At 43.9% G+C, this 140998-nt stretch overlaps 9 protein-coding genes and 1 long non-coding RNA gene across 18 annotated transcripts; 2 read left to right on the top strand and 8 right to left on the bottom strand.

The window, feature by feature from the left end:
* Positions 1-52192: 52192 nt before the first annotated feature.
* Positions 52193-80978, bottom strand: LOC120828510 (E3 ubiquitin-protein ligase rnf213-alpha). Of its 3 annotated transcripts, none has more exons than XM_078083755.1 (68): positions 80754-80978; positions 79248-79360; positions 79059-79168; positions 78098-78252; positions 77051-77740; positions 76772-76944; positions 76507-76674; positions 76198-76403; positions 75738-76027; positions 75381-75640; positions 75066-75278; positions 74772-74964; positions 74632-74687; positions 74367-74541; positions 74118-74279; positions 73922-74020; positions 73711-73833; positions 72902-73085; positions 72532-72705; positions 72241-72393; positions 71534-72156; positions 71207-71366; positions 70909-71126; positions 69739-69876; positions 69488-69652; positions 68073-69342; positions 67780-67961; positions 67509-67664; positions 63830-67429; positions 63611-63735; positions 63417-63533; positions 63208-63332; positions 63003-63125; positions 62865-62926; positions 62524-62677; positions 62305-62446; positions 62036-62227; positions 61816-61946; positions 61573-61730; positions 61291-61497; positions 60961-61148; positions 60743-60863; positions 60528-60628; positions 60249-60431; positions 59972-60138; positions 59780-59882; positions 59569-59683; positions 59212-59416; positions 58890-59089; positions 58649-58771; positions 58446-58556; positions 57897-58139; positions 57734-57809; positions 57617-57651; positions 57435-57535; positions 57202-57358; positions 56850-57024; positions 56374-56468; positions 56046-56297; positions 55427-55559; positions 55018-55101; positions 54762-54942; positions 54315-54516; positions 54158-54235; positions 53770-53967; positions 53452-53541; positions 53150-53328; positions 52193-53002 (listed from the first exon to the last, which is right to left on the bottom strand). In XM_078083755.1, exons 3-68 carry the CDS (start codon positions 79156-79158, stop codon positions 52849-52851), a joined length of 15672 nt encoding a protein of 5223 aa, XP_077939881.1. In that variant the 5' UTR covers positions 79159-79168; positions 79248-79360; positions 80754-80978; the 3' UTR covers positions 52193-52848. The 3 variants fall into 3 exon arrangements, with proteins under 3 accessions (XP_077939881.1, XP_077939883.1, XP_077939882.1); XM_078083757.1 differs by having other exon boundaries at positions 58890-59086; XM_078083756.1 differs by having other exon boundaries at positions 80693-80877.
* A 2873-nt stretch (positions 80979-83851) lies between these two features.
* LOC120828511 (basigin-like) lies at positions 83852-86927 on the bottom strand. The gene is made up of 9 exons (XM_040192123.2): positions 86787-86927; positions 86365-86715; positions 86037-86285; positions 85606-85872; positions 85319-85406; positions 84699-84753; positions 84337-84464; positions 84189-84250; positions 83852-84101 (listed from the first exon to the last, which is right to left on the bottom strand). Exons 1-9 carry the CDS (start codon positions 86839-86841, stop codon positions 84088-84090), a joined length of 1269 nt encoding a protein of 422 aa, XP_040048057.2. The 5' UTR covers positions 86842-86927; the 3' UTR covers positions 83852-84087.
* A 56-nt stretch (positions 86928-86983) lies between these two features.
* LOC120828515 (neuropeptide B) lies at positions 86984-88865 on the top strand. Its single transcript, XM_040192131.2, has 2 exons — positions 86984-87923; positions 88538-88865. Exons 1-2 carry the CDS (start codon positions 87669-87671, stop codon positions 88661-88663), a joined length of 381 nt encoding a protein of 126 aa, XP_040048065.2. The 5' UTR covers positions 86984-87668; the 3' UTR covers positions 88664-88865.
* Positions 88866-89128: 263 nt separating this feature from the next.
* Positions 89129-95500, bottom strand: LOC120828513 (guanine nucleotide-binding protein G(o) subunit alpha). 4 transcript variants are annotated; one of them, XM_040192126.2, is made up of 10 exons: positions 95322-95500; positions 94809-94944; positions 94636-94727; positions 94443-94535; positions 94080-94240; positions 92494-92622; positions 90365-90494; positions 90167-90238; positions 89740-89827; positions 89129-89526 (listed from the first exon to the last, which is right to left on the bottom strand). In XM_040192126.2, exons 1-10 carry the CDS (start codon positions 95346-95348, stop codon positions 89336-89338), a joined length of 1119 nt encoding a protein of 372 aa, XP_040048060.2. In that variant the 5' UTR covers positions 95349-95500; the 3' UTR covers positions 89129-89335. The 4 variants fall into 4 exon arrangements, with proteins under 4 accessions (XP_040048060.2, XP_040048061.2, XP_077939884.1 ...); XM_040192127.2 differs by having other exon boundaries at positions 94636-94721; positions 95322-95491; XM_078083758.1 differs by having other exon boundaries at positions 94809-94907; positions 95322-95391.
* A 140-nt stretch (positions 95501-95640) lies between these two features.
* On the bottom strand, positions 95641-104700 carry LOC120828512 (ethanolamine-phosphate cytidylyltransferase). 2 transcript variants are annotated; one of them, XM_040192125.2, is made up of 13 exons: positions 104325-104700; positions 99970-100058; positions 99450-99611; positions 99279-99345; positions 99078-99162; positions 98962-99003; positions 98377-98509; positions 98161-98243; positions 98000-98077; positions 97824-97889; positions 97663-97728; positions 97466-97554; positions 95641-97303 (listed from the first exon to the last, which is right to left on the bottom strand). In XM_040192125.2, exons 1-13 carry the CDS (start codon positions 104483-104485, stop codon positions 97189-97191), a joined length of 1236 nt encoding a protein of 411 aa, XP_040048059.2. In that variant the 5' UTR covers positions 104486-104700; the 3' UTR covers positions 95641-97188. The 2 variants fall into 2 exon arrangements, with proteins under 2 accessions (XP_040048059.2, XP_077939880.1); XM_078083754.1 differs by having other exon boundaries at positions 98377-98525; positions 98963-99003; positions 104325-104678.
* A 2729-nt stretch (positions 104701-107429) lies between these two features.
* On the bottom strand, positions 107430-121428 carry LOC120827613 (transcription factor MafG). Of its 3 annotated transcripts, none has more exons than XM_040190656.2 (3): positions 121256-121428; positions 111558-111630; positions 107430-111474 (listed from the first exon to the last, which is right to left on the bottom strand). In XM_040190656.2, exons 1-3 carry the CDS (start codon positions 121327-121329, stop codon positions 111022-111024), a joined length of 600 nt encoding a protein of 199 aa, XP_040046590.2. In that variant the 5' UTR covers positions 121330-121428; the 3' UTR covers positions 107430-111021. The 3 variants fall into 3 exon arrangements, with proteins under 3 accessions (XP_040046590.2, XP_040046589.1, XP_077939879.1); XM_040190655.2 differs by having other exon boundaries at positions 120467-121385; XM_078083753.1 differs by lacking the exon at positions 121256-121428 and adding an exon at positions 113416-116867.
* A 190-nt stretch (positions 121429-121618) lies between these two features.
* pycr1a (pyrroline-5-carboxylate reductase 1a) lies at positions 121619-124640 on the bottom strand. Its single transcript, XM_078083752.1, has 8 exons — positions 124490-124640; positions 124207-124278; positions 124041-124111; positions 123719-123896; positions 123055-123278; positions 122883-122975; positions 122545-122708; positions 121619-122227 (listed from the first exon to the last, which is right to left on the bottom strand). The coding sequence occupies exons 2-8, from the start codon at positions 124271-124273 to the stop codon at positions 122062-122064; spliced, it is 963 nt and encodes a 320-aa protein (XP_077939878.1). The 5' UTR covers positions 124274-124278; positions 124490-124640; the 3' UTR covers positions 121619-122061.
* Positions 124641-125494: 854 nt separating this feature from the next.
* Positions 125495-133742, top strand: LOC120827616 (uncharacterized). Its single transcript, XR_013451316.1, has 6 exons — positions 125495-125642; positions 127392-127465; positions 128801-128930; positions 131371-131447; positions 132604-132669; positions 132855-133742. It is a non-coding gene; the product is annotated as an uncharacterized LOC120827616 (long non-coding RNA).
* On the bottom strand, positions 128457-130886 carry myadml2 (myeloid associated differentiation marker like 2). The gene has a single exon (XM_040190653.2). It carries the CDS (start codon positions 130084-130086, stop codon positions 129175-129177), a length of 912 nt encoding a protein of 303 aa, XP_040046587.2. The 5' UTR covers positions 130087-130886; the 3' UTR covers positions 128457-129174.
* Positions 132817-139416, bottom strand: notum1a (notum, palmitoleoyl-protein carboxylesterase a). Its single transcript, XM_078083751.1, has 11 exons — positions 138739-139416; positions 136569-136621; positions 136361-136456; positions 136008-136068; positions 135866-135924; positions 135665-135767; positions 135364-135555; positions 135145-135242; positions 134838-134985; positions 134697-134744; positions 132817-134590 (listed from the first exon to the last, which is right to left on the bottom strand). The coding sequence occupies exons 1-11, from the start codon at positions 139065-139067 to the stop codon at positions 134287-134289; spliced, it is 1491 nt and encodes a 496-aa protein (XP_077939877.1). The 5' UTR covers positions 139068-139416; the 3' UTR covers positions 132817-134286.
* Between the last annotated feature and the right edge of the window lie 1582 nt (positions 139417-140998).

Genomic DNA, 140998 nt, shown 5'->3' with positions numbered 1-140998 from the left:
TACTTCCTGTAGATTTATTTGCAAAGTGCTGCCCGAAAAAGCTGCTTGACTCATTGACATCAGAATAAAGCCAAGATTATGTTTATTTGATTCTTTTGAGAAAATATCAGCAACCAAAAGGTTAAATATAGCTTAGCCTCACACCCAGCTGGTGTCATCTGTGTGTCACACATAGGCGGATAAAATCATATCCCTTTAATCACACTTTTTTAAAAACAAAAACAGTTCCATCGTCTTAGTTCCTTGACATTATCTGCTCATCAGGGCGAGTGATGTGAGCAAGACGGAGAGAATGTGGGAATTTCACCATCGTACAGAGACAAGACTGTGCTGCCAGCATTATTATCTGATTATTTGTTTCTCTTTATTTTAAAAGCGCCAGCTGCGAATTTAATAAGAATCACCAGGATAAATCAAAAATATGCGCTATTTTCTATACCGGCATTTTCTAACACACACAGAGCTGCAGCCTTAATGGCACATCCGAACGATGTAATGAGACCATTGCAGACGTGTGGATTGAGGCAACGGAACGGAATGTCCCAGAAGAACACTACATACTGGCATAAAACACAATCACAATCACAACACACATCAATATGCTACAATAGTGTAATAACATTTTGTATAATTAGTCAAATCTCTTAGTATGGCTTTCCCTTGGAAAGATACCATGACGGAAAAAACTTGAATGTATTCTGTTTAAATTGCAAAGTTGGCAAATCGAGTGAATCTAGCAACTAAAGCGTAATGTAAAGTACCAGTTGACAGGAGAGAAATGATGATAGTCCATCCAGTAACACCCTTGCCCGCTTCCAGCAGCAGGATTTTGAGGAAGTTTGGAGCCTTGGTTTTGGCGCTGATTGCTCGTTTGAGTTCACGGGCTTAAATAAAGACACTTCATCACAAGTGCACAGAGGGGTTTTTTCCCAGACTTTGCAGGACTTTGCCAAGACCCAGGGCGGTCACATCTCTGGACTTGAGGAGTTACTGCATGACTCACAAAAACAACTGCCTCAAGAGAAATATAATACACATATTATGTAGATTTGAACATTGCAAGGCTTCGTGCCAGATTTTAGTCGAGCTCAACTCACCCTGTGTGACTGAGTGTTAAAAGCACAATTCAGAAATGTACAACCATGAAAATACAGCTATAAACAAATGCATGCGCACTATTATCCGCAAATCTATTGTGCATATTTGGGTGTAGAGGAGGTAGGCAGATGGTGTGTTCTATTTATTTATAGGATTAAAGCTGTTATGCATGATTTTGGGGGGTTTGGCACATGATGGGAATGGATGTGAAGTAGCAAGACATAAAAAGTTTGATTTTAGTCCAATAAAATTCCAAATTAAACTGAATTGTAGATAGATGAAATTAAGAGCCTGAAAACAGGAAAACACGTCAAACACACTGAAGCTGTCATTATTTTTATGGTATAACACGTCACACATTTACATTTAAATGACTAGTATTCACAAAAGTGATTTTCTTTTGAAAAGAGTTCAATTAATTCACACAACTAACTTCTGGTGGTCCTTTTTTATTGTCCTGACACATTCTACGTAACTGTTTACTGGGCGCACGAGGCTCTCTGCCCACACCTTATTAAAACGGCTTAACACACCTGGAAAATAAAATGCCGCTGAAAAATGCTTTGCTTCCAGTGCAAGATAAAGTCCGCCACCTTCGCTGAGGACTAATTGGCTGTTAAGACCGTAACAAACTTAAGCATAACCGTTAAACTGATAAGCAAATAGCCATAATTAGAAGAGCAGTCAACAGGGTTGGCAACATGCAAACCAGTAGCCAGTTGTCTCCGACAGTGAATTGGAGCTGTCTTTATTTTAGAAAGACACTGCTCTCGAGATCATGTTTCCATGGTTTTTGTTTTTTGCAGACCTGCACAAGTATTTAAGTTAACATGTAGGGTGTTGGATGCACATGACGATCCGTATGAAACGTACTGTTAATGGCGGCATGTCTGCTAAGTCTGAAAGAAAACAGGTTTCCCCAGTTCTGCTTAAGGACATTAAGCAACACCCTCCATATCGTAAACATCTTTAACTGTGTCTTTGCTTTTTTCTTAGTGTCAGTTTTGTTTCAAGCTGCAGATATACAATGAAGAAAAATTCATGTCTATCTGTTTTTTCTGGTATAAATATCATACGTGGCCACAGTATCAAAGAAGGAAACAAGGTAAATCAGTGCCAAAATGAGTTTCTTTCGCAAGGTTTATTTTTAGGAGTCTGCGACAGACAACAGGTGATACAGGTACTGTTTTTTTGTCGAGATGTCCTTTAACGTGAACATGTTGACAGAACAAGTTCTAGGAAGTGAAGTATTCATCGAAAGGGAATTCCACCTGAAGCCGGCTAGCAGCGTCTTAGTTTTCACAGAGGCGTCTGACAAAGTGGTCCAACCGGTGGCCGTCTACGGTTAACGCAATGTTTCACCCAGTCTAGTATTACAAGGTAATTACAGCGCAAGACTTTTTTTTCGTTCTCTGGCATTTAATATATTGCTTCATTATCAAACTATACAATACAATATATCACACAACCCTCGGTGTAATGGCCAAAAAGCTTTTACGATACATTACGAGGCTTAACATAATACATAACCATGTAATGCCCCGACTGAGGTGGCTACTGTATCACCATTACTTCATTGAATTAAGTTTTAAATGCAAAAGGGATAGTGTTGCACAGTGTGTTGAGCGGCCTTTTCTCCCCCTCCCCCCCTCCCTTTGGGGTCAGCGGGGCTGTAAATGTCACTCTGAATTGATGAACTGTTGTTCGAGCTGACTTGTCAAATAAAGATTCTCAGTTTCACACCAAACGATCCGCGTCTTTCGATCCGAGCGTCAAAACAAATGTCTCTCTTTTCATATGTTGTGATATAACGTTAAAAAAATGTCGGGTAATCAAAGCATTTTTCTAACAGCTGGTAACAGAGTCGGGGAAAGCTGGTTAAGACAAAGGTCCTTTTAAGATACAAAGTGCAGGTGACCAACTTGTGCTCGTGTCATGTAGCCGGCTGTCAGGCTGAAGCGCGGCTGATTGTTAACACCCCACAGCGAGACCTGTTGCCCCGGGCTATTAGTCATCCTGACAAGCGCGGCGTACGTGCCAGTCTCTGGTCATGACACACTTGTTTCCACCATCTCCCCACCTTCTCACACCACTCCAGCTCTGATATGTTCCTAACGCATAGTGGCAAGAGTGACACAATGCCACTGACCCAAAACAAGCACCTATCAATTACTGATGAAAGAGGCCTTTTACCTATTTCTTACGTCATGTTCAGAGTCGGGCGTGGATGGGACTTAAAGCCATGTCAAAGGTGAGTGAGAAAAAACTTGGACGGAATAATAAAGTAGTGCATACTCTTCAAAGTTTAGCAATGTTGTATCAAATTATTGAATGAATTGCTCTGTAGCTGGAAATTTAAGAAGGTGCATGTTAGTATTGTGCAACTACTTACAGTAGTAATCATTTTATGGTAAATACAACTGTTTCTTTTCTTTATTTGTTTGCTGCTGGTTAACTAATGAACAACTTTATATGATATCACTTTTAGAAATATAAATTGTAAAGCTTTCCAGGCTAAATTTGGGATTCTAGAGAAAAAATAGGAAACAAAAAAAATTATTCAATTGTTTTCTCCCTTCCTCATTATATACTATAACTTATTTAATGATACAATGTATGGCTGTAGAGTCTGCGTGTTCTCCCACAGTCCAAAGACATGCTCTGGGGATCAGGTTGATTGGTGCCTGTAGGTGTGTGGATGTGAGTGTGAATGGTTGTGTGTCTCTGTGTTGGCCCTGCGATTGGCTGGCGACCAATCCAGCGTGTACCCTGTCTCTCGCCCGAAGTTGGCTGGGATGGACTCCAGCCCCCCCGCGACCCTGTGTGCAGGATAAGCAGTTGGATGGATGGGTATCAGTTTCTTTTCATTGATGGACAGAAAAGTAGCACATTATCTGAATATGATAAAAATTGGAAATTACCCGATAAAATACTTTTACTGCAGTTTTTTCACAATACTTTGTCTTGTCTCCGCTATGCTCACATGTGGATTCAACTTTAATTTTGTTAGAGGAGGAGATGTCGCTATAAAAATCATATTAATCTGATGTATGCTGCTATCGGTACACTTAACTTGCACATCCTGATTCTCCTTTTTTGTTCTCTGCATGTCACGCTTAGAAGGCCACCATATTAAAAGAAGCAAATTTCCTCCATGATGTGTTAAATGCAATCCTCTGCGAAATGAGCAAATGTAACGATGTTAATGTGGCCATTCGTGCACACAATGATGCACTAATGTAGACTGATTTTGAGGTATAATAGATGTTTATTTTAAGCATTGGTTTGCAAAATTTGTCTGAGTTGTCATACCAATCTTAGACTGCTGTAATAAATATAAGCAGTGATTTAATATAAGACCAGGCAGGGATTCAGCATACTGTTAAAGTCATTATGAGCTTGCTCTTCTCTTTCATCATGTCCAGGTTGGAGGCCTCCCTTCGGCGGCTGCAAAGAGGAGACGTGATCAGCGGATCAAATTTGGGGCCATAGATAATGTATTTGCTTAATTTACAGCTTGGTGGTTTCTTAATCTTGTCCTTTTCTGGTCCTGAGGTGACAAGCAAACGCTGTATTCAGAAACTCTGAGGTGTAATCAGCAATCAGAAATAGGAAGCCAGATGTCGGGCCTTTATAAATGGTTTCCTCCGAGGAGTTTGATTTAGTGTCCCGAGCGCAGTTAAACTTACAGTGTGTGTGTGTGTGTGTGTGTGTGTGTGTGTGTGTGTGTGTGTGTGTGTGTGTGTGTGTTGGAGTGATGAAGGGGGGAGAGGGGAGGGAGGGGGGAGGGAGGGGGGGGGTGCTTGCAGATCTGGGTGAGCAGAGAACAAAAAATTAAAAACAATATCTACATATATAAAAATTGAAGAACAATATCCCAAAATCAACTCAAATGATTTTTATGTTTGAGGATGAGGATTTATGCTGGCTTCAGTCAGTATAAGCTATTGAACACACTGGAGGCTTTGCCCTTTGACCTTAGTATTCCTGAGGGGGAAACATTTGTAAACACTGCAAAGCCAATGGGGTGACATCACTGGCATTAAGTCAACATGTAAAGTGCATTTTATTTTGTATTTATTTAAACCAGGACAGTGATAAAATATAGTTCTCCTATTTCACTATAAGTCACAAAGAGCTGACATTTGATTCAGTTACATGTTTTTTCAGTATTTCTTGAGTCCCTTTTTTATCAACAAAGACAAATAGAGTAGTTTAAGGCACCTTGTTGTTATACAACTAACACATACGTCAAATAATAAGTGACCAATATCAGTTGACCTTATTAATGCCTAATACCATAGATGTGTTTTCACTACTTTTTTTTGTCTAGTTTTACACATTTAGCAATGTTGTTTTTTTTCCGCAACAAAGTGTTTACCAGTGAGGGGCTCAAATACCATCCTCATTCAAATGTTTATCTTTGCAACTTGACTAAGAAAATCAGAATAAATACAGAAACGAATTTTCAGATAACTTACTGGTCTGCTCTTACGCCGTACGCACTAATCCCCACATCCTCCCTCAGGGACTTGCACACCGAAGAGGAACGGGGGCATATCACTCATATTTATGGAAATGATCTGGGAGTGTTCTCCCATGGCGCTCGGCTTCTCAGCGGGTGCGTTGCGAACGCAGGCGCTGATCTCTCCAGCAGCTGCCTCGCCGGGAGAGACCTGTGATTCCCATCAAAAGGCCACCGTGAGGTTCCCAAAACAAAAACAAAGCAAACATAGTTTGATCAGTCCATTTGGAATTAGCGCTGATGCAATGTGGCTTAATTAGGGGAAACGTTGATTAGTTGTTGCTGTGCAGCAGCAGCAGCTGAGGTCCTCGGAGGTTGAAAGAGGTGCCAGGGATTTGAATGTTCTCAGACCCCGACCCTTGTTTGACCCCGTGGATTCCTCTACGAAAAGTATGACAAGTCGTTAAAGATCAGGATTTGAAAAAAGGAGATATGCAGTTACAGTAATTCGCATACAATTCTCCAACCTCACAACTCACTTTGTGTAAATTACGTCATTAATATTCATTAGAAATGTGTTTTTCACGTCAGAATTACTCTCTACAAAATGGTGATGCATTCAAGTGTTAAACATCCAGTCTGAGCCACAAGCATTTACATTTACTTCACTCTTCTACTCTTTTCTCTCTTTTTGATCCTTTTTTATTTTTATTTAATTTCATTCTTACTTTTCGTGGCTATTTAAAATGTGTCTTGACATTTTCTTAAGCATTGCAAAGAAAGAAATAAAGTTATTTAAGTTGTTGACTTCGTAGTTTGCTGGATGTGACTCAAACTTATCTTTGTCAATAATAAAGTTTGTCAATACTATATCAAATGTTATTGAGCTGGCAGCTCGTCATCCACCAAGAAAAAGGTGACCCATCTACTTTAGTTTTTTTGTCATTCAATTGTGACTGATGTCTCATTCATACCACATGTTGTGGTGTAATTGGGATCAGATCTGTGTGAGAAGGTAATATTCACAGTTCCAGTTAAAAGTTTGGACCCACTTTTTCATTCAACTGAATATCCAAACTTTAGACTTGCACTTTAAATGAATAGTTAAGTCATCTCAGTAGGTTCTCCATGCCGTATTTAGAGAGGTATCTAACAGGAAACTAAATCCACACGTATTCTTTTTTAACTCTTAAACCCGTAGACGTAGCTGGGGTGGCATGTCAGTGCACCGTGTGCTTGTTACACTCCTTATTTTCAAAATAAACTTCCATTTTCACAGGATGTTTGGGTTTAGGCCACAGGACCCCTTAGGTAGGAAAGAAGTGGGGCTGCCATTGACTTCACTTACTAACGTCATACGTTGCCTGGAGAGCGACAAATTAGTCAATTGACTGGGCAACACACAAGGGTCATGTGACCAACGTCACTAACGACTCGCATGACCAAATGTAATTTACCTCTTACTTTAACCGGGGAAGAGAAGATTAGCCTTGTGAACTACAATCGTGTGATAGTTTGACCCGTCCACCTCGCCTTAAAAATCAGACGCCACCTTAATAGCCGCGTGGAGGCACTTATAAGCTTTTCGGATGGCATGTAGCTGGTGATGTCTTGTTGAAATTAAAAAGAGTTATTAAAACCATGCAAGTCCAGACGGGCCCTGCACGACGACTGCAGGTCAACTTTCCTCTGGAAAAGTCATACTGAGACGCAACAATGAGACAAACAGCCAAAAAGAATATTTACACGAAGGCTGTGAATTACCGCTTTGCGTGGTTTGGCCCTTCGGCGGGACGCTCTTCAACCTGCTTAAATCAAACGCACACATAATGAAATACGCATTCAACGCGTGATGCTTTTTTTAACTACAAGCGCTGAGCGAGCCAACTGCGAGCATGTCATCGCTTTTGACGACTTTTATTTATCCTCTCTGCTGCAGTGTTACAAAAAGGGGAGATAATGCGCCTCACTAAGCGCTCTGAGCTTCACAGTTGGGGGGGGGGGGGGTTCCGAGCTTGAATTCACATCTACGCCCCTTCTGAAGGTTTACCGACCCAGACTGAGGTGGCCTCTCCCTCTTTTTTTTTTTTTCTGATGGCCTTGTGTGCAGGAGTGTGTGTGTGTGTGTGTGTGCGTGTATCAGCCATCTCACCTCTTTCGGGCTTGGCGCGGACGGCAGGCGCCGATGGAAACGCAGGGTCGGTGCCACCGGCCGTCATGCCGTAGCGGCCTGGCCTCCCTCCTTTACCCGCCACGCAGACAGGAAGGGTAGGAACTGGGAACTCACCAGCGTGGACAAGCGCTGTTTGAGTCGGTGTAACCCGAGCGTCAGGGGGAAAAGTCTGTACCAATGACAGACATTTCATTGCCGTGTGCATTTATTAATCACAGGCCTCCACTTCTCTCTCCGGTGTTCTGTTATTTCTCTGCTCTTCGACCCTCTCCGAGTGTATGAAAATCAAACTGGGAAAGAAGAAAAAAAAAGTTCCTTAGCAGGGATTTAAAGGAAGTTGAGCCGTAATTTAAGAAAATTAAGCGAGCTGAGGAGAGAGATGCAGCTTCCTTTGCCGTTTTAGAGTGCTCCAGAAGTTGCCTGATGATTTTGGCGAGTTATTCAGTTTGCTGTTTTCTTTTTTGGTTGCACGCGCCTTCTCAATGATCAGATCCTGGCAACCACAAACGCTTCCCAGTGGACGTCCTCGGGCTGTGTTCCACCCAGTCTCCACCGAAAGTCAGCAAAGAACCAGTCACAGACACGGCCCGGGACCACACCTCATGGTCAGCAAAGTACACAACATGTGTGTTGGTTTTTCTATTAATTAAAGGAGGGGGAAAAAAGTCAGATTTTCAAAAGCTTCTGCAGAGCAAACCACGGCGTTAAGCTGCTGCAGAATTATATTGCGTACTGAATTGAAATATGAGTTCTAACTATTAACAAGTCTTAAGACTTTATCACGCTGACATTTATTTAAACATATTGTTCAATTTAATTTAATCAATTTGTCATTTCAACCAATGTTACTTAACTTTTTGTGATGACGGGCCAGTGCTGGGAATTGGAAATGAAACCACACATTATTCCTTATTATCTAGAAATGGTATCATGTCTGGCTGTTAGAGAGGGAGTAAAAGACTGATGCATTAGAAAACAAAAGCAAATATTGTGTCATGTATTTGATCCCTATTGAGTTGCACCCTCTAGTGGAGCGAGGAGAGCTTGTTTAATCACTCCAGGGATATTAGCACTCAATCAATCTCACGCTACTTTTCCACAGTGCAGCTACAGTGCTATAAACAAACAGGCTTGTGTCAAGCAAATAGTCACAGATGTGCAACCCTCGATAAAACTGTGGAGCCGAAACAGTTCTCCGCAATATCTAGAAGCCTTCACGTTGCCTCTGTGTTTATGTTATCATGTAAACATGAGCAGTGAAAACATTACCATAGCGTAATACCGTCTGAGGACTATTAAGTTAATTTAAATTTAATTGTTGCATCTGGGGAATCATTAATTAGTCAATCAATCGACTGCTGCTGTGACAGGGCGCCTGGGTTGCAGGGCCTCAATGGAAACCACAGCTGGCTCTATGTAAATGGGAATTAATTAGCAAGCTTACGTTTCAGCGGCCGTATTTGGACTGAAAACACTCTGAGGAGTCCGAGCCGGGGCAGCGGAGTCTCCAGCAGCCCGCTGTGGTCACATCCCATCTCTGTCGGACAGAATAATTTCACCTCATTACCTCTGCCGTGTATAAATAGAACTCTTTCCACGCACCAGCTCTTTAATGACATGTGCTCTTTAAACACCTACAATTAACCCCTTGTGACTAGGGCCTTGTGTCTACCCCATGTAGGCTGGTACTACCCGGGTCCCAATGGATTACACCCCCCCCCCCACCCACTCCCGCTGAACCCGTACACCCCATTCAGGCTGAGTCCAGTCCGCTACACCTCCACCTCACCTCGCAATCATTAAACGGCCATATATCATGTGTTTTGTTTTCCCTCCAGCTGGATTTATTGGGTGACTGATAGAGTTTACAGTGTGTCTTAAGCAGCACGAAACACGTCATGACAATCCGTACACACATCGTGCTTACCGTATCCCCCCCTCCCTCTCACATGCCACACATATGTCAGCCCACCCTCACATGGACCACCACACACACACACACACACACACACGCACAGGCACGAATATCTTGCATGGCCGGTGTATCATTTTTGCGTATTGTGAAGGCAGTTTTTTTTCTGAAAAGAGACAGAAAAAAACGAAGTTTGTGATACGACTCCCTGGAGCTCACTCGCTTGAGGTTATTCGTGGCAGGTATCCAGCTGATGGACCGTAACATGCTTGACATCAGGGCTCTTCAGATTGAAAGTTATAGTTTTTCCCAAACCTAAAAGCGCCAGCCACATCCCAATAATTCCATTAGCAGGATTTGCATGGAGGCTCCCTGCTGGTACACATGAGTTAATCGTTGTCATAAACAATGGGTCCATTTGGACTGTTGGTTGTGGCCATATTTCCCATGAGGAGTAGCAGTGAAGCAAAGTGAGTTTGATTTAGAGTGTTGACCATCTTTGTATGCAATTACCCATTTCAACAGATATAGCTGGTTCTTCTAGACTTATTCCAAAAATCCCCCGTTCAAACAATTGCACACTTGCAAAACGCATGAACGCACACGTCGATATGCATCATCGACACCAGTAGCTGTCCACGCGGCACTGGTTGAGATACAGTGCAACTCCTGGTAACAAACCGAGGACTCACGCGCTTCCTCCCTACGGCCAATAATTCAGTCAAACGCTACTCAAGAAAAGCTAAAGCTCACAATGGATTTCTCAGACATTCAGCACAAAAACCGCAGCTTTCCTCAGCCAGAGCACCACCTATAATCACCGTGTCAGACTCCGGCTCGGCAGTGACCTCAGACAAGTTGTTCTTGGACAGGTCCCACACCAGTTGCGGTAGTCGTCTGTGCTAAAACTGGCAACGTAGAGGACTTTTCTCTGACAAAGAGCCTCAGCGTCAGTAAATTGGTCACTGACTTGTGCCACATTTGTCATGCTGGTAGATGACAGGCTACTTAGAAGGTTTCCCTCCTGTGAGATAGCTGAGGGGCGGCGTTGAATTTGACAGGTAACCCTTATGCTGGATCGGAGAGTTACAGTCTAACCGCTTGGGCTATTGTTTTAAACCTGATTACCAGTCAATACTGGTAATCGCATTACCGTGAATATTGTGGTATGACTGGCATTGTTTGATTGACTGGCCTTAGATTGGATTCAACGACCTTGGATTATTTTGTAAATAAAGGCCTCCCCATGTACATATTTAGGTTATAAGAGGCCGGCAATAACCTTACTTGAAGTAAAGTACTTACTTGAATGGCTCAGTAACCTACTCGGTCAGGTTTTATTCCTCCCTGATATGTTGTATGTTTTATTTAATATTTTTGTTTAATTTATTATTTTCCATTTCTTTTGTTTCGGTTGTTTGTGTTGGTGCAAAATTCCAGAAAATATTTGTCATTTGACCAAAGGTGGATTTTGATTTCCTGATTTGTTCAGTTTTGTTAAAAACAAAACTAGAGAAAGGGGGAAAAAGTGTTTTTTTCAAAAATGTAACGGTGTCAAATAATATAAAAAAGTCAAATTAAAAACGTATAGACGTCATTGTACGGTATGTCATAATATAAAAGTCTTATATATAACATGAAATCAAAATGTCATATTCAAAACTTACTATTTATCCCACTGAAGATGTCATTTCCTTCTTTTATTATGTCTTTTTCTAATTTGCCAATTCATATCCAAGACTGTGATCATGTTACATGAGAGAGAAGTAGTCAAAGCTCATTATAACATTAGGATTTTCACAAACAACCGAGTTTATTATGACAAGCCCGCATGGGGAAGGAAGACTGTAGCCGTCGCATGCGACATTTGATGCAACCCAGGAAATCACGTTGGCTTGTGTTGATTAGAGTCTAACTACTCTCCAGATTTGTAGCTGGTTAGGCATATTTGGCCACCGCAGTCTGATCAATGCCAGCTTTTTAATCACAGCCAGGTAAAAAAAACAGAGGCAGTCTCACACAAAGGTGCTCACACTGGAGTATATTTTCACATATATTGTACAGTATGATGTGTTGAATAGAGGGCTATTTTTACATTTTTCATGACATTGATATTATCAGTTGTTTTCCTTTTAAAAGCAGTTAAGGGTTAGGAGAATAAGTCTCGTTCATATATTTCATATATCTGATTAAACATACGAGATTAGAGTTAAACAACCTTTATTTTTATATTATAATAAACTCTTGGAGAAACTGTTCTCATGTCAGATGTTTGTGGGACCACGGAGATATTAACTTAATGTCTCAACGCCAAAAGATATGGTTGATTTAAAACATTGAAGGGAAGCACATAGCCCTCGCTGTATTTGGCCTTGCCTTGGATAAATACAAGGATATGGTTTCAGCAGCAGTGACAGTCTCACATTATATATACTGTAAATGTGTCATCGAGCCTCCGCCTGTGCCCCACAATGATAGTTTACTTGAACTGATGGAAATTAATGGTGATATGTCACTGTATCCAAGGGCCCTTTGGTTTATATATTTAGACTTCTGATTATGGTCTGCATAATCACATCTTTTTTCCCCCCTTCCCGACCCATAGCACGCGTTAATGTTGACTTTGTGGTTTTCCTAAATTGGACCCTGGCTCCAGTTGGCTGGGATTCCATAGCAACCTTTGGCCTTATCTGCTACTGGTGAGAACAAACAATGAGGTCTTTCACTTTCTCAACTCTCTCTTTCCATAAATTTTAAGTGAAAAGGCTATTTATGCGAATGTGTGTTATGTCAAAAGATTAAGAAACAATGTGTTCAATCAATAATATTCTGTCTGAATAGTTCTGTTAACACGTAACGTTAATTTGTTCACGGCATTCAGCGGTTAAGAGAAATTAAAAAACACTTATATATTATTATATATTTTATCTGCATGTATTAAGGTAAAATGACATTCTTAGACGTAATTATATTTATTTATCTAGTTTGCAACACCTAGTATGAACACAAATATCCAGTATAATAACAAGTATTAGTGCACGGTTAATAAATGTATTATTTGAATGCTTGCCTTGGTGAAAATATGTTCAAAGTAAAAACTCACATCTTCCTGGATTTATTTGTACTGCACTTATTTGTGCCACTATAACAACAGCTTTCACTAAACACTAAATACGTCTTCTTGGCAAAAACACAAGAAGAAGGTGACATTCCTACAAATAGCAACGTTTTTTCTCTCCAGTGAGTTTAATCCTTCTACGAAAGCTTTGTTAAAGGGAGGACATTTCGTCAGATGCTGTAATAATCAACTGGCTGAATGTATAGGCAACCTGATGGATGAGACTGTGGTTCTACTTCATTGAGCTGAGCCAACTTCTGCAGCACATAGGGGAGGAGATGTGGAGTGTTTTCCTTGGTTTAACTCCGAGGTCGGTAGATCAGTTCAATGCTCAACATCATCATTAATAGAAAAGGAAGGAAACCTGTCCAGACGATCTCCTGTTAAGTCATCATGAAGTCATTCTTTAGACACGTTCGTAAAAAAAAAAAAAAAAAGCATTTGTCTGGTACTCTGACCCAAAGTTAGCAAATTATTCAACGCAATGGGGTAAATGGTAGAAGTAGTGTTTGAGGCTTAATGTTATAGCAACGCCGGGAATAAATCTGTAAAATTGGAAAGCTCCTAAAATGTCATTTCATTTAATTATTCTAAACAATAATTAAACCTGGGTTGAAAAGAGAATGAAAGTTGTTTAGTCAATATCTACATAGATGCATTTATACTCTTTCTAATGCTTTATGATGGATTGTGACTGGCCTTTTTACAATGTGATCATGAAAACAATTTCACTTACTCCTTAATAATGTTAAAGTCTATAATCAAAATAATTGAAAGCGGCACTTAATAGACCACCTTCGTTTTTTTTTCCACAGATTGATATTTTATTACGAAGCAAAGTCAGGGTTCCCACATCTGCATTGCCTCCTTCCTCAACCTGCAAACAGTGGGGAAGCCTCACTGGGTCCTTGGACATGCACTACAATGACATCTCTGACTAGTGAGATTCCCACCTAAATACCCCTATACTAATATTCAGTCTGTGTCAGCACAACAGTGTGAAAACAAATTAGGACTATGATTAATGAGCACTTCTAACAACTCCCAGACTGACCACAGTGATGGGACCCCCAGTAAGACTGCCTCCTGCCCAGAGAGCTGACGTTAACCCCTTCAGCATCAACACCGACGCTCCCTTGACTCTCATCCATCTAGTGCTGACAACCGTACAACTCGTTCTTCCTATCGGCACGCCGAGTGTCCCCCGCTCGCAGGCTGCCCGTTTGCCGCGAGGCAATAAAAAGAGGGAAAAGCCGAAAGGGGGTTCTGTGCCGAAACGCCTCAAGGAAAGCGTTGGCTTTCTCTCAACTTCCTCTTAGAAGGATGTAATTAATATGACTTGTACCCTCCTGACTATCTTTCGTTGTGTTGTTAACTGACAGGTTGTCTTTACCTCAAGACACAAATAATCAGCGTCCACACATAAACATCCTTAAGCAGGATCCACGTGCCCCAACGTTGAGCATTTATTTATGTTACATCCCCGGTGGTGACAATCGTTCAGCACTTCACTTGAATGCAATTAAACCGCGTGTGTCTTTATGTTCCCTGAAAGACGTCTTTGTCTCTGCTCCGTAGTCCTTTTGCCTCGTGGTCGTCTCTGCTCGTACTGTACAACGCGAGCGAACAGGGAGAGTGCGCCGCGCGCTGACAGCCGCGTTGGAGTTGATGGACAAGAAGTGTCAGCACCCCGAGCGCCCTCAGGGAGCAGCGACGGTGGCCTTTAACAAGAATGTCTTTCTGCAGATCACTCAGCAGGCAAATATACAAAAATGTGGCCATCGCCCGGCAGGCCCGGCGGGTCCGTCGGTGATCCAAGTCGATCTGTTCTGGTGATCGCAGAGCGGAAAGGGTCCGTGCGACGTGAAAGGTCGTATCTTTTCCTCCACAAACCTTGTGTGTGTTTTTAATGCAAACACAGTAGAATCTACGTAAGGAAGATGTTAGAAGTTTAAACTGCTCGCACAACGGTTTGAAATGATGAATTGACCTCCATTGTCAAACATACAAATAACTCTTGAAAAATTGAAAAAAATCATCATCAAAAAACAACATTAGTTTGTGAGTGTGGAATACAAATCATAAAGTAGTGTGAAGCGTTTCGGACTAAAGTATATTGCTTACAGTACGAGGTAATTACTTGCATTCATCACTCTGCTCATAAATGGAAACCTTTTCCCTCCTCAAGGCAAGCTGTAAAAGAATTTGAACATTTACCTATAACCCAGCTACTTTATTAGTATAAAACACACCATATTTGTTCTTTTCCAAGCATGTATTATGCAGTAATCTCACAATTTTACAGTAATGGGTTTTAAATGTAATAAAGAAACACCGAGGGCACGTTTTACTTCATGGGAAAAGTAATAAATCAAAGTGTGTCTGCAGAGTGACAAATTACTGATGTCACCAACACGCCGTGCCAAAAGCAGGATCTTAACGTCGGCCGGTGCTCACTTGCAGACACTGGTGAAACTGTGCGGTCCTAAAAGAGCATTCCTGAAACTGGCAATGTTTACATAAAGAAACCCGGAGGGTAAAATCTTGGCCGTTCTGTTCTCTTTTGTGCAATTTTGATAAGCGATAGTAATTGTTCACCTTTTGATGTGTCGTGAAGTGCAGTGCTGGGCCTTAATCTTTTCCTGGAAGTCATTTGTTTTTGGGACGCATTGCAATTAATCAATAAATATAAACTATATATGTGTATATATATATATATATATATATATATATATATATATATTTTTTTTTTTTCCTCAGCCTTACAATAATTAGCAGTCTGCTCTGTATGTTTTAGCTGCATTAATAAATGGAAGTCTATAATACACAGACTACCCTCAGACACGTTGGTATTAATAGTCAATCAAATCTTCCAAAACCACCAGTTGAAGCAGAAAGGCCTCTTAATTATGGAAATATTAAAATGAGCAATCCCACCCTGGTAGATGCTTACAAATGATGAAGAACTGCTGGAAAGATTTCCATTCAGCACTCTACCTACATAAGTGTTACTACTGTACCGACCAGAAATTATACAGAGACAAAAGTAAACATTTCTAAGCAATGTTTGCTTTGCAGTCCACCTCATTTACGATGAAAAAAGTTTACTGAATTAATTAAAGACACGGTGAGAAGGGGAAGTGGCAAAAGGCGAGGCATGTTGAAAATAAGAGACATGGTGCCAAGGACGGCGTACTGGACATCATGCATGCATGAATGAATTAATCCTGTAAGATTTATTTAAGAAAGTGTGTGGTTGTATCCCCTGGCAGCGGGTCAAACTATCATACAGGTGTGAGACGTGAACCTCTCAGATGCGTGCATCACCCACAGCTTCTCTCCGTTGCGACGCTCAGACGTGTTTATTTGGACACATGCCATGAATGGCGAGCGTTCGGGGAGGCTGGGGTGGGCCCGGTTACGGTGCAGGCGGCCTGTCCTGCTCCAATGATAATTTGTGGTTAGGTGCATGTTCGACGGCCGACAAAGAGGCCTCAGACGGCCGCTGGCTGGCTGCACCTACGACCACGTCCACTACAAATAAGCCAAGGACCCTTATTCGGAAGAAGGAAATATTTGTGTAATATGAAGTTATTTTCCTGAATTTAGCTTTAGACGTCTCGGGAAACTGTTTTAATTTTAAAACTAGATACATATATAGATATAGAAATATATATAGATATATATCTATCTATATATATAGATAGATATATATATATATATATATATATATATATATAGATATGGTACATAGTTTAAAGAAAATAAATAATAAGTAAGAGTAGTAAGAGTAGCCAGGTTGAGAATAATACAATTGGTTTACAAACAAGTTCACTAACAGCATGACAAACATTTGTTTGTTTTTTAGTTTGTCAACATTTACATGATATAGTCATTGTTTTGGAACATAATCCTAATTTGTATGTTCATTAGATTCCTGAATGTCGCTGTCTTTAATAACATCCTGGGATTCCTTTGAACCACGTACCTCTTAACCTCTGCTCTCTTCCCGGTCAACTCACTCTGGACAAAGTCAATTTCCTACCAACACTCCCTCGTCCACTCGCAGTGTTTATAAAGCTCCCTATGAAGAGAAGGGCCGCTAATTTAAAGCTATGCTTTGTGTCACCTGGTGAACCTCATGCCCCGGGACCCCGATCGGAACTGCTATGGGTCAGAGGTGACTGTCTGGCCCCAAGCTTATCAAAGCAGTGTTTATTTAAAGTCTATGTGCGGCAATGGATGACAACAAACAGAAGGACCACAGGCAACGGGGAAATTACGGGGGCAAATCCTTTTTAGCAATAAAGATTAGGCGTGCGCATTTCGGAGTGTATAGCTGTTGAAATGTCAGCATTGTCACTCTCAATCCTGGTGACGATGGCTTGCTTTGCTCTGGAATACTGTAAGGTGAATGCTCTTCGGCACCTTGTGACATTCCCAGAGAACCTGCAGAGGGGCTGAACTCGGGTGCATGTTTACAGGCTTTTCTTGGATAAACAATCCCTCTTGATTGGCATTTACTTGAGTGCCCCCTAAAAAAAAAAGTGACATTTGATCCAAAGGCGTTCATTCAAACCTGGATAGTTGACATTGGTCAAAGCTAATACATTTATAACCATAATAACCCTTCATCCATTGCACAATTATTCTAGATAAATCAAGACTTCACACTTCAAAGATAACGTATGAAAGAAATACTAAGATCTGCCTCATTGTAAATAAATCAGACAAACCGCTGGAGGATCCATTTAGTTCCACGCCCTGTTTTAGGCATCTCCAAGTAATATATTGCACTAATTACAAACGTGCAGAAGCAGTGAAGCCAATTCTGCCCTCGGTTCTCCGGACACTATCCAAAGAAAAATCGCGTTGCGGGTAGTCATCTTCATATCAATAGATATAATATCTATAATCAACAGAATATACGTTTAATTTTTAAATATCTTTTTCACAAATAATTATTACATTGTCCCTCATAGTCGATTCTCTTCATTTCAGATTGGGAGGGCTGCCCTTCATATTTCAGCCATCATGTGTTGCTAAGGTCCAAGAAATCAGATTTATTGTACATTGAAAAGAACACTTTTTTTTACCATAAGTACCATAAGATTCTCAGAGTGACTCTGGTCAAGATCAATTACGACCTCACAGGAAAGTCATTCGATCGAGCTTTGGAGTCTTTGAGCGTGACCGAGCATCCTGGTAAAAAGGTGAGGCGTTAATCGCGCTTCACCAAACTTTGTTTTCCCACCAGTCTGCCCTGTGCGTAGCCACACATGGTGTCAGGGATGGTTCCCCCTGGTTTATTTACCCTCATATCTGGATCCCTAGGAGCTGTGTGTGGCCCCCATGCTCCCGTGCCGTAGAGGCACTGCAAGAGGAAACGTAACATTTTACAGTACTCTTTGCTGGCGACAGATCCGACACGCGCGGCCGTGGATTCACAACTCCAGCTGTGACTGCAGATGAGAGAGAGAGGAATGCAGGAATCAGGGCTTTGTTTTAACCCGTGTCTCTTTAACTATGCTAAAATCACAAACGATCATCATTTTTTTAGATAAGCGCGTGATATTCCACAGCCACAGCATACAAAGAGCCCTGTATAATGAGAAGCCTCCGCCTAACCAAACGTTTTTTTTTTTCCTCTAATATTGAACAGATCCATGTGGCTCGCCGTTGCTTCTGTACGAGAGGTCGGAAGAAAGTCACTCCCCATGCGCTTCACCGACGGCCGACGGTATCGGGTCACCCACCCTCTGCTGGATGGATTTTAGATTATCTCAGCTTCCTGGGCCTGCTGTGATTGTTTGGCGAAGGAGGGAGGTTTTTATTATGCCGTGGCAAGAGTTGACTCTGTCTCATTATGAAGGGCAAGGGGGTGAAGAAGGAGGGGAGGTGAGGGCGAGGGGGGCCGGGATAAGTTCCCCCTTTGTGTACGCGCGAGGAGGTAAAAGGCCGACTGTATTTTGGTGGCTAGGGGATCACTCAAGTGGCTCCACAGGTCCCGTCGCGTGACCGTGAGGCTTTCCTCTGGTTAGCCAGCTCAGCCCTCCCGGCTCACAGCTTCAGAAATGTGCCACAGTGTTCGGCCACCCATTGCTCAGAAAGAGTCCTCCTTTACTGCTGCTGACACAATCAGAAAGCCCCCCACCCCACATTAATACAACAAGAAGGATGCCTAAGAAAACTCCAAACATATTGATGAGCGAGCTAAATGTATTTTTCTTTCAGAACAATTGTGAATATCTTCTTTTGTAGAGGCACTTGTGTTTTACAAGCTTAGCAGCAGAATCTAACAGGAGTTGGTAGTGAATCTGTTTCTTCACCCTGTTTTGCTCTCAATCCTTAATCTGGAGAAACCCAACCTAAGTGTTTCGGCGGACTATGTTTTACGTTCCCTGCTAACCGTCTGGGACATTCACCTCTTCCCATTCAGGAGGGAATGTCCGGGCACATATGGTCCAGATTATCATGTTATATGATGCAAAAATACTGCGGCAAAAAGAATCAATGAGGTATGAAGCTTTGCCATGTCTACTTTCAGATCCCATCATTCAATCTGGGGAAACTGGGCAGAATGCAGCTTTTTTTGTTGCTTTCCTCGGCACGCACCACTTCCTAATGTTTCACTGTAAACGCTTAATGAGTTGTTAGATGCATATCAGCGTAAACGTATTATCAAGAATGACCACTATCCTTTTAAGGGTTTACGGCCGCGTCCGGCAAACGGAGCCAGGGAAATTCGTTGAGTGAGCACTTGAAAAACACTTTTACCTCATCAACTCCAAACGCAACGGTATTTCATTAACTGACCTTGGCCAACAGCGGCGCTCTGAAGCAGTGGAGTGAGGACGACATGCCTCACCTTTGTCTACGTACTCTGACCCATGGCATACGACGCCCACGGTGATAGTGGTGCTTCATGTAGACCTGCCACCCTGAGCCTGCCTTTCAGCACCTTCTGGCCCACAGAAAGGGCCTCTTTGTTCAGCAGCGCGCTTGTGACGTTCACCGAAGACCTTGCTTCCATTAGCAACAGCCGGCCAAATAACCAGGGATTGTGATGGAGCCTAATACCCACTGCATATGTAGTATTGACTTAAGGAGGAATAGAAAATTGTCCCTCCCATAGCGTCTAGACACAGGAGTAGTATTATAACTCACCTTAGCCACACTTGCGGGCTTTTACCAGCCTGATTGACTGATTTACAGGACATCATGTGAAGCACAAAAGATTGAGATCATAATGTCCCACAAGTGACCTGCAGCATTTTGATTTAAAATCCTCAGTCCAGAGTCTTCCACGCTGGGAGAATTTTAGTTAAACCAGAAGACTTTTCAATATACATTATAAGAATTTCATATTTTACTGGTAGCCGAAAGGTGTTTTATTGCACGTGAAATATGATCCTGTCCAAACATTATAAAAGGTAAATTTCTCAAACCTCCTCTGGAGACTAAAGAAGTGACACACCCTGGATTTAATTTGACCTGCAGTATTTTTCTGTATTTTTCCACTGGGCAGGCCTGATATTCCATGACCATGTTTCAAAATAAAGTATGCCAGTCTTTTGCTTATTTTACTTGGATACGGTGACACGGCATCTCTTATCGCAGCTTTCTTTTTACTCACATTGTCCTGATATTTAAAGCTACAGTACAGGAATTGAAACCAGGTCCTCGATTCAAACATTTCTCCCGGACGGACTCACCTGCTGAGCCAAGTCTCCAACCATAAAGAAATAAAACAATATTCAAACATCTCTTTTAAAATAAACAGTTGCGCTTGGTCGACGTTGCTGGAACATGCTCTTCTACGCTGTCTCTACTTAAGGAAATTCAATACATACGTCTTTTCATATTTTTGTGGATCATAATGATGGCCGTGCGACATCGAATTATCATCTCATAACAGCATTGAAACTCACCGGTTTCTATTTTGAATTAACTGAGCTCACTTTGTTGCACAACTATGTGGCCAGTCAAACAAACTTCCAATAAGTTGTTCTCCAAGGTTGATGACAACCAGGAGAAAGTGAGACAGAGACCAACAGGGATTAACAATGTTAATATAATAATAATGTTAATAATGTTAATATAATATAACACAGAACAACTCAGGGTAGCATCCTACTTTGCTGGCCTGACTATTTTCCTTTTTTGCCGGATTTTTTGTTTTCTAGACCAACTATAGCTTCATTGAAAAGGTGAACGATCCTCAAGAAGGTAACTTTTTCTGAACATTTCTTTTGATAGAGGAACTTTGTTCTGGTGTTTCGTTGCCCCTCAAGGTCCGACAATGTCCGACGATGCTGACAAGCTTGTGGTCGTGTCTGGTAAACCCTAAAAAGACTTGACTTTTGATTATCTGTTTGGGTAAACTATCGTATACCTAGATAGGAGCCTATATACTAAATCAAGCCTGTACAGTGATCCCTTCATTTTACCTTAAACTATTCGATAGAAAATATGACGGTGTGAACATTTTCAAATATTAAGTGAGCAAAATACTGTCTTTCTTGTATCTACTGGAGTGGTGGCAGCCATGCGTGTGATACAGCCACCCACTTATTTGAACACACTCGGTTCTGTTCAGAATTACCGAACATATTTTGGCTGTTTTGGTCAAATGAAAAGTGTTTGAGTGAGTGTTTGTTTATTGGTCGTAACTGGCTGATGTTACACGTTTAAAACATTAACCCTTGTTTGAAATGCTTTTTAAAAGTCAGACTACTTTGGTGGGTTCCACATAGTTGGCTATAAATCCTGCAAGTACTGGAGAGAGATGCCATGCGTGCATTCATTTCTACGGCCCACCACACCTTCTCACAGGCCTGGAGCAAAAAACAAGGAGTGTGGTCAGTTTTTCCAGTCCGGCCTAATTAAATGGGCGGAATATGAAACTATACTTACAAAGGGCTGTGGCCACCAAATGCATCACCAAGATCAACAGATATTTTATTAACGACCAACAGCCTGGTCATTGTTTACAGTAAAAGGTATATTGTAATGGAGGAAGGCCAGACTGTGCACGCAAAAGGAAATACAGGGAGAACGGGCAAGTTAAAACAGTTGTGCCCTACATTTTCTACCATCTCACTTCACAATGAATGGACAAACTACATTTAAAAAAGACTGAATATGTAAAAATGCAAATGCTCAAGCTGACTCAACGCCCTCGTGAAGATGGTCGATTCATATCTGAGCGCCGCTGTGCAGCGAGCAGTATCCCACACTCATGATGAATGGGGTTAGAAGCGAGAAGGTGGCAAGGAAGACAGCTCCAATGTTATCGCACAGCACCCAGAAGCACTACACTTCTGAGGACTCGCTCACCTGGGAGGGCCCAGCACATTAGGACCTTCATCAATCACACACACGGCCGTTTCCACAGGCAGCATGGACAGGCCTGACGCAGCATTAAACAGAGGACTGCTCCAAAAATATGGCCGGGAACCTAATATACTGGACAGGGTACTCTGGTTAGAAAAAGTATCACGTAGAGGGGAAAAAGAGATTAGACAACATATTGAAAGCATTATTGGAGATAATTAACAAAGTTGCAAAAGCAAAGGAACTTTTACGTTTGTTTACAATGAAGAAAAGTTAATGCAAACCAAACACCTCGTTGTTATGATTATATGAAGGTTAATAGGAATCGTTATTCAAACAAGACTTCTCATAATTCGAATAGGAGAAATGTGGGTATTATACAAGACACCTTTAAACATATACAAACCTACTTGTCTGTGCCATAATTAGTCCTTGGGGACTCCCAATGATTTTTAATAGAGTCATATTATCCCTGACGTTGCCGGACCTTTTCAAAGCTGCAGCAATCAATGCAGAGTTAATGAACCCAGTCGTGGGGCTCCTGTAGCCCACTGGAGGCACACGTTAAGAGGCCCCCATACCTGAGAGATCCATTTAAGGGTGAGATATTCCAAGCGGAAAAGCCTATTGGTAGCCAGGCCACAGTTTATATGGGTCAGAACAATTGGGAGAAAAGCACACCCAATCTTTCAGGAGTCCACCTGTGCAGTAACACTGTCAACACACAAGGGAGAGCAGGACCCCTGACGGTCGGTCATAGGGCAGCGTCTATGCCAGAGCCTCTCGCCTTCTCTCATAAATCCATACAATTTGAACTCCCACTGAATGTTGTGGGAAGGTCAGGTGTTTGGTGCTCTCCCCGGAGAGGCCAGACTCGCCTGCCTGACACGGCGGAAAGACCCTGCACACTCTTGACCTACTCAACTGCGTGCTACTGGTTTCATTTGATACCTGAGGCAATGGAGTCGGCCTCCCTGCACTTTCAGTAATTACCCTCAAGTTGATCAAACTACTAAATATGCCAACGGAAGACAATAAACACTGATAAAAAGTTTGGATGTGTGTTTTTTCTTGATTAAAACCTTCCACCGAATGGCCAAAACTGCTTCCGGCACGGTGCTAAACATTTTGGCAGATTGTTGTGCACTGTGAGCAAGGTGTGCTGTGGTATCAGGCCTTCTTTAGGATGTAAAGCATGTCTGTCTTCTGTCTGCTGGTCCAGTTCTGAGGCTGTGGGAGAATATCAGGAGAAACCTTTTTTTTAGCTTGGCCCCAATGGGTCATGTGTTCTGCACTACAGCCTGCTGGAAGGTTGCATGTGGACCCTGGAAGTTGGCAAAGTGCAGTCATACTCATTATAAAGAGCACACACACACACACACACACACACACACACAGTCTACACCACATAGGCGGACAGATAGACACACACAAGCACACACACGCCTCTGGTGGATCCATTCCCAGAATACATTGGAATGAAACCAGCTGCATGTACTGGGTAGAGTGTATGCTGGTTGGCCTTTTGGTTTGGCATTGCCAATAGACTGGAAACATGTCATGTGACTTCTGGAAAAAGTGGTTCCCACCAGCCTTACGTCTACATGCCAAACTGAGACATGGGCGATATAATGCGGCACAGTCTGCGAGTGTTACACGCTCCAAAGCTATGCAGAATAATTAACTATATTCAATATGTCAATTTGTACTTTACAACAGACAATCTTCTTTTAAGCCTTGTGTTACTTCTAGACAAAAAAAACTTCGAGCTGTGTGCTCGAGTGAGTTAAATATGTTAAGAGAAACATGGTGCTAATGGACCAGCAGCGCTCAGGTGACCCGGCAAGGTGCCAGTTCACCTGAGCCGAGAAACAGGTCGACAGAAACACTAAGACTGTTGGTTGCCTTTAGTGCGATTTAAAGCAGCAGACTTGCAGGGGCCTACACTGACACTGACAGCTTTATAGAAGCATGACACTGGCAGGAGTGAAGCAGTAAAAACACTAAGACAACATACCCCAAGGAAATAATGATCCCACCAGCAAGTACGGTAAGCTTGTTTGTGTGCGTTAGTATGGATAAAGTAGTGTGCGACGGACACAATTTTGAGACACATCCACAAATCTCTGTTTCTACATGCATGTGTTCATGCAAATGCAAAGCATTTGGCATGGAAAAAAACGACTTCTCTGTCCACTCTGGGTTAAAGCAGCAAATAATTCTGGGAGGTGGCCTGTTTATAAGGGAGAGTGTCAGTGACAGAGAATGTCATGCCTCCTTCATAAATACAATACCACTTTCTGAGGTGAGCTCAGAGCACGGCGAACCTTTAAGTGCCTCTCAGGACTCCACCGAACAACACCAGCACACAGTTTGAGCCCGCAGCGGGAAAAGAACATGCAGAATTAAAACCAGTCAACAAAAACAAAGACGTAGGTGCATGCACGCACACGTGAAAATACAAACATGGTGGTAAAACAAATGCTGATGTCAGAGTCACACCTCCTGGGTGACACACCACTGCCCGCAGGCCAGGGCTGCTCTGTTAGTCGGCTACGGCTTCCACGGCCACAGAGGACAAAGACAGCCTTCATGTGGTGTTCACTCAGCCCCGGAGACTACTCCTGGTGTGTGTGTGTGTGTGTGTGTGTGTGTGTGTGTGTGTGTCTGGCTATGAGAATGCAAGGAAGCATTTAGACCCCAGAATAAAGCGTGTGAGTTATTAATAAAATTGACGTTTACTGGCATTTCCATTGTCTTTCTTTGCCACCGCCGCTGCAGCATTCATTCAACGCACGTATATGTTTCCTATCCTTTCAATTTGGGATGGGATAATTGCAAAGGAGCAAGGTTGGATTTCTCCAACAACCAAACACTGATTTCCCTCATTGGGACATGGTTTCACTTTTCAGCAAATTGTGGAATGACAAAGACAAGGCCATCACCATGGTAACTCTCAATTTGAACAAGTAACGGTTTCAGTTCCTGATATTCAAAACCATTCTCCATCGTTGTACACCACTGTGGGGGAAATATTAGTTCCTTAATAAAACATAATCTTGTCTGGAGGCTGAGCCCGGAGGCCCAACGAAAACAGATGTTGTCTTGTCATGTTTGCAATAGCGTCGGTGAGGCCGGGATCTATTTCGTCCTGTTTTCATAATGTGAGGATTTCTCCCTCTCTGTCCCTCTGCCTCTCGCTTCGGTTTGTCTTGAAAACGGAGCCGCATTCCGCACACTGTCACCTAAATTTTTCCAGCCTGATTTGAGGCCTGTTCTTGAGATGACAATATTAATTAAGTGATAATTAAAGTCATGCAAACAAAAGCTCATATTCATGCGCCCGTAGTCAGACAGACGCTGTGAGCTGTACGTAATGAAATACCATGACACCTCCCCGGCCTGCTGGCCCACCGAAGGAAACTCTCCACAACATGAGACGCATTCCACCACATTCGTTCGTGTGCAGTCGTACGCTCATTGTTAGAGCGTGACCGGGCCACCGGAGTAGAGGACAAATATAACGAAAGCGTCCAAACATACGACGCATCTGACAAGATCGATTTTCCTGCACTTCTGCTAAAAATGTAACTCGTATGTTGTGAGACCTTTTCTTTTGGAGCAAATGTTTTTAAGATGCTCGGAGATTTTGAGACACTTCAAGTGAATGACAGCATTGAGGCAAGTTTTTTTGGGGGGGTCTGTATTCAATGACAGCTCGAGGGACGTCAAAGCTCTTCCGCTTCTCTTTTCCTTTGATGTGAGTCCAACTGGGACATCTCTCTTTTCCGGATGCGGCAAAAGAGGGAGGGGGGTTGGCCTGGCTGCAGCAGAGACGGGCTCCGTGGTGTTGAAACGCTTCCTGAGCTAATGCAGGACTGAACGGACCAAGTGTACTGAATAGAGAGAAGTTGCAGGCCTCTGTCTGTCCACCCACGCACGTCGCTATACAGGCTGCACCAGTGACAGGCATAGGAACAATTTAGAGCGATAAGACGTCCGACGTCCTCACAGCCTGCCCCAAAGGGACTGCTATCATATCGGTGTAAAGAGCCCCAGAGACCTGCTCAGATTGTTGCATCCACTCCGTTTCATTGAATTCAGTGAGGTCAGATGTTGTTGGACAACAGTCATTGTCCAGTGTCAAATTCGAAAGGTACAACACGCTGTATATCTACTGTACACTGGAAAGAGTTGTGTATATGCTTCGCCCGGGTCTGTTGCTGACAGGTAAGACCCGAATGGACACGCTCACACATAACTGGACCCCTTTTCTGTCCATCGTCCTCGGTGTTTCATCATACTGCGCGGTTCTTGTTATGTTTACAGTAATTAGTACATGCCTACAAAATCATAACGTAAGCAGTGTCGGGTTCCTGCGGCCCAAAAACGCTCCTTTCCAAAACAAACTGTTGCTGGGGAAAGCAGGGTTTTTTAAAAACGGCGGTGGACGTGAGGGTGGCGGTGAGCACTATTGGTAGTGTTTGGCAGCGGAGCAGCCCTGTGGGTTTGGAGGTCCCCTCTGTTTATGCTTTTGTCAGACAGTGTGTTGGCCCCCGAGGCCGCCCCCCACCCCCACCCCCACCCCCCGGAGGACCCGTCCTGGCTGCCGCTCTCGCTCCTGTCTGCTTGCTGCAACTGCTCCATAATAAATAAGCAGCTGTGGGCCTGGACCTGCGCTCTGCGTGTTCTCACACAATCTACTGTAAATGAGAGGGGAAGTTTCCCCAGCACGGCACTTCTCACACTTACAGCCTGCCACACTTACTGTGTTACACGGGATGAGGCCAGCGTTGGCCTTGCTGCACACAGTATGTATATCACACATTTGATATAGGGCCTTCTCCTCTCATTGTTTTGCAGTTGTCGGTTCCCTTTCTAAACATTTGTCTTTACTAATGTGAATAATTGACAAGAAAACATTTAAACAATGTGGTTAGCCTGTCCTCTCCATTAAAGTGCTAGGTTACAATTGCTAATAAATTGTTATTACTATTAGTTTCAATGGGTAACTGCATCATTTAAACAAAAATATGTTTAAATGACAATTAAAATCAAATGGCAAGTACTTATTTTATATTCAAGGAATTGGATTTATACAGACTGGATGAGAAACTACGGACTGAGTATCAGAGTGCAGAGTGTCTGCATGGACCACTTAAGCTCCTATATGATTCAAAAGGCTCAATAGAAAGAGGCCAGAATAAAGTAAAATGTTGTCAGACATAACACCTCCAACCAAGAAATAACAGAGGGGATTCCTGCCTCATGGAGCCATTAACACATCAATGAGCAATATATTGTGGTTTTAACCGTTTTTTAGAGATCATTAAACTGCAGACGGTTTTCCTCCAAAAAGCTTACTTTTGACACCGCGAGCACACTTGCACACTCTTCAGATCCACACTCCCACGGACCGGCTCGGAGCAAGCTAGCGGAGGGTACTTCCACGCTTCAGAGAGGTATCAAAACTTACAGAGCCTCACTCACGCCACTGAGTCTGGCCTTTTCCTGACGGACGTAAACACGCAGATATAAGTCAGCTCCTCGCAGTGAGAGGTTCATTTTCGGCGAGGGCCCACAGCTGGCTGAAACCACTGAGCGGCCATATAATGCACACAGAGCGTAAACGGCGGTAGGTTAAATGGGCCCCAGAAAGCACCTCGGGTACAATTCCCTTTCAGCTGAAGCTTAGCAAACTGTGGTAGTCAGGATGGCTGTGGGGCCAAGTTGGACTTGCAAGAGGCCCTGACCACGGGGGTTTCAGTTTGGTAGAGCCATGCTCTTCAGACACATGCAATCGACACTTAAACCATATTTCATCTTGATTAATAGTGGTGTTGACATTAAGTTGCCCGATCAAGTGAAAGAGGAAGAGGACTCTTGAAAATAATACTTTCCCTGTGTGAACTGATGGCTGTGAAAAAATCCTTCGTCCTCCATCCCACCTTTTCACTTAAAAGTGCTGAATGAATTTCATAGCCTGGAGAAAAAGTGACTCCCCAATGAGACTCACACAGTTACTCTGGCATGTTGCGTGAATATGAAATGCAAAGCAAACTTTGGGTTTGGGAGGCATCATTAAACCTCTCATTATTGCGTGAATCATACGCCTCCAGCTGCCTCGGGTATTACGCAACATGCCGATGCTGCTCCGCCTTTCATGAGCTGCTTGTGTTTTGGACATTTTCATCGAAAACTTTCATTTGTCCAATAAGCTTGCCTCTCTGTGTGTCTGTGTCTGCAACCTGACCTGACAGTGCAGACACACTATCTTGCCAGATGTCTTTGAGTTAGCCCACGCAGCCTCCACTGGGTCTCTGGGGAGGCTGCGTGATGGCCGGAGGGACAAAGCGTCTTTGCCTCTAAATATCTTCCATTCAAGGAGAGCTCGATATGGTTCTTTGATAATAAAACAAAACAACACATCTCTGAATCAGCGGATCGGTTTGCTTGACAAGGCGCTAATACCCAACGGACATCTTTACTGGTGGCATTTGCCACGTTTGCTCGTGGAGAAAAGCACATTTTTCCTACATTAACTCTTGTGAATCCGGTAGTAATTTTCCCTCAATTAATCACAGAATGTGGCTGTTGCAACGCCACATCTGGGGCCTCATCAGCTGGGAGATGTATGTCTCCATTATATGTGTGTGTTTCCCTAGATGCTAGTGTGTGTGTGTGGGTGTGTGTTTGTGCGCACATGCTTGCAGGCTGTGAGTGTTTACATGTGTACACTGGAGGAAGCAGGGCCTCCAGGAATTTGATACACCTTCCCACTCAGGAAGAGAGCCCAAGTCTCACACCAGATAACACTTTGGTAGATGTTTGGTTAAAGCCACATGCATTATGCATGCCCTCTCACTGTAAAAGTACACGTGTCAAAAGGCGCCCATCATCATCACTCCACTCGACAGATCCGCTTCCATGGTACAGGGGTCCCTCAAGGAGACCCGGACTCAATATTGGAGGGGAAATCGGTCATGACACTAATGAGGCCCATGAAAAATGCTGTGCGATCCAGTCAAATTCTCCTTATTCATAATATTCTAGGGGGAGGTTATTTCAGATTGATTTCATCCGTCAAACAATCTACAATCTAAGTGTGTTGTACCCGAAGCATTCCCTATATCGTCAAGACTTCAAGAATCATTTTCCGTATCCTTCCTATTGCATGCTGTAACTTATCACGAGGCCCGATGAGACAGATCTTGCTATCTTCCCTCCCATCTGGCCTCCTCCTCAGTTACATCTGCTTCGTTCCTCCTGGGGTCAGTGATGGTTATAAATAAACTGCTTTTGTCTTGGCTGGTTTTAGTTCACACAGCCTCCTTTGCGGCAATTATCGTCCACAAGAGTATCTGGTTTGGCATCTTCCGATGCAGCAAAGTTACCACTGCCCTTCCCACATAGGGGACGAGATTGAATCCGGTGGAGTGGTGCTGGGAACTGCCTCGCTAGCAGGCCATCGCCTTTGACCTGCAAATAGCAGGAAGAGGAGGAAGAACCTGAGGTTTGACCCTCAGGGGGCCATTCCTGGACAGGGAATCTGGAGCGCCGAAGGAACATGTGTGGTTTTGATATCCGCTGTGCTGCTGAACAGGAAACAGAGGTGAATGGCATTGGAAATCATCTGTTGATCATCGGAGATATTGGGCTCCACCTGTACCTCATAGAAAACCTCCAACAGTTTCACAACATATGAAAAAAGAACATTTTAAGCAGATATTCTGCTGTGGCACCAACACATTGAAAGCATCAAAAGAAAAAAGAACCACAAAGGTTACACTACAAATGATAATTTTTTATGAAAAACATGATGGATGTGTTGCAAATCCTTTGAATATTCACATTTTTATAAGTTAACTGTAAAGCCATGTCTTGGTGTGAGGTTGCTTCTATTTTAGTTGCAGGCTGGAAGGCTCGGGGGCTACAAGCAGACACTGTGGCGCTGCAAGTCCCAAGCAATGTTAGCTTGGTTTTACACCTGAATGTGAGAAGGCCTGCGGAGGTCAGAGCCTTGTAAGCCAGAGGACCCCCTACAGCGCCTGTCCCAGCTTCAAATGTGTCCCACCGCTGAACGCCTGTCAAAACAGGGATTTCTTTCGGTGAAGGGGCTTTAAGCCGGCCGCGGCTCTGACAGTGATAAATGGCCTTGTCCATCGAATATGAAATCGCGCCCACAAAAAAATTACAAATCAAGATAACTTTATTTGCACAACGGAGCTCGCAATACATTTAAATTCAGCACCTGATGAATTGACACATAAATGATCTTCCGTAAAAAAGAAATATGTTAAAGTGGCGATTCTGTGGGGAATGAAACAGCAACAGTGTGGTTTTATGGTATATAATAACCTGTTTACTTTCCTTTGCTTCGTGAGTGATTACCCTTCTCTACGAAAATAAAAGCGTGCCTGTCCCTCGCAACGGAATCATGCTAAAGTCATGTAACACGACCTGCTGAACCTACGGCCTGCAAACAGCAGCTTTATTGATTTTTTCTTTGAGGCTGATTGATATTGTCACATTGCGAGCAGCACGTTGTATCTGCCTTCAAGGATTCCAGTTGCGCTTGAGCAAACAAATTGAGTGAAGGGGTACGGTTGGGTTTTCAGTAGGTGGGGTCATGTTGTAGGTTGTGACACAAGCCGATCTTGTCAGGATCAGGAGGGGCATGTTGGGTTGATGACAAGGCAGAGGTGGTCAGGAAAACCTGATCTCTTTCCTCAGGGAGGACCAGTGTACTGTTGCTTCCTGTTTAGGGGGGGACGGGGGGGGGGGCAAAGCCACGGTGTACCTAAAGACGCTCTATCACCTCCACCGTCCCACGTCAGGCCACATCACCTCCCACTCTGCCCCATTCATCCCCACCTCCACGTGCACTTTGATTTCCAGCCAAAGCAAACAGCGAGCTACTGGCAGTGGCAGTCCCTGTTCCCATGGCGACAGAGCACAAGGGCACAGCGTTGGCCTTGATGATTTGGATCTGCGGGGGACGGACAAAGAAGTCAATTCAGAGCCGGCCCGGGAGATTTGGATGCAGAGCTTTCTGCTGGACACTGGGCCTGAATACACGAGGAAAGAGAAGAAAAAAAATCTGCAGTGTGCAAGACTTATCGCATCCAATCAACCAAGTGATATTTACACATCCTGTCACTTGGAGGAGCCTCGCCGAACAAAGAGGCCGCTTGTCATGCTTGGATGGCACCAGTAATAGGGGTGTAATGGGGGAGGATACAACTTCAGCAAGTGTAATTAACTCTGTGTACTGTTGAGAGAGTCACGCTGGGACTGAAGATACAGTACAGGTACGGAGTGAGGACCGGCAATCCTCTATTTGGCTTCAGTTCATGGAGCTCTGCGTGACAAAATAATCTACAAGGCTGCAACTTTCTGGCTCAACTGCATCTCAAAGTTACCTCCAATCAGGGCAAGGCCGTGGCAAGACCGCCCACTAAAAGATTGTAACCAAAGTATTATCTGATGGATAGACCAACAATCTGTAAATATTGAATGATTTTTGGCCTGTTAAAGCAGGGCCTATAAAATCAGTGACTTTATTTCCTCTTTAAATTAATTTGCGAAAATAATTCTTAAATTGGATCATAACACTTCAGAATAATGTTTTCTCGTCTTTAATCGGCAATCCACCTGTGACCGGATGAGGGTTTTCCCCTCCCCTTACCTGCACACAGGGGTGTGGACCAGTGTACCTGGGGCTAATTCCTATTGATTGGGAGAGGCGGGGACATCACTTAAGCATGTGGTGTGTGGACTCGTTCTGCTGTCTTCTCCTGCTGGGTGTCTGTGGAGACGTGTCCGGGAGGCGTGCCTCATGTTTTGGCCGCTGCCCGAGGTCATCATTCTGCTGCGTTGTGTGACCCTTGCTTGGTCATGGATGTCCCCGTGTGGGTGGATGTATGCCTGGACTGCTGGCGTTCGGTGTCTCGTGTGGGCCGCTGTCTGTGAGTGTGTGTGCGCGAGGTGGGTGCCACCGCCGGGGTCCGTGGGCGGCCTGTACTGTAATTCGCTGGACCGGGCTGCAGCCTTGGACATGCTATTGTGGGGCTATCCTGGTGCCACAACTAATTAAAGGGCCAATATTCCCCGGCGTGTTCTCCCTCCCCCACTGAAGCTGTTCTTGATACCGACTGAAACCGTTCTGGATTCTGGTAAAACTTCTGATTACACAAGCAATCTGGAAACTGGTACAAAAATGGCTTTCTATATATTGCATGTGGGTCTTTTCCTTTTTGTTATTTTGTTTGCGTCTTCCTTATTATGCATGCTGGTTTATTGATTTGAATTGTTTGTTTATTATTGTTTTCTTTATATCACTCATCTACTCACTTCTTAACAAAGAACATGTTGTCATTTTAAAAAGAATATTTAACTAAATAAAACCGTATATTTTTACCTTATGGTTTACCTCTGATTTTGGTGAACGGCTCTGTGTGCCTTTACAAGAACGGTCTTGGGCCTATCCCAAGTGGTGTTGTTGGACATTGTTATTTCCCTTGTGTCATAGGCCACTCGTATTGCCGCACACCTAGTTATAGAGAGATAATGATAATGATGATAATGTGAATGGGATGTATTCATGGACGCATTAATCTCCCTGGGACATTGTGAAGTTCACATGAAACATCAGCTCTCTAAGTTTCCTTAAAGTCCTTAATACCTGTTAGTCGATGTTTAAAATTATTCTGAGACTGTTGAAGTTCTCAAAAGTAATTTATTTCTTGAATGTCATATTTTAAATAGTCAAGAGGCCACTTTGGAAACTAGCAGACGACAAAGAGTGAAATGCTTCTTCTGCAATTAAGCACAACCTTAGAGCACTTTCTATTAACGCCTGGGGGAAAAGGCTGACATGTGACCTGTAACTCAGACAATTTGTGCCAAATAAAACCTTAATAAATCAAAGCCATATTTCAGCATTGCCCTACCGAGATGTAAATCTGGGGCTCAGAAAAGCTCTGCGGCCTCGCCCCGGGACTGGAGGTAGTGTATTATTGTTGATTAAAATGGATTATGGGTGAGATTACGGTCTGTCTCCTCCCAAAGTCCGCTCTAAACTAGCCGAGCGCCAGCCGTCCACGTCCCTCCGAAGAGAAACGGACTCTTTCAAACCGGCTAAACAGTCAGTCTGCCTAAGAGTGGTTTCAGTGTCGCAGTGGCTTTTATTTTCTTTTTCTTTCTGATGATCCTTATGATCCTTAGTCGTGGAAGTATGTTTGAACTATCTGGTTATAAGTGTTTAACTACATATGATTGTACTGGTAGTCAGGGCTACTCTATACTGTATAGTGACGATGCAGTGAAATCTCTGCAAAGTCTTTAAATTCCATCTACAGATTTTTTTGTTTTTAATCTATATCCTTCTCCAGAACTTTGCTTCTACGTCTGTATGTTTTAGAACATTTAAAAGTGGAGCCACAAGATTTAAGGTCCAATTAAGATAACGAGCACAAGGTCATAGAAAAGACACTCGCTGCAATTGCCTTGATTACCCCCCCGGCTGGGCTAGAAAAATCTTGAGGGGGTGGTTGAAGTGCTGTATCAACCAGAGTGGTTTTGTTGTCATAAGGCCGTATTTATTTCTGTTTTTAATTAAGAAAAATGATTCCCATCTGTTAAAAGGTTATTGTTGCACCCGTTATAAAAGGTTTCAGCAGGACACTTGATTAATTGAGCGTGTCTTCGGAGCTGCACTCGTGTCGGAGCTGACCGACCAATTATCATAATCCAGAGCTGTTTATTTTTTCTCCGCTGCCAGTCATGACGCGGCGGCCCGAGCCGGTGGTTTCACGCCGCGAGGCCGGGTGACAGGAGATGCTCAGTGTGCCAGTGAGACATGAGGCAGGAGGCCGGACAAGGCCCGTTCAGGCTGTCAGTCATCTGAAATGCTGTAATGACTGCAAGCTGATCTGTGCAGGTTGGCCGGGCGGGCCGTGAAGAAAGCGTTCACAGAACTCAGATTTGCGTTAGGTCTGAATACACAGTATCAGCGATGATTTATGCTCTGTTATTTTCACATTGATTTTGTGGTCGTTAAATATCCCGAGGCAACACAATGAGAGGACTTCGCTAGTGGAGCCACAGAGTATTAACAAGTAATACTTTATGCTTTTAGAACAAGAGTCTCTCTTGGCAGTTATATGGGACGGCATTACGGATACATGAATTGTGGTTCTTGTGGATGTAAAACTACCGCTAGCTCTTGAAAAAATTGGAAATATTAAATTGCCTGAAATGGTAACCTAGAATTTATGCTTATTTATAACAGCAAATATTGAGGCTTCAACGACTCATCTTTTTTTTCTCATTTAGCCACCGAGCCTAGATGGAACATTGCTGTCTCCCTAATTGAGCTTAGTCACACGGTGGCCAACAGTGCTGCAGCATGTCAACAAATGCAGAGTGCATTAATCACACTTAGCCCACAATTATTTTTGTCTTCCTGCGAAATGAAGAATAAACTGTATGCCTTGTATTTTTGGCGATGGAGAGTAAATGTCAGAGTTAATAAGAGGTTATCAGGAAGGAAAAAGTAATTAAACTCCCTACCGTTCAGAATGAGTCCTTTTACAGGACATGCTGGCGGATATTTCTCCCTTTTCCTCTGTCTAGACACGCAGGGCAGGACTTCAACTTACATACTGGACAAAAGAGCCATACAGGTCTCTAGAGAACCGTGAAGACCAATCCGACTTTTTAGACTTCCCTGACCTGGGTAACATTCGTGAAACAAACCGCCATGCGTATATACAGACTGGTTGAAAAGGCCTCAACTAAGCTTTTGGAAACATAAGTCACACAAATTGCTGCGAGTGTTACAATAAGCAACGCGGGGCTCCATTATTCCAGAAATTGACGCATTAGACTGGTCACTCCCGGGCTACTGTGTAGGTAGCAAGCACGTGTTTAACAGTGGCCAGTGAGGAAATTAAATTTCCTTTCCCACTCTACATGTTTGATAATGGCCTCTTCCAGAAACCTGCTCCCTGCTGACCTTTGCCTCCACCTGTTATGGTCACGGTCTGCCTCATGTCACTCACCTCATAACATTGACAACACCACTACAGCAGGCGTTAATTGCTACATTCACTCCACTGCTCAGTGCTCCGAGAAATATCCCAGGACGGCTGGCAACGTGCGGACGCTCGCGTTAAACCAGCGGCTCAACTAGTATCTCTGTGTTCGAGTTAACGACAGCAGATGTGATCATTTTCCCAGCATATAGTTACACCTATTTTCCATTGGGGGGGGGAGAAAAAAACAGATTTCCAGGTGAGCTCAATAGGATCCGTTTCTAACACTTATAAAGTTTTTCTCAGGGGGAAACACAATGTATTGTTTGTTTTCTCTTACTTGGGAAAACTTGGTGAGAAATCGGTGCTGTGAAGTGTGAATGCAGCCATTGTGTCGATCAGAAGTCCTGGTAAAGTTTCTACATTTGATTTTAATAGGGTAAACCCATTTAAAGCATTTATAACTATATACATCAAATCTTGGTATAAGAAAAATAAAAAATGGTGCTTGTAAGAGTGATATTCATATCACTATTTTGTAGAGCTGAACATGATGGAAACCACTTAAAGAATCCAACCAGCTTTCCGGTAGTCTGAAAAGCTGGTCTGTTGTGTAGTTTGAAGGTTCAGTCATCCATAGCGGAGACATGAGGCCGTGACCCCTCATGTTGTCCTTTAACAGAGGCATACAGGAACCTGAAAGCATCATTGACTGTCAAATCACACGTAAAACATCAGCGGACTGCAAGAAAGATAAAAACTAAAAACAGCTTTTTATGTATTCAAATTTTACCCTCAACAAAAAAATTCTATGACAAGCACAAGCACTTTTTTAGATCTTATATAACAAGTTAAAATATCTGTCAAAGTGCCCATTTCAGCAGCTCATGAAATTGCAGCGCTGTTACTCTCTCCGCCAAGAGACTATTTTTCTTATCATGTACAGTATCAGACTGTGAAAGTGGAGAAATAACATCCTTGAGTGTGCCTGGCCGGGGCGGCAGCAGCCGTCTGCGGAGGAAATTAAAGTGAAAAAGATCTCTCTGCTTGGCTCTTGCCCTCCACGCACCCATAAAGCACTTCTCTGAGATTGTCATTTTTTACAGTCTACGCATCACTTAAGGAGATTTTTCATGTGGCTTAATGAATCGATGTAAAAATATTTGAGACCTGCCTAAGCAACATCAATCAAATGCATAATGCATTGCTGGCGAAAAAAAATGGGAATGGGACTTGGTGCGTGTTCAACAAACAGCAAACTACACCAATGCCAGAAAAAGCTGGTTCAACAAATTCAGTTGACTGTTTGATAATATATTGGGCAATAAATGCAACTAAACAAATATATTTATAAAAAAACAGCCAGGGCTGAAAAAAAAGATGCATCATCATCTTCTGGAAGTATTACATGATAATTAGGAAAGTTTTAAAAGCAAGAAGTCTTTCGTGTGTGGAGCTCAGGTTAGTCAGGACAAGCCTGCACTCACTGAAAGGACCTTTTCATCCACGACAGAATGAATCAGATGCATAATTTGGAGAAAGCTGCTGACAGAAAATCAGTTAGGAAAATATTTGGACTTTCGTACGCTCCCCCAAACACATCACATGTTAAAAATACAGAGGTTTGCGCACATGCGTGAGAGGCGCAGGAGCCAGGGTGCCCCGCCGCCCTCGGGTCTCACTCCGTCCACCCCACACGCTCCGTAAATATCCCACCATCCCCAGGTGGTGGAGACACTAGTCATGAGTAGTCAGCCAGGAAACAGCCAGCATGACAGACACGTGTCTCACGGCTACTCCATCTCTCCCCACCTCCTCTTCCCCTCCCACAAGCAATACTTCAGATCCCATCCTCCGTCATTGGACACCTCAGCTGGTTTAGACGTAGAGGGAGAAATCTGGCGTGTTTCCCATAAAAGTGGCCATTGTGACTCGATAGGCCAACATGGCACAAAGCTCCTCTCCGAGTCCGAAGGAGAGTGAAAGAATAAACGGGCCCCTGGAAAAGCCACGTTGTCTGACTTTAATGTTGAGTTGCATCATTGGCGCTTCCTTAGTATTTTTCTATTCTCCAGGATATCCGTTGAGTGAAGGTCTCAAAGGAGTGTCTGCTTTTAGGAGACGTACGGTACATCAGAGACACACTGCGGGATTACTAGTTCTCAAAAAGTGGTTAAATTTGTGCTTCATTTCCGGGCAGACGGTATATAGTAGTATAAATATACATACATAGAAGTTTACAAAATAAAGGACATACTCGAAAGTATTGCATTTAAAAGGATGCAGTAAAAAGTGAAAAAGATTTACCTTTATATTGAAATTTATCATAACATCATATAGGACATTTTTGACACAGAGATTGCATCATTGTTAATGACCAAAACCGACAACCACATTCATATCACAGAATGTACAATTTGTTATCATCATCATGGTTGTCTCACGGCTAAGCATTAATTAATTCATACATTAATGATTAATTCCTTGTGCCATACATTTTGCATTCAGTGCAAGTCAAAATATTTGACACTATATTAGAACTGTTCATGGTTTTTGTGTTTTTGTCCTTGTTTTTGACTTTGTGTATTCTACGTAAGTATGTGAAGAGCTGCCAAAAACGGAGCTGATTCTGATTCAGATTCTGGCAAAACACGCTCACCACTCAAGGTTTGCTTCTTCATACGTCATTATCGCTCATTTGCTGCGACAACTAATGTATTTAACTTTTGCAGAGTAACTGCAGATCCAGCTGAAGCTATGGGAAACCGTGCAAGCACATTCACATTGCGCGGACAAAAATATGAAGCGAAAGAAGTAACGGGCTCACCTTAAGATCTTCGACAATCTTAAGGCTTTAAAATTCAGCTTTGTGTTTTACAATAAGATCTTCTGTACTTTTCTGTTTCATATGAAAACATTTAGGGAAGCGTTATTTTACTGATGCGGTGGGACTGTATATAATAAGGCTGCCAGGGTCCATAAATGTAAATCAGCTCGGCTTTTCTGAGAGAGGAATACACGGTCTGGTTGCAGCCGAGGCCTCTCAGGATTCGCCTTACTCCAGCATCCTTCAAGATGATGACACAGGTCAGCAGTCAGACGCCTACCTCCACGAAGATAAAAAGGACTGAGATGAATCTGGTTTCAAATCATTTCAGATGCATCTTTTCTGCTGCTTGATACTGATTGTGCACAACTGGTTTAAGTGCTTTCCAAAAGAAGCTCATGGCTTGTTGGCTCTCATGAGAGACACTCCTGCGGTTATGCATCACAGTCCTTGTAATGCTTGAAAGACTCAGAGGAAAATAAAAGTGTTCACAGTGGACCTGGGACCATAAGATATGAACCAGAAACCTGTGTGTATACGGGTGTGTGTTTGTGTTGTGCATAGTCTTGTGTGGGCCCTTGTCCACTGCAAGCAATCTACAAAATTGCTACTATTTATGCTACACAGACCTCAAAACAATAGATTTCATATGTTTGCATATGTTGAGATAATACCGCAGTGAATTTAAAGGCCTAATGGCCTGAGTTGAAATCACTGAGGTATTTAGAATCTAAGATCTGATAGTTATAGTTGGTGACACAGTTGCTTCAAAATGTGGGCTCTAAAAGTTACAGAAAACAATGTTTTAAACCAACAGCTCTGAATCTTTAAGCACGGTAACCTTGTGCAAATGGACTGCAAACATGCGAGATAGAAATCACGGAGATACCGAGAAAATTCTCTGATCTGCGGATGAAATGGCCAGTTCAGCTATTAAGAAAACAGGCTACATTTATGTGCTATTAGGACCATTTATTTTCAAAGGGTTGGAAACAACAAGCTGATTAGTTTGACATTGCACCGCCCTCATTTTAATCCACAGTGGGGAGCCTGTTTGTGTGTTAGGCCAAACAGGGGAAAATATTCTTGTCTCAGATTAGGTAATAACATCGCAAATCTGATAAATTCAATCTAACTCATAGCCTATTAGAGCCGGTAAATTTAACACTGAATAATGGTAATTTAGTGTTGACCAGCAGGTTGGGGTGCATTCAAAGGTTGTACACAGAAATTTAAAGGATGAGTCAAAACCTATTTTCAATAACACAGACTTTACTTTTCACTCTTGTTTCTCAAGAGTTACAAAAAAGAGTCGTTTGAATAATGATTTCATACTGGATACACGTGTTGCAAATTCCATACCAAACTAACAAACCAGTGTGTGCATCTGTGTGTGTGGTATTCTTGTGTGCGTGTATGTGTATCTCGATGTGATGATCTACACGTAAGAATTCCAGAGAGATAATTGGAGCAGATAGCACAGGAAGATTATTCAAACTGCTTTGTCATCCCGCTCCACGGAATGAGACAGCAAAGCACAAAAGCAATGCAACGCGAGTGTTTAGGTGCTTTCCACTGATACCGTGTAGCTCGAGCACAGAATTGCGTCATAGAAAACACTTTTAGCCCGTTTGAAAACTGTCTACTGACGAGTGTACTTATGCCACAACAAAACCAGCCGTCCGGATCGAACTATTTCATATGGGCTCCCGGTTGTGCCGTGTGTTGACTTGGTTGGTTTCAACGATCTGAACATGTAAAAACAAAAAAGAAACATCTGGCTTGTGCAATCTAAGTAAAAGGCAGCACTTTTGGACACCTGAAAACAAACTCTCTTTGGGTCATAGTCAGGAAGCAGATGGCCTTCCTTCACTCTGCACGTGGGATCATATACTCCATAAGGCCATTAACACCTACAATACAGTAGCCGTGAACGCCGAGCCGCGCATGAATGAATCATGTTTGCACACCTTTGATTCGCTCATCGCTATTGTCTTTCCATCAAAACACAAACAAAAGTCTCGTCGAGGCTACGTGGAGCCATTAGTCATAAATTGCCGAGAACAGTGTGAAAAAACCTGTTGAAACCATGTGGTTTTTAAACTGCCTCCTCCTCGCCATGTTTTTGGAATCACTTCCAGCTGCTCCACAGCCACTAATGGCACCTCGGGCCCACATTGCCGTTTCAACACTGGCCAAGTCTTAGCCCCCTCCCGCTCGCTGGAAGCTAAGGAGGTTTTCAACTACTGTTGAACAAATGATTTTAGCCCATATTATGAGCAATAAAAAGATACCCTGCTGAGTGTCCTGATCTTTGCATACATGCACATGATCAGATCCTAGTGTATTCTAACAGTAGTCCGACTACTTTCTTCGACACACGGACTACAAACGGACGAGGGTCTCTGGTGATACTTTAAGCAGGGTGTAAAGAAGCGATGCTTAATGCTTGTTTATACCTACAGCTGAAGTAAATTATATGACTCAGACCACTTTTTTTCGGATCCCTTTTTTCTTTGTAAAATGTCTTCTCGTATTACAATAGCTTTCCCCTGAAATAGGATATTATAATATACCCACACAACAAAAACAAAACATAAACAAATCTTTCCCTAGGAGCTGGTTTGTGTCCAAAACGTCCTTTCTTCAGCTATACACCAAATACATGCCAAAGGGCAGTAAAAATGTGACGCAAGTTAATAACATCAAGTTAGTGTTTGTCTGCGTGTGTCCAATATTCTGGCAGGCAGCGCAATTACACGTCTTGAAGAATAAAGGGTTTTGATGTGGAGGGCCGAGCACTTTGAAGAAGCAATTGAGCAGTGAAAGGACACTTTGACAGGTGTATTATTAATGGGGACCAAAGCCACACACGCTGCTGTTTCAGGGACGAGCCGAGGGTGGAACAACTACATGAAAAAAGTTTAGGGGAAAAATGTAAATCTATGTCACGGCCGGGACCATTGTTTATGTTGAAGGACTCTCACTCAGTCTTTTAGAAGCTATCAGTGACATCATCTGAGAGACAGGGCTCTTGCTGATAACCTATGACCCCTATGCATCAAACAGCCATCACTCAATTGGTGAAAAAAGAAATATTGAAACTTGGGTGAAGGTAGGTAAGGGTGGGCAGGGTTATTGAGACTGTATTCATTATAAGTAATTTTGTATTTTAGGTTTTTATTTTATTTTATTTATTCATATTTATTTAAATGGGAGAGAATCTTGATCTAAAATTGTCACTAAAATGTGATGCTAAAATTGATCTTTTTCTCTTATGTTTATTTTAAAATGGACCGTGACCAATGCCGAAGGTCATTTTTGGTTCTTGAAGCAAAACTTCAATGTATAAATGCACTGTATTAACCCATTGCAAACGTGTTATATGTGTTATTTTCTGCAGTAGTCATCAAGGGCTACTCTATGAAACCAGTGTGTATTAGTGAAACCGGAAAGCGTGAGGCTTCAAAAAATGAATATGTGCATACATACATGTATGCATTCACATGTGCATGTGTCAACTGACTGCATATGAACCATGTTGGCTGGTCAGAAAGCCAATTAGTGCTTGAACTTTTTTGCCCCATCTCAAGAACAGGGGCAGGACACATCTGGTGTCAATACATCTTAATAAGTTATTGTAATTCTCCTTTTCCTGCGCTGAACATGCTGGGACAGAGGTCTATTTAAAACGTGTCTAGCAGAATGAGAATCTGTTTGAATGGAGCCAGATTGCCATCACTTGATCGGCATTGGTACTGCAGGTAAGGCACATTACCTTTTTTATTTAATTTTGCAAGGCAATAAAGTTGTGGCTCAACTTTTAATCATTGTTAAAATCACACCTCCTGTAGAAGGAAAAGAGAGACTTTTTAATTGTGTTTTCAGTGAGAGAAATCTAATAAGAAACAGTTTTATGCATCTGCACACATACTGGCTCTCTGCACGATGTATTTATTTTAATGTAGTTTCTATTCAAAAGTTCCAAAATGTCAACCAATAGCCGGGTACCTCACACTGTGTGCTAAGAGTTGGTTTATAAAGCTATTTATTAAACCTTTTGCCCCTAAAAAAGCAGAAGGAGACCTGGTTGAGGCCATGAAACAGTATGCTGATATGGTCCCACATGGGATTTATTGTCCTATTGAGTGTTGTTTCAGTATATGTAACGCTTCATTTTCAGCAGTTTGAGATTCCTTTGAGTTTGTGCTTTACATAAATGTTTTGGTATAATTCTTGATCATTTGGTCCTCTGCATTTGTTTTGTCTCTAACTTTAACAGATGTTTGGGGGGATAAAGACATGATCAGTGAAAGATTTTGGAATTTTCAAGCTGCTTCAAAAATTATGATTAAAACATCAGACAGAGAATAAAGCTTCCAAAACTTCTACGGCTGGCCAATATTTTATGAAACAAAACCAAATATTGAGGTAAAAGATACCAAATCATTGGATGCCAACGGTTACGCCCTCCATCTCCACAGGTATGCTGCATAATGGCTCTTAAATGTATCAAACATAGCTGCATTTATTTCTTTATTTAGACTGCTGAGTACATGTATGGTATAGTATAGTGAGCCATATTACAAAGATCTGCTGAAAACCCAGAGCTCCTCGAAGCTGACACAGAGGAAGTCAAGCAGGCTTTCCCATTAACGCAGCTGCCATCACATCTCACCAACTTGATTATTTACAGGGGACACAAACGGTGACACGAGCCCGTCCAACAGCTCTCCGGTCACCTTCGGACCGATACGAAAGCTGTATCTGTAGGAGAAGAATTTAGCTGACATATTGGTTCAATATATTGACACCTTGAGGAGTTGTAGCGCTGACAGATCCACCAAAAGCACGGGGAGGGATAAGGGCTTCCTCCCCTTGGAGCACCCCCCCCCCCCCAACCCCCCTCCACCCGACCATTGGGACACATATATAATACCTTCTCCCTGCAGCTGTTGAACATGTGGATTTCCAGGCAGCTCAGCTAAAAACATGGAGACGGTGACACATTCACACCTGTTCACACCGGCGGCACTGGCCAACTCTGACTGACAACTTCCCTCTGGCCATCATCACCTCTCAATCGCAGGAGAACTGTCCAAGCAAACAGTCCATCAGCGGCGCGTCGGAAAGGCTCCGCCGTACAGCATTAGCATCAACAACCGTTCCACATCTCTGCTGATTACTGAACAAAGGGTCTGAGAAAACAAGACAAAATGTGCTTTTTTTAGTTTGTTAATAGAAGCCGTTTTGGAATATGAGCCAGCGGTTGTTAAGAAAAAAGTGTGTATGTGTGTGTGTGTGTGTGTGTGTGCATTACATGACACAAATCACTACTGTTTTTGTACGTGTGTGTAGATCAATGTTTGAGCTATGCTGTTAGTTCTAGAGTAGAACATGTTAGTTCATTTTTTTGCCTTGAGTATCAAAAGAAGACATCCAGTTGGCTTTATTTCATCAGCTCTTCGATGTGGTTTTCTTTATATTTCCTTGAAGATTCTGCAGAAAGACTGAAAACAATAACAGTAAAAAAGATTGAAAAGGTTTTCACACAAAAAACAGCAATGCAGACATTTGTTTCATATTTTTTGCTTGTGCTCCACAGACGTAAGGCCCATTTACTGCATCGGCTTCAACAAAATACAAAGAATTTCTTGAAAAGCTTCACAAAAGCAAAAAAAAAAAGGTTGTTGTTGCTGGAAACAGAACCACACAATCACCTTCTGTTTGTTTTGATATGTAGTGCAGAAACTTAACAGACCTGTGGAGTTTATTTAATGTGCAGGGAGGAATGGAGCCTGTCAGGGACAAAAAGTGGGAATAAATTGTCTGTTATCATGGATAACGATCACGAGGAGTGCACGCAGAAGATGTATAGGTATGGACAGGTATAAATCTCTGAAAGCTCCTCTGAACTTCGACGAGTGTCCCAAATGGGAACATTCTGTTGAAATATTAAGATCTCTGTTTTTCTTAATTCAAATGACAGATTTACAGGTTTGCAAGGTGGAAACAGATCAACAGAATGTCCTTTCCAGCACAGAGGGCCACGGTGAACATAAATACTACAAGCGTGAGAAATGACGCTGTCCTCGTCCTTCTCTCTCCGTCTTTCTCCCCCCGTGACGGAGGATTAAAGGACAGCTCTTACTCTGCAGCGAGGGAGATACTACGTTTAACACTTTGGCATGAACTCTGATCCCTCATTGTCTGCTTATTTGCACTAAATACCTGCAGATGGATGAGTCCAAAGGGGGACGAGGGCTGTGTGGTAAAGTCATCACACCGTGATGTAAAGCAGGCGCACGCCGAGGCTCCTTCCACTTCACGTTCAAAAGGAAATGAAATAGTGATTTTTGTTTCACTTTCCCCCCCCCTTCAGCGACCGCCTTCCCGTCCCTCCCGCCTTTTACCAGATTTATTAATGTTATTCTTCAGATTGTCTGCATATGGCATGTCAGAGATTTACATGGCTGACCAAAATTTTGGTTCAGTGTCAAGGTCTGACACGGTAAGCCTGATTCAGAGAGCCGCCGAGTCCTTAGTTTGACCTAAAGGACAGAGAAGGATCTATGTGTCTAAATGTCTTTAGAATGACAGACTGCCCGTCTCCTCCCGGAGGAATCTTAAACTTTTTTTCACCACACGAATCAATCAATACATGATAGAAAATGACCTCATAAATACAGCTGATAATATGGAACCTTATTGCACACAACTAGAGTATTAGGTACAATTATTGTGTATTTTTATACCCCCTAAGTACCTCTTGCACAAAGTCATGATTATTGGCCACACTTACAAACTAAATATCTGTTATGAGGATCAGTAAATTCATATTTGTTATGGGTACAAGAACAAAATAAGCCTCTGCAAGAGCACTTGAGTTGCCCGAACTAACAACAATAAATTGCCTGGCACGAGTTTTGCCGGCCTTGGTTATCACACAGTTGGGAGACAGTTGTGTGATATCTGCGTGGGCGGGAGGCCGTCCCAGGTTATCACCTGTGCCTCCTCCACCGCTGCTCATTCTCTCCGCCGCCGAACGGAACTCCGGCACGACTGATAAAGAATCCATTAAATTAGTCGGGGGAGCCGGGGGGGGTGTGAACTGCGTTTCTGTTTGCATGTAGGTAACAATTGGCAGATCCAACATGTCCCGTTTGTATTTAGGGTAACTTTTTTTCTGAGTGTGTTGCTTGGGAACAAAACCTGATGGCAACACATTATAAAACATGAAAATGCAAGGGGGGTGTAAATGCTTGCAGAACTAGAAAAAAAGACCCTTGTTGCCACTGCGTGAGGCTTCATGTTACAACCTCGGACTTCATCCGCGGTACCCGATTGTTTTCATGAGCTCACCGCTGTTATCCATGGCAAGAGCCTCTCAGCTGAGCATGGGACCCCCGAGGTCAAGAGACTGTAGCCTGATCCTTCCTCCCCTTTTGAGCGCATGCTGACGTCTCAGGGCTGTTCGCCGTCTCGCCGTGCGCGGAGTGTCTCCTCTAATGATACGTCACGTTGCGGCACAGCGAGCAGCACCGATCCTTTCACCGATTCACCTCTTCCATCATGGGGGATTTTAAAGTGCAATGGCGTCCAAACGCGTACGACCATCCCGTGTGTCTATTGGTCGATGGGGCCAGCTGCTTGTGGCCGGTGATGCAGCCATTAGTCCTTTGTTGGCCGACGGCCCGCATCACCGGCTGTGCTGTCAACTAAGCCAACTTTGTGACGGCTGTGGAATACTGATGCTCAGCTGTGGGGCCCAGTGAGGGCGAACCTCTTGCCCCCTGAAGCCTCTTTTTTTTAGTCGAATGAGTTGGGGGGATTTCAATCGGCTTGGTGGGTTTGAAACTCTCTGCGTCCGAACTCCTTCAGTTACTTTGTTGTGTCGTGTCTGATCAAACACCGTTTGGTAATGGGAATCAAAATCGCTAAATTCACAGCAGACATTCAATTGCAAACCGCTCCAATTGGAGGGATTTTCCGTGTGCTGTGCAAACTGGGAATTGATCTGACTGTTAATGCATATCTTGCTGCACATGGACCATATTTCTGTCTGTAATGGTGGGACGTAATGTAAGCAGACTCATCAGGCTGGTGAAATCTACCAATCACATTTGAAAAAGAAAAGTGAAGCTGATTTATTTCAGATATTGAACGTTCAAACAACATTCATTTTAGTCAGTAGGCTCGTTAATAACATTTAATTACATGTGACCTTCCTGTTATCACCAGCTAAATATCGTGTAACTCAAGATACATTGTAATTAGTCTGTTTTGTTTGTGCAAGCTTTATGTATACAGTTTGGAAATCCAACCTACGGGACATTACAAGGCAGAGTAAACAGGCAATTCCTCAAAGCCATGAGCACTCCAGAATCATATTTATAAATGGTCCGATTCAGACATTTCATATGTTTGATTATAAACTCGAGTTTTCTTTAAAAAAAAATAAAAAAAATAAAAACCTTCACGAACGTCATTTGCCTGGAAATATTGCCGATGTCGACAAGAGAAAAATATACACGTTTCCTTTTGGAAATCAGATACAGAACATGAGCGGGCTTCCAACGAGCAGAAGTAATAAGCGAATGACCGCTCCAGGCAGGAAATGACATGCATGTCGATCCTGGGCATCACAGGCCACTGCTGACCTGCCCAAAACAGGCCCTGCCAGTAAAAACAATATTACACACGGATCTCTCTATGTGCGATCGGGGTTAAAAAGCAGCGGTTGGCAGCAGCTCCTTCCCCTCATTATTTCCAGCAACTTCAAGAAAATCCTCAATCCTCTGATGCCATTTCTAATAGCCAAGACAACCAACAAATCACAGGCTTATCCTCAATAAGAGCTCGAGCTTACAGCGGTTGTTGGCAAGATGAGACGGATGATCTCAAAGCAGACGGGGTGCTGCGGTTTCAGACAATAACGTCTCACTGATTGGCCAAGTTAAATATTTACTATTGGACAAACCGGGCCAGGTGGCTATAGGCAAATATTTCCTATATCAACCTTTTAGGTGGATAATATACGTAGGAATGTTGAGATCACAGCTCGTTTATTCTGTCCCTATACAGGCCAGAAACAATACTCTTGCATGTTCAACATTAACTTTTTATACTTCAAAATATTGGCCAGAATATCTTGGGAAACTATTGACTAATGCTCAACCTAAACCACTCTTCACTTCAACACAAATGGTTCATTTTCACCCCTTTGAGATTCCCTTCTTCCTTTAAACGTTAAATACATCCGTAGGCAAAATCAAACAATCTGACACTGTTGTTTCTATTTGGGAAATTATGAATCATCCGGTTATTATTAATCATCTTATTATGGCTCTCTCTCCGTGCGTGCGTATTACTCATGCGGCATGTGTGTTTAACCGATTTACGACTTCATGGTTCATGCCGCTCGCTTCGACTGAAGTAATTAATACACCTATCTCCGGGCATTGCCTGGTTTTGGGGGCTAATGCGGACGAGGCTGCGTCTCACTAGAGGCTGGGTTGATTTATTTAAACTGTGACCACCCCTCACGTGTGACACTAAGTGTGTATTCTAGCTGGTTTCACGTTTCACCAAAGCAATGCGCGCACTCAACACGAGGACAAATATACAGCAAAGTGTTTCTCCAATGCATCGGAGCTCTTAATGGCTACGTTGCTTATTTTGCCCCAATGCCGAAGAGAACATGAATTGTCTGGGGTTCAACGCGGGACCCCACCTCAGCAAAGCGTAGTAGGGGGGGCTCAAGGCCGCTCTGCTTTGTCTGCCCGCCACTGTACTCCACTCAAGAATCCATATCTGTGGAATTATAATTGAGGATAAATATTATCAAGTGCAATCGGAGAGTGTTTTGTGTATTTGTGCTGGCGCTCGAGAGGAGAGGCGCACTGAAACTGAACACCGGCTTAGGCCCTGACCACGGGGGGGGCTTAGTTAGAGGCATCTTCCTCTGCGGACCACCACGGGCATCAGGGAACACCGAGGTGAAAGGCCAAGGTAAAGGAGTGACGTCGTGACCGCGTATTATTGGCCACAGCTAACACAACTCTGAAAAAACGAACAAGCCGATGTTCAAAACAAACACGGGGGCCTTGTTTTACTTTCACCCGGGACAGCGTTGTTCCTCGGGGGGTCTTGACATTGTGACACACTTCTTCCCCAGTCTCTCATCACCAGGTGGAGGAAAAACGAGCCATAATCCAAGTTCTCTAATCTTGTGTAGGATAACTGTCAGCACCTCCATACACTCTCTCCATACACCCCCCCCCCCCCCCCCCTCCGGACCACTGGCACCGGTAGCAATCACTCTAATCCGCGGTAAGCAGAGCCTCTTGCACAGTCATTATCTATTCACAGCCACAAGCCTTCGGATAACACAGCGGAGTGACAGAAGATGCAAGAAAGCTCAGGAGAAAGTAAGAGGGGAGAGTTTAAGAGAGAGAGAGCAAATGGGAGAAAAGAGGGAGGAAAGAGAAGAGTATTTAATTGTATTATGTAACAAACACTCTTTGCAGTTCCTTCAAACTGAGAGTTTTGTGTGTTGTAAAAAGCTCCAGGCTTTTTTTTACCCTCCCTGATCAAACTGTTTCTCTGTCGTGTTATAAAATCCAAACCCCTGCAGGGAATTCAAATCCAACGCCGTCAAACTTTTGCAAATCTTGCACAACAACAATTTAGTGATGTTAATGAGTTAAACCGTGAAAGTATAAAGATGGAGAGCACCATCCATCCCATCCATGAACGCGGACACACACACACACACACACACAAATCTAGACATGCCTGCCGAAGGCCAGAGAGGTAAGCGCTTTAAAGCAGCGCGGTACAATCAGGAGAGGAGGAGAGGCGGTCGACGGGTCAGCAGAAGGAGTGTTGTGTCAGTTCAAGTTGGACCAGCGGCGCCCGATAGTGAACGCCAGTAGGGACACGAGAGCACGACGGAAACCACTCAGAGACGTTGGAGAATGTCCACTCAACGTAACCCAGTCTTGCCTCTTTTGCTTCGCCTTATTATTTGGCCAGACGTACTTCTGGGCTTCTAAGAACTCGCTCTCATTTTATCATAACAATCGGATTGAACATGTGGTTTCGTTGTTATGGAACGCGAAGGCCGCGCTGGTTTGGTTTTGAAAGTCAAGCTGTAGTTATGAAACAGGTACACTTACGAGGTCTCTGCCCAAGGTGAGTTTAGCAGCAGGCTCCACTTGGACTGGCGACTCAGTATTATGCTACAACAGTCATTTTCCACTCAGGAGAGCCAATACTTTACAAAGTTAACTACTTAGCGCCCAACCAAAAAAAAAAGAGATGTCAAGAACCTGGAGACGGAAGGAGACTGTTTGTTATCTGTGCTCTGCTTGCATGTGAATCGTACATTGTTGTTGCTGGTAAACCTGCATGTGCACATGCGTGAAATGAAGAAACCCCTCTGAAATCCTCCCAAAAACTGTCTGCTCCCCTCGTAATCCCATGTGGTATGTTCCCACTTAACTGGTAATTGTATTTTCTCTTCACGTATTTAATAGCACAACATGGCAGCAGGGCTCTTAATTTCTTCCTTGTGCTTGGAGGACAACTCAAGTGTTAAGTGCAAGGAGAAGTGCACACAATTAGCTAATATAATTCACATATGTGCTCACTGAGGTTGTTTTTTCTCTCTCTCTCTCTCTCTCTCCCTCTCTCGCTCTCTCTGGAGGTCGAGCAACCTGAGAGTTTGGACACGCTCTCTGCTCTCACCCCGCCGTGACCTACTTGCACATACATTTCAGATGACGTATTAATTAAAAAACACTAATTTGATAATAATGCAATAACAGCAGCACCCTGAAGGGCTAATTTAAAGAAAACATTTTCCCAGACCGCCAGTAAAGCATATGTAATGCTCCTTGGAAAATACGGTAGCCTGTTGGTGTGCGTTTTGGGGTCTCGGGGGCGTCTCAGGGTCCTGATTTCATACCACAATCATTAGAATCTTAGCTCCCTTTAGACTGGGAGCGCCCGACTGGCGACGGTGCCTGTGGATGATATTGGATCCCCGAGGTGGACACTTGATGAATATCTGAGGCTGTTTTGCAGAGGGTTAAGTCTGAAGCTCCCCTGCAGATCAAGGCGAAGTGACGATTCAAAGCTGAACTTTATATTATTTCAACTGGATTGTGAAGTTCATGGGGCATCGCCGAAGGGTTAATAGAAACAACAGCATAACCCAAAGGCAAATATAAACGGGAGAATTGATTAGGACTGCTGACCCAGATTTAACATATTTCATTTTAAAATATTATTTTGGGGGGGCATTACAGTTACAGGGACCATGTGGGAAGAATGTTTAGGACCAAGGACACATTCCAAACCAATATCGATAATGCATTTGTTTGATTAAAATGATACAATGATAAAATGAGACATGTCATCACTGATTCACTGAATTTTTGTTATTTTACCAATATTAAATAATGCACATTGATGTCTCACGCCTTAATTAATCTGTATGACTTGTGGCCTTACTCTATTGTAGAAGCAAAGCAAGTCCTTTAGGACACACTATATATATATACACACACACACACACACACACATATATATATATGTGTGTAGAAATGAGAAGCTGCATGCAGGAGTCTTAGCGTACGTTTAGCCTCTGAGCGTTGTGACGATTTAGAGCGGCCGCTTTAATTTAAAGTGTGATCGTATCCAGGAGCTTTGTCTTTTAAATATGGGTTACAATGTGCTGACATTTCTAACGCTCTAAAATACCGGAGTCTCAATGCTCATTTAATCAAAGTTCAAAAGAACGGACCACCCAGTGCATTAACGAGCCGTAGCGCAACTTGTTGGAGACAAAATTCCCATAATTCAGAGGGGTAAATCAAACCCATCAGTTTACCGTAGCTGCAAGCCAAACCATGTCATTTCTGCACAACATTATCCAGCTTTGTTAAACCCTCATGCTTGTGACCTGATCCCAACTATCCATTAACTGTGGATATCGTTAAATCTGAGCCACGATGCACAGTAATTCAGCCCCTCATTCTTCCTTATGGAGAAACAAAGACACAACAAAACAAACACAGAGCAGGGGAAATGATTTGGCCTCTTTGTGTCCTTCCCTTTGTACCGCTGGCATGTTGGCATTGAAGCCTACAGAAGTGGAAGTGAAAGCGATTGAACTTGCTCACTGAGGCTTGTCCTGCAGGACTGAGTTGGGGTGTTTTAATTAACCTCATGTACTGAACTTCCAAATTTGGGGTCCGCTAATGAGCAGCGGCGACGTGGTTGTAGAGAGTCGCCTCAGCCTGGTGGCTAACGCCTCCGCTCGGCTTCAGCGACCGTCTAACCGCGTCGACCAGGTCTGTCAACACGACTATTTTTCACCATGATTCATAGTTTAGATTACTGGCGTGATTCATGCGTTATGTAAAGTAAAACAAGATTTTTTTTTTTAAGCGGTATTCGGGTGAAATCTGCGAACGCGACGGGTTTTGACTCGTCTCATGGAAATCATTTATACTGACTGCAGACTCCTGGAGGGTGGTCGCTGGCGTGGTTTACTTTCACAGGCGCATGCTTCCATTTGTCATTGTTATGCTAAACACTGCTTTGGTATAGAGGAAATTGAATTAAGGAGCCGTCCAGCAGCGGTCTTATCCTTATCATTTCCATCAGCCTGATCAGAAACACATTGAGACCCCCCCCACCCCCTGAACAACGCAGGGTCAGAAAGTCGTGACCTTAGGCAGGCAGCCATTTCCTGAGCACTCCATCATGTGCAGCCTCTTTTGGTCTTTGGCAGTGATGTAACATGTAAATAAGGGGGAATTTACTTGAGAATCTACAGTAAAACGCTCTTTAAAACTGCACATACAGAAGGAACCAGCAACGGAAACATCAAGGTAAAGTAGAATATATATATATAATGTATTTGGGAAGATACAAGAAGAGAAAAGTGAGAATATGTTTTTGTTTATGGGGCAGCACCCTGCAAGCTGAAGGCAATGTTAGGATTTAAAACAATTCAAGGCTGACTGAGGAAATGACCCAGTTTGCTTACAATGGCAGACGGGAAGATGTTTACTGCCATAATTTGTTGACAAATAAATAGACAAGTTATGGAAATGTTAGTCCGTATTTAGCTGGAAAAGGGAGGGAGCGGCACCGAGCAACATTAGAAACATCCATGTATTGTTATGCATTACAGAACAAAGACACAAACCGTGACATGCACGCTTTATTGTAGACAGTACGTATTGTCACATAAATGTAAATATATTGAACATTAACTGAAATCGAAACTGGAATTAAACTTTAAGAAAAAGTTTTTTTTTATATATATATATACTAGATTTCTTTTAAGCAAATTTAAAAAAGTTGAATGGCAAGTGCAGAAGTTACTCCTGAAAGGCAAGTGCAGTTTTAACATACATAAGACACATAACAGCAACACAGAGGAATGGAAATGACAAGTGGCTTCGAGGAAGGTATCCACTTATTGTACCTGAGTAGCATTCAGATTGTCTCTTCTGCCTCTTTTTTTTCAGGACAGACAAATTCACATTCCGAGTAAAGTGCATGACAGGAGATTTTCAGTTGTATGGAAACTCTCTGCATGTTGATGCTGACGAAAATAAAACAAAAACAAAAACAAGAGCGATGATGCAAAAGGAAAAATGCAAAAACTCAACATACTCTTTTTTTTATGGCACTATGAAGCTCAATATTCGTGCTCCTGAAAAGGCATATCTCCTCTACATAAACATACCACACTTCCATGCAGCTTAAATATTCTAGATTCGCCATGATTGTAAACTTCTTCAGAGAGACTTAATGACGCAAAGTTTAAGAAAGTAGACAAGCCGCTCCTGTGGTCCCCATTATCTCTGGCCGCGCTCCTGCTTGAAGGCCATAATGAACTTCCAGGCTTCAATGTACTGGGAGAGGCAGATCTCCTCTGGGAAGAGCTCCTCCACATCAGGGGGGGGGTCCAGGTCTTTGCGCTCCATGTAAGACACCAGTGTGATTTTCAGGCTTTAAAGAGACAAGATGCACACTTTATACATGTGATCTGACATTTCTACACACACACACACACACACACACACATATAAATAAACGTAATCCAGTCTGAATAAAATAATTGGCACATACAATGGTTAGCAAATGGAAAGGGTTTACCTCCAGTCAGGCTTGTAGGTGTCCGGTGCATTGGGCTTTTTAAGGACCAGCAGCAGGAACTCGTGCATCTCGAGCAGGAAATTGTCGCCGCTGCTCTTAGAAAAGAAGCCGGTCAGCAGCCGGTGCTCGTCCTCACCCAGGGCCACTTTGTACGTCTCTGAGACTTCCACGAATGGATCCTGGCAAAATATTGTATTGTATAGTATTGATGAGGCAAAATGTACGATATGGATCACTAAAACTGCTACTGCAAATAACAACGACACTTTCCAGCCCACCGTGTCTGTGTGACGATGCCTTACCCCCTTCAGCCGCAGCATTTTTTCTGATTTGAGTGAAGCCAGCAGCTGCCACAGAGCCACGCAATGCTTTAGACAGCAAATGCTCAGCGTCTGTGAACAAAACAGGGAGAATAACAAGTTTTATCTCACGCCTGGCACATGAAAAACACCTAAACCAATTCAACCGTGCTCGTAAAAGTGTGATGGTACAAAAAAAAAAAAAAAAAAAGGTTATCTCCTAGGTGTCAATTTGCAAACGGTTTGTCTAAAAAGCAACAAAGTTTGTCAGTGGGAGAACGGCTAACAGGATAAAATAATCGCCGTCCCAGATAGGCTGACCTTGAGGATGTGCGCAGCCATCTGGTTTCCCATCTGCAGCACCTCCTCCAGGTAGCAGGACAGCTGCATGTGAGGCTCTCCCCCGGTCATGGCGAGAAAACCAAGGGCCACTTCCAGCGTGGACAAGGCCTCACACACCTCACTGTAGGAGTGCAGCTCACCGGCAACGGCAGCCAGGGTGAGAGTCTGAAGCGGCTCCTGTTGGCGCACACACACACACACACACACACACACACACACACACACACACACACACACACACACACACACACACACACACACAGAGGAAGTATTGTCTCATATGAGGGGTTCCTTTGACAGCAACATGTTTAGTATACAACGTGATAAAATAAAAGGTAGTACCAGGACTATCTGTACCAAAACCTACTTGCTGGACTTTTGCTTTTACATCCTTCAGGATAATCTCATAGTCGCGGTCATGTCGGTTCACTAGTGTAGGGATGCCCTGTGGAGGAAAGTGGTGTTTTTAACAATTTTCCACACAAAGAGGAGTAATTTCTGTGCTTGGCTTTTGGTTTTCATACATTAAGAGTGATGAGAGGTTTTCCCTGTAAGAAGCGGGACACGATCTGTTGCTGGATCTTGGGCAAGTCGTACTCATGAAGAGTCTCCTGGCCGCTCTCAATGCTGTACTGGGTGTTGGACAGAACCAGCGGCATCAGGTCCCTCTCCAGCTCGTACCGGATCACGTGCAGGTCGGTCAGATCTGCGGGGCTCACTTTGTAGCTGGGGGAGGGAGACGCGACCCAGTCGGTCAGAGGGTTGTGGGAATACATCTGCAAACAAGCTTTTTTTTCCTTCTTTCACTTTTTGTCTTTGACTCTGTAATCAAACGCTATCGTTCTGTCCTGGATGCCTCAGTCAAAGCGATACAAAAGACGCAGTCCATATACGCGGGACCGGAGTTTACACAACGTGCTCTCACAGCCAAACATGTGCAAGTGAGAAGAATGTGGCGTGAGCGCCCCCACCTGGTCTCTTCTCCGGTGTGCTTATCCACACAGTAGACCAGGTCATTGTGCAGGGCGATGAGGTAGCTGACCAGTGCCGTGGAGCACAGGCCTGGGCCCTGTCGCCGTGGTAACAGCACCTTTAAGTCGCTGCTGTGGTCCAGGTCCTTTTGGCAGAACTCAGCTGGGATCTGGATTTCACCTGAAGGACGACACAAGTGAGATCGGGGTGGTGGACCGGTCTGGTGTTTGTGTAACAAACTGGGTTTGTAGTTACCGTTTGTGGCCAAAGACACTCGGAGCTGATTCCACGTTGTCAGGAAGATTTGGATGTATTTTTCATACCTGGCTTTCAGTGACGCTGCACATGTGAGGAAAACAACAAAATTATCCTGAGTTTAGACACATAAAGTTGAGACACAACTTGCAGCACATTGGACAGTCTGACGTGTGGAAGCTATTTAGGACTTTTAAGAATCAATCACTATCTTCTTCCTGGTTAAAACAACTCATTCCTTGGCGGGAAGGTTTTCACACCGTACGTTGCCACTACTAAGCTACTCTTACTATGATGTTTTAAAATAAGAGCCAATTAGGTTATTATTAACTTTTTATCTCTTGCAAAGTGAGTCATAAAAATACAAAAAAGGTTGGGAGCCACCGTTATGGGCAGTTAGTTTCAGTACCTGCTTTCTGATCCTGGAGGAATTCGGCAATGGTGGTACAAGTCAGCTCAGTGATGTTTTGAAACTTCTTGACCAGGTCTCTCTGGAGTGTGAGGATATCAGGCAGGTGCTTCACTGCTCGGACCTCTGCTTCCTAAAAGTAGAGAGATGGATGACTCGGTAAAGCATGCAAAACTTCAAGAAGTCCCATTGAAGAAACTACTACTACTACTTTTACTACAGCTGAAGTGCTGTCAGCAAATGGTAATCACTGAAGGCGTAATCAAACCAGAGCAAGATACAAGATCTGGCATTTAGAGCTTGACGTTCAGTGGATGAATCAAACTGAAAATCTAGAAATTACACTCTAGGAGAGTTCACGGGTAAAACATGAAGTACCTAAAGTTCTTTATCATAAAGACTTTTTGTCCTCTTTTTTTTTTAATTGCGCAACAGCATTTGTTATATATTCTGACTTGATCTTAAGGGAAATGTCAGAGCATTCTAAAGTAGCTTAACACAAGGATCGTAGTGTGCACAACGGTGACTAAGATGCACTGTTCCAGGAGTAACTTCTCCAAAAGCTGCAATGAGTAAGACACAAGACTCTTTGGCTGATGTTTGGTCACTAATTTCTTACCCTATGCAGAAATCTCCAGAGCACCGGCACGGTGTCTTTGCCATCATTCTGCTCTACAATGTGGGTGAGGCTCAGCAGGGAGACCTTTTCCCTGCAGCACCACACGGCAGAACCGTGGATCAGAGAATTCTGGGGCAGTGAGGCCAAGAAGAGAAGAGGATCGCCAAACATCAGCTTCATGATTGGGTTGGCTGAGATGCGAGAGTCCGTCCGGATGAATGCGTTCACTTCCTTCAGCCGTCTATCCAAGTGCTGGGGATGAGAAGAATTTCAGGGGATGACGTGTTATATGCGCGTATTGGTTAGATTATGTAAAAAGCATTCCTACCTTCAGCTGGGGTGTGATGATGGCGGTGCTGACTTCCATCTCCCATCCATTTCTAGCCTCCTTGGTGGAGAGCCCATTGTTATAAGGAACGGGCCCTGAAAGGAAAGACCAGCAGTGCTTGACAGTCAAAAGTAATCCAGCTTATCTGGTTTCATTTTTGAAGACACAAAAATGTAATCAAGGTATATTTCACATTACTTAAATTAGTCCGTAGTTGTAGAGTGAATTACTGTTAAACTAACTGTAACATTAACACATGAATCCGGATCATATGGAAATCCTGACTAAAATCTCGCCTCTATTTCCTCTCACTTTCCTGAAAGTAAATTTAGAGTTCAGGAAGCAAAAACAGTAACACAGCTGCACTGTATTGGTGGACATGGGATGGTTATCAGACCTTATTTTAGGTTTTATTGCATTACTCCAAATCATGGCACGGGACAAAAAGGTTCTAAAGAATGATTGTTGTTCCTTACACGTTGGATGCTGTCTGGGTTCCATGAGGCTGCTGATGAGCAGGTGAACGGCGGTGACTGTGTCGTCTGTCCCCTTACCCAGGGATCTGATCAGATGTTCCATGTCCTTGCGCAGGTGAGCAAGTAGAAATGCACTTGGGTCGGTGACTTGAGGCCTGATGATGGCAGAGATAGCCTACAAACAGAAATAAAAGGGGATTACTGACTTGACTCCCCCGTCTTAAACACTGACAGTATATAAGAGTGTTATAACACAGTTGGGGTTTAATATAACTTTTTTTGCAGCACCTAAACACTTACTACTGCATGGAGAGAGGATTCCCATTAGAACTGTACTCCTTTTTTACTCTACCTCTGGTTGACCGCAGGTACCCAACAGCATGGCCATGTGAGTGAGCATGCGGACCACGGTGAAGGGAACGAGCGAGATGCTCTTTGTGTCCAGCATGTCTGGATTGTCCCTGCGACCCGGGTCGCCCAGGACGTGGCCTGTCTGAGTGCGGTCTCCCCTGTTAGAAGACAATTAACACATCAGATTTTTGGCTAACAATTTGTCATTCTATTTTCAAAGTTGGGCCTCCTTACGGCAGCTGCCCAATTTGAAATCCCGTCACAGGCCTGTGGTCTATTCCTCCGATTTCAACACGACAGTCCAAACAAAAACTTTTTTCCATGGGCTGCCCGCACTAGACGAGAAAAAAGGAAATGGTGAGCAAAGAAAAGTGTGAAAAGAATGCTTCAACGTCAGAATAAACATTACTACAAACCTCTCCGATGGTGCAGGGGTGACCATTCGGACAGTCTATGGGAAGAGTAAACAAAAGCAAGTTATTAACAATATTTCAAATGTGAGGGCACTACTTGTTCTTTGTGTGTTTACTTACAGTACCACTGCAACGGCCCCATAGCTTGCCGAGCCACTTCCAACATGTCCTCCGGCATGGTAGGCAAGAAGGCCGCCTGTGCCAACCGAAAAACACATTCAACATGCTTCAAAGAAGAGGAGGACGAGTTGCAAACACTGAAAGCAGCCGACAATAAACATACCTGCATGTCGGCAGGTTGCATTGAAAGATTCTGCAGGGGAGCCAAGATCTGCTCGTTCCCGCAGAGCAAGACAGCAGCCAGGTGAATGGATAAGTCCACCAGCACAGATTGGGGCCCAGTGGCCCCGGGACATACAACTAAGGATCTCAGTTGGTTGGTCACCAAAGCGCTGGCAAAGGCCTTCATCCGTGGGCTGGCAAGAACTCTGGAGTTCTGGATGTAGGTTGTGAAGGCTTCTAATTGCTGGAGGTACAAAGATGCATAAATATATAGCAAACAGAATAATGCCCAGTAAAGAACTACATTTTTTTTTCCAGTCCCTAATTTAAAGCAAGTTGCAATTTTCGGTAATTTTTGGGAAATCATTCAGACTTGCTGATATTGTTGACTGTATTTTCTCCAGTTTCACCTTAATTTTCCCTAATTTCGACCTCACATGATAAATCCATAACCTAAATAATGATTATCCATATTTAAATATCAGTAATATTGCATACAACCACACAGTATTTCAGATTTTCTCATGGAGGTCCAAATGTAAGGGTCTACCTCCGGCTTGGGATGGAAGGCGACATTGTCGTCTCTGTAGAGAGTGGTGACTTCTCTGTACAGAGCCAACAGCAGATATACTGCAGTCCATTGTGGTGACTTCCGGCACCCCTACACAGAAAGAAAGCAACAAGACACCCGTGTAAACATACATTCAGGAGTCCTGGTACTCAGTTACCAAAAAGAAAGTAACGCAACGTCACCTCGCAAGCCTCGTCCAGTCCGGTCACTTTTCCCTCCATGACTCCCTTTGCAACCGCATTCCTGATGGTCTTGTAGTCTTCCCCACACACAAGGTACTGGTCTGTTGGAGTGACTTCCTCACCCTGAGTGTAATGAAAATTAAATTGCACTCTTTAATTACTGCTGGGATTAATTTTGATGACGAACAAGCCTTTTTTTTGGGGGGTGTGGGACTGAAAATCAAAACGTGAGGAATCAAACCTTTTGCAGCACTTCCTCGGGAAAGAGCCAGCGCATTTCGGCCACTTTGAGGAGTGTCAGGACAAACTCCACTCCATGCTGGCTGCAGATCTTACGGATCAAGTAGACGCGATACCAGTCATTTCCGCTTCGCCTACACAGGTTTATCGCGCTGGTCAGGAAGGCCGTGGTTCCGCTTTGGTCAGGCTCTTGCGACTCTGCTGTGATTGAATAGACATTTTGGTATTATAAAATAAACCCACCAATCACAGATGTCTCTATATCTCTCAGTAACTGGTGAGGGTACGGCCTTTGTGACCATAATACTATAAGAGTCACACACCTGTGGCTCCGTGTTTTTCTGTGATTAGGCCCGCAGCCATATCCAGGTCCATGCGCACTCTGGCGAGCTGCTGCAGATACTCCACAGTGGTTTCTGCGCACCGACCATGTGACTGCAGGAAGTCTGTCAGAAAGTCTCTTTCCGCCTGCAGACACACCCGCCGGTCTGCAATGGACCTGAAGTGCAACCTTTCAAACATTGAATCCTACAGAAATGAGAAACAAATATATATTCTATAAAAGTTGAATCACAACGCAAGATAATACGAGTCACATGTGTGATTAGCAGATTTCCATCTAAGTGCTGCTGAAGAAAAAGTTTATTTCAATAAATAGCTGAGTCAGACTTCAAATGTACCTCCAGGCAGTTCATGTACAAAGAGTAGAGCTCGGTTTTGTCCGTTTGCTCCAAGATGTTGCTCTGCTCAACTGCCACCAGATGCTGCTGTAGGTAATCTTTGACTTCATCGAAGCTTCAGAAACAGCATCCAATTCATACAAGTATTAGAGAACTGGCTATAGATCTTCAATTCACACATGAGCAGGCTTTATACAATGTGCAACCTCACCTGTACTTCAGCAGGAGTTTGAGCACGACTGACCGAACCACTGGATTTTTATCCACAGAGTCATCAAACGGGGAGAGCACCTTTGTCAGAATGTGTCGCTTACCTAAAAACAAAAAGAAGGATATTTAGAGTTGACAAAATACGAATAACTAGAGACAAGGTTGTGGGAGCATGTTGAGAGCAGTGCCTGACCTCTCAGAATGGGAACAGTGTTGGCCTCCACCATGAGGAAGGACAGCAGATGGAGAATGACGGCTGAACAAGGGGGAGAGTTGTCCTTGAAGCACACAGTGGACACCAGGTCAATGAAGAAAGCATTGCACTGCTTCCTGAACTGAGCGTGTTGTTGGATGTGAATCCTACACAAAACGAGACACACATCGATGTAAACAACTTTGGGTTAGAACTCAATAATGATAGGAGGAACAATAACGAGAAAGAGTGGTTTAATCCACATGCAGCTACCCACCTTATGGTATCTGAAGGGACCATGAGGAAGTCTTCGTCAATTGGGTGGATGCAGAACGGACAGAACATCTGACCAGGAACCAACCATTGTTTGATGCAGGCTACACAGTAGACGTGTTCACACGGCAGGCAGAGCGGATTTTGGGGGTCTCCCATACACACTGAGCAAATCGGGAGACCAAACCTGGAAAAACAATTAGAGGTGAAGGCACAGGGGGAGGGCAAAGTACGGCACGGGAGATTCCGATAACATGGGAGCAATAGAAAATGGAATTTCTACCTGAAGATGCACTCGATGGCTGCGTCTTTGCAGGTTTTGAGCAAACCAATTACTTCCTCAAATGACTCCTTAGTTTTGAGATCTGAATTTTTTTCCAGTAACTATGAAAGAATAGATGTGCTAGATCTTAATTTTGGCACAGGAATTATTGGGGTAATCATTTTATGGTGATGGATTCCTTCATTATCTGGTGAGTACAAATAACGCAGACTAACCTGGCAAAGCAGTTTTGTGTGCTTCAAAACTAAAGGCGCCAGCTTCTCTTCCACATGCTCAATGTCCAACAACATGTGTTCCACAAAAAGAGAGAGAGTGAATATGCGATTCCATCCAGCCCTAAGAACACAGAAACAAAGAGAATTACCCATCCACCTCAGTACAACTAGAGTGGTATCTAAAGCTGACTGAACCACTGGGACCACTGGTTACTTACTGGACTCTACGGGCGATCACCTTGCTCCTCTCTCCGTAGTGTCTCACGCTGTCCTCTGAGCAGATCAACTCAATGGGAACCTGGAGTTTTTTGACCTGTCTGAGCCAGGCTTGTCTTCGGACATTTGTGTCCAGGAGTCGAGGCTCCAGATACTCCACACATGCAAAAGCAGCATACGTATCGAGGACCTTGGAGACATGGAAACATTGTTAACATAACACTGATGGAAATATTTTGAAAGCACCAAACATAATTGAACCATGAAGCCAAAATCCCGCACGCCAAATTCAAACACCTTGAAGTGGAAAAAGGAAAAGTATAGACGCTCACCAGTTCCACCCCGCCTCTAGTATGATGGTTGCTAATGAGGTCCTGGGTCACCTGGGGCTCAATGCAGATCATTCTGGAGAGGTTCTGCAGCCGGTTCTTGAACTTGTGATACGCAGCATGGACCCATGGAAGAGACAATGCTGTATCCGCTGCATCGAGCTGCAATCGCAGCTCACTGACGCAACAGTTCAGGGCACCACACAGGAGCTAGAAAGGCCAATGTGCAATTAGTACATCCAGTACATGCACAAACCACTGAACAGGTATTATAGAAAAAACAACCTGCAGATCTTCTGGACAGGTCACGTTCATTGTCATGGCGATGAAATCCTGGAGGTAGCGTTGGAAAAACTCTCTCTGCGTCTCTTCGTCTGCCTTCGTAATGTATCGTCCCAGTGGTGTCTTCCAAAATAACTCATCAAACTCTCCTTGGGTGTGACCTAACAAACATACACATTCGATTCGCACAACAACATCATGGTGGTAACGGGCTATTTATCCACAGCACACGATAACAGGCCATACCTTCGTGTTGGAACGCATGCACCCAGAGCTCCTCCAGGTAGTCTTTGATCCTCCAGCTGAAGGGCATGCTGCAGGTCACGTTCCTGTCTTGAGCGATGTAGTTCTGCACAAGGATTGTTCTCGTCTCGGAGCTGTTTAAAAAAAATCCATGAACAGTAGTTTAAGTCTTATTAATAGGAATTTGGTGTCCCTAGAAAAGAGCAATATCCCCACAACTTACTTTTGGTCCAGCGTTAGGTGTGGAATGTCCAGGAGCTTCTCATTGCCAAAGATATCTAACCAAAGCCTCTTGACAAATTCACCACAGTTTCCATCGAGCAGCAGGTCCAAGTTTTGGTCCCGGTCGATGACTGAGAGCAGTTGCGCCAAGAGCGGGACGACTGCGGCTCGAACGCGCTTCCATAAGGTGTGCCTGTCATCATCCTCAAAAAGTTAGCACAACATAAATGCAAACATAGACATGTTGCAGTCTGAGGCAGAAGCACTGACCTGAAGGTGCCTCCTTCTTGCAAGGCATCAATGTTTGAGGCCTCCTTAATGACCCAGTTGTTCTTGGTGGACGAGAAGGCTTTGCTCTCACGAGTTGCCAGCAACAAATGAAGATGCCGTTTCACAGTTTGCAGAAATTCACCTGACAAGAGAAAGATGAAATTATGAGCACTGAGAACTGCTGAAACAGAAACACTGGGCAAGAGTCGTTGTTTGTACCTTTGACTTCATCATTGTCACTGAGGAGTGTCAGCAGGATCTCAACTCTCTGAGTGCTGCGAAGGCCACTTTCCACCTGGTCCCTCAGCAGGCCCACGGCGCTCTGCACGCAGCTCCGCACCAGCGCTGTGGTGTCCACAATGTCACAGCAGCCCTGCAGCAGGTGGAAACACTTGTTAAGGACAGATGTCGCTTGTGTGAGTGTGAGGAGGGGCATGTTTAATGCAGCTATGTTCAATGTTAAAATGTTCATTTTCCCCCCCGCAAAAATAAATATTTATTGCAAATATGTGATGTTCCAACAGTAGAAAACTATATATACACCCATTTTCTGTACTCACATTTTCCTTTGACTCTGCTTCCTCCTGCTCATTCTCGGTGTACATGTCATCAAGCTCCATGGCTGTAGAGAAGAATTTTGTAATTTAATCTAAAAAAGACAATGTCAATTAATGAAATCATAATTTGCGATCAATTACCTTCTGGCTCATCCTTCTTTGTTTCAAACATTTGACTGATTGTCATGTTCTGCAAGGCTTTGATGTCTGAAACGATGTCTTTTGACCTCCTGAGGTCATCGATGTGAACTGATCTCCAAGGGCCTGTTAACATTAACATGCAGCATAATTATTCGTCAATTGACAAAGAAAAAAAGTTAAAAGTCACTAGTTGTGCCAGCCTTACCTCCATGGAAGCCGACATAGGAGGTCCCTCCTTCCACTCTTGGCAGCCGGGTGATGAAGTAGACAAACACCCTGCTTCCCATGCTCTCCTGAGTTAACTTGTTGATTTCATTTATGGATGAATACCTAAAAATGTACAGTAGAAGAGTCAGTATGTTAAACCCACACAGGGATGATCTATAACCAACAGAGAGGAATCCTTGGACCTACTTTGCAGATGCGATGAGATTGGCACTGTGAGAGGCTTCATCAAAATCACACTGAATGAGGAGGATCTTGTTGCAGGGTTTGGTGTTACTTATTCCCTTTTTGGCAGTGAGGAAGTTCCTGAAAGAAAACAGAGAATTTATATTTAGGGTGGAATTCTACTTGAATATTATATCCTTGTTAACAATTTAACAAACCTGATCTTTTTCAGGTAGGAGTGCTCGGTGTCAAACTGCTGCAGTGAGAGAAGCTCAACGCTGTGCAACAGTTGTTCCAGTGGTTCCAGGTCAGATGCTGTCAGAAGTCTTGAGAATGTCGTCACCTACATTTAGAAAATGTAAATGAATGAATAAATACTCAACACTTGGAGCCACGTGATATATTTGAAACTAGTACGACAACTTTAAGGTACTTACCTCTGTGAAGGAGGAGTAGCAGTGGACTTCCTGCATCGTGTGAGCAATGATGAAGTCAGCTAAACAGCTGTTGTTCTGCTCCTTGAAGTAGACCCTGGCCAGATTTTCACTCTCCACTTTGGGAAGGCCTGTGCAGTCCAACCGCACAACAGAGTCTGGTGTGGCGCATCGGAGCAGTATGAGCTTGGCCTCATCCAGTATTCTCCTCTCTGGATCGGAGACCTCCGCGCTGTCCTTCTGCTTCTCAATCACTTGTAGCACCACGGACGCACATGTGTCCGAGTGGTAGCCGATGAAGACGTCCGGCGGTTGGTACTTGTAAGCTACAGCTGCGTGATGACTGCTGAGGGACACAAAAAGTCTCAGCCACTTCTCCAAATGGTCCACCATCTCCTTCTGCTCAGTTTTCAGGACAGTTTGGATGTCCAGGTAGTGTTTCTCCAGCCTGTTGATGAGAGGTATGGGGAACTGTTTGTAGACCACCTCTCTTTCCTCAATAACGATTAGCCGGAAGTCTCTGTGCACCCGGCATTTTACTCGATGGGTTCCCAGTCCGAGGTCCACATATTTCTGTCCTCCCAAGCAGACGTAGTACTGGTTGAGGGCATCGTAGAGACTTTCATAGAGGTTCTGCAAATTGAGGAGGACCACGGTTTGCCCGGTCTCCATGCAGATCTTTACTCTGTTGATGTTGCGGCAGATTTGGGTGTACTCTTGGTCTTTCGGGAAACTGGATCCAAAGATGATTTCTGGCTGACCGCTGTCAGAAAAGAACGTTTGCTGCAGGATCTGCAGGGCTGCATAGTTTTTGGTCAGCACCAGCAGGTACCGGCATTCTTCTTCTTGGCCGACTGCCTGAATGTTTTCTCTCACAAACTCAACGGCGCTGATGCTCCGCACGTTGGGAGAAGTGTTCAGACTTTTGGTGAAGACGGAAACCGCATCCACGTCATCTCTTCCACTGAAATTTCTCAACACCGCCTTCACAATTTCTTCGCCAGTGGGCTTCCTTTGAAAAGCCTTGGCCACAGCAAAAATCATCTTAATCAAGCTGTAATAGTCCCGTAGACCAAAAAAGCCTTTGCCTCCTTCGTGGCAGATGTGCATGTAGGCTTTTGCAAAGGGTTTGAAGGTATCTCTGACCTTCTCCAAAACCATTGCATCAGAATTGCATATGCCTTTAGCACTCTCGACAAGTTCCTTCTCATCAGGGTCACCGCGGGAGACAAAAATGCCTCTGTTCATCTTTGCAGGGTCTAAAGCCCAGTTGGAGATGCCAATGAATCCGACCTTTTTGTGGGGCTGTGGCTCATCGTCAATGCATCCCTCTTCTAGCAGTGGATGGAGGGTTTTCAGTGGCATCTTTGGAGAGTCCTCAGCCAGCCCGATCTCATCGAGAACCACTACTGAAATGTACTCGTCGAGGTTCTTGCCTTCCTGAAAGCGACCGCATTGCTTGAATGTATTAATGATGCCTTCTGGTGTTGAGTGAGGGCTACACTGGAAGGACACCAAGTGGATTTGTTTGAGCTTTTTGAAGAGATCAGAATGAGCGGCTTGGCCCTGCATTGCATCTGCCACCAGAGTTTTGGAGAGAGATTTGGAACTTCCAGGTTTTCCAACTAAGAAGAGAGGGATTCTTAGCTCAATGCAGAGAACCATCATGAAGACATTCTCTTTGAGGGCGCTGTTCCTTGCAATAGTATCCCCCATTGGGACACCATTTAGAAGTAAATCCTGCATTAAGGAGATTTCCTGCATTACCTTTGCTGGGGTGTATGCTGGTGGAAGGCTTGTGCTTATTTTCTGTCTGTATTTATCCTTTTTTTCCAGGCAGGCATGGTAGCAAACGCCTATGGCCATGACTAGAGACCAGAGCACTGGGTCTCTGCCGTCCGGCTGTCTGTGCTGCCTTTCATTCCTCTCAGCTTTTTGATCGCTCTCAAATTTTTCAAGCTCTGCAAACAACATGACGTGGTTGTCGCAGAACCAAACGAAAGACTGCATGCAGCGCTCGACATCTCTCAAGCTGACAAAGCTGCATTCATTCTTTCTTGTCCGCATGTACTTCTGTGAAGCCGAAAGGACATCTGTGATGCACTTGATATAACTTTGATCGATCGCTTTGCGTTCAACCACTCTCTGCACAATCTGCTGGATGTATATTTTCTCAGTGTCATCGTTCAACTGTCCAAAATCCCACACCAGAGGGATCATACTTGGTGGTAATGCTTGGACCCTATAGACTAACTGGCGTAGAGGGATGGACCCAAGCTTTTCATCAGTCTCTTCAGCACCAACTCTGTACCCGAGGCCGGCCGATTCTAACCTCCGAATCATTTTATCCGTGTGCTTCCTGTAAGGGTTGCATGCTGCGATAACCTTTAACCCGCAGTTGGGTGTCAGGCTTTCTCCCTTGACTGTCTCGTCACAGAGGACCTCCTTGATGCTGCTGATGGCCTCAGTAGTGTTGGCCTCGTCAAAGAAAAGAACAGAGTCAAATCCGTAGTCGAGCTTGTTAATAGAAGCAACAGTTTCTGCTTCTCGAACTTTGGTGTAAATCATCTCCGAAGTTGTTCCTCCGTGCACCTTGACCAGTTTCATGTTCTCAGTGGCGACTCCACCCCTCCGCAACTCGCAAAGAAATTTGATGAGCCTCGTCTTGCCACACCCTGTCTCTCCCATAATAATGACGGGGATGCCACACCTGAACCGCATATGGATTGCCAGCATCTTCAGTATGTTGTCGGTTGTCAGCTCATATGTTTCATCGGGATCAAGAGGCCACTGGATACCAAGAACATTGCAGATTCTCTCTATTTTTTCCCCTCTCGGAAGTCCATCAAAGTCGATGTTGAATGGGACTCTCTGAAGCTGCAGGCCTTCATACAACACCCGTGTCATGACATTCTTTTTTATCACCCTTCCAGAATTCGGCTCAATGGCATCCACAGAGTTCTGTTCATTGGGCCGAAGGTGGAAACCAATGAAGGTCATGGACTCATGGTCGTCGTTGAAGAAGATATATGGATGTGGTTCTGTTTCCCATCTCTTTCTGATCAGAAAAGGAGCCAGGTCTTCATCTTTGACACCCGAGTCCGTCTGCAGTATGCCAGGACTCTGGTCAGAGATGCTGAGTGATGGAGTCGCAAAGTCCTTTGCCATCAGAATCATGAAGTCAACCACAAAGGTTTTGAATCCAGTCAGCGTATCTCCGGTAAAAGTGGCATCACAAAAAACAGATGTCTCACAGTCTTTCAACTGAAGGTTGAGGAACCATGCAAAATTTCTCAGTTCTGCCCAGGATGGGTCCAGCATTCCGCAGTACATGAGAAGCATCTGAAGACATTCCACATGTGAGCCTTCAACATCCTGATATCTGAACCCATCAAGATCATTGTGGTTATGAAATCTGGTGAGATACTGATACGGTCGCTGAAAGGATGCACTCCTGAACTCTTCATCATCCATCAGTGGGTCGTCAGTGCTCACAATGTTTGGGTCTTCTTGCTTCCTCATCTCCAGCATTAGCACCTTTTTGGGGGGTCGGCAGAAAATGTTTGGAAAGACATCCGTGAATGTGGTGTTCTCACTTTGAGCCTATGGAGAAAGCAGAGGGTGAGCGACCATTTAGATTCAGACGACAAAGCGAAGCTGACAAACTTGTAGAAACTCCTACCTGGCGTGAAGCGTTTCTGGTTGACCTGGCGGTCGGCTTCAAAATCTCTATGACATACAGCTGTTCGTCACTGCACTTCCAAGTCTTTCCCTCAGAGTCCATCAAGTAGCGCAGAATCAACAATTTGAAAAGAAACTCGTGGAGACCTTTCTGCACCTTTTTAAATCACATAAAACACCTCCCATTAACGGCATGTGTATGATGTCAAGAGATTTCATATAAATAATGCTACATCACATTAAGATGAATACAACTTGAGAGTCATTATTACCACTGATGTGACGTCAAAATGGAACATTGAAAGTTCCTTCCTCTTCGGGGTGTCCAGCAGAGATTGAAGGATGACATTCTCGTCAACATTTGGTTCCACCAAGCGAATGCATCTCATCATTGACGGCCTTTCGGTTAAGCACTTGAGTTTACTATGCAGCCTGTTGATGTAGAGAGATTTACCTGCAAAAAAAAAAAAAAAAAAAGTCTTAATCATAGGTATGCAGAAACGTTAGGGGGTAGATATTCCCCATCTGCTTTCAAAATAGCAGAGTACCGTACATATATACTAACCAACACCAGCTCTTTTGGATGATACGACGCCAACGCACAGTCGGTCTTTGAATGCAGCTGCAGCACTGCATTGGTCTTCTGGCACAGCGTAGTGCTTGTGGAGGTATTGCTGGATCCTCGCCAGTGGTTCCTGGGGAACTACGTGCAACCTGTAGCGGCTGAAGGCTGACGGAAGGTAGGCATGTTCCCTTTCCGAGCTGCAGATGATAACGAGTCTGTAGTCTTTCCTGCTCTGCATTTTCATTCGCTGAAAAAAGTTCTCTACTTTAGAGCTCACATCGTAAGTGAGCAGATCTCCAAAGAGCAGACAGTAGATCTTCTGTCCCGGGTAGCCTGGGCTGAGACAGCGTCTGAGGAAAAGTTCCACCTGTTCATATGGTGTCGAGGAGTTGCACAGGAGGACCTCATCATACGTGGGAAGTGTCTCTTGTCCGCTACTCATGTAAACGGAAATGCAAGATGTCAAGACCTCGTCGTGCGGGCAAACAACGAGGTTTGGATTTCCAGTGGTCAGGCCTTGAGGTAGAAGCCTCCTAACGAAGTCCAGAATGTTATAGGGCGAAACGTCTTCCTCGCTCTCATCTTTTTTGTTGGCGAGGATCTCCAGCAGTCTTCCGAGACTTCTGATGTCGAGAATGTGCGGAAGATAATCCTTCATGTCTTTCATATATGCATTCCATATCAGATCAAATTGTTGAGAACCATTGGCTTGTTCCGCGAGACTTAGAAGGGGATCCAACTCGCTGTTGAAGTCTGGGTCCCCCAGCTCACTCTGTACCATTACAAAAGTCTGGAACTCAATGTCTTCATTTTGCTCAAGTGGTTTGGTGAGGATCTCATACTGGAGTTCATGCCAGACCTGCCTCAAGTCTGAAGCTGTGCAATTTGACTTAACAAAGGAGAGCATCATGAGAATTTGGTCCTCCACGTTGGTGACATTTTGCTGACTCAGCTTGCTGCAGAGGTAGACGACCTGCTCGGCTGTATAGTAGTTCAGATAATAATGCTGGGACCGCTGTTTGTCCACAAAGTTCATCCAATAGTGCAGGCACTTCTCCATTTTCCTACAAAACTCAGGGAGTTGCTCCTCTATGCTGCCTTCCACTATAACAACACTGAGAACACTGCCCAGATTGAAGTCCATCACAATGCTGGGTTCCTCACTCCTTAAACTACAGTTGATCGTAGCTTCCCAGTGTCTGAACAGAGGGTTGCCAGCAGTGTAGAGGGCAATGAATGCTTCAGCCAGTCTTTGAACACTGGCAAAAACCTGAAAAAATGAATACAAACCGTAAGTTAGGTGAAACTTCCAATCCTTCTTGTATTTCTTTACTTACTAAAGTAATACTGTGCGTTGTTAAGGCTAAACAAAGTGGCCTAGGCTCACAACTTCAAAATAAAACATATCAATATACCTCTGCAAAGTGATCGACTTCATTCTGGCCCTGATCCCCTTTCCCTGACATCAGCATGAGTTTGTTCTGCAGCTCACGCAGGTCCTCGAGAGAATAGGAGCGCATCTGCTGACCCTCGTCGTGCTCCTCAGGAATCTGCAGCTTCAGGGCAGTGTCGAGACTCAGCTGGATTAAAAAAAAACAAAATACACTCTCAAACATCGCGACATCTCTGTGCAGCATGGACATAGTGACGGGATCATCATCGTTACCTTTTTTACACCTTGAGCACTGATCAGGTAGATGCCCTTGTTGTTGATGGCTGATGCTAAAGAGAGTGACGACAGCTCCACCGACCCGTGACTGTCCTTCACAGTCTTTAGCCACTCCAAATGGCGTGCGCTGTCACGCTGCAAAAGATGATTAACATAGTAAATAGTGCGGTTTAATTTGGATTAGTGAACTCACGTCTCCTAACTGTATGGTAACTTTGACATGAGTTTTCTGCATTTATTATTTGTATTCTCCATTTTCAGCAAAAGCTCAACCAGCCAGAGATTAGTAAATTATGCGTGAATGACAAAGTATATTTTCCAGTTTTGGATTTAATTAAGCTTTGTTTTAGTATTTATAGTAAGGCTGTCAACATTAACGCATTAATCTATGCGATTAATGTGGCCTAGATTAATGCAACAAAATATTTTAACTTAGTTAACGGTTGTTTGTTTACTTCCGATCCCGGAAGTAAACCGGAAATTAACCGCGGAAACGAAACGGCCGCTAGCTACAGTTAGTTACATCAAGATAGAGAGAGCTTTTTGCATTGGAAGTAAAATAAAACAGAGGTGTGACATACAGCAGAGAACTGTGCAGAGGAATTACTCCACGTGTCAAACAAAAGGAGGGTGAGTGTCAAACAGACCACTTAAAGCACTGCTATGCTCCATCTCAACATCTAACCCTAACCCTGCGCGGCACACAGTCTGCAGAGGACCACCACTGTGTCCCTAAAAGACGCGGTTTGAAAACATTCTGGCTAAATGTGGGGAGATTGTGGCGCTTCAAGCACAGCCGTCAAATGATGGAGAGTTGAGAGCAAAGTGCACGAGGACAGCAGGAAGATTCGCGAGTTCAACATGATCCACGCGGTGGAATTCTGCCTCCAAGATGATCAAATGTGTGTAGTATGTGTTTAAAATAACATTAAGAATTAAACAACAGTGTCTAAAATACATACTTTCTAACGTAATAACTCATTACTTTAAAGACTTAGTCTTTAAAAGAAAAACAAACATTCATTATAAACAACATTGGAACAACAACATTCCTTAATCGCCATTGATCGAGATTAATGAATTTCAAAATGTGCGATTGGTTAATTTTTTTTTAATCTATTGACAGCCCTCATTTTTTGTGGTAATGTTGACCATGGGTCTACTTACTAGTTTCTTTGGTAGGTTGCTGTCATTCTCCAAAGCTCTCCAGAGCTTCTTGACCACCTCTTTGAAGACATGAAAATCAGAGTCTGGTTTAAGCTCGTACAGCATTGAAGAGTAGCCAAGGACTGCGTCGTGGAAGCAGGCGACGCGATCCACGTCCATGTCATTCTCTCCCGCGGAGATCGAAGCCAGGTCAACAAACACCTTCAACTCATTGATATCTAAAAAAAAAACATTACATATTGAAGACTTCACCTGAATGAGGCTTACAATAAAATGTCATTGGATTAAAAATACTTACCTTCGAGGGCATCTTTTACCCATTTCACAAAGTGTCCTCTGAGTCCCAGCTCCTGTAAGCACAGTCTGCGGGACTCGGTGATGTCCACGAGGGCCATCTTTGCCTGCATCAAGTCATCGTCAATCCTGTTGAGCTGCTCGGTCTGAAAGTCGGCATGATTCTGAAGGAAGAGAGTCAAAGTACAACCATAATTTATCATTAAAAAAATTTTTTTTAAAAGGCAATGCACATTTAACGTGGAGCTGGAGGGTTACAGCAAATTTGTTCTTCCCATGATTTGTAGCATTTTTGTCTGCGATACATTTAGTTAAAATCATGTCCACTTACAACTCCTGTGAGTGTCTCCAACACCCGGAAGTTCCCTTGAAGACAGAGCGTCTCTTTGACCTTCGTGATCATTTCGGCCGAAGCCACAGCAAGATGGAGCTCGTGATACTGCTCGATCTGTTGGACCCTGGTGAGGATCCACTGTTTGTCGGGGGATTTATCAACGTTCCGCATGATGTCCAGTTCCTCTGCAAGCTCTTCGTACTTTCCCTTGTAATCTCTGAAGAACTGGTTTACCTCCTCAAGCCTTATACTGCCGTCCTTCAGACAAGTGTAGAGGTCTCTGTACTTGGCATAGCAAGGCTGGAAAATGTCATCATGAATCATTTCCGGAGTTGCAACAATGTCGTCTTCTTCTTCATCTTGATTAAGGTAGTCGTCTTCAGTTTCTGTAGCAACCATGCGCTTGGCTGTATTTTCCCAAAACACACTGAATATGTGACAATCTTTAAAGGTGGATAGGACCTCGGCCATGTTTCGGATGTCTTCATCCAGGTCAAAGTATGTGACAACACCGGCTTGGGAAGAGGCCATTCGGTCGAATGGATGAACCTCCATGAACTGGTTCAGGGGCATGAGCTCGATGTTCACCTGTTGTTTCTCTTGCATGCCACTGAGGTCAACTGTCATGGAAACAAAATAAAGAGTTGGTCACATTTTTTTGCAACTACTCGATCAAACGGAACAAACGAGATTCATTGCCATACCTGTCATATATGTCCCGAGTACGTTGCTCTTTGTTAAGAAGATGTCCAAAAGCGCCTTCTCATGGTAGACATCTTTCAATTCAGCCTCTCTGCACTGTAACAGCCTCTTCATTTTGGCATTATCCCTGTATTGTTCATTCTCAGAGAGGCAGTCTGTTGACATCAAATCACACATGAACTAACGATTAGGCCAGTACTTGCTATCATATGAAATGATATGGTCGACTGTTCTTTTTTATGAATTTATTACAATATTCTTGGGAAATCTTGGGTGACAAGAAGAATTATTACCAATCTTCAGAAGTTCTAAGAAGGCATTTCTCTTCTCCAGAACAATATTGAGCAGGCTGGTCTTAATGTCTCCGTGGACCAGACGATTGACGATGGCTGAGAAGGACGATATGGCTATGGCTATTCTGTCCCTGGCGTCTTGGGAGAGTTTCTCAATCAGCTTTTCGTCTGTGCCTGCAATCACAGAAATGACACGTTACGTTTTTTGTCAAAAGTCACAAATTGAAGGCTCGATTTCTACTCTACTTAGCAGGTGATTGATCTTCCTGAATTACAGGTCATGGTTTTCGTATTTTTATATTCTACCTCCTTAGAGCACAGAGGTTATTTATTTGTTGTGTGTTTAAAAAATGTATTCCAGAGGAGATACCGTGCAGTTTAAAGTAGTCTTTGGCGGCCGTCCAGGAGAGGAGATGCTGAAGGACCAGTTCTTCTTCTTCCCGATAATTTCCATGATTGTCCTTGGGCCAAGACTTCTGGATAATGGCCGAGATGAGTTTCCCAAACTTCGAGTTTACCTTGAACTTCTCAAACACCTTTCCCTCTGACTTGGTCTGCATTTGAGATAAAACAGTATTAAATATTACCCTGCATTAGGGCTGCCCGGTATGGCCAAAAATCCATACCACGGTATTAAGAAAGATTCTGACGGTATCCCGGTATCTCACGGTATTGCTATTTCAAGTAAACACATTAATTCATTGACCCCGAAAAGGACCGAGACGCCCACTCGCAACTGGCCGGCGAGTTAGCTTGTAACCGCCGAGTTAACGTTAGCCTGTTATCGTGTTAAGAGTGTTAACTTGTTGTGGCTGCAAACAGCTCTTTGCCACTCGCTGGCTAACCGAACAGATGTTCGCCTCTGCTTGCTAGCAACTGGCCAGCGAGTTAGCTTCTTAGCTAGTTAGCGTGTCGTGGCTCTTTTCCGTGATAAAATGACATATCGCACACATGCGACAGGCCTACACTCCATCCATCTGTTCCTGGCCCGGCCCCTCTGTCAAATTTTAGAACTCATTGTGGCCCGCGAGTCAAAAAGTTTTCCCACCCCTGGTATAGACAGTAAAATAAATATGAATAACATAATTATCTTCAGTGGTTGGGGGGAGGATTACGTCACCTCGAGGGGGGCGGAGGTGGTACAAATACAATATAAAAGGGAATGAGAAGTCTTCATACCTGGCACAACGAGGTAACAGCCTCGAGAGCACATCTCTCGACACTAGCAGCAACATGTGGATGAGATTCACTCAGCTCTTCTATCTTTTTGCAGTAGAATTCGATTTGATTCTCAGCGGATTCCTAAAATCAGACAGACTCATTAACTCGTTACGACTCCATCGAAAAGGATGAAGAAATAAAATTGGGATCTGGAGAACATGTCACTTACCCGTTTGTACTTGCCCTCGAAATCCATCATGAATGTCTGTCTCCATTCTTTTGTGCAATCTTCGTCTTTGAAGTGGATGGAAATTACGTTGCTCCACATCTGAAACGTACGGCCAAGAAAACCATTATGCAGCCTTCCCTACCAAGGATATGTAAATTGTCCGTTACTTTTTAAAAAACCCAAGAAATCTGCTCACTTCAATCTCCGATGTGGCCTCAACTCGGTACAAGGAGGTGAAGCTGCTCTTCAGCAAAGCGTCCTTAAAGGAGCAACTGATCCATGTTCTCATGATGTCCTTTGCTTCAGAGATCACAGAGTCTTTTCCATATTGCTGCTCTCTTCCTCCTTCCGGAGTCTCCTTGAAAATAAAAAAAACAGTAATTGAGAAAAGACTAAATGATGTCTAAATGCTAAACTCTTAGTTTATGAGATTAACTTCACATACCTGCGGCCCGTTACAGTGCACAAAGTCTGACACTGATGCAACCAGATTTACACAAGCTACAGGAATATCACAGTATTTCTGGCTGTATGCTGATGGTTTGACTCCCTTGCAGAGCTTCTGTAACAGCTTCACTGCTGTTACTAGGCACTCTCTCCTGTAAGCTGCGGTAAAATAACTAAGAAGAAAACAGGTAGAGAAGATTAGACTGGTAAATTTCATTAAAATATTCAATTAAGAATCTGCTAATTCTAGAAGAGCCAATGACCTGTATTTTTCCTCAATCAGTCTTCCTTGGATGTGTGAGAGAATGGCAGATACTGCCTGCAAAGCAGAAATGCAAGATTGTTAATTCAACTTTAGTATACGGCTGAATTGTTTTATTTTGAATACGGGTTACCGCTTTACCTCAAAGTCAGAATAAGATATTTCTTGGGGAGCCTTGTTGGTGAACGCGTGCAGCGTGTCCAACAGCTCCGGGTTGATGTTGGAGACACAGTCCATCAGGCCTTCAAACGGCATCAAGAACAAGCAGGAGCGCACTAATAGTGGGTCCACTTCCATCAGGTAACTGTGGCTTTTGAACACATTCACCATTGCCCTGAAAACAGAAGAGTAGGTAAACATATGCGTTGAGACACGTGTATCTATTAATAAACTGAAGGATGTTTATTCAAGATGAACTCTGACAAAGGCACTTACTTCCTATCTCCACTGTTCATGTATGCCGGGGTATTGGGTACGTTAAGACCTTGCAGACCTGCCCACTGCGATGTGTTAGAGCTCCCAGAAGTTACTGCTTCAAAGGGCTTCGAGGTGCCTTTGAGGAGGTGGAGGAGCGGCAGCACCAGAATCCATCTGGGCATTTTTTCGGTTCTCACGATGGTTATCAGATTGACCAATAGGTCAGGAAGACTGGAAAGGAAATTGTTATTAGCATCTGAACAGTAAGAGAGTAGATTGGGAAAAAGGATTGATATAGAGGAGATTACAGGATTGATTAGATCTGCCACCTACTTTTTGAGAGTAGCGACACTCTGAGAAAGGTCGGCCCAGTATTTGAGGAACTCCTCTTTCTCTAGTTTGGGTAAACAAAGCGCACTGCAGAGCCGATGGAACTCCCCGTTATCCAGTTTTAATTTGAGCTTGGACCATACAGAGAGCATGATCACAGCCGCTCTCACGGGATCCTTGATGTAGAGCATCTTCCCTTCTTCATTCCTCTGCAACTGAGGAATCACCCGCGTCAGCATGAATTCCTTTATCATCGTCTTCACCTAGGAAATCACACCAGAGACAGAGAGAGAGAGTAAATCAGGTGATACCGGCACATCTGCACTACACTACACTTGCATACAGAGATTATATTCTTACATCATCTGCTCCATAGTTTAGAGATTGCCATTTGGTTTGTTTTTCTTCATACACAAAAGGATCCCCATAAACCTGACAGAACTGATTCAGCTGGATCAGAAAACTTGTCACGTTGGTATCCGTCCAGCTCGTTAGAAGATCAAATATGGACTCCAGCATTATATTCCCCGCGATATTTCTGCCGTCAACCAGAGTCTTCCTTCGTTCAGGCCAGATTGTTTCTTTAATGCGTTTGAGCATGTTCTTTGTTGGCTCAGCACAGATGATGTCATCATATTGATGCCAGTCCCCTTAACAAAAAAAAAATAATAATTCTATGAGAAATGTACATCATGGTGTAAAGATCAGATATGATTTGCATGCAGGCAATAACGTAATTAATAATATAGCAAATTATTATTATTATTGTAATGTCATTGGGCAATAAATACAGTTGTACCAAATGAAGATTAACATTTACCATCCTCATTGACAAGATGGGGTTTCACGAACAAACATCTGTTCGTGTTCTCATGTGAAGAATCCAGTTTGTAAATGTACTCAAACTGATATTGTTTCTTTTTTTGGTTGTAGACGACATATTTGTATGGTATTGACACGGACTGAGCATCTGTTTTGTTTGTCAGCAGGCTGCCCTCAACCAGAAAACCATGTTCTCCGAGATCCCTGCGTGAGAAAGGAAAAACACGTCAAACGTGCATTATGTTACGTCAGAGAAATATGACATTATGAGCAGCCCGGTTTTCCAGTCAATTGAAGGAACAAGTACCTGGTCACTGACAGCTCCAATGTATCATTCTCCCAGTCTCCAATGATGTGGCCGGCCCTGATGAAAATTTGATCTTCATTGGGAACCAATTTGAAGTCCTTTGACAGAACTGCATGGAAGTAGATTGTGAGTCTGTCCCGCGCAGCAACCGTCTTGTTCCTGGTCGGCCTACGAAAGCAAACACACGCAGCCACGTGTAATGTAACGTTCACACTGCGGTGACCTACAGAAAACGACCACAAACAGTCTGGGAGAGCTCCATCACCTTTTGGGTGTCGGATCAACCGGGGCGCCGGACTTGCCGCCTTCTTCTTTGCTTCCTTTGTCGGCACCCGGACTTGGCGCCGCAGTCGACTCCGCCTCGCTGGCGGCCCGCTGACCCGTCGCGTGCTTCGCGGTCCCCTCTGGGTCCACGCTGGAGCCTCCGGGGCTCTCGGCCTGCACCAGCAGAATCATGCATGCAGGTGAAATACCCAAACTCATTTCCTTTCAAAAAGAATATATTGTAGGCTGATGATTTGGTATTGTTTTTAGTCAGCATTACCTTTGAGGGCTTTTGAGGACCAAAGACCATCTGTGGTTCAGCCGCCTGGTTCTGCTTGGGCTTCTGGTCCTGCTGACTCTTTTCCTTCGGTTTGCTTTGTCCCGTCGGCTTCGCTTTGGGCTCCACGTTGGCATTTTGGTCCAGTGCGGGTTGATTAGCCGCGGCGGTGTTTTTTTTGTTCTTTAGGTTTTTCTTCTCTGCCTTCTGATCTTGAAGGTTGGCGGGCTTCGTCGTTTTGCCTGAAACCGACTGAGAAGCGGCCCCGTCGCTGTCTTTTGAGACCGGTGCCGGAGTGTCAGCGGGTGCGGTTTTGATTGCCTGGTCCGGGGTAGACTTCGGTGGACTGCGCTCTTCCTCGTCAGGGTTACACGGAGCTCCCTCAGGCTGCCTCGCGGGCTTTTCCTCGGCTGCGGCGGCAGATGTTTGTCCTTGAAGCCCTGGTGTGTTTTTAGGTGGTGCAGCGGCATTGTTGGCGGATAAAGAACGGGGCTGGCTCTCTAGTGAGGAGGGCCCGTCCTCCAGTGGCTCCGGAGTGTAATCCTTCGCATTATCGGAGCTTTCGCTGTCAGAGGAGTCCCTCCCAATCGCCGTCTCCTTCCCCTGGTTGTCTTCCAGGGACACATGGGACAGGTCTTGGTCGGATGACAAGTTGTCATCCTTTTTTTTCTTTTTCTTCTTCTTGTTTCTTTTCTATAAAGACCAAGAGGTAGATGATCAATTTAACAAACTAGTTTACATTTTAGAGCACAGAGTCTAAAAAAAGAGATAAACCTCTTCTAACCAGTTAACCAGTTAAATAACCATGTTATTTACAATAATAAATCTTTTTTTATTTTTAGAGCCCGTTTACTAGTACAAGGTACTAAAAAATACTTATAGTAAATAGCAGAATGGCATCACAGTATTCTGACTTCAACAGGGAGAGTTTGTAGGATTTATTGTCACAAACTGAACAAGAATCCCTTAGGACTCACCGCCATGTTAAGTCAGCACATTATATGAAGAGAGAACTTTGAACCGCTGGGGAACAGTGACAGTGACACCTACTTTTTTCTTTGGGTTGACGCTGCTCTCATCATTTGGTCGTTTGGGGGATTTTTTAGACTCTGTACTGTTCGCAGGTGGGTCGTTTTCTTCAGACACAGATTTGTCAGCCGCACCTTCCGAGTCTGCCACCAAGTGTTTGGGCTGATCTGTTGTATCTGGAAACAAACAAACATGTGAGCTTGATCGTGATGTTATATGGCTCAAGTTTGCATTTTCCATGCAGGCTTTTTATGAAGTACCTGACATCAATGACTCAAAGGTCACCTCACACAGCTGCCTTCACTGTCCGAGGTTCCCCTAAAGGGAGCCGGACTGAGCAAAATCCAACTTCCAACAGGAATATCCTGTACTCTTAGCTACAATATCCACTCATCCGAAAATGCTACAAACGCAAATCCAACAAGTTAGAAAATATGTGAAACTTTCCATGATTACTGTCCACACGCTGGGCTATCACGCAGATGTGTTTTTAGACTGGAATCTCCATGTTTTACAATGCTTTCAGGCAATTCTCAAAAATTGATTCATTTCTTCACCAGTAACATATATACTGATTTTTAATCATCACAACGCTCAAAGGGCTTCCCCTTCATCCTGACGGAAAAGAAAAGGTCGGATAGGCAAAGTAGTTGCAGAGTTATTACACTTTTTAACATTGGTATGTCATTTTTGGAGCAGATACTAGATACTGAGGTGGGGAGAAGTTAATCCCAACCCAGATCATTCAATGAGCAGAGAGAGTAATACTTACTGATCACTTCTTTTCACATCAGCCGCTTAATATTCTCATCAAATCTTTTAATAAGTACTATAATTTAGGTTCATGTCATGAAAATTGTACAGAATAAAAGGTGTTCAAGTCACGTCTAAACACATACACCCATCAGCACTTTATAGCAATTAGTGTACCTCAATTTCCGGGAAATTACATTCGGTATGCTGTGTTCACAACTCCACTCACCTTGTGTGTTAGCAGGTTGGACTGATAGCATGCAGCCACACGCACTGCAGAACTTGGCTTTTAGCTCCAAAATAACGTGGTCACAAGCTGGGCACTTCATCTTTGGACGCCTGCAAATAAAAAGTAACAGTTTTTTAACTGTAATGTACCTTATGAGCCTGGAGAAAATCCCTTTCGCTTTCACTTCACCTTCTCGACGCCTCGTGAGTCAGCGCTCACGGCTCCGCAGCAACAACCTCCCCGCACGTAGCTGCTCCTTCTCATCGACGGGAACTTCGAGTGATCTTATCAAACAAACTGACCTGCAAACATTTCGTCGGATGATTGAGATCAACTGGAGCGACTGTGCGACTGTGCGGCGGTCCGCGAGTCAGCGCACGGCACGCCCACCCGTCAGCGCGTCAAACGAACAGCCAATCAAATAACTCCCTTTGGCCAGAGAGGAGGGATAAGAGAGAGGTCTCACTGCGCCGCTGAAATGTGACACGAGTCACAGAGGCTCTCTGAAGCTAATCCAATCACACGATAAAATATTTAGTGAGGCTATTCATACCCCTGGTATAGGCTATGTATCATTCTATGGAACATTCCCTAACATAAAATATGTTGATTATTCTCAAAATGTTGTTGTTGTTTTCCCTCCGCAACCATTTGGCAATCCCCTGAAATGATCTTGCGATCCACTTTTAGGTCTAAATGCATATTGATATTGCTGTGTTAATTAGTATCTAATAAAAAGGCTAGCATACCTTTTGGTTGTTTTCATTGATGAGTGGGAAATAAAAGAATTAGCTATTCCATACTGCATTTATTTGGGCTAACGTATTAAAGTATTTTAAATGTGTATATTCTTTTTAACATATTTGCTCTTCTCAAGATGTATAGATAATGCCTTTAGCAAATAGTGTTGCTAAAGGCATTTTTATAAAGTCGGTCCCTAAGAAATAAAGTTTGTTAACACAACATTGATTGATAATAGTCAAAAAGAAGAACGAATCTGTAGAGGAAAAAGAGGAGCTCATCTGTAACTCTAGTTGCCTGCGTCATCTCCTGTTTTATGGTTAGTAACCACTGCTGCATTCATTGTGATTGGAAAACAGCAGATAACACCTGCAGAACGAGTAAGAATATGCCCACGATCCGACCGGACAACATTTTTAAAGCACTGGAGTGATTGCTCTTCCTCGTGACAAGATCTTCGGTATATGGCTCCAAAGTTCAGCCAATGAAATGTCCCTTACGTCACTTCCTGCTTGGACCCAAGCGACAGACAATAACAGCGACGTTAACTAAGCAGCCACACAGTACAAGTCATGATAAGTACATTATTACCGACACAATATTTATAACTATAGCGACAGCCCTGGGTCTCACTACAGATCCATATATGTACTACGTAACGTTCACTAACTGACGTTAATTCTCTCTTTGAGTTGCGTAAGGGTTAACTTAAGCTAACATTAGCCGGGGTCTGTTTGCCCCTTTTCCACAAAGAGAAAACACCAACGAGCCGATGCGACTACACGTGTCACCTAAACGGCACCGCGTCCTAAACCACAGTCACGAGTCCCGAGCTGACACCCCCCTCCCTGTCCGCGAGGTCTGCTAGCGACTCCGGCTGCTCTCATGCTAACCTGGGGTCACATGGTCAGAGTCGGGCCGCTTCACCTGCGGCCGTCACATAGACGCGCTCACCTGCCGCGCTGCGTCACGTCGCCTCGTTGGGTTTCGCAGGGAGGGAAACAGCACAGAAGGCAGCTCGCGTCCGCCGCCCAGGACGCGCTGTCGGGAGTGTTTCTGTCACTTCGTTTCCGCGTGTGTTGGGAAGTTTCGTTTATTCCGAAATGGGCGTCGTCTAAGTCTAAATGACTTCTGTCAGCTCTGTGTGTGTGTGTGTGTGTTGGGAGAAATGATTTATGTGTGCATGTGCGGAAAGTAGAAACTGATTCGGACTGACAATTGTGTAACCTTTATCTTGTGACAAAGGTTGGGATCAAGTGTGTGCATGTTTAAAGAATACCAGAATATCTGTGTGCACTGTGGCACAATCCCGAAGGGGGAAATGTGCTTTCTTGAAAAATGACCATCTGGAAGATGATTCCAGCAATGATAGACACACATTTAAACAATATTTTGATGTTAATCTGTTTCAGTTTTTGGGGGTTTGACTTGCCACAAAAAATCCCATTATTCCACATAATTTTAATCTGCTAACTACAGCCATAATTATTTGCACAATTGGTTATGATGCGAGGTGTATGAGTAAAGAGTGCAAAACGATCACGGATAATTATGTTATTTGTTGTAGATCTGGGGCCACTGAATCAATGCTTTATTTCCTGCTCTCTATTGTCAAAACCCTCTGGATTTGTAGGCAACAAATAGCTTGAATGTTTTAAACCCTCACAGAGCAGTACGATCGTTGTACCCATAACATGCAAACGTATGATATGTCACTTTGAGTGTCTGTTTGTGCTCTCCTTACAACTGATGCAGTACAACAAGTACAAAGATACAAACTGTGTGCTGTGTTCCCTCACCCTGAGGAAGGAGGTACGCTCTGTTCCTGCGTATTGAAAGAAACGGGAAACATGCAGATGTTCACCGGGACACATGTGGCGATGCCTGTTAACTAACTCTCCCAACAACTCTCACATCACACCCACTTCTCCACTGAGCATGACTCTGTGTTGCATTAGAGCAGTGGTTCTCAAATGGTACGTGGGGGCCATCCAGGGGGTACGTGAGATTGAAAATAATTTTCTTCAAAGTATCATCCATTCAAATCCTGAATCATTAAGTTATTTAATAAATATTCAATAAAATATTAGATAAGTTTATGAACTGAATTTTATACTTAGTAGGCTATTCCATTTTATTGTCATGAACCAAAAAGCCCTGTGCTGGTTAGGAGGCACGTGGCTGAATAAATGGTAATGGAGGCTTAACATCACCATTGTTTTAACGTGCTTTGCTCTCAAATTGACAGCAGAGGGCAGAACAATCCGAGAAAATTGCCGAGTGTGGAGTTTAAAAAAAAATTAAAAATTTCAACCAGATGTCGACCACAAAGGATTTCACACGTAACCAATGTGCCTTAAAAAAATCAGTCACCTGAGTAATCTTGCTAAAACACCTATCTTCAGTGTTTCAGTTTCTTTTTGCAATGAGTTGCCATGGTAACAGGGACTCCACTCCCAAGTGAGGAGTGTTTTACATTCAGGAAGTCAGATCCAGAGGTATGGAAATGTCTCCACCGTGCAACATACTTGCATTTAGAAGTTAAAACAGGGATAACTTACAATAAAACCTGTGTGCCTGAGTCAAGTTAAGAATAAAACTGCTCGGATACTATTTATACGACAGGAAGTTGAGGTCTTCAGTGGGTTTTGTACAGTTGACAAGAAACATGTCAAAGCCTCCAAGAACTTGCATGGAACGGCGTGCAGCTTATATCGGATCATTTCAGCAAGCTGTGATCTCGTGAGAATACAAAGCTTCAGATTTCAAGTCGATTCTTCACGTGCGGCGGTGGCCTTTCTTTAGTTTTGAGCATCAAAGATTGGTGTTGAAGAAAGAAAAATGTTTTTGTCAAAGCTTGTGATATTTGACAGCAGAAATATCAAAAAGAAAAGTGTTCAGGCATTAGCACCCTTAAATGTAATTTAAATGTTGTTCTTAAAATAGCAGTAGCATGATTATCCAAAAAACGTGTCTATATTCAAGACACGTTTAATCTTGTAGTCACGTAATCATAAAGCTCCTGTTTGATGTTAGTGTGTCTGAATACATGTATTGTTTCCAAAGGTTAGATAGCCTTTTCTCTTCTTCCTGTGCAAAGCAAAACTTCCTGTCTCATGATGTTAAGTGTCAGATAAGTTCCCAGAAAGCAAGTCAAACACAGCAAAGACAAGTTGCCACCTCAGTAGTTTCGGCTCAACATGAAGCCAGGCCTCGGGTAAATGACTGTACTCAACTGATCACATCACTGACGAATCCTTTTTTTTCTTTATAAAGTTTCCATTTATGCTTTTAGTCACTTAATTGTTTTTATATATATTTGTATACACATAGAACACATTTATTTGCCGTTACTAGCGTAGCAAACCCAAAACCTCAAGTTTAATTTTGTGGGTAATGTAGAGTTGAAAAGGAATGTGTGTTATGAAAGTGAAGATACAGTAAATTTAGCACCTTGTTTTTTCCGCTGTGAGTCCAAAAAACGTATTTAAACAGCAACGCTGAATCGGTGCAGTGGTTGCGGTGAAAAATGGAATGCGTGACCCTGAATATGTAAAAACACCTGCCTGTGCAGAGAAATTATTGGGTTTTAACCCGCTGAACAGACAGATTTGTGAACATTTGTTGTCCCTGTTCAATTTGGGTTTGCTCTTATTGCTCCAATACTGCATATATATTCCATCATTATTTATTTCCCATGTTTTAACAGCCTGATTTTGCAGTGTAGTTTCACAGTTAGGAAAATGATTTTTGGAGGCTCACAGATAAGTGTGTGCACATCCATTAAAACACTTTTTTCTCTCTCTTTGATGAAACCTAGTAACAAAGGAATGAGTCCGAGAAAACCTACTTGCACCTTTTCACTGAGGCTGAACTCTGCTGGCAACCAAATGAATGTCAAAAACATTCAGGTAACATCAGGTTATTATTGTGTTGAAAGGAAAACAATAAAATCGCGCACACACACACAGCCAGCAGCACAACAGCAATGTAAGGAAATCATGCCAAGAAGTAGATCAACCTTTACAGACTCAGATAACATAACACAGTGTGAGAGTTTAGACTTTCTTTATTTTATCGGTTCCAAAAGCCAATTTATTGATGTTTCGTTTTGATTATTTGAATCTTAATGGAAACGTCTCTTTTGTATGAAATAGGTCACTTTTTATGAAATAGGTCGTCTTTTCTTTTGAGTTAAAAGTATAATTATGACATTGTTTGCTTCTTTCTTACAGATTTTTAAGTGCTGCAAAGTGCCACGTGTTTGCTTGCTCGAGCTATGAAGAATTCAGCAGTTGGCTTCTGAAAAAGAGACCAAAAAGGTTTGCACTCCAGACGTTGCATGCAAATAATCATTCTGTGAATCTGTAAGTATTTCCCGAGCTTTACCTGAAACACTGATGTAAATCACACTCTCGTCGTCACGGGGATGGGAGTCCGTCGGCAGCTCCCTGCGTGACACAGTCGGTCAGCACATGAGCCTCCAATGCAACAAACGCGGAAAAGAAATGTAACAAAGTGCAAATACACATCTCACGTGTTGGACTTTGTTTTCTTTTTGTAGTAGACGGTTGAATAGACAACTTCTTCTGTTCCTCCCTCACACGGATGTCTCTCCTGTGTGTGGTTATTGGCATACGGGAGCCAGTTGACATAGTCTGTATTCTGCACATAATCATGAAGGAAAAACCTCAACATGAATTAGTGTTCTTCTGAAGTCCAATCCCGCTTTTATGGTTTTATTACGAGCTTACCACCCACACAGCCAAAAAGACTTGACTTTTTTTTAAGCATTGAAAGATGCTTAACCCAGTTGCAGACAACCTCTGTGCCGCTGATGGCTTTAATTACAATATATACTGGAGAGTCGTTTCTGAATGTATGTCGTGGAAAGTGCACCTGTATGTCGTCCTCACTCTCCGGCTTCGGTATCCAGATCCTTTTTTTATGGAGTCTGAAACACATAAAGCGAATCAGGACTCTGCCATGAGACATAATCGTGATATTTATATCAGCAGACCCCTGAGTAAATGATGACACAATTATATACGCCGAGAGCGCACGTATGACAGATGACAGTTATGACCACATAACTCAGTAAGACGTTTATTGTTAATTTTATATAAGGGCGTGTATTTTTAATGAAACATACTGATACCCTCATACGGTCCATTTTGCATATTGAATACCTTTACTTTTTTTTCACTAGTGGCCATTAAACTGTATGGGTCCCCAATATAAGTCAATATAATGCAAAATATTACTTTTTATTCATCAGATCTATCTTATTTTAATTGTTCTTCTATTTTGTACTTGTATTATCATTACTTCAGAATAACTTCCTTAAGGATTATTGAAATGATATCTTGCGTCGTACTTTTACATGAGTAACATTTGAATCGACTTCTACTTGGAAAAGAGTTTGTATGAGTACTACAATTACTCGAGGAAAGCATCTCAAAGCGTTTTATGAAATTGGAGGGGTTTCTACCTGAAAGGGGATTTTCAAAATCGCTCACCTCCTAAGGGTCACCACAGCGATCACAATCAGCAGCACAGCAACAGTGGCAATAATGATGACATCGCTGCCGAACGGTGCCCAATATTCTGTGAAACAAAAAGAAAAAAGAGTGTTAGAGCTGTTATAAATATTTTTTATAATTAATTTCAAAACTTGACATGTCATTATTCACTAAGTGTATCAGTTCAAGTATGTACAACTGCACTTATTGTAAGTCACTTTGGATAAAAGCGTCAGCTAAATGACGTGTAATGTAAAAGTTAAATTCTGTAACGTCATCCTTACTTCTTATCTTTACTGTCACAACAGAGGAGTTTTGGCTTCCATGTTTGTTGGTGGCACTGCATAAATACTGGCCACCATCAGCAGGGAGGAACTCAGGCCAAGGTCCAACATCCATGATGTCAACATTGTCATCTTCATCATCTATTTTAAACCAAGTGTAATTCTCCACTGGAGGGTTTGCATGGCTGCTGCAGATCAGGGTGATGTTGCTGCTGAAGTCTCCCTCCATGGATCCTCTGACAGACACTGATGTGTTCTTGGGGCCATCTGAAAGAAAACTGTTTACAATCAGAGAAATCTAGATGCTTATCCTCAAATTAGAAATAGATTCATTTCACTCATCCAAATCAAACTGTTTCCACTCAATTACTTAATTACACTTAATTACTAATAATAACTCATTCTGTGTCCATCTTGTGTCTCATACTCACATTCAACATCTATATTTAGGACTCCTGAAGTTTCCGTGTGTCTTCTCAGAGAGCAAGTGTAATTTCCAGAGTTTGTGGAGGACACGTTGTTTAAATAAAGTACAGGTCCTTCGTTTATGGGTTCTCCATTCTTAAACCAGATGAAAGCAGAGGAATGTTTATCACAGACGTTTACGCAGGTCAGATTCACTGAGTCGCCTTCCTCTGTTGCTCTGACTCCATCGGGTCGTGTCGAGAAGATCTTCAAATCTAGAAGGGCAAAGCACTGCTTCAGTTTCAGACTGTACACATTGAAGTGCATAAATCAGTCACAGAATAGAAGACTTACCAACTATCTTCAATGTTGGGCCGGGTCTGCCGGTCCATTTGCCATTTTCTGAGTTTGTTGTGAATCGGAATACATATTTTCCAGCATCATTGTGATCCACTTGGTCCATTTTTAAAGAACAATTGTTCTTTTGGTCACCAATGTACTGGAATCGGGTGGGAACTTTGTTTGAGGAGCTGTCATAAACCAAAGGACTCTTGACAGGACGAGACTTTACATGATACCACATTACATTCTTCACCCTCAGGTTGTAAGGATGATCAAATAAACAAGGAATGACAACAAACGATCCATTCACCACGCAGATGTCTCTCTGGGGATACACCACTCGCCACGTCCCACAGTCAACCCCTGAAAGAGATGGATCTATTGATACCCTGTCAGTTTCATAAAACATTAAATGACGTAGATGTCTTACTCACCAGACAGAAACACTGGCATCAGTGTCCATATGAGTTTTATGTTTTCAATGCGCATGTTTCCAGGTACGTCAAATGGCTGTGAGTGAACGAATGTGATTTTTCTTCATCCGCTTCTTGACGTAGTGAAAACACGGCTTCCTGTGACGGAAAAATAGGGTTTTGATCGCCCTCAAAAGGTTCTCGGCTTGTGAAATCAGGTCACGGACTCAGTGCACGCCTTCAGCTTTCTCTTGTCAAGCAGGCCCTGAAATTAGGAGAGCATATGTGGTTTGCATATATATGCAGGGTCTCGTGTTGCTTTGTTGCGGTCAAAGTAGTCACATCATCAGCGATGTCTCTCTGAAAAGTTTTTTTTTTTTTTTTTCAAATCTATTGTGTCGTTTTGTTTGCTTCTGGTTGTCGGGTAGAAATTTCCAATGTAATAAAACAATGATAGACTGTATTGCCTCTAAGGAATTTTGCCTTGGAAACATTGTCGGCATGTAAAATATTGTACATTTCGCAGCCAAGTAAAATACACCATAAAATGACATATTCTCTCTCGACAACACAATAACAGTTTGCATAGATTTTGGACTTTCACGCGACTCTGACGGCAACAATATGTGTTGCTGGCCTCTTGAAACAACTTTAAAATGCATCCAGTTTTTTTTCTTTACTTATAAAAAAAAGTTTATTTTTTTTCACACACAATTTACAGGCCTGCAAATTAGAATATTTCCCGATCCCCTTGGGAATAAGGTTGCATGACGGATGGACGCGTTAGAGTCCGACCTGTGAGCACAGGATCTCTCCAGGGTGCGTACGAACCGTCACGACAGGTTCCCTATAAAGAGCGCGCAGACGACGCGCATCGCATTCGGCTCGGAGCTCGACGAGGAGATGATGCCCGCCACCTTCGTGTTCCCCGTGCTGGTCGTCTCCTTGCTGGCGGCCGGCGGTCCGTCGGAGGCTTGGTACAAGCAGGCGGCCGGTCCGAGCTACTACTCCGTGGGCAGGGCGTCCGGCTTGCTGTCGGGCATTCGGAGGTCCCCGTACGTCCGGAGAGCAGAGCCGGAGCCGGCGGACAGCGACGAGCCGGCGGACGAAAACGCGTTTCCGCAACTCACGGCGCAGAACTTCATCCTGAAGACGATGGTCAGTTGGGGGTCGACTTTGGGAACATTTGGGGGTTTGGGTGGGATTGTCGTTACGCATGACTTTTTGCAAGAGCGTAAAAGTGGGATAGATATTAAACCAAAAAAATGACACCTATGTTGTAAAATAGTGCAGGCTGGAGTGGAATTACTCATTTCAGACGACCATTATTCTACTCAAGTAGGACCACACTTCTTTCATCACTTTCATTTTTAAACCAGAGCCCATACTAGAGTAGCCACACCAAGACTACATCTTTTTAACTTCAAGGAGAAATATCAAAAATGAAAGGAGCCAGTACAAATGTCAATCAAGCAAAATAAATCACTTTGTACAGATACGCAAGTGGAGTATTTTTTTTAGCTGGTGGAGGGCATTTTTGGATTGCATAATATACTGGAATTATGTATCCCATTGTACGCGCTTCCTTCATGTTTTGTAAATGTAATAAGACTTCTAAAACAAGTAAAAAATGTTATGAAATACAGTACATAGTGCAGTAAATCCTGAAGATATATTCTATATTTCGGCATTTCTGATTCAAGTGTAAGGTTTAATGTACTTATGTTTTTTTTTTTAAATGGAATGGAATTTTCTGTTTCTTCTCCAAACAGCCTGTTTGCATCAAAGACATTTCCCCAGATCTGCAGAGCTGTGAACTGCAGGAGATCACGGGTTCATTTAAGTGCAAAGCGGACATCTTCCTCACTCTGGACTCAGCCGACTGTGGAGGGGACTGAGCAGCAGAGCCGACGGCTGGACGATGAAAAGGCTCAGAGACAAGTCCCTGTATACGTCCAAGTTTAACACCAATACTGCACTGGACGGAAGACAGACCTTCATTCAACATTTCCTAAATCAATAGACCCGTGTTGAACTTTACTCTGTAAAAGTAATGTAAATAATCGATGAGTTTTCATTAATAAATGAATCTTAATGCAACCCATTGTTGGAATTATTGGAAGTAAAACATGTTACAGGGAAATGTGTTCTCATTTAGATGTAATGACTAAATCACTGCAGTTTGGTCAACGACCAACTGGCACAATCTTCAGTAATTGATCCAGGTATGATGTATAAAAAGTACTGAAAAGGAAATACTGTTGTAGCAAACATGCATGTCTTAAAACAGCTCACAATGGGTTGATGGATAAATATGCATGTTGAAAACGACTTTATAGAGATAAATGACATTCAGACAGGACCAGGCTTATACATATTTTTTTATTTAAAAGGTTTTAAAATAATTAAGAGTTCAATATTATAGTAAATCGCAGTTAAAACAAAAAAAATTAGCAATAATTTGCTCACGGTAAAAACTGATGAAATAAAAATTCCACCGCTGCATGACAACACACACACACACACACACACACACACACACACTTAAAATCTAAAAAGCCAGGGGCCTTTTACAGCAGCTGGACCGCTGCTAGATTCCCCTTCATAACCTGATCTATGACCATGTGGAAGACCACCTGCACGTTGGTGGTGTCTGTGGCGGTGGTGAAGTGATGGTAGACGGGCTCGGCTGGACTGCAGTTACACAACGAGAACATGGCAGCGATGTGGTGGGCCGCAGCGTCCACGTCACAGTCTGCTCCTGGTTGGGGTCGAGGAATGACAAAAAAAATAAAAATAATAATCAACATTTTAAGAATGGTCCAATCTAGAGACTTCTAATATCAGTAAACACTGGTTTGCTAATTGGATATTTGCTATTGAATGACCTTTGTTTCCACTAGAAAAGGTATGCCATACTCAATTTCACACTGATTATGTCATATAAACATGAAATGAACCCTTTCTGGCATACCTTTGTAACTAGAAAGGTAAAATCTCAAATGCCTTCCAGAGTGCAGGATCTTGTCCCGGAAAAGGTCCGTTTTGTTCATGAACAGAATCTGTAGGACAGCGATGACAAGTCAGAAAAAGTCATGCCGAATACAAATCGCCCCACAATAAAACAGAAGACTGAGCGTTTAACAGAGCTTGCAGCCAACTTACTAAACACACTGCAGCGCCCTACACCTCAATTCAACTTTGTGCCAATTGTGTACGTCTCAGTCAGACGCAATCAGAGCCTGCTTGTGTCCCATCAGTTTGAATGGTTACCAAGAGCCCCACTTGGTGCTTTAATCACATTAAAAACAAGTGTATCAGAGTCTGCAGAACACTCAATCACAGGACAAGTGATACATTATTGTATTTTTATTAAAATAAGTAGGTGCAATTAAACTTACCAGTGAGGTGCTCCTAAAGACGGTGTTGGTGCAGATAGATTTGAAAAGCTCAAGACTTTCCTGCAGTCGATTCTAATGGGACAATATGGATGAGTTGTAGAGAGGCGGGGAGAATTGAGTTTGCACCAAATTTCAGCAGAAAAAAAACACACCACCTTCGAATCAGGCGATCGCAATCAAGTCTTTTTCACAACGTACCCCTGAAGGGCCTTCTGCCTGTGTCATATCATAGCTGCTGAGGGCCACCACGAACAGCACTGCCTGAATACAGTCAAAGCAGCGGAGCCACTTCCTCCTCTCACTGCGCTGCCCTCCGACATCATACAACCTGTCGATGAGCGAGCAATCCAGTCATGCCTCAGTCATACTCGCAACATTAGATGTCTGAGAAAATAAAGATTCATTGTGCAAGGTTCTTTGATGTCGGGTTAAAATACTCAACACAACTTTAGCCTGTGTTAGTAAAATAAATAAGCTGTGCAAATGAGTGGTGTACAACTTTGTCAGTCATTCCTTTAAAACTAAATGTTATAGGGCCGTTTTGTAACATTCTGAAAGGCAAATCTAAACGTTCAGACTGTTAATATTGATATATTTCTTCACCAGTAACAAACTGAGTCGTACATATCATAGCACTCACAGGGGTTACCCTTTATTCCCACACACATAAATTGTAGAAATAGACAAAGTAGTTCTAGCGATTACACTTCATCATGGGTGTGCCATGTTCAGAGCAGAAGGCAAAAAACAGGGTTCAAGTGCATTGATTTTAAATATACTGTAAATATATATATATATATATATATTCTTAATACCGATATTACTTTAAACCCAGTTAAAATATATGGGAAATCCATTTCAAAATATGATCCGGCAGCAAGTGAAGTCAAGGGTCTCAGTGACACAGGTAATGGCTTCCAATTTGGGCCAAACGGTCTCCAGGTGCTTCATGTCAGAGGTACTGAAGCGTTTTATCCCCGGGTCAAGAATCTCTTTTAACAAGCAGAGTGACAATGAACCACAACTGTGGCATTTAACAGCAGTAGCGGTTATTCTTTGTTTTTCTTCAGATTTAGCGGAAGGAAAAAAGATCAGACCTGTAAAGCGATCCAGCTCGCAAGCTCGAAAAGGAACGAACGTTATTGAGTTTGAGAATTCATCAGAAGACATCCGAGGCGGACTCACTCGCACGGTTTTCAGAAATGATATTACAGGTTTAAGATTAAACAAATTAAAAGATCTTATGCCGATCGTAGCCGCTGCATCCTAAAACAATCCAACTACTGACTTGGTAGACAACGATGGAGTTGAACATTTATGTAGATTCTTCTCTAAAAGTCCACACAGGTCATCAAAATGCCTTAGTCTACAGTATTCTTTCCCCCAAATAAATTTGCCATGAAGAACAAAAACGGAGGACAGACACTAACAATCTTAAACTTCAATCTATTGAACGGAGCTGGGAGATACACAAGTAACTGCCTATACTCTGAAAACAAAGGTCAAAGGGGAGAAGGTTTTATCAGTGCACCTTCACTATAATTCTGTCCACATTACTGAAATCAGCAGGCACCGGGAAGTCATCAATATTTCATATATGAGTCATATATATATATTTATATATATATATATATATGACTCATAGCCTCCCTCAGCTCAGTCGTGTTCTGCTTTTCGTTGGGACCCTTTAAGAGTTAGTGGGGAGTCAGAGTTTCCAGAGACTCAACAAGCTGCAAACAGCTCCGACACTGATGCAACATAAATGAAAATCCAAAAGTCCTCAGGACTACGATCAGGTTCGTCACAAAGGACCGTCCAATAAGCTGCTGTATTATGCACAAGCTGCGCCTCGTTGACAAGCAAGCCACTGAACAACATCCAAATGTCAGCATCACGAAGCAATGATTCTGCTGCATTTGAGAATCCAACAGAATCAGGACAGCAAACCCTCATCCAAACATCGCAAGTGAAGACCTGCAAAGGATTCCAGTCTGCTGAACGACTAGTTCAGTATCCTAAAAAGGTGCACATTCCACAATGAAATGGAGTTATTATGCACTTTATCAAAAGTATGGCGGCTCATGTAAAAGGTAAAACATCCAAAGAGCTCATCTGTACCGTAGAAGTGAAATATTGCATCAATAACGTGTTCAGGAATCTAATAGCCCCTTAAACATTAGGTAGGAAGTGATGCCGCGAGTGAGTCAAGTGGGAATTGTTAAAGGCTTTACACTTTCAATATACAGCATCATGTTAAGCTTTGTTCTAGGCGCTGTATCAGGTTGCAAACACCGCTGTATTTGCGCAGCCAGTTTAATAAATCTTACCGAAAGATCATTTCATTAAGTTGAAACTGCGTCTCAATGATTCCACAGGTCCTCACTCGCACTCTGAGAACATCCGTCTCCGTGGGAACATATTTGGGAGCGATGATTCGACTAATGTTTTCAAAGAAACTGGAGGGGGAAAAGAAGGGAACACATGTATACAACGGATGAGAGCAGCGTTACACACTGCCAACCATGAGCCCATGCACATCCAGTTGTTGCTTTTCCTTTAGATATCAGGCAAAGATGCTTGAAACTAATCCAACATCCATTAAGGGTATAGTTATAATTTAGATGAGTCAATTCAAAAAGGTACAGTATTTTGAATGGCATCGCTGAATGAAGGATCAGCAGTGGAAGTTAGTCTGTTAGTGCTGAAGTTTGAATATGCAAACAATCCGGAGGCAACAAAAGGACCAAGTCCACCACATCTCTGTAGTCAATCATCTCTGCTGGAGTTTTTTGTTTGACGGTCTGTCTCAATATACGGGAGAAATAATGTTTGCCACGCCAGGTATTCAAAGTGAGAAATGTCCTGTTGGGTCATTTCTTGTTTATCCGTAGTGACGAAGTCACAGCAAAAACATTTCTAGCTGCTTATTTCCATTTAAAAATGTTCCATTACCTCACATCAGTAACGGTCTGTTAATCAATCCGGATGCAGATTAAAAGTGGATTTCTAAAAAACGGGATACAGCGATAAGTTAACTTCCCACAGAAGAAAAAAGGCTTTCTGGCATTAACGAGCCAATTCAAACATAAGTTAACGTCCGAGAAGTCATTTTAAAACATTGAGGTGCCTTTGGGTTTGGGGGAAGTCGAGTGTGTCACGACGCACTCTGATCCAATATTTCTGGAGGGAGAAATCAATGTGTGGTCCAGAAGAGTGAGAACACTGCAAGACAGCCAGTGGAATTTCATCCTCGAAACCCATCGACTTCCGATAATGAAGCTGTCACATCATCTCTCCCAGTCGGACCGATAAATAAAAAGTACCAGAGTACCTTTTTTATAAATAATTAATAATGGCATTCAGCAAAGTGTATTCCACACTTCAATTAATGATCCACACTACAGCTGATGATGCAACATACACTCAAACTGATCTATGCAGAGTAGTGTGATTAATGAATGTGCAGGCTTTTTTTTTTTTAATCCTCCCACAATTCAAAAAGGGCACAATTGCTGAAGCACATCAATTGAGAAAAACAAATAAATTCTGCCCAGATAAATAAAAATGGTCCCACATAATAGTAAGTGGTAAGATCTCTTCCTCATAAAAAAAAAAACCCTCTTTAAATCAAGTCTGTTTCATCTGCTCCACCCTAATTTCCACCTTCCTCGATATTGGCAAACAGTCTTTTAAATTGGTCCCAATTAAGCCTCCCATTCCGCAAATGTCACAGGAGTCATTTCCCGTGGAAGTTTTTTTCTTCCTCTCAGCGGTCGCTCTACCGTCGCGCTGTATCGACAAGATGTGACGACACGCTTCTCGCACGGTAATTTCCGATGACATTTCCGCCGTCCATCATCATCATCTGGCGGCGTCGTGACAAAGCAGCTCACTTTAGGGTCATTCTACTCACTAGAGCGCGGAGTCGTTCAGCTCAAACTCGTAACCTCTGGCCGCGGCCGCTCGCACCCCTTGGTCGGCCCAAAGCGCGCAGATGGCGTGGGCCACGAAGGGGAGCAGTTCCTGGTCGTCCCCCAAACACTGACAGCAGGACAGGATGGAGCGGGCCCACGTCTGCAACACATGGGGACATGTTGGTTTTCTTTTTATTCAAACTGCTTTCAAATGGAACCTACCAGGTCCAAATGGATCAGTAGGCCCGTCATGACCTGATCACGATGTCAAGCAACCGCCTCCACTGAGGCGTGCTGTGCAATAGAGGAATGCTGACACCTAGTGGGGGGCTATGACCACAAGATGTTTAAAACCGCATCACCTTATTGTTCTTGTTAGCCAGGTTGATCCTGAGCGTCCCCATTCCACGAAGAACAAACTTCATAGAGGTCAGCAGGTTGTCCAGTACTGCGGCCTGGGAAGGCGGAGACTCTGTGTCACGTGACTGATAACTTGACAGCATAGACAACAGCGCAGGATATCAAAACTTAAAAGCTTCGCAGGCGCTCAAATACCTTGAAACTGAGGAGCTCAGTTTCGGAGAAGCCCCGACTGTGGATAATCTTGATCTGTTTGATCAGGGTGCTTTTCCCGCTCTCCGCTGCTCCTGACACAAAAAAAATGCGTCGCTTCATGAATGCAACACTTTGGTCGAACCGAATAATGGACATTAAAGCCTTTGACTTACCGAGCATGAGGATCTTCACCACGTTCATCTCATTCCTGGCATGTTCATAGAGGTCTTGCTCGATTTTGGAGCTGCGGAGTTTGGCCTTTTTACCCTCTTCTGTTAGTTTTGGGTGGGAGCACATTCCCATGCAGATCTGAGGAAGAATTCAGTTTTCCACATTGAAAATAACAAAGTACAGAAAAGATGGAATTTTTTGTCAAATATAACAATTTAGTATAAAATACAGAACTCACTTGACAATAATTAGATGGCAGTCTTCTTAAAGCTAGTAAGCCATTAAATGTAGTTTTGCATAATGCTGACTAGAGGTTAATATAATAGTTTAATTAAAGCGGTTTCATTTCACATAATGGTAATAATCTTAATTCTATAACATGCTCTGCACAAAAAAAAAATGTTACTCCACAAATCAAATTTAGAGGCGAAACTCGAGTGTGACCCTCTCACACGGGGTGACGAAAGAGAGATTGTGTTTTGTTTAATGAGTTAACAAAGTAAAGAGCGCTCTACCTGCAGCGTATGAAGACAGCAAAACATCTCTGCTTCAACTGGCTTTACACGTCGGGGTCGTTTGACTCACAGCCTGAATTGCTGATGGAAAGAGTTAAGAGGAACACACAAAAACACAACCCAGCTTGTTAATTAATCAAATTGAGGGCACGTGTGCCCGCATGTCTCTGGACCAGCTCTCATACAGGAAGAGGAGGAACGCATCTGTTTCAAAATAAGAGCACAGTTGATCTTCAGAATTGTTGGGACATTTGAAGATATTAGAAAATTAACTCAGCACGTGTAGTTAATGCATTAAGGTCAATAATGACGTCACCTCCATGATCGGAGTACGGTAGTCTCATTTATTATTAATTATTTTATTTTTACATTTACATGCAGTCATACCAGTTCATTTCCCAAACAATTTTATGTTTTGAAAGATTTAAATGCAGAACTTTTCCATTGCAATTTTTTAAACATTAAACATAATTTCTGTGTCCACAACTGGCCTTAACCTTTGATCATGTAATTAATGCACAGCTTACTCATTCAGATCAATTCCTTAAGAAATCAGTAAGACTCTGCAAAACTCCCAAACCCAGATATGTTTTAGTGTTATGGAAAAGAATATGACAAATAGTCTTTCAGACAAAAATGTTATTATTATCAGCAATATACTGTAATCATAACAGTATTCTACAGCATTTATCAACTTGGGAGTTGTCAATAACATACACATGATAGCTTACAAGGAATACATTCCTACTTGACATACAGATATATTATAATTTTTTTTTATACAATATGAATCTATACAGTAGTTAATGGAGAGGAGGGGAGTAAAATACTGATCTACAAAAAATATATTATTTTATCACATTTGATACAGAGACAGAAGTTAAATTGCTCACGGCTCAATTACAGTAAGAGGTCTATTTCATGATCAAGTCAACCACACTGAGCATTTGTCATAGTTATAGCATGAAAACTAAAGCTTTAACCCAGTCTGTTAAAACTCAGTAGTATTCTCTATATTAGGATAAAAGCTAAGTAGTGTTGGTTAAAAAAATAATACAACTCCACTCAGAAGGCCAACGGTCATTTAGGGGTTAAAAACCTGCTCTACATGGAAAACAGGACAGTTCCGATCATTTCCAGAATAAATTTACATGCGTCCCCAAAAGAGTTTAGTAGAGCTTCTCACATCCAGGCCCCCCAGGTTAGATGCAGAGGAACGGGGGGATTCGCTCGTGGTTTTAGTGCCCTCTGGACCTCCTATGATTATTTTATAATACATAGATACAGTACATACAGTTTATACATTGATCAGTTGTGCGGTTACATCCAATGATCGACAGAAAGCAGCCCAGTGCTTTAGAAGCAACTTATCAAATCACATCCTGTTTACGGATTAATGGCGGACCAGCATCTCAGGCATCCACAATTTTTTCAATATTTCTGTAGGCAAGAAAATAAATAAGTGCTTTAGAAATAAAAAATATCCAAAGAGATGAAATAGACATTTGAAGACATCACGATATCTTCCGTATGTTTACACCCTCCATCGTCTGCCTGTTTGATTGCTGACTGACATGAACATGTATTTGCATATGCCGAATATATGAATACACAGACGATCCCCCCACACACACACACACACACAAAACCGCCCACGAGAACAAATGCGGTATACCTGATGACCCCGCGGCGGACTACGCCGCCCCGGCTTCAAACGGGCTGCTGTAAGGAGTGCCGTCATGAGCCGGGATCACGTGGGGACGGTGTAATAACGCATATAAAAGGGTTGCATTTGTACTGTACATGAGCTTAGATTAATTGAGCTGTTCGTTGTTATGTCGACACTAAGTGCATATTTGGGGCCTTCCTACAGCACGGCCTGGGATCTTTCTTTAGTCTTCTCCTCCTCTTGTCGCCTCATGGCCTGGATCACAGCCATCTCTTTGGCCTCTTTCTTCTGGTTCCTCGCTTCAAAGAGCAACCTGAATGGAAACACAAAACACGAAAATCGGAAAAATAATGAATCCAATGTTAAATCTAGTTATTAAAATGTGTTGTATTTATTTGAAATGACAAAAATAAAGTTTTGCCCAGTGGATGCTGGCTGAAATAATCTATTGTTTGCCCCCAAATCCTTTTTTAACCTGTTTTTGATTATCCTCTGCACAATGGCATCCGTAGTAAGACTGTTCCCACTGTCAACGGTACGCAGGATTCCCTTCCTCCTCGGCTCCTGGATATGAAGAAATAATTTTGCGATTTAGATGTGATTGATTGCTCCTGCAGATTACAATATTTTGGATGTTTTTTAAACTGTGAGCGACGGTGTTTATCCTCCTACAGCGTAAGGGTCAGAGCCATCCTTGTCAGGATATATTTCCGTCTTCCCATGGCATACGAGGTCCACCTGTGGATGAAAAAAAATTTTCTACTTTATTCATTTTTAATTCAAGAGAACATTATCAACTAGTGGTGCAAGATAATTGTTTTGCCTTTAATTACCTTGAAATGTTCCAGCAAATCTTTTGTGACTGCGAAGGGTGCACCAATCACCACTTCTGACACATACTGTGGAGAAAAAAAAAATCAATACACATGAAATGAACTGGGGATAATTATGAGTGCAATGCACTGTGTTGACGGAGGGAGGGGGAACAAGAAGAAGAAGAAGACCCAACTCGACAAGCCAGCACGCTGAGTGTTCGCTCGTGGACATTCATGATGGGGTAGTTTTTCCCTTTGTAGCGGTTCACCTCCTAAAAGGAAACCAAAAATAGTAAAAGTGCAATGGCAAAACCGGTCTTAAAGAGACAGCAAATGTCTCAGCCACGTGTCTCACCTGATCAAAGTGCAACCCGACTATAATGTATGGCTTTTCGGCGAGCTTGTGCACTGCTTCGAGGAAGTCCACGTGGCCGATGTCTGACAGGAAGTTAGTCAAGAAGCTGACTATTAAATAACAACAGTTCCGTCTAGTAATGGCAGTTACAGAAGTGTCTCAGTTTAACTAAACAAGTTTTAGGTTTCCATAAATCCTGAGAATGTAAAAGGATACGGAAGAGGTCAAAGGCTCCCGCCACGTAGATGATGGTGTCTCCGGGTTGAGGCTCCTGGCCTGAAGCAAACTGGATGATCTTCTGTGAGGTCTGCAGGAACTGAGACACCCCCGTCCAGGGACTGCGGCCCTTCTGACCATGTGACCCCCGTAATCCAGAAACAGGCACAATGAGTACAAACAGGGCAGCGGTGAGACAGATTCAGCGGCACTACTGGTTTTGTGTGGGAGCACCGGCCAACTTTACAGCACAACTCTGCTAGTCTACTCATTCGAATGTGATCATTAGAATCCCCAGCATGTTGACTCTGCTTTTCTTTTCCCCCCCATCAGGAACAAAAGTGACATTCACTGCGCCACTGGCACGGCCTGCGGCTTGATTATAAAGTGGGTCCACAGTGAAGGTCTTTGTTTAAAGATGGCTGACGTCTGGCCCACACAGCAACTCCAATCATTTGAACGGCAAAAACCGTCTAACAAGGAAGCCGCAGAGCCGAGAATTTAGTCCTTCATCTACGAGTTTATTAAAAAGCCGTGGATTTGATTCAATTCACTGCAAATACGCTTTAAATATTCGGCACCTACCTTTCCAAAGTTGTCCGTGTGCTGCTGGTAGTCTGAACTATCCTAAAGACAGAAGAGGATTGAATCAGGCGTGCCTATGTAAATGACGTGCAGCGTACCGAGGGGCATTTACTCACAATGTTGCTGTGATGTGCTTTGGTCATCAGCAGCATCCTGCCAACCAGATCTGTGGTGGAAACTCCCTGGGTTCGCTTACACTCCCTGGAACAACAGAATTACAACAACTTCAAATACACACACACACACACACACACAGACACACACACACACACACACGATATCATCTTGGCTGTTATTATATTCTCCCGCACACTCACCTGTACCGCCCCGACTTCTTCACCTCCTCATACGTGTCTTTCCCGTCCACCGTTAGTGTTATGTCATCTGAAAAACCACAGCGTGCAGAAATCGACGTAACCCTGTTAATATCAGCGTACTGTAATGCTTATGTATGTCTAAATAAGGACACGAGGTAGTGACAACTGTACCTCCGTGCACACAGGAGTCACAGTTGTACTTGTCCAGGGTCTGGAGGGTGGTGACGTAAGGGGCTCCTTCCACGACCTCGTCCACCCATTTTATGGCCCGCACCATCTTGTATCTCTCTGCCTGGGTGAAGACCGGCGGACCCTTGTGCTTGGCAATCTCGCCTTGAAGACAGAACATGTACACAACGATAAACCATCGACACGCATGAATCAACTGAGATTCACAGATATACAGATATATATATATATATATCTTTCATTGAGATATTTATTGTAACTTCAGTAGAGGAAAAGATTGTGGTATCTTTGCTTTCCCTGACCATGAAGTCACGGGAGGATCATAACACCAGAATGCCCCAGTGTGCTTTATGAGGCAAAGAAAATGGCTCCAGTAGCATAGCATGGTGAATGCATGGTAACGGAAGGGGGAAAAGGAATTGGGGGGAGCTGCAACACGACATCCACTGAAGATGTACTGTAGGTGTGATAAGGACAATAAGTCAGCGGTTCTGAGCCTTACTGTCCGTGTGTACTCCAACGATGAGGTAATCTCCCATGGCCTTCGCCTGTCGCAGCTGGTTGGAGTGGCCATAATGGACCATGTCATAGCTGGGAGGATAAGAACATGAGAGGTTATATCAGTTGCATCATTGTAGTGAGGTAAAGGTGCAGCGGAGGAAGGATTTAAAAAATAATAATAATTTATTCTTGGTTTTAAAATTAAACAACGGATGAAGGATTTCTTGATTTAAGTAATAAAGCCTGACAGACGCTCTTTCGTCGAATATTAAGTCACACAACTCTTCTCCGGAAGCGCATGTTTTACTCCTAATGATAATGACAGGGGGTTGGAAACGCTTCCTGGATAGAGCCTTGGTCAGAGTTGTGTGCCACGGTTCATTTTCAAGTTCCCACTACTCCCAAAGTCAGAGAGTGCTGCTCCTCTTTATTATGCAGATGTTTGGGTGTTGGACCCACAGAGATGCAGCTACACGCGGAAGGCCTGAAACATGCACAACATGATATTATTGTTCTACGCACTTCATGTGATCTGCTAGATATCTGATGACATGACAAAACTCACACTATGTGTTTCCCCCCCCAACCAGGTCATGTGTAGATAATTAGATTGGGTACGGATAATCTTCCATGGTGATAAGGAACACATGAGTATTATCCGTTTACCACTAACACAACTGCAAGCAGCTGATTTTTATTTCTGCTCTGCTGGGATCATGATAACAACGTCTACCATGCTGCACTTCCTCTGACTGCTAAAAGTGAATGAAGGTGTCACTGAAGATGCATGGAGCTTATTAGGATCTAATCACAAGGTAATTCATTACAGCAGCGAGTGTAACCATCACCAATTTCTTGACAGCAATTAACTTAAGAGAATCACAATAATGACAACGGAATTAAAGACGGAAATGAAATTAAAATTGCCATGCGTGTCCTCTTTAGGACAAGAAGGGCCCTGTCAACTCCCAGTCCGGTGGAAACAGCACCAGGAATAGCTTCAAAAATCAATGAGAAAACAGATGAGCACTTTATCCACACGGCCACATCAGTAACAGAATCCCATGATGTTTTCAGCCTCCGGGCACTTTTATCTTGCTACGGTGTCACTTTAGACTTTAGCCATTAATGGTTTGACAAGAAGAACAAATATTACCCAAAATAAAACACGAAATAAGATGCTTGTTGTCGGGGAAGCAAGAGGGTGTCTGTGTGTGTCTTGTGCCTTCAATCTCAGGATCCACGTGTGCCGGCTCTTGAGACGAGAAGAATGTAGTAGGAGGGAGCATTTGGAAGTGGATTGAATGGAGAAGAAAACACTCGGGCCGAGTTACATAAGAGCGGGAGGCTGCTTTTGGGGCTGGACGCCCGACATGTGTTACCGTACTCCTGTTGTATTTATAGGTCGAGGGTTGGATCGTGACCGTGAGATGATGTAATATTAATCAGCGTAGCCTGTTAGCGGACACCCAAACAAGCACCTGCACCTCACGGGAATAAAGCCAGACAGACGGCAGCGGGAACAGTGACACACAATGAGACACGAGTAGGAAATACCAGCTAATGGGGAACAAAGATAATTACCGTGGCATTTTATTGAGATTTCATTTAACTTTAAACACCTGCAGACAAAGGGATTACAATAGATTTGTCTTGAATAATTCAAGGCATAGTCTCAGTTAATCCTGTAATGAATAATTAACACTTCACAGAGGCTTTAAATAGCACGTTTATAGACCTGACATGCCACCTCACCAGAGGCACAGTGGAAGAGGACTTTACTCTATGATGCTTCACGGACAACCGATCTTTGACCCCGCATCACCACTTTTTAAGGACGGATGGATGGTAAATAAGCGTCATTGTGGCGCGAAGTGAGGGCAGGGTCAACGATGCCTCAACAAATGGAGGGACTGTGCTCTCTTCTTGGAATTTTCCTCTCATAGCGCTGACGGCGCTGGATGTCGGTCCGGCGGGACACACAATGGACTCGGTGACGGGCGCGGACGCACGAGCTACAGCGGCCGTGGCAGGTGTGGGCTGGATGGGTCGGATGGGTCAATGACATGAGCTCTGTTGACATTGGCCCTCTTTGCGTGCTCGCCCCAGCGTATAATATTCTGGCATCCCAAACATTCCGCAAACATACCATAACACCACGAACGGGCCGCCACACCTAAATGATAGGAATTCTACAAGAGAAAGCCGACATAATCCTGGCCTTCATACACAGGGATTCCAAACATGTAGAATTTTCGCTGCACCGTGGAACCAAACTCTGCAAACCAGACGACTGGCGTTTCCCCCACAGGAGGCATCTTATAGGGTCAGTTCTAGGGCTGTGCATGATGATTATCTGCATTATTGCTTTATAAAAGAGTGCATAGGTGAAAGAATAAGATAATGGGGTGACACATTGAATTTGAATTGTTGTTTTCAAGCAAAGGTCCAAAGTTTGTATTTCACACTTGACAACGGGAAGCTGAATAACTTCTAGTGTGAAAATAGTAGATCAATCAATTCATTAGTTCAGCTAACATTTACACTTACAGCTCAATACAATTTGGTCAAGATTCTTTTGTATCAGAAAACTAAAATATTTAGACATTGGTCATTTTGTCGGTTGTCCAAATTATTCCTTAAAACAAAGAAGTATTCTGACTTGCCCTTTTAAAAAGTGCCACTTTGAGATGACTGAAATATTAGTGTAGTTTCTGTGATGGCACTAAAACCTTAAACTCCACCTGGTCCGGTACAAGCGTGTTAAGCCTAATTAGTCACATGAAGAGGGGCCAGTTCGCTGTTGCATTATTCACAAGGAGATCATTAGTGCTGCTGGGTGTCGGTGGAAGTCTTTTAATTGGACAGTGAATTTTTCCAAAGGATCTAAAGTATTTGTTTTGTCCATTGGTCAAAAAAAATAAGATGTCGAATGTTTAGCTGCAGGAGCAGAGTGACCTCGGCTGTCTTTGTTCTGCACGTTTGTTGTTTTTGGCAAATGGATGCAAACGCAAGAGCTTATTTACTCTGGTGAGCATCGCCCTTCCCCTCGCAGATGTTTGTCCACGTTATTCATCGGCGTCGCGTTTAAAGCAACGCGCGTGTGAGCGCCTGCGCCGTACCCCAATTCAATCGCTCTTTCTTCCCTTACGCCGACCTGCCAGCGGGACGCCCCGTCTGTCGGTGTGTCGTTACGGCGTCACGAACCCAAGAGGAGTCAAGCTGAGAATGTCCCACAGAGGACCTGGCGAGCTGAGGTGCATCATTTGAACCTCTCCCACCTGAATTTGCTCTCTTTCCCTCAAATGTATCTGTGGAAAGCAAAAGGGAAGTATTGTTTTCAAACAATGGCTTCATTGGCTGCGGTTTGGTGAATAATGTGACTTTTTGACCCGTCAAGGCGTGAGAAGCACAGGAATTAGTAATAACGTCAAGGAAGGCTCCTTATAATGAGTCGTCTCAGCGACAGTGAGCCATGCTAAAATATCAGTGTCACAAGATGTATAATTTAAGCCACTGGACTGAATAAATTCTTCTCATAAAATTGATTTGGTCGGACACATTTGCCATGTAGACAAATGAGTGTGTGTGAAACCTCATTGGTATTAACTAATGCCAACTTTGCCACATTGCCAACAATGTGACTTTGATTGCGCCTTATGGTATACATGGACTAGAATAATATATGCAAAAACATTTTTTTAAATGTCAGTCAAGAATGATTTTCCTTCATCAATTGCGAAAAAGATGTCACTTAAACAGTTCAGCGTTTACATATAAATCTCACTTCCTCATCTTAATCACAATTTGTTGTTGTTAATTTTGTAAATAAATTGTGTCCCCCTTAGTCAGTAAATTACTGGATTGAATAGGGTTGGAACCTAAAATACATTCCAGCAGACACTTTTATCCGAATCACATCCAATAGCATTGCATGAGTCATTACTCATATAAGTAGTATATGTTATACTGCTGTACTTAAAGGGCTCCTCAACATGACGGGGAATTAGTGAAAAGTAAAAATGATTAGTCTGTTCTGGTGTTATTATCTAAGTATGTCCATCGACTGAGGAGGGGAAGAGCGCGTATGCTCCAGTATAGATCAAAAATAATGTTAATGTAATAAATCCGTAATTACCAAATAACAGCGGATACGAGAACGCACAAATACAACATCAGATTGAATTTAAAGTTGCGCGTGTGCTGATATCACCGACGGAAGCAGCCGGCCGGTGAGAGCGGTGTAACGCGCCGCGGGGCCTTGTGCTGACGCCGTCATCCAACCGGGCGAGCGGCGGCGAGCACCGCGCTGCGCCATCCTCCACCGCGCCGCCGACCATCCGCTAAGTTACTCACCAGCCGTCGCACCACAGCCGGATTCTCCTCCTCCTCTTCTCGGGGCTGCAAGCCGCAGCGCCGGGGGTCGTGCCCGCGTCTTTACCGGCCGCGGTGTTCACTTGGTGGTGCTGCTGCTGGTGCTGGTGGTGCTGGTGGTGGTGATGTCCGTTCTTGATCATGTCGAAGCTGGCGAGGGTTCAAACCTTTTGAAGTTCAGCTGCAGACACAGGAGCGACTCTCTCTCTCTGTCGGTGCGCTCGGTGAACGGTGTCCGTCGCGAAGCCCCGTGTCGGTGCAGGACAGCCGGTTTGTGGCGCCGCAGCAGCAGCAGCAGCAGCAGCAGTGCGATGCGCCAACGCCTCCTCCAGCGGCGACGAAACGACGCAACCACGTCAAGTGGCACGTGGGCCGCGGCGGAAGTGAAGAGCCACTCGTAAAACGCGTTCGGTTGCGACGCCACAGCGGCTGGTTTTACTCTGAAAGGGCCGAACCGGAAGCCGCGTGTTCATTGTGGCGGACTTGATGGAAGGGGAATCGTACGATGAGGCGCACGCAGGCGACACGTTGTTACATAATCGCGGCGTTTTCCACTAACACGTGACCGTTTCTGTATTCCCACAGAAAACAGCAGGTTATCGTCCGTTTTTTGATGACGTGCCAATTTGTGGTCTGTACATTCACTTCAATAACAAAGATAAAACAGTTGCTTTGTCTTTAAAGTATTTCAACATGCTCGAATGAACTAGAATAACTAAGTGCTGACGTTATTTTCCCCATTATTCTTCTGTTTAAAGTGAGTAAATAATATAGTATTAATATAATTAAAAATTAAATGAAAAGGGATAAAGAAAATGTAACAGTACAAAATGTGAATTCATTAATTTAGCATACATAAAAAAACGATTTATATTAATAATATTAAACATTTTTAGATCAGAATCAAGAAAATAAAATCCAGGCCTACAAACCAGCCCTCAAGTACACTCCCGGACACTTTATTAGGTACCTCTGTACAAAGGTTTGTTAACACAAATTGCCGCAACTCAATACATTTAGGCATATAGACGTGGTCAAGACAACTTGCTGAAGTTCAAACAGCGCACCAGCATGCAGAAGAAAGGGGATTTAAGTGACTTTGAACGTTACATGGTTGGTCTGAGTGCGTCACAAATCATTCTGGGATTTTCACAAACAGCCATATAGGGTTTACACAGAATGGTCCAAAAAAGAGAAACTATTAGATGGCAGTTGAGTGGACGAAAATGCCCTGTTGATGTGAGAGGTCATGGGAGAGCGGGAAGACTGGTCCGAGATGATGGAAAGACAACAGTAACTTAAATGACCACTCGTTACAACCAAGGAATGAATACCATCTCTGGACGCACAACACGTGGAGCCTTGATCGGCTAGCAGCAGGGCTACTCCTGTCATGCAGCTAGGAACAGGAAAATCAGACTATAATTCACACGTCCCAAAGTGGGACAATAGAAGACTGGAAAATCCTTGGCTGGTGAGTCTTGATTTCAGCTACGACATAAAGGAAGTTCTAAAGGCAAAACGTGTTCCAACCTTTTACTGGCAAAGTGTCCGGTGAGTGTTTGTATCTTCGTAAAGAATGTTCTGACACTCAAAGATAATCTTGTGATGTGGTGTACTAGAGGCGAAAGGTGTGCGTCACCCCTCAATATATCATCCCCAATGAGACCTTTTAATCAATGCCTGACTCTCAGTGTCAATAAATTCTGAACTCACATGTACATCGCTGACATTACTGGGAATCAGATGGTACCGTGGTGTTATAGCATGGACTATTGACCCCCTCCTGGACTATAATGGCAATATAATGGAGACATTTCATAGTTTCAAAGTGCAACAAGTACAGATGTGCACGGTCTGTTAAGGGCCACACACACACACACACACACACACACACACACACACACACACACACACACACACACACACACAGTCTTTCCGCAGAAGAGCCAGCAGAGGGAAACCCAGACCAACATATCCCATGTGAGCTAGGAAAAGGTTCAACTTCATCACAAGCGGTAACATGTATTAACATCCCCGGCTTTTACGGCTTTCTTATTACTATGACGTCACTGGCTATCTGAAGAGAAAAAAAAAACACTGTGTTCGATATTAGGACAAGCGTCTCCCGCGGGCGTGATCACTGCAGCATTACGGGAACCAAATAAATGGCCGATTAACACAGCTCTAGAACCCAGAGCAGCCTCGCGCGTTAAACGAACTTGCCCTCTGTCGAGGTGACGGCGCGGAGCCCCACGCCGAGCGGCGGCGGCGGGTAAGGACGCGCTAAACGAGCGCTCCCTGCGGGCGGTGAATGTGAGATATTAACGTTAATTGTACAGCGGGGCTGCGGCCTGAGAACTGGGGCGCTGCACAAGTGGTCGAAGATGAAGAATGCCCGCCCTAGTTTGCCCCCGCCGGGTCGACCCCACCCCCGCCAAATTAATCAACTCTTCGGAGGCCGTCCGGCTTGTCTGGGGCGGGCGTCCAGAGGCGGGAGAGGAGCCTGCTTTTTGAGACACAGGTCACACCGACCTGTATGAGCGTGCATGCAACGCCACGCTGAAGGGGCGGGGCGGAGAGTATGGGGGAGGGGTGGGGGGGGGGGGGGGGTGGTGAAGGATGGAGCAGTAACGTGTAGCCACCATCTGTCTCCTACTCTGCCGACGAGATGCGCTTTGGATGGAGGAGGGTGATGAGGTGCGCTGGGACAAGGGAGGAGGGGGGGGGGGGGGGGTGGCGGGGGGTGTAGGAGGCCCACAGGGACACAGATGACTAACTCACTACTCCTCCTAATCTAGGACAAGCACACCTAGACATCCTTCATGACTCTAATGTTTCACTCCGCCGGGGTTAGCCGAACTGGGTCGCCCGGCAGCTTTTTTTGGATCAGAGAAAAAGAAATTGTGCCATCGAAATGATCGCTGTCTTCTTAAAAGAAAAAAAAAAAAAAAAAAACCTCACCCTGGACTTGCAAAGAGCCTTCCCCCCCTCCAGTTTATTTTATAAAAGTATCAAACTGGGTCAATGACGCCACAGATTATGAAGAAAAAAACAATTTAAAACAAATAGTTGTGCTTGAAATCATTTTTCAAAACATTTTATTGGTCTTATAGAAAATAAAGTAAGCTGTATCAACAAAACATACAATATATACATCAATAACTTAGACACCTCAGAGAATCACATTTATCCACAGTTTTTACTGTATATATAGTACTTATCTACAGATTGCAAAAAGTACAATAATTTAATTTATAAATAGTTACAATGAACTATCGTTTGTTTTCATACAAAGTACTGCAATATTTCATCTAAACCCATACAGAAAAATAATAAAAACAGATTTCCATTTCCTCTAAAAAAGGCCAACCTTCTGCTCAGAGGAACCTGAACTGTTTTCAAAGCTGAATCACAAGAAAAAAAAGTCAACGTCTTGAGATCTGTTCAATTCAACTGCCGCACAAGTGCTGTAATGTGTCCTCTCGAACGTGTTGCTGATAAGAAAACAACAAAAAAGCCTTAACCTATTAAAAATGAAATCTGCAGAACAAATTCCAGTGTTAAGATCAATTTCAGACCCACTCGACACGCGATGAGAACGGAATCGCTGCGGATGAAACTACAGCAAACAACGAGCAATAATGAGTGGAGCAGCAGCAGAGGAACCTCGGACGTACAAAACACGCACACACCAAAGAACAGACAATATTGCAAGTGGCCCTTGTGACAGAATCTACTGTAGCATCTATTTCACTCAGTGCACAAACATTTACATGACAGAAATATCCTTCAGTCAAGTTAAATTAACGGATCGGGTAAAATCATCTAATTCAAGACCAGCGCAATTAGTGAGTAAGGCTGTGAGTGCAACTGTCCCACCGTTCCACACTTTTACAGCGTTTAACACGTCTACTATGAACAAGGGCCAATTGCTCCTCCATTTAGGGAATTCAAAATCTGAGGGAATTTTTTTTAAAAGAAATAACATGTTTACGAAAAGAATCGACCTACAAAACAGCAAGAATTATTAAATAACAGACCATAGTCACTTTGACAATATTGATTACTCTTACATCTACTCCTGCACACCTTTTCCACTGAGTTGCATATTAAGGGTCACTTTTTCACAATGGTCATTAATACCTACTGTAGCTACATACTATACAACTGTATGCGTGAGCAAATAGAGAGTTTTGTCGCCTCTGGCGGAGAGATCGAGAGATGGGTCAACGGTGCAGTTTGGAAAAAAAAAAAAAAACGTTAAAAAAGGATTCACTCCACAAGACTGCCGACAGCGGAATAAGGACGCCAACATCAACACCAGGCTTTGTAAAATGTCCAATATATATATATATATATATATATATCGTTCTGCTAATGTCATGTATGTGACCTTTCACCTTGAGGGGTGACAGCGCGGCACCGCTCGGATCTCCTTTGGAGACGCGCGGCGGTGATTGATTGTAATTCTACGTGGTCTTGCAGTGTCCCCTTCCCGCCCCTCCCTCCCTCCCTCCCCCCCCCCCGGGTGTGGGTTGAAGCCCTTTGTGACATGCTTGTTTAATAATTTCTTTTATTGATTTTTTTTTTAAAGGCAAAAAATGAAACCCGCTTCCTCCGTCCCAGCTTCTCTGTCTCATCTCGAATGGTTTGTTCTTTTTTAAAGAGAGGGGCCTGTTTTGTCCTGAGCAAAACAAGCAGGAGTTTAGTGCATACAAACCCTAAGCGCTTTTATTCGGACAGTCCGTGACCGGAGGGTAAATTCACACAAGTGCTGCTGCACCACATGGCGGCGACACACTTTGAGTTCAGTGACGCGCGACCGTACGAACTGCTGTGGTCTCGAGAAAGATCCTCGACAGCATTTGGAAGTGAGATACAAAATGAATAAAATACAAAAAGAGAAGACTTCACATTTCATCTTAGTCCGTCAAAAGCAAAGTTTGGAAAAGGTTATTCATTTCCCGTTCCTACGATCTAATTACGACCAATTAAGAGGCTGGAATGGATACGATAATGAAATCTCCCAGGCGATAAAGTCAATTATTTCCGGGTTCCAGAGGATGTGCTCAGAGGGCATCCAGCACCGCGTGCGTCCATCGCACAGCTTTCAGGGAAAAGTCACTGACGCCACGTCGCCCGCTCCTCCCCCCCCCCCCCCACGGCTCGACGCGGGGAAACTCTTCATGACAATGTGATTGGTAAGTAACACCGAGGGAGCGGAGGATATCACGGCTGCCAATACGCACAAAGACAATTGACCTTGTTTACACCACCTAGTTTAGCTCAACAGAGTTGTTTTGAAAATAGCACAGCATTGACATCTACACAGTGACGACACTGCCAACTTGTCACTTACACATCACAGCGCGCGCTACCTCACAGCACCTGCCTAGTCACTAGAAAAAAAAGCTATTAGACTTCAATAGTAAGCCACTTTCGGTACAATTGCAAAAAGATTCACAGGACTTTTTTTTTTTTTTTCTTCATTTTTTTTCTTTCATTATCAGTATTTCTATAAACAATGGAAGGTAATCTACCTAGTAATAAAATCCAAGAACTCAACATTTGACAAAGTTGTCTACACCTTAACAATTCAAACAGTAAAGCTTGTGTTTCTTTCTTTTGGAAACAGACCTGTCAACAAGTAATTACAAAAAATGCAATATATATGTATGTATATATATTTTAAACAAAACAACTTGAACATATTTTCTCTATGAGCAAAAACAACAACAAACAGACGTTTTCAAAAGGTTTGTGGATCTCGCCGCCCCCACAAAACAAGAGGATATTACCGTTATAACATTCAGGTATTGTGAAGAATCTTGTCATATTGGAATGTCACTCAGAAGAAGAACTGCTGATCATTGTTCACATTTCCACTAACCATAAATATGCAAGACCTCTTTGTATATTCAGTGCATACATATATTATTGCATCTACCGGTCATTTTGATAATGACAAGTTCTTTAAAGCCTGTCACACGTAAACAGAAATGAATGCTCGAGTTGGGAGCACCACTTCGTGCTTACAGACAGACAACCAACAAAAACGACAAATTTGACTGGTTTAATAGTTTTGGGCCGTTACGAAGACATCTCTAGCACTCACACCAAGAGCTTGTGACCGTTTTGTTATTAATCCAAATTCAAGTCAGTGCATGATAACAGGCAAACGGGGTTCAAAGGGTCTTAACTCGGGTTCTTAAGTGCCAAATTCTCAGGACGGAAATATCTTCAGAGCTCAGTCTTAAGGAAAACGGACACATGACAATATCCAAACATCAACGAGCTATTAACAGTCGGAATTCTCCTTCGTACTTCTGGGAGCCGACATCACCTTGTTGAGTATCTGCGACCACAAACTGCTTTTTAAAATGACATGCGGCGGCATCGCCAACGTGTCGCCATTCTCCCCCCCAAAAAACGACCCGGGATCTCCTAAACGGCACAATTCCGTAGTGTTGAACCTAAAGCACGGTGTGTTTGAAGACGGGCACGGACTGCCGAGTCAGACACCTGGCAGTGAATTTGGGAAGCATATTGTTAGCGTTAGTGCCGAGCGGGGTTAAAAAACGTAGCACTTACACAGGCAGTCCTCCGGCGTGTTACGATGCACTGACTAGTTGAGTCTTGAAAAAAAACAAAAACTCCCTGCCGCCTTTTTCCGCCACTACGACCTAGCCCCCGTTTTGGATTTGACGATGGTGATGACGCTGGTGGCGGCTACTTTACCCGGGACGAGGGGCCCTATGACGGAGGCCATGGGCCCCCTGGCCGAGGTGACGGGGTTGCGGGCCACAGTCCTGGCGAAGCTCTGGAGGGCCTCGTACTTTGAGCGCAGAGCGTCCAGCTCCACCCTCATGCTGGCGTTCTCCGTGGCCAGCTTGTCCACCTCCTGCTGCAGCAGAGACTTCTGCTTCTCCAGCTCCTCCTTCTGCGTGACGCGCTTCACCCGGCAGCTGGCGGCGTAGCCGCGGTTCTTCAGGGTGCGCCGCCGCTGCTTCAGCTGCAGGATCTCCTCCTTGGTCAGCCCCCGGAGGTGCTGGTTCAGCTCGCGCACCGACATGGTCACCAGCTCGTCGTCCGTCAGGCTGGTGCCATTTTCTCCCGGCTCCCGCTTCACCTGCGAATGGGTGTCGGTGAGTGTCAGCGGGCATTCGACCGTCGGCGACAACTTTGAGAAAACAGAGCGCGTGTGTCAATTACCTTCAAGGCCTTGTTTCCCTTGTTTGTGGTAGTCATGCCACGAGAGCCGCGTCCACCTGCGCTGCTGGTCGGTCTGTCGGGTGAGAAAATGATCAGCATTCACAGCAAAACCAACGGAGACATCATCTGTTGAATACACAACTATGTATTTTCCTGAAAAGGTATGCTGCGCCGTGACAACGTCCTTCAAATACACAAAAGTGGGTCAAGGCTGACCTCCTTGCAGGTGGCGCCAGTTCCAGTCAGCGGGGGCTATGTGGACTATTAATGCACATGTCTCTGAACAAGTACGGTGGTGGTATTCCCCCTCCACCACACACTTCTCACTCTTGTGCCGCACGGCCTTCAAAAGAGCCGAGTGTTGAGACACAAGGAGGATGACATTTTAGGTGGCTGGCAGCATTTCACAAAGACTCAGGGGGCCGGGGGGGGGGTCCCTTCTGCAGAGCAGTAACGGCAGAAAGGATGCAGCTTTTTCGACTGTGCATACACCCCCACGGCTCAAATGTATCCCAGAGGCACACGGGGCAGCCCTTCACCTGTGCTCCCAGCGATCCCGTCTAGACGGTCACAGCGGTCTAGGTTTGTCTGGTGTGCGGCTACAGTATTATCCCGTGAAATCGATGGGAAAAAAAAGGGATATGCTGTCCCTCCTGCAGAGCCTCAGACACCATCCAGAAGATCGAGGCTGCACTGCAGCTCTGTCACGTCAGTGCAGAGGGAACACCGGGAGGAGCCGTGCAGGCGGCCAGCACGCCCTCCACCCAGTGAGCCTTGACACGGGACGAGCACACGCACGCACACACACACACACACACACAGTTGTGGCCCTCGGTGCTTTACACTACGTACTACGTAAATGCCGTGTCAGCGACACGGGCACCCACCGCGGCGAGCCGAGCCAGCACATTGCTTCTGTAAGTGGATTCACACAGCCTGGCGGTGTGTTTGCACCGAGCAGATAAACTAACGCGCGTGGGTTCTTACAACTCTTTGGTGTAGAAAAAAGGAACAAAAGAATAACTGCCTGCCTCCCCCCCAAAGAATAAGAATCAAATAAAGAAAGCACCGTGTTAAAAGCCTACACAGCCTACAAGGTGGTCATAATGTATGCGCGATGTGTGGAAGAAAGGGGAAAAATAAAAAGACGAGTCGCAGCTATGAAGTGGACTAAGATGGGCCGGATATTTCCATGGCAACAAAAGGGTGCTACAGGTGGACCGGTCACATGAGCCAAACAGGCAGAGACAGACGCTTGTTAAAAATGACCTGAATACGACACGATCACACAGGCTGGGGACATAACATGAGGTCAGATTGTGACTCGCATTCTCAATGCTTTCATTTCAAAGCGTCCTGTGGCTCCTCCTAGAATGGAGATATTTCCCGGTGCTGTAGATGCCCACATTAACAACAAAAACAAACGTACCAGAGGACTTTTTAAATACATTCATCTCCGTTGGGCCGGCTATGAATAGCTGACTGATAATAACACCTACCATTCACTGGCCTTTTGTGGTGACTCATTTCCAGTAAGCATTTGGACCACAGATGCAAAACATAATGGGATAATGGTCTGCCTGATGATGCAGATAATGGACAAATAGACAGGTAAGTACTCCACTATTAGCTGCTGGGATGACAGTCGGGGAGAAAGAAAGAAAGAAAGAAAGAAAGAAAGAAAAAGCTCCTTCTACCAAATTTCATATAAAACCCTGTCATTTCCCCCTCGGCGGCCTAGACACAACATTGTTCAAAAACCAGTGGGAATCTGTGGGGGCCGACGAGGCGCTCGATGTCACACAGCTGTGTGTGGGGCAAACACACTCGGCCCGGCTCGGCGAGGCTGAGAGCTCACCGTACGACACGCTGGGATGACGGAGGCCGGGCCGCGGCCCTCGGGCGCGCTGCTGCTGCTGCCGCCAAACGAGACGACTGCCAACGACGGGGAACGGCAGCGCGACACACACACACACAAGGTCCAACGCACAGCTGCTCCCTTCCACCGCCGGGCACGTCACACCTCGAGCAGACAAAAGAGGCGCACACACACACACACACACACACACACAGCGATGAAAAAGGGACAAGAGAAAACGGGGACATCTCAGACTCGCTGCACTGATTGGATTGCGGCAGGATGCCCCGGCGTTTGACAAGTTCACGTTCTTGATGGTCGCAGGCGAGGACACTCGACGCTGATGTCTTCCTTGGACACCTCCACTTAATGATTTCATGTCGTGTGTGTGTGAGAGAGAGAGAGAGAGAAAGGAAGCTGCAGCTTGAGGGCAGAAGCGTAGGGCAGTAGAGGTAGGGGGCAAGTGCGGGGGCACCGGAGTCCTTTGTAGGTGCTTGCTGAATTTTTATGAATCATCTGGAAGAACGCTGACAAATCAGAGCTGATTGCTCGCGGAGGAGAGACATCACACCCCCCAGGAGATAGAAATCGCTGAGTGTGGTCACCCACAGAGAGAGAGAGAGGGGGAGGGAGGGAGGCGGACTTACAAAGAGAGGGCGAGAAGATGGAAAAAGAGAGCGAGAGCGCAAACAGCCTTGTGAAAGATGCACGCTCGACACATTTAGAGGAGCTTGAGGAGAACAGGTTGGGGAGGAAAAAAAGAAAAGGACCGGATGTCAGCAAGGACCGAAACCAAGGTGCCAATTAGGAAGTTGTGAAGTTGAACTAACACGATGAGAAGCCAACCTTCAAAAGCTGTCCGTGTTCATCTAAATCTATAGGTGGGGTCGGCTTAGGTTAAGACTCTGGGGGGGGGCGAGGGGATAAATGCTGATGCGACATGATGGGTTCGGCCTTGAGCCCGTGTCGTGCTTTAATGATCTCATCCCCGCCACAGTCTCTCTTCAGGGGGTGGGTGGGGTTGCCAAGGATGGACACCATTAGCTAGGGGACCCTTTGTTGGAGGGGAGCCGAGGCTCCGGCATCCACGCACTGCGCCCCCCCCCCCCCCCTCACGAATATGTATCATATATTTATTGTTCAGTTGCCTACGGGGGAGGGGGTAATAAAGATGGTCAGGGGGTGATTCTTCAAGGATACCAAAGCTCTTCCCTCGACGGCTGCCTTTAAAATGGCGGCAGGTTGGTGTGGGGTTGGATTCCTGAGGTGGCGTGCACAGTGGTTCAGAGGAGGGGGAGGGGTGCGGGGGGGGCTTGCAGGGAGAGCTGGCTCCACTTGACAGCGGTGTAACAAGATTATCTGGGGCCATAAGAGCAAACAAAAAGCCCGGCGAGCGCCCCCCTCCCCCCCCCCCCCGGAGTCCAGATTACCACGCCGGGCACCCTCTGAATACTAAGCGTGGCCGGGGAGCCTTTTCTGGAGACACGGCAGCGGGTCGCGGCTCCCCAGACACAACCAATCCCACGTGCACATTGGACGGGTCGTGCGCGGTATGTTCGCTAACGGAACTGGGCCTTGGCGGTGGCGCGTGCTGATGAGACACTTCCTTGGTCTCACACCGCTCGATGCATGATGTGGGCTCTTTTCGCTCACCTGGAACAGCCCAGGCTGGTTCAGGAGCCCCAACGTGCCCCCCCCCCCCCCCCCCCCTTCCCCTACTCTGTGAGGCCTTAGGGTTTGGCGCGGCGGCGGCCCTCACTCGATGCCTTTGCCGAACCTGCTCATCTTCAGACGATTACCACGGCAACCGAGGAGAGCTTGATGTGAGATCACTGCGATCGCCTATCGAGTTTCCCCGATCAATAATGGATGAGACGACAGGAAACAGAACGGCGATGACCGAGAAGCGCGCGGTGAGAGGAAGTGTGTTCAAATAAACATTTGAAAAACAGGACGCAGTGGCGTTTGTGTAGAAGTTGTGCCCATTTGTCGTCTTGTCCCATCGCTCTTCAGGGCAAATGTTTCCACCCCGTGGGCCACAAATTGCCCGATCACAGACACCACTTTTACTCCTCCTCCCATCCAATCCCGGAGTGGAAAAGATCGCCCTTAATATTCAGATCTAATCGCTCGTCCCCCTTCAGCCGAGTGAAGCCAATTATCAAGCGAGCGACATAAGTTGGGCGCCGTTTAACCGCAAATTAAAAAAAAAAAAACGGGCTTCTCTGAGGAGTCTACCGGAAGGCCGGCGAGTTAGTGTGAGAGGAGAGAGGCACGACGGGAAGAGGAGAGGAACGCTATTAGCTACTAAGTATTCAGAGCGTGAAATAAGAGTGACAAAAAGAGGAAGAGGGGAAATCACTCAGAGTGGAATGCGACACGCTGGTAGCAGAGCGGGGAAATACTGAGCCGACACTTCGGACCACGGAAACAGCAGATAACCAAAATCTTCTGAATGCCATTGTGGAAGGGCCGACCCCCGGGGGATGAAGACGGTGTAACGGAGGTGGGGGTGTGGGGGGGTAAAGAGAATGAGGCATCCCTGTGGAGGGGGATAAAGAAAATGACTCGCTGTATTTAGGGATCAGACCTGCGGCTCAAGACGACTCGTCTGTTGGCTCTTCATATCCGGGCTGAAACGGTTGTTAGCACACACTTCTGATTTTGTTGTTAAGTTCATTCAAATGCCATACATGCAGTTTTATTGAAACGTCATATGAAATCAATCAACAGGTCGGAAGGCAAAAAGGGATTTAGTGAGAAAAGGTGTCACTCTCCCACATACTGTAAACAAATGCCCGCCGCATATTAAAACCAGAGAAAAGAAGTATTGGAGCTCGTTTCAGACTTGTTATTTGGAGATAAAAGCTTGGGTAGGCGTCCTCATCGTGGACATTTGTTCAATCATGTTTTAGAGAAAACAATTGTAAATAATGATAGCAATATTTTCTTTGCAGCAAAATAGTTGTTATTCAGTTAATGAACTATACAGTGACAGATCAAATCAGTTGTTTGCGCTGTTAGTAAATAGTTTTACAGTATTTATTATCTACAATGATTGGCAGTATAATGTATTGGTTGTCAGGATATTGGTAAACCCAAGATATTTTTTTTATATCATTGATTTTATATATTATATATTACGAAACAATAAAGCATGTTGTTTTAGGATGGAGACAAAAATTCTATATTATTATAAGATGAAAGCAGAAAGAGAATATGTGGGAATATTATGTAATGTACAAAATATTCCACAAAATAAAAATAAAAAAACACGTTAAATGGCAATTTTTTCTAGCGGAGGTTTACATGCATGACTGAAGACTGATTATTTGTCACAAGGTGACAGAGCATCAGATGGACACCATGCAGGAGCTGCGTTGCTGTGTGGAATAAGCATCCCGTCCTTGTCCTTGCAAAGTGAAAACATGAATCACCGCCCCGTTCGATTTTCTGATACACGTGAAGCATATATATATATATATATATATATATATATATTTTTTTTTTAAAAGGGACTTGGATTAGACAAAATGTTCCGGTACATTCGGAGCCCGTCTCCATGCTCGGTAGCATACTCTGTAGTAGTTTACTCTGCCAGTACAAGCAGTATGACGGGAGAGGAGACTCCATTGGCTTTTTTTCCCCGGAGCATCTGCCCAGAGGACTCGATTCAACAGGAAAGAGAACAGCGCTTGATACTCCGGCCTGAGCGCTGGCAGAGGAAGTGAGGGCTGCAGGCTGTCCAAACACCAGCAACATATCCAGGAGCTTTACTACACTGCTTGCATACATATTACAGCGAACGCATATCGCATCGACCGATTAGCAACGCGGCAGGTGAGGCGTATCTGGAGCAGTTCAACGCGTTATGTTGATCAGAGTTAAATATACAAAGATGATACCGGCCTCAGACCGGCACCACAGCGCGGCTTGAGGTGGATTCCCTTCAATTAAACGCGACTCTGTGATAACGGCCATCAAAGAAACAAACAGAGCTCAGCAGCATTGCTCAATAAAACTAAAATGAAAGAAAATAAATTCATCATGTTTTTCATGTGGAGTGCTTTGATTCGTAGTCAGTACCTGGACTAAGTGACAGAGATGCTCATTCCTATTAATAACATTGAACGGCTTAGTTCACATCATGGAAAGCGATGGATGACGTCTGCTGACAAGATATTTGATGGACCCTCAGATGATGGGTGTCCAAAATAAAATAAAATAATAATAATTCTAAATGAAATCAAATAAATTAGGATCTATTCCACAAACGCATTGTGAATCAATCTTGCGTTCGGTACCAGGAATTGAACATTGCGCCCCTCTTCTCAGCTCCTCGCGTATTTCAGTCTGAGCTTTGAAATTACTGCATCAAGCAAACATCCAATAAAAAAAATAAAATAAAATAAAAAAAGAGGGCAAAGAGATGGTTGAAGGTAAGAGCAAGGTCACAGGTTTGACCCCAAAGGCACACACTGTGTTCACACACAAACGTTCTGCAACAGCAGCAACCCAGGTTCAGATAAATAAAGACATTTGTAAATGCTTTTTACATTTTGTGTAAGTAAATACAGTTTAAAATATAAAACGTATAAATGTAGACTACTGTCAATTAATCAGCCGGCGCCAGTAAGACGATACTGGCTGGACAAGTAATAAAAAATATAAATGCTGGATCCTGTTGCATGTACAGCATAATGTAATCAGGTACAAATATAGCCAGCAGTTATTCAGGAAACCTATTTACAAAACAACAAGAACCTTTAGAGACAGACCCTAATGGTTGTCTAATGATCTGCATGAGTTCCTTTCCTAATGTGGGTTACACACTGCTTATCTTAGAACAAGGTCTCGCTATCTTTAACCACCATAGGACAGTTTTTTACGTATCCTGCCAAGAACCAATCAGAACACAAGTCCCCCGAAAACGCACGAGGACTGACCGTGTATTCGCTGGTGTCATCTGGCCTCTTACACAAACCTGGGTACCACTGACAAGTTAATCAGCCGAGATAACAGTAGGTTAAAAACAGCAGCCAGCGCTCTCCATGTTCTGTCCGATATTGGGTGATCTAAAGTACACACACACAAAGTTTCAAACAGAAAATCATCAAACACACTCGCTCCTCCGTCTGGATGAAAGTATTACTTTGAGAAGTCGAGCGGGCATATCGCAATGCTAAGCAATCATAATCCGCACTACGCTTGCAAGAGGTTTCATCACCGACGTTTAAACTGTTTTCTAATGCAGAAAGAAGAAGGGGGGGGGAAAAGCTATATTGATCTTTTTCTATCTTCCTTCAAGGCATTCCCATTTCCCCGTGCAGCTTAAGCAGCACTTTCGTGGACAAATCACACATTTTTGTTCCTTTCCGGAGGCCATCGATTGTCCTGAATGGGCAGAACTTTTCCCCGTACGGCGCAGCTGTCCACCACACAGAGGTGTTGGTGGACAGACTGGATCCGGTGCAAGATCTTGCCTCATGTTGCATCAACCTCAAACATCCCGTCCACCCTCACAACCGCGTGCCCAGTGTGAGAACCGCCACTAGCTACGAGAGCTGAGTTCACCTCCATCGTATAACCATCCTGCCCCCCCTCCTTTATTTTGAACGTCGCCATCTCCCCCACCCCGCTTCGTGCCTCCGTCCACACACACCGCCGCGCAGCCCCCTGTCGGGCTCTCACGTGGGCCCGCATCTGTTCTCGTATACCTGGGGGTCGGGGGGGATAGGCGGGCTCTTGATGTAGGGCCGGCCTCGTCGGCTAAACACACTCCAAAAGGGCATGAGCAGAGATGATGAAACAAAGTTGAATATGTGAGCAAGAATGGGCAACTTCTCCCCGTTTGGCCCCCCCGCCTAGATATATGCTCAACAGTTTCCAAGGTGACTTTTGAAATTGCACAGAGAGATTCTCCATGGATAATTCATTACCTGCCCTCCATACGCGGGCACTCTAATAGGCAGCAAATTTCATCATGTCTCTCACACACACACACACACACACACACATACACACACACACACACACACACACACACACACAGGGAAACAAGGGCATCTGCCAACCCCGAATCAAAGAAATAAAATGGTATACTGCATTCCATGATATCGCACGCAAGTTGGCACGATATCATATTCAGCGTATAAAGAAGGCAAATACAGCACGTCACACACACCGTGAAAATGTATGTTTTCCTACAACAGCATTTTATTTCCATGCCAGGTGTTGTTTTCAACTTCCCATCATTACAAATGGCCCAATTTAAACAGCCACTCGGTGCAGGATTCCAGTACACCAACACGGGGCATAATATATTGGTTATCATGTATTTTTTAAAGGGCTTTGACATCGCACTTGACATATAAGCACTTAGTGTGGATGCACTCACACCCGGCTTGGTAGATGCACATAATGACAGCGCTGCACTAAAAGGAATCCATCCTCCGCTGAACGCAGACGAGGATGCAGATAAAAATAAATAATAAATAAATAAAAAAAGAGGCACGATGGTCATCACCTGATGCTCATGGCTTGATGACCGACTTGCACGACGGATCAGCACCATTTCCGTCCATCTCGTTAATGATGACGGCGGCTGGCTGATAAGCATCGACCCAGCCGAGCAGACCTTTGTCCGCCGGCACCGTAGATTACCGGGCGCACTTTTGAGGACGTCTGAATAGATCACTGATGATTCAGCACGATATAAAAAAAAAAAAAAAAAAAAAAAAAACATGCCGCTGCGTGGTTGTTGGTATTGTTAATAAAACACAATGCTGTGTGGTTATTAAAAGGGACGGCGGGTTTTTGGCGTTGCCATTGTTACAATTTAACCAGCGGTTGAACAGATTGTCACTTCAGGTGAAACCAATTCACTGCGAAACAATGGCTTGAAAGCGTTTCCCTTACGCGTTAATAAACCCACGCGCGTATTTAAAAGCGGCACAACAAGCTCAGATTTTAAAATCGCATCCACGTTTGATTTAAATGTCACTGAGTGGGGGGGGGGGGGGGGGGGGGGGGGGGGGGTTTGAAAACCAACCTGATCTCGCTGAACCGCTGCCTCGGCGCGCCGTCGCTCCCCACAATGAGGTGATGAAGCAGCAGGTTTTGAACGGCGAGGAGCGCATGAGTTGACAAACCGCCGCGAGAGATTGGACACCTCGGCACAAAAAAAAAAAACAACAACACTATTTTATCTCCGGAGCCGCCCAGCCGCACGGGTCTTTTTTTGGCATTCCACGACTCGATCCGCGATCCCTCAGCGCGTGGAAGTGGCGTAAAACTGCCCGCCTACAAACAAGCAGGCGAGGAAATCCCCGTGCTCAGCCTTCCTACTATAACCGTGGCGGTTCAGCATTACGAGCGGTCCCTGTGACGTGGTGGTTTGGTAAAGAAAGGGGGGGGGGGGGGTTAGGCGCTAGACGGCTGGCCGCTACGCTTCATCAAAGCCCCAAATCTGAATGACATGTTTTATTCGCTGCTCGTGAGCTTCATGTGTACAAGAGCTTTGCTGCCATCTCAGCATAGTGGGAGCCCGGGCGCTCGTCAGCCACCAACGGCTACGCGGACCATTTCTGGTAGTCGCTTTCAAAGTAAAAGCCCCCAATGCTCGCGAGGACGGCCGAGTGAACGGCTCGAGTGGCGCGGGTGCCTCTTAGTTTGAAAAGAAAGTCCGGTGTGACCGGTGCTAGCTTGTCGGGGATGTGTGCAAGACGCTAGGAACGCTAAGCCACGAAGCTAACAGCCGCGGCGCCAGCTCGTCAGCGGCGAGTCGGAGGCATGCACACTCAGCATAACAACAGTAACTCTGTCGTGCTCACACACCCACCTGAGTGAAAAATGACGTTCTCCGAAGTTGTTGCCGTCGAGTTGCTCTTCTCGCGCCGACGGAGAGCCAAACATCGGGAGCACAGTTTTTAAGGATCGGGTGCCAGTGACAGAAGCGACAGCGCTTCCGAATGCCAGCTCGTGCTCTCCTTGTTGATTCCTTTCTCTTGAACCGGAGCCAGACGTCATTGTGTTTGGTCACGTGATTTCATTCATGAAGGGTATTCTTTCCTCACAAGATGAAACCAATTTAAATAAATAAAAATATACCCCCTATTGTTAGATTGGAGCTACTGATTACCGGTTAGGTGACGGCACTACTGGCAATTAACGAACCCACACACAAATCATACATCACAAAATGTTGTTTTTAATATTTATTTATATAATGTTTCAAAGACATCCTTACTTTCATTGCGTTATGAAATATGCGTTTAAAAAAATGGAAATTGTTAAATGCAACTTGAACAGTAACACCACCTCCGGAAATTCGTGGCACACAGCGTGTTGCTTTGCTGCATGTCACTCCGTTGCATTGATTCAGATGGTACTTTGGAAACTACCATGATATCGAGCTGACCGAAGTAAGACAGAAAGACAAATGAATCACAGAGATTGAAATTATTATTCTAGTCAAGCCTGACAAAGGAAAGTTATTGCCTTACAAAAATAAAATATCCATGGTCCCCCAGTTGGCTTTTTTTTTCTAGAAAGTAATCCACTAGGTTAGACTCTCCTCTGACAGCAGGCATATATTGCATCATTGCTGCTAAAATGTTTGGGCAGTGCGATACAAAACAAAGAAACTCACTTCTTTTTGGTCCTGGGGTTATTGCTGAACATACTGATCCCCTGAGATCTGACTCCAACAGGCCCTGCGGTCACTCCTGGCTGCTGCAACACTTGGTCCAGAGTCGTCTTCTTTATGGCAGCTGGCGAGATTCTTTCTTGGTCGGCCAAAAACTGAAGTTCCCTTTTTAGGGAAGGAGAAGAACACGAGAGAGACATTCATAACAGAGCATGAAACATACATATTTATTAGTGAATAGTATAGTAGCATGATAATAATCTGATCACTTGAAAACCAGTAACCTAAGAAGGACAAAGCCCTCATTGTAACAATATTTGTATTTAGCTCCATCTACTGTCAGAATTCTAAACTTCAAAAGAAATACAACACTCTCGGCCATTTCAATATGACAATTAACTTGAAAGCATTTCTCGTGTATCCCTATGACAGGAGATATGATTTGTTGGTTTGTTTTTCTCACACCTTTCTCATCAACTTACCTAGTCCTAACACACGAGGCCTCTACAGCATTGATGAGGAGGCTGCGGAAGCCGCCACTCTCCATGACGTGCAGGGCGTGGATGGTGGCGCCCCCTGGTGAACACACGTTGTCCTTGAGCTGCCCAGGGTGTTGCTCTGAGTCTAACAACATCTTAGCAGCCCCCTTTTAACGAAAGACGATCCACATTAGACTAGCAAAGTACTCAGACTGTGTCCCGAAAACATCCATGACAGATTGCAGCAAACAAAAATGTAATGCATAGATTTGCCCATGACACACGGAGAAAGCCCATACATGCAACACATTCATTTTTTAATAAATAAATGAGGGTAATACCAGCAGAGCCTGGGCTCCGAGGCGTACAGCCAGTCTCCTGGGGAGGCCCATTTTCACTCCACCATCAGCAAGAGCATCGACAGCAGTAAACGCCTGAAAGGCCACATGGTTGTAAGGTGTAAGGAAAAATGATGAAACACAAATTATTAAAAACATTATTTGAACAACTTACGTAAGCAGGACCACTGCCACTGAGGCCGGTAACGGCATCAATCAGGTCCTCCTCCACCTCAGTGCAGAATCCCACACTGGACATCAGCTGCTCCAGGAGCTTTCCATCCTCCACTTTTGCATGGGTGCCTGTGGCATACACAGTGGCCCCCTCACACACCACCACTGGGGTGTTCGTCATGCAGCGCATCACCTTTGGATCAGCCCGATGCTGCTGCAGCTTCTGTAGGGGAACGTAGCAATGAATGGTCCTGGAATCAGTGGGAAATGTCGGACTGGGAGGGTCGTTATTTGCTCAAAGTTTATACGCTAGTTCAGTGGTCCCCAACCTGTTTTACCTCACGGACCGTTTTCATGTCAGACAATATTTCGCGGACCGGTCGAGAAGGTCCGGCGGAATAACAGGGGGTTAGTAGTCGTTGATCTAGCTATTTCAGTCGGTATCACCCTGATATCGGTGTCAATGCAGCTCTACAGAATTTTACCAAGCACCAGGCATCATAATAAAATAACATCTAGCTTACATGCACTAACGCTTATCTGTCCAAAACACTATACTGGTCAGGTATTGAACAAACTATATTTCATTGTCATCAATATTGTTCTGTTATTAACAATCTGTGGTCCGTTAGTAACATTGGAAGAGAGAGGGCCATGACTTTCCTTCTCGATAGAGCTGATGGTGACACCTGCAGCACAGGACACAATAAGGTGACGCTCTTCGATGTCTGGTCCAATCTCATCCAGTACGAAAGGGATGATGTGGGGCTTCACGGCCAGGAAGAGGACATCACTTTTGCTGACTGTCTCCTTGTTGCTGGTGGTGAAATTGACGCCCAATTTCTGTAGACATGACATATTTTAGCGACAGTTTCTCAGAAAGGAGGTACACATAGGGTGCATGCAAGAAAGGGAATGTTTGGAAAGCCCCAATTATATTCAGAATCAAACATATATATTATAATGAGAACAGTATTGTCCACCTACCCGCAGTCCCTGGACTGTAGGGAGCTCTGTGTCCGGGGAACTGGCTGTGATTCTGTGAGTGGCAATCACGCCTTGAAAACGGGGCAAAGTGTCCAGAAATCATTTCGGGGTCTGATTGCAATCAACCCACGTCGACGACACGCACAAGGTATGTTTCCAAACTCACCTGCAGCTGTGAAGCCTCTCACCAGAGCATGGGCCAGCTGGCCTGCTCCTATGAAGCCCACGCTCATCCTACCTGTGTATGTGTACACGGAGGAATCCATTTCATTTCAACACAGATCAATCATTCAGCCCAACATCGTGTGCTATAATCCCGGTCACACGATGTTGTGCTATATAGTTGCTGGTAACTTGTTTACACTTCCTCATCAAACGACATTCCTCCACACGCAGTGACAGCGGCCATATTGTTGTACAGTAAATACATTCGCAGAAGAAAGACTTACAAATAATCACAGGAGGCCACGGGTGGCGGATACGGGTACAGCTTCAAGGAAACACCTGAAAAAACGATACCGTCGAGAGGCTTCGGGGGTCGCGCTCCCCTGACGTACACGTTGCGACTCATTTAGCTGACAAGCACGCAAGCCAATGAGCGTGAACGTTTGGGTGACACGTACATTTTTCGACCAATCACAGAGGCGTTAACGATGACTTCGGGCGGGTTCTAAGACGCCGGCTGCGTCAGACTGTGGTGAGGAGGAGGAAGACAGGACGTTTTACTAGATGAGACGTGGTAGAAATGTTTTTTGGAAAGTGGACAGGCGGGTTAACCGGATCCAGAGACTGTAGGCATGTTATCAATAAGGTATTCCTGTATCTCCTCCATTGAGCAACACCATTTGATGTCGTTTATTTTGTGCATTCATGTCAATTCATTCAAAAACACTCGAAGAAGCACAGGATTTACTTCAAAGGAGTATCGGCCAATACCAGCTACCGATCTATTAGCAGTGTATAATTAATAATTTGTATGCCTCAATTTGTAGCCTTGACCTAAATAATGTTTTACTGCCTTTGTAAAGAATAAAAAATTGCTCTAAATTGAACCAAATAGTTATTTGCTGTTAGAATAATATGTTGTTTGTGTGTTTTATTGTACAGATATTTATTGTTATGTACCATTCACCTAGCCAAATGCCAATGTGTAACAAGCTGTGCAATAAACAGTTTTTGATTGTTGGTCAAAGCTTATACAGGATTTAAAATTCCAGTATATAACATAGTTTCTAAACAAAATGTAGTTGAATATATCAGCCCTATTTTTACTACTACATGATCTAGCCATTTCAGTCGGTATCGCCCTGATATCAGTGTCAATGCATCCCTACTAGGGTCTACTGTCAACATTAACTCATTAATCTATGCGAATAAAGTGCCTATAATAATGCCTAGATTAATGTGCCAACATATTTTAACATTGTTAATGTTCGTTTGTTTACTTCCGGTTTACTTTCGAGACCGGAAATAAACCGGAAGTTGGCCGTGGAAACGAAACAGCCGTTAGCTGCAGTCAGTTACATCAAGTAAAACAAACAGTGGTGCGACATACAGCAGAGAACTGTGCGGAGGAATCACTCCACGTGTCAAACAGACGTGGTGAGTGAGAAACGGACCACTTAAAGCACTGCTATGTTAAGATAGCTGCTAGGCTAAGATAGCTGCTTGGTTACTTCCATATCAATCACCATCTAACGTTACCCTCCACACAGTCTGCAGAGGGCCACCACTGTGTCCCTTAATGACCGTGGTTTGAAAACGTCCTGGCTAAATGTGGGGACATTATTGGCACTTCAAACAAAGCCGTTAAATGATGGAGAGTTGAGAGCAAAGTGCACGAGGACGAGAAGAGTCGCTAGTTCAACATGTTCCACGAGGTGGAATTCTGTCTACAAAATGATCAACTGTGTGTAGTCTTGTGTTTAAAATAACATTAACAATTAAACAACCGTGTCTAAAAGGGGGGGCATGTAAAGAGTTGTTGAGGATGACTAGTCAGGTTCTATAACATGTTTTGACTCACTGGCAGAAAGAAGAAGGTGGGTAGAATGCCAAGCAATACAATAATTAATTAAACTTGATTAAAACAAAACCAAAAAGCGAAACTGGAGGTATGTTACTAGCATGGTTAGGTGAGGACTCAATGCAGAGATTGACAGTGGAGACCAGATTTAATTTGAAACAAAGGTGGTTCTTTACTGATGAACAAAAAAAAAAAGCAACTGCTATGTGGTTGGATTGCATTAATGAGAAATTGAACAGATGTTCCTAATAATCCTTTAGGTGAGTGTATATGAGTGGGGTGATGAGGCAATTTGAGGCAGCTGGGTGAACGGGGCAGGCGAGTAGCCAGATCAGGGGAAAGAGACACACACACACACACACACACGGACGGACGTTACAGTCACCGGTAAGGTGTACATGTTTTATCTTCGTTGCCTCCATTGAGCGGCACCATTTCATATTGGTTATTTTGTGCATTTATGTCAATCAAAAACACTTGAAGAAGGAGAGGATTTACTTCCAAGCAGGAGGTGAAAAATTCATTTTGAAGAGGTAAAAGTCCTGCGGCATTTAGATTAACGTCCTTCACCTGGGTCATCATGAAGGAAACGCACTTTTAAATAGCAGGTGTCAAGAAATACACATTTTAAATGATAAATAATTCTGCTTTAATTTGTTCTATTGTATTCTAATGTATTGTTCTTACATTGCATTTATATGTGAGGGGTGGGACCTTGGGACCTGGGACCCTCAGCAGGGCGGGAGGCTTAAACTCAAGGAGAGCCTCTCCATATAAAGGAGATCCCGTGAGAGTTGAGCAACTCACGTTTGTTCTCATTGTCCGGCATGTGCCGAAGTCTGGGTTGCTCTGTTTGTTGCTCGCCAGTACGAGTACATCCATCCATCCATCCATTGTCAAACCGCTTATCCTGCACACAGGGTCGCGGGGGGGCTGGAGTCCATCCCAGCCAACTTCGGGCGATAGACAGGGTACATCCTGGATTGGTCGCCAGCCAATCGCAGGGCAACACAGAGACACACAACCATTCACACTCACACTCACACAACTACGGGCAATTTAGAGTCACCAATTAACCTGATCCCCAAAGCATGTCTTTGGACTGTGGGAGGAAGCCGGAGAACCCACGCAGACACGGGGAGAACATGCAGACTCCACACAGAAAGGCCACTGGGCAGAATCGAACCCAGGACCTTCTTGCTGTGAGGCAACAGTGCTAACCACCACGCCACCGTGCCGCCCACAGTACGAGTACAGTATTGTGCAATTTTAATCTATATCCTCTATGCCATGGGGAAATTAATATGTTTTGTTTCCTGTGGTAGAATGTCAGACCTGACCCAGACCTGGTGAGCCCAGAGTCCTACCTGCTGGTGCACAGGTGCCTTGGGCCTAGGAGGTAGGAAGTTGGGCTTGCCAGCACATTATGCATTGTGTAATGAGGATGATAGGTACTGTGATTAATGGCTGTTTTGTACATAAACAAGGCTGAACTGGTGACACAGAGTGGTCAGCAGGGCAGCCACTGCTCTTTTTCTCCGACTATAGTTTTATGTTAGTATTCTGCTCTAGTGCCTCCATCTTGCCCTCTATTTATAAAGATAACAAACTGATATTGTGCCCTTTGATGACCGTTGCTTCCACCTTCCCCACTTCTATTGTGTTGTGTATATTTACCAGGATCATTAATAGTATTTGTGTGTGCCCAACATGATTCGCAGTGGTGGTTATTTTAGCCTTTTTTCTTTTAACAGTGTGCTGTGTTTTTATTGTTGGAAGTGTCATTGTTGCCCCCGGTCAATCACTATTGGTATAATTTATTTTGATGTGTTTCTATAAAGGAATTGTTTAAATAAAAGTGATATTGCACTGTACACGCAGAAGCCTCAGTCCGTCTATGATCTACCTTGTATGGGGTTTTTGGCCAGTAAAATAATTGAATTCAGGGTCTCTCTCCTCAAAGAGGGGCGTTGTCACGTCTGGATATTATTCCAAAGTATTTTAAGTGTCCATTTGGTCACATATATCCCATGGTTTTATATTTGTAACCCATCCCCCACAGTGGGAGTAGTGTGGTAAGGGCAACTGCATAGCAGGTAGGGGTTGGGTGTCTTGCTCTGGGACAATTCAACCACCAACCTTGCTGTTCCCAGCACACCCTCTACTCTATGCGCCACGTTCATTTGATTTAACCAGGCTATGAATCATGTACTTTAATCAAAATAACTACCAATTTAATTTTTCATTTGAAGCTTTGCCAATACACAGATGAGACTCATGATGTCTGTGTAATAGAGGAGTCTTCTGTCCTCTGAAAGTCGAGTTACAGTTCAATTTAGGCGGTCTATTACAGCATGCAAAGTACAGAAATAAAAAAAGACCAGTACTACTATTTAACAAGGATTTTTTTTTTTTTTTTATAAAACATGGAACCCATCAGAAATATAGCAGACCGGCTGGATGACCGAAAAAGACGAATGAAGTTCAACCTTTGGCAAAACATGTTATGACGACATGTAGATAAAACAATAAAAAATATCTAAAACCAAAAGCAACGTTTAGTTCATGCTGTAGACTTAATATATACTATTCACCACATATATACCATGATATATATTCATTCTTTTTTACTATTTACATATGTTTTAATGGATAGATTAATACATTGTCCAGCCTCTGTACCCCGACTGACATAAGTTCTGATATTACAACCATGACCCCCCCACTCCCAAAGGTCCGTCCTGTATGCCACCACCAAAGGAATCTGGAGGGGATTCGGTGCTGAGATGGACGTACTTCCCAGGATCCTCTGTGGACAAGGATGCTGAGATCAGCTCGTCGGTGCACCTGGCAGGCTCTCCCTGGTAGGTCACCGTAGAGCCGGGAAAGGGCCTTTCAAGCTCATGAAACGGGGTAATACTGAGTTTTTCTGCATAGAAAAGGCAACATTCTATGAAAACACTGATAATGTAGGAAATGCCAAACATGGTTAGACGACTTCATGAAGTTATGAATCCACGGGAATCGTTCCTTCACCGAGAGCGGGATGTGGACAGAGAGTTTCTGTGTTTGTCTTTGAATCCAAACAGTCTTGAAGGGACAAAGGGTTCAGACTGCAGAGCTGGACACAAAGCGAATCCTCTGGGAGTAAATCAGGTCTACAAAATATAGGATCATGTTGACGTTGGTGAACACCGCCACCACTAGCTTACTGTCCCAGGGACATTGCCCTCGAGGGCAGTCCTCGGGACGAGCAGTGGTGCCGTACTTTTTGTCAAAGCTGAAGATGGGCCAGATGAGTGCCGTGCTGAGGTAGAGGATCACGGCGAAGAAGGTGTAAATGACCACGAACCGGTCAAAGGGGAACGGCAGGGCGGCGGTCCGACCTGAAACGGTCAGTACGACCACTACGACGGTGAGGGAGAAGCACAGGCTGTACACCACCACGCAGTACTGGGTGGCAATGTGGAGGGTGTACTCGCTGTCATTGGCCAGGGCTCCGAAAATAATGCAGGCCACAAAACCCTGGACCACCTTGAGCAGCCCGGACACAGTCGCCATGTAACCCACCACCGCGCCGGGCTTGGCTCGAGTCAGGAACACCTCGGCGCCGTAGGGGAAGCAGCAGACGCTGGAGCAGACGGTGACGGCGATGCGGTAGATTTGGACGTCAAAGTCCTCATCGGGGCACTCTGTTTGGAGGAAGTACACGGGGTACACCACAGAGGCAGTGATGTACATGAGGGTTGCCAGCATGGCAAACGCCACTGTAAAGTTATCCCAGGAAATGGGCATGCAGGCGTGGAGGCGCGTGATGTCCAAGGCGAACACCACGAGTGTGACCGCAAAGGAGAAGCACCACACAAACATGCAGAAGGTTTCGTAGGTGGCGCTGTAGCCCGCGCCGTGGGACACAAGGGACATTATGGTGCAACCGAGCAGGAGCTGGCACATTCGGGTTGCACCTAAAGGGGACAGCACTGCTTCCTTGTTGAGGTAGTGTCCTCCATTAGAATCCATGGCTTGTGTTGTCCCTCGCAGAGGCAGCTGCTTTCTTTTCTCGGGGAGACTCTCGGCGTCCTGTTCTCAGTGTTGGTGTCCTTGTGCTCTTTTTTTTCTTCTCTTTTTTCTTTTTTTTGCCACTGACCTCACCCTTTTCCTTGAGTGCCTTTTTATAGATGGTCCTTAATTACAAATGTCTGTAACCCTTCACTCTGTGCTCTGTACTCTGTGCTTTGTAATTACAGAGATGTGCTGAATATCAAGTCACATGTATACACTGTTGTGTAGAAGTTAGAACGGTAGAAGGATATTTGATACATTTGAATGCAAAAGTATATACGATGAACAGAGTACAATTTCTTTAAATCATATAAGACTGGTATAAGTCAGTTTTGTACTGTTTTAAAAGTATTTTAAAGATAGTTGGTCCTGGTCTTACTCAAAGCGGCAGCGTATGTCCTCATAGAGCTTGGTTCCCCTTGCTTGTTCTCTTCAATTGTTGTCCAGTGGATCAAAAGTTCAAAGTAGGGTCCTCTAAAATGCATATCCAGTGATCCATCCCCCAACAATAGCCCCCCAGTGCCGAACAGGTGGACTGGTTTGTCGTCCTGTCAGTCAGTTCCTTATGCAGGCATTCAGTCCTTCTAATATCTCCACCGTAGGCCCTTAACTGCTTAGCAAAATCCCTCAAACCGTTGGCTCAGTCTCTTGCTCGTTGTCTCGCTCCCTTAGTCTCCTTATTCCTCTTGGATGGCCTCTCACACTTTACTCGCTCTCAAAAAACGCAAACCCTCTCCCTCCCGTGTGTGTGTGTGTGTCAGTGTGCACTTACTGGACTGCAAGGGGAGGTTGTTTAAATGAAAGTGTGTGCCGAACCCAAAGGGTACAGGCCTCGCCGGCTCTATAAATAGGGGGTCTATATTCCACATAGGGGGGGAGGCTACATGTGGTGGGCAGTGTGGGAGTCGTATTTCTAGGGAGCACCCAGAGAGGCTGAGTCAGAGCACCCTCAGTAAGAAACTGGCATTTATGCCGATGTAATGACAGGGAGGGAGGCTTAGACTCCCACCAGTGGCAGAAATTACATCCAGGTTCAGAGAGATTCTATTATTGCAGATGTGAGTGATGCATTTAAAGGGGACACGGAAATAAATTAGTAGTTACTTTAAACACTTTAACCTGTGGTATTATACTGTGTTTTTTGAGTTGTGGGATTTAAGGTGAACATATTCATATATATATATATATATATATATATATATATATATATATATATATATATATTTATTTATTTATTTACAGCACGTGAACTCCCATATTGTGGTGGCGGGGTGTGGATGGCTTTGCTGCAGAGCGGAGTGGTTCAGGGAACAGTGCCGGTAAGTAGTTAACGACTTAGCAACCAGCCGGTGCTCGGAGAGAAAAATAAAATAAAAAATAGATAAATAAAGTATATTGCCGAGAAGAACTCATCGTGTCCGTGTGTCCTTCGACGAACCCCGTAGAGATAGCTCCATCGCGGCTACACGTATATTTCACCAAAATTCTTCCTCCTTTTCTGCATCCTGTTGTATCGGACTGGCGGGGAGGAGAGAAGGTGGGCAGAAAGTCAAGTTAATTAATTATCTAGCAGGAGGAGACATGTATTTTGGAAAGTAGATGGACCAGCTAAACCGAAACCAGAGAGCCAAACTGTAGGCGTGTTACCAGTAATCAAAAACACTTTACTTCCAAGGAGGAGGCGATTAATAAAGACCTGCTACCGCAGTCGACAGGGGTCGGAGGTCGCACTCACCTGACGTACTTTTTGCTATACTTTTAGCTAACTAGCAAGCAAGACAATGAGCGTGAATGTTTCGGTGACACAAAAACTGTTGCTGACGTTGTTGACGATGACTTTGGGGGCGGGTTCTATAACGTTCTATGACTGTTCTGTCAGACTGTGGCGGAGAACCGAAAAGGCGGGAAGAATCCCAGCAATTTAATGAATTATCGAATTACTAAATAGCATATTTTATTTTATTACGCGTGCACTATTGTCGTACTGTCTACTGTTTCGCACCAACCGCCAAGTCAAATTCCTTGTATGTCTGACATATTATGGCAATAAATGTTTCCTGATTCCTGAAATGAGACTTGATAGACATGTTTTTTTGGTGGACAGACCAGTTACCCGAAACCAGAGAGCCAAACTGTAGGCGTGTCACCAGTAAAGTGTACATGTTTTATCTTTAGTGCCTCCATTGAGCAACGGCATTTGCATTTATGTCTTTCAAAAACACTTGAAGAAGGAGAGGATTTACTTCCAAGGAGTTGGCGAACAAGATTAGATTACATTAGATCAACGTCCTTCCCCCGGGTCATCATAAAGACTTTTAAAGGTGTCAAGGAATAAAACTTACAATGATGAATCATCCCGTTGAGAAGCTTGGAAACATACCTTGTGTGTTTGTATTATTCTGATTTGTGTCATTGATATGCGTTTATTGCAATCAGACACAGAAATGATTTCTGGACGTTTGGTCCCTTTTCAAGGCGTGATTGCCACCCACAGAATCATCGCCAGTCCCCCGGACACAGATATCAGTACAGGGACTGCGGGTAGGTAACTAATTTCATATTCTCTTAACCTCGGCTCCCTCTAAAGTTTTTTTTGTGGGGTTTTTAAAATGGGAATAATAGTAATGCACGAATAATTAATGATGATATGAATAATGTAAATAATAACAAGACTGCACAGCAATATTTACCTTGTAGTATATATGTAATGTGTCTTTTCTTTTTAGTCTGATACAAAGACATGCAATCAACACAAAGAGAAAAAAAACAATGTATTTACAATTTACAAAGAATCACTTCTCTGTGAAAATGGCACTTATAAATATGATTTACATAACAAAATAAATATGTAAATTACCAATGTAGCTTGAGATTTTTTTTCTGTTAGAAAATATGTTACAGAATAAAATTACAAGTAGTAATACATTTCCTTCTCTGGTGTGATGCGAAATAAAGGTCCTTTAAAAACAATTATAAAGACATCATTACATACAACATTGTCATTATATTAGAAAGTGATCTCTATTATGAAATATAAGAAGGGAGTTACATTAGTGAACACTTGAATGAACCTATACAAATACTCAAAAGAAATATACAATACACATCATTTGTCTCCCTTTAAATGTTCATTGCATTGATCTGAGGATCGCTGAGCTACTGACCTAACATGAGTGTCTGGGGTTTGAACAGCCTTCTTGAGATGAAGTGGCCTGTGAGAAAGAGGTAAAGACTAGACGTAATGGCCCTGTGGTGAATGTATAGCTACTAATTAACCTGCAGCTTGAGCAGCCATCTGAACCGGCCATTTCAAACTAAATATTTCCCTCAGATTGCAATGCTAACACGTGTGAGTTACCGTAATAATTTATCTTTACCCACAAAAATTGCCACAGTAATATATATTTTTTGAGCATTGTCTGTCTTTATATGCTTTTTCTGGCTACTTACAACATTTGATATTTGTCTGTCTTTAATTTGAGAAGCCTAAAATGTTCTGCTAATTTCTTGGGTTTATTGTTTTTTTTCTTTTAAATGTCATTATTACTTAAAGTTGCTGTCCTCGTTACTCTCTGGCCAATAAAAAAACATCCATGGGTGTTAGTGTCTTGCTATTGTTCTTGCCATTATTTTTTAAGTAAATACAAAATTTCATTAATGATCCAGTGCTTTTCTCATCTTATTGTATTTGTTATCTCTTACTGCTTCGTTAAAGATTTTCATGAGATGAGAAACTATAAAACCGTTATTTTTTTAAATTAGACCTTCTATAATCTATAGTGATTACTTAAGAAAGAGCATCCTTTCCTTTTTTAAAAACAATGACTAAATATAATCTATGGAAGGATGAAAAGAACATTTAAATGAATTAAACAACAGTGAGCATCCTTAAAACTGGATTATATTTGTGGTATTTTTTTTCTTTTACAAAGCAAAAGATAATTTAAATGGAGTAGCAGAGAGTTGTGCCGTGTCATGGTGACGTGATGGGATAAATAGAAAAGCCCCTGTGTTTGACCAAGGGCCCAGACTAGTGTACAGAAGAGCTCATAGGGGAGATGACTATAGGTAGAACGGGTTGTGAAGGTGGAGGTATCAGCATCTTGGAGATGCTGGGTGTGTGTGTGTGTGTGTGTGTGTGTGTGTATGCGTGTCTCTTTAGCTGCCGCTGCTGAGCATGCCCAGTAGCTTGCTGGGGTCCATGCCCTGCTGCTGGGCCATCTTCTGCACATCGAAGCCCATGTGCATGAGGAACTGAATGACGTTCATCTCTTGTCCGGTGAACTGGTCTCTGATGGTGGGGCAGGTGGGGTTGCAGTGGGGCCACGGGCAGCTGTCAATCAGGTGTACGGGGCAACCTTTGGGTGGAGCCTTGTTGTTCCTGTTGTCGTTGAGGCTGCGGTCCCAGCAGTGCAAGGCTCGGGGCAAGGAGGTGCCTTTGACCTGCACGTCAATCCAGTAACTAGAACGCAACACAAGAGGGCGCTGTCAGCTCAGCCACAAAGTTTAGTGTCCCCTGCTAATGGAACACCGGGAAGACGGAGATCTGGAAATTTAAATGTACTCACTTTCTGGTGATAACTTCATGTGATAGACATGCTGGAGCAAACATGGCCCTGCAAATGGATAAAACGACAATGCGTAAACCAAAGGGAATCCTCGCAAACATCCAGTTTAAATTCTCCTCCTGAAAGAGCCATGGGACTTACGGGACATCTTTTAGTGTGTTTCTCAGCTCAATGCCCAGGTTTTGGATGTAGCGCCACTGGCTTTCCTGTACAGGCTGGCCGGTCAGCTGGATGTTGTCCACTGTCAACTGAGCCTCGTCAAACAGCCACTGGACAACAAACACAGGGCCTGCGCAGGGAGAATGCACACAGATTCATGTAAGATTATTGTGCATCTATACATATAGTACAGTAATATGTACTCCGTGCCAAGTATTATTCAGGTATGTTGGGCTTGCATGGACGATAGGTGCATGTTTCATGTTAGAGAATGAGACCCCAAGCTCACTTTTTATTGATGGGAAGACTCTATATCCAAAGAAACAGTTCCACTCCTCTCCTTCATGGGTTTGTCTGCACCTCTCTGGCACCACTCCTCCCCAGTACCTGACGGGACAGGTGAGAAGATACACGGTGTTGAGGTTAGTAACCTGATGATCTCATCACCATACTGAAATAAGTCCACCTCATAAAATCCTTTTATGATAACGTTTGCTGGATCGCGTACTTGATGCCTCTCTTGATGGTCTCGGTTGGGGGGCAGCTGACAGCGTCCACACAGTCCGTGCAGTGGTACTGCTTGTTATCCAGGAACCAGCCGGAATCAGACAGGCCTCGCACTTGTATCCCGGTGTGTCCCAGCCCATCCAGCAGCTCCGCCACATGGTCCACGTTGAGAAGCACCCCAGTGCCACCCGCACTGCTCGCATTAATAACAACATATTCTTAACAAACACTTCAGGAAACTAACTAAATGTCAAGGATTTTGAATTTGAAATTCCATGCAAAATGTCCACACAAGAACATACCTGCTTCCTGCGAGTAGAAGAACTTTTGCGTTGTTCAGACCTTTGTTCAGCAGGTCCTTCACAACCTCCTGAATGATCAGTGAGCCCATGAATGCATATCCACCTACGCACAATACAGAGAGTACAACTGTAACATAGCTTCTTTGTGTTTTAAGAAGAGTTCCACGTTAGGGTTGTTTTGGTGATTCAATGATGTCTCACTCTGCTCTGTTTTGGCTGTTGCGCCGCTCCAAACGTCGCTGGAGCAGTACGGGATGAACCTGCACCACAAAAATACAGTTAATGTTCCCAGCTCAGATAAAAACTTGAGCTTCAAAAAACACGGAAACATTAGTCAACTTACACCATGTTGGCGTTCCACCAGTGAGGGTTTTCCTCGGGCAGCGGAGACAGGATCCCTGTGCCTGCATAGACAGAGCAGCATGTATCATTAGTCATCGTGGCACTCCCAGACACATCCTCTTCCTCCTCATCATCATTGGATTACAGTTATTACTATGCGATGAAAGAGGGAAGCGTCTCGGTTCCTACAGCAGCGGGCGCCAGGTAGCTCTGCACCGCAGCTACATTATGACAGGGCGACGGATGCATCCGGCGCTTTTAAGTACTCAGACATTAGGATTTTTTTTTTAGCATGTTTTGGAGTCAGGATTCGCTTCGGGTGACAGTGAAGGACATACAATGGCTGAAGCTGACCTGTTTTAGTTTGGGGCCACGTGGACGAGCTCATCAGTCTCCTCATGGTCTCGTATCGGCTGTCACAGTTCTCCTTGTTGAAGCAGTACCAGCCGCCTGCAGATAGATACCAAAAAAAGAAGACATGTCTAGAATTGTACATCCTTCCCAGTTCGATCATCATAAAGAAAAACACAATGACATGATGTTATTTTATTTGAATACTAACCCTCTAAGAATATCAGCCAGCGTCTGCTGCCTCGAGATTCTTTCAGGTAGTACCTACGAGAGACCAAAGCATATCAAATCAACACAGCATAGCAGACGAGTCAATGATGCTTGAATATATGTAAATGTGAAACTAGTAGGCTGAATAACAATATGTATGATCAATGAATAGGAACCTCATTCCACAAACACTTACTAACACAGAAACATGAGATAAACACTAAAAAACAAATATCCACCATTAATGACAGTATCCAAGTAAGAAATATAAACATGTGGACACTATGACTTTAAGACAAACACAGATGTCTTGTTGGGCTGTTGATTGCTGGTGACCGACAACAGCAAATTTCGCTGCTTCGGCCCACAGTGTTGTTAAAGAAAGAAACTGAATGCATGTGTGTAGATGTCAACACCCGGTCTGTCTTTATATTTAGGATTTATATATCTCCAAGTTATTGCTTACCTACTGCACCCTGGGTAGGAAAAGTGAATGTTTTTGTGCTATCCTACATGGAATAAAAGGTGTGTGCTGTATGCTTTCAGTCCAGAAGAGGGCACGCACATTCTGCAGGACGTTCAGATGCTCCGTCCTCCTTTTTTGGGATTGCCAAAGAAACGTCAGTGACTTTAAAGAAAAACCGACTTGGCTGATGTTCTGAGCTGTTTGGTCAGACTCTGAATCAGCCCTTGGCTGCAGTTAATGTCTTGTATTATTGCAATGCACAGTCGAGGATGTAGGCTGAAGACCGTGCGCTCTACTCATTACTTTCAAACAACAAAGTGGAGACGGGCTTGGCGAGCTTGAACGAGCCGAGAGGGGAAAGGAACTGCATCAACACACTCTAACAAGTGTATCACACACCTTCATGTACCGTGCATGATTTTACTTGTTGCGTCCCATGTCGATTTGTTAGTGTAACAATACCTGCGTGGAAACAACAGACCCTCTGATGGACAAGAATCCCCACTGACTACTGCCACGGCCATCTGCCAGTAACTGTCTTTCCCGCCCCAACAGACAGCTCACCATGCACTTTGGGGTTTTACCAGAATAAGACTGGATAGTAAATCCACACAGAGACGTATAACATAGTCATTTAAGTGCAGTCTGCCCATCACTGAACTGGTCCCAGATAAGTTTGAATGCATGGATACATTATCAAAGCTTCCTGATGTGAAACATGCATCATTGACAGTAAAGCATTTATGTAATACTCCGTTATTAGGCCTATCCGGGCATAACATTTAAGTACTGTTCTTTCATTGTGGTATGGGTACAGTTTGACAGTTTGAGACATAAGTCATATCCACCTCCTTTGGACTAAGCAGCTATCATCTAAAAATAACACGTTTTACATATAACTTCTACTTGACACACCAAGCCTTACTTATCAGTATTTGTACAGGAATTTATTTAACTTAGCAGTATTCAGCAAATGGAAATATTACAAGAGACATTGGATCTTTCCGATATTAATGTACTTTTAGTGCTTACTGCTTTAAATCATCGAGGGGTCTGATTTACAACAATGTCAACAGTGGATATCACAATGTAGTGATCTGTTTACTTCTACTCCTCCGTTCACCTCATAGACCCATCAGGGCAAATAGTACACATTTCATACTCGTTAGTAGCAGCAAAATAGCATGAGGATCAAACAGCAGGGTGCAATCATCAGAGAGAGATGGGTTAAACTTTCTGCAGAGCAAATCCTGCATTCTAATTTGAGGCACAGGAAATTAAGCAAAGGGCCATGTGGTTATCCGGCAAATTTCACGCTTCGCTGATGCAAAGCATCTGTTGATGTCATCCCGTTATTCTATCCTGGGGCAAAGCTCCCTTTTTACCCTCCCTCCCCCCCCTCCTCCCCCGCCGTTCACCACCACCACCATTTATTCAGTGTGTTTATCATAAATAGAGGGAAACCACTTTCAAAGAAAACAGCTCGAATAAGAGGAAACCACACTGAGACGACCATTGTTGTTCTCGCAGGACGACCAGCGGGCGCGCGATGCGCCCTGCTGACGCTCAATAACGAGTGCTCCTTTAGCTGCAGGTTGCACTGCTGACCCCGGCGGTCAAATCATACGATGGAACCCCCCCCCCCTCCCTCCCCCCCGCTCCCGTGCACGTTTACGCGTATTCCTAAATTAGTGACGTTACATACCCTGCGGGACTTCCATCGTTGCAGGTGACCGAAGTGTTCTCCAAAAAGCTCAGCTTCATGTCGTAGTCGAGCTTCTGCGCCGAGCACGGGTAGAGGGACTGCGCAAGGTTCTTCACTTGTGTCATGAAGTTATCCATGTTCTCCTCCACGGCGGTGAAATCCAGAGGGAAGCTCTCCGTGGTGTCACCCCGATCCGCCCGGTATGTGGGAGGAGGTGGTGAGCGTCGTGGTTGTGGGTTGCGGCCACCCCGAAACCTCCGTGCGCAAAGAGCTCCGGACTGCATCAGCGCCAGCAGCAGCACTGATGAAACCATTCTGATCGCTGCCATCTTTGCGCAGTGTTAAGATGTTCTTTTTTTCCTTAAAATGTCAACGTCTTCTCACAGATGTACAGATATTTCTGGTTTAGCAGAAAAATAAACGACAATTACGCACGGTATAAAAGGTAGCTCAACTCTCTTAAAAACGCTGAAATTATATTTATTAGATTAAAAAGTGCTTTTAAATGAATGACAGTCATCCGCTGAGTTCTCTGGATATATACTAATCTTCCAAAGAGTGCGACTACAACCGTTTGCTCATCTCACCAAGCCCAAGTGAAGCCCTTCTGGACCAAGCGCATAAGCTTGAACGACAACACCGGTGCCATGCTCTTGTATTTTATTCAAACTTTCCCCCCATGAGTGTCCGACCAGCCAATCGCAGACGCGGGGCAGGACCCGGGCATAATCAAGCGTGGAAGACTACCTCCCTTTTTTAAATTTATATAGGGAAACATGTCACTGCGTTGGTTCTTTTGATCCACGATGTTTTATTTCATGTGGTGGCTTTCATTGGCCTTGAAATGTCCATTTCTCATTCCACCACAGATGTATTTACGTATTCTTACAAGAAGTGAAGAATACGCATTTTGTTACGCACTCACTTAAAAATCAAGTGCAGGAAAAAACAAGACACGATCAAAACTCGGGTAGAGTTCCGACAATATTTGATCAGCAAAAAAATTTCGATGTCAGACTTTACCTCGTTAAATCAGCAAAAAATGTTGTCTTTTTTATTGGTTCACTTATGTAAAGGCTTTTCTTTTACAAGCCCAAAAAAAACAGTATCATCCTTCTCTCCACAAAAAATAAGAAACCTCACCAGATACGTCTTTTTAGGAATCACCTCCAGTTCTGACTAGTTGAGCTTTACTCTTGTTGTCTTAAGCTTTAGAAAAGGACTTGGACACTTGTTTTTACGGGAGCCTCCAAAGATCAAAGCACCCATCACTCTTTCCCCCCCCCCTTCGCCTCGCCTCCTCACTCCCACTTCAGTCCCTTCCAAACCTTCCCGGTCTACTGTATATTTGAAGTCGAGCGAAGCATTCTGATGGGAAGCCAGCTTTTTTTAACGCAGGAATGCCTCGTTACGGTTGAGGAAGACCACCAGCAATTTCTCATTTTGAGGACACTTTTGAGTCAAAGTGTAGCCTGCAGCGATTACAGCAATAACAGTTATTCATTGAGGTGACCCCTCGGGGGCCACTTTTTCTTCGATTGAGCTCATTATCCACATATGAAGCAAACTGACATTTGTAATTCAGTTTAGTTTTAAGGGGCTTGGTGTCCTACCTGCACGTATTTTTTTTACTTGATGCAACATCAGCTCGGCCGTGAGAGCAGGCTGTAAAAAAAACGTATGAAAATTTTAACCCCCAATAACATGACAACACATTAAAATTGCCTCACATCCTAGAAAAACAACCTCCAGCCCTGTGGTTAATCCATGTGCCTAACGGGTGCCGAGACGTCTCCTGAGCCAGGTAAGATGGCTATGAAGTCACCAGCCAGACTGATGGTATTCATTGGGAACTTCAAACAGACGCTTGTATAGATTAAAACATGTGGCAGGGCGAAGGAAGAGAGGCTCTGTCGCGGATTCTAGTCTAGTCACTTCGACCCATACCTCCCTGTTTTATCACACGTCATCGCAACAAATGCAACCCTCAAATCACTCGCAGATGGACGCAAGCCTCCCGACACACGCTACCGCGAAGAGATGCCCCTCTTCAAAAGACCCCTCCGAAGCACGCGTGGGTCGCAGATGCTCCGAGAGATCTGAATGTGCAGATTCTGTGTCAAATTCACGAAAACAGTGAGAGGCCGGAGACTGAGAACGGACACACCGCTTAGCTCCGCTACTGTTGTTTGAAGTGCTAAGCCTTTCTGGCTTTCACCGGTGATTTTCGCTCTCTCTCCCTCGCTCCCCTTTTTCTTCG

The sequence above is a fragment of the Gasterosteus aculeatus genome, chromosome 11 (assembly GCF_964276395.1).
Source record: "Gasterosteus aculeatus chromosome 11, fGasAcu3.hap1.1, whole genome shotgun sequence".
Classification (NCBI taxonomy): Eukaryota; Metazoa; Chordata; class Actinopteri; order Perciformes; family Gasterosteidae; genus Gasterosteus; species Gasterosteus aculeatus.
The sequence above is the reverse complement of the archived record's forward strand: the minus strand, read 5'-3'. Positions and strand labels throughout refer to the sequence as shown.

Excerpts from the sequence above, each read along its gene's own strand:
- LOC120828510 (XM_078083755.1), bottom strand. The coding sequence starts at position 79,158 with ATGAAGTGCCCAGCTTGTGACCACGTTATTTTGGAGCTAAAAGCCAAG. Across the intron at positions 76,675-76,771 it reads GTTGATCCGACACCCAAAAG|GCCGACCAGGAACAAGACGG; the intron begins GTGATGGAGCTC and ends TTGCTTTCGTAG. Across the intron at positions 74,688-74,771 it reads TATCTTATTCTGACTTTGAG|GCAGTATCTGCCATTCTCTC; the intron begins GTAAAGCGGTAA and ends TCTGCTTTGCAG.
- LOC120828511 (XM_040192123.2), bottom strand. The coding sequence starts at position 86,841 with ATGCGCATTGAAAACATAAAACTCATATGGACACTGATGCCAGTGTTT. Across the intron at positions 86,286-86,364 it reads CCCAACATTGAAGATAGTTG|ATTTGAAGATCTTCTCGACA; the intron begins GTAAGTCTTCTA and ends TTGCCCTTCTAG. Across the intron at positions 84,754-85,318 it reads GCTGTGGTGACCCTTAGGAG|ACTCCATAAAAAAAGGATCT; the intron begins GTGAGCGATTTT and ends TATGTGTTTCAG.
- LOC120828515 (XM_040192131.2), top strand. The coding sequence starts at position 87,669 with ATGATGCCCGCCACCTTCGTGTTCCCCGTGCTGGTCGTCTCCTTGCTG. Across the intron at positions 87,924-88,537 it reads ACTTCATCCTGAAGACGATG|CCTGTTTGCATCAAAGACAT; the intron begins GTCAGTTGGGGG and ends TTCTCCAAACAG.
- LOC120828513 (XM_040192126.2), bottom strand. The coding sequence starts at position 95,348 with ATGTTTTGCTGTCTTCATACGCTGCAG. Across the intron at positions 94,728-94,808 it reads GGTGAAGATCCTCATGCTCG|GAGCAGCGGAGAGCGGGAAA; the intron begins GTAAGTCAAAGG and ends TTTTTGTGTCAG. Across the intron at positions 90,239-90,364 it reads AGGCAGAAGGCCCTTCAGGG|AATCGACTGCAGGAAAGTCT; the intron begins GTACGTTGTGAA and ends TTGTCCCATTAG.
- LOC120828512 (XM_078083754.1), bottom strand. The coding sequence starts at position 104,485 with ATGATCAAGAACGGACATCACCACCACCAGCACCACCAGCACCAGCAG. Across the intron at positions 99,346-99,449 it reads TGACTCCTGTGTGCACGGAG|ATGACATAACACTAACGGTG; the intron begins GTACAGTTGTCA and ends GTGGTTTTTCAG. Across the intron at positions 97,890-97,999 it reads TCAGCGTGCTGGCTTGTCGA|TATGTGTCAGAAGTGGTGAT; the intron begins GTTGGGTCTTCT and ends TTTTCTCCACAG.
- LOC120827613 (XM_078083753.1), bottom strand. The coding sequence starts at position 113,663 with ATGTCCCCGTTTTCTCTTGTCCCTTTTTCATCGCTGTGTGTGTGTGTG. Across the intron at positions 111,631-113,415 it reads TCATCCCAGCGTGTCGTACG|ACCGACCAGCAGCGCAGGTG; the intron begins GTGAGCTCTCAG and ends CTCACCCGACAG. Across the intron at positions 111,475-111,557 it reads AGGGAAACAAGGCCTTGAAG|GTGAAGCGGGAGCCGGGAGA; the intron begins GTAATTGACACA and ends ACCCATTCGCAG.
- pycr1a (XM_078083752.1), bottom strand. The coding sequence starts at position 124,273 with ATGAGCGTGGGCTTCATAGGAGCAGGCCAGCTGGCCCATGCTCTGGTG. Across the intron at positions 123,897-124,040 it reads CTACAGTCCAGGGACTGCGG|AAATTGGGCGTCAATTTCAC; the intron begins GTAGGTGGACAA and ends TCATGTCTACAG. Across the intron at positions 122,709-122,882 it reads TCGGAGCCCAGGCTCTGCTG|GGGGCTGCTAAGATGTTGTT; the intron begins GTATTACCCTCA and ends TTTCGTTAAAAG.
- myadml2 (XM_040190653.2), bottom strand. The coding sequence starts at position 130,086 with ATGGATTCTAATGGAGGACACTACCTCAACAAGGAAGCAGTGCTGTCC.
- notum1a (XM_078083751.1), bottom strand. The coding sequence starts at position 139,067 with ATGGCAGCGATCAGAATGGTTTCATCAGTGCTGCTGCTGGCGCTGATG. Across the intron at positions 136,069-136,360 it reads GTGGCCCCAAACTAAAACAG|GCACAGGGATCCTGTCTCCG; the intron begins GTCAGCTTCAGC and ends CTGTCTATGCAG. Across the intron at positions 135,768-135,865 it reads AACAGCCAAAACAGAGCAGA|GTGGATATGCATTCATGGGC; the intron begins GTGAGACATCAT and ends TATTGTGCGTAG.